The 144,179-nt window shown below is 39.7% G+C and overlaps 6 protein-coding genes, 1 pseudogene and 1 gene segment (V, D, J or C); 3 read left to right on the top strand and 5 right to left on the bottom strand.

Moving 5' to 3' along the window:
• Positions 1 to 40,302: 40,302 nt before the first annotated feature.
• LOC308682977 (Ig kappa chain V-V region T1-like) lies at positions 40,303 to 48,788 on the top strand. The segment is given in 5 exons: positions 40,303 to 40,378; positions 40,493 to 40,840; positions 47,997 to 48,122; positions 48,300 to 48,331; positions 48,478 to 48,788.
• Positions 48,789 to 67,165: 18,377 nt separating this feature from the next.
• Positions 67,166 to 69,390, top strand: nitr4a (novel immune-type receptor 4a). The gene is made up of 6 exons (XM_081352979.1): positions 67,166 to 67,255; positions 67,389 to 67,739; positions 67,828 to 68,181; positions 68,617 to 68,727; positions 68,864 to 68,916; positions 69,002 to 69,390. Exons 1-6 carry the CDS (start codon positions 67,207 to 67,209, stop codon positions 69,119 to 69,121), a joined length of 1,038 nt encoding a protein of 345 aa, XP_081209105.1. The 5' UTR covers positions 67,166 to 67,206; the 3' UTR covers positions 69,122 to 69,390.
• Positions 69,391 to 72,173: 2,783 nt separating this feature from the next.
• Positions 72,174 to 75,033, top strand: LOC308686879 (uncharacterized protein). Its single transcript, XM_081358952.1, has 6 exons — positions 72,174 to 72,295; positions 72,406 to 72,756; positions 72,838 to 73,173; positions 74,310 to 74,417; positions 74,541 to 74,593; positions 74,711 to 75,033. Exons 1-6 carry the CDS (start codon positions 72,250 to 72,252, stop codon positions 74,822 to 74,824), a joined length of 1,008 nt encoding a protein of 335 aa, XP_081215078.1. The 5' UTR covers positions 72,174 to 72,249; the 3' UTR covers positions 74,825 to 75,033.
• Positions 75,034 to 96,279: 21,246 nt separating this feature from the next.
• On the bottom strand, positions 96,280 to 98,042 carry LOC308705237 (uncharacterized protein; the record flags this gene model as incomplete). The annotated part of the gene is made up of 7 exons (XM_081390140.1): positions 98,018 to 98,042; positions 97,860 to 97,941; positions 97,412 to 97,771; positions 96,975 to 97,304; positions 96,716 to 96,823; positions 96,587 to 96,609; positions 96,280 to 96,402 (listed from the first exon to the last, which is right to left on the bottom strand). Exons 1-7 carry the CDS (start codon positions 98,018 to 98,020, stop codon positions 96,280 to 96,282), a joined length of 1,029 nt encoding a protein of 342 aa, XP_081246266.1. The 5' UTR covers positions 98,021 to 98,042.
• Positions 98,043 to 109,436: 11,394 nt separating this feature from the next.
• On the bottom strand, positions 109,437 to 111,468 carry LOC308680933 (uncharacterized protein). Its single transcript, XM_081349394.1, has 6 exons — positions 111,279 to 111,468; positions 110,845 to 111,186; positions 110,410 to 110,748; positions 110,114 to 110,212; positions 109,985 to 110,007; positions 109,437 to 109,807 (listed from the first exon to the last, which is right to left on the bottom strand). Exons 1-6 carry the CDS (start codon positions 111,388 to 111,390, stop codon positions 109,691 to 109,693), a joined length of 1,032 nt encoding a protein of 343 aa, XP_081205520.1. The 5' UTR covers positions 111,391 to 111,468; the 3' UTR covers positions 109,437 to 109,690.
• A 4,410-nt stretch (positions 111,469 to 115,878) lies between these two features.
• LOC308680941 (uncharacterized protein) lies at positions 115,879 to 118,385 on the bottom strand. The gene is made up of 6 exons (XM_081349407.1): positions 118,360 to 118,385; positions 118,202 to 118,283; positions 117,744 to 118,085; positions 117,307 to 117,645; positions 117,023 to 117,126; positions 115,879 to 116,682 (listed from the first exon to the last, which is right to left on the bottom strand). Exons 1-6 carry the CDS (start codon positions 118,360 to 118,362, stop codon positions 116,545 to 116,547), a joined length of 1,008 nt encoding a protein of 335 aa, XP_081205533.1. The 5' UTR covers positions 118,363 to 118,385; the 3' UTR covers positions 115,879 to 116,544.
• A 5,017-nt stretch (positions 118,386 to 123,402) lies between these two features.
• LOC308705231 lies at positions 123,403 to 127,470 on the bottom strand (annotated as a pseudogene). The gene is made up of 3 exons: positions 127,347 to 127,470; positions 123,831 to 124,192; positions 123,403 to 123,731 (listed from the first exon to the last, which is right to left on the bottom strand). The product of its transcript is annotated as an uncharacterized misc_RNA (transcript).
• A 10,528-nt stretch (positions 127,471 to 137,998) lies between these two features.
• LOC308686901 (uncharacterized protein) lies at positions 137,999 to 140,142 on the bottom strand. Its single transcript, XM_081358987.1, has 7 exons — positions 140,063 to 140,142; positions 139,469 to 139,563; positions 139,034 to 139,381; positions 138,597 to 138,941; positions 138,398 to 138,502; positions 138,255 to 138,289; positions 137,999 to 138,162 (listed from the first exon to the last, which is right to left on the bottom strand). The coding sequence occupies exons 2-7, from the start codon at positions 139,509 to 139,511 to the stop codon at positions 138,070 to 138,072; spliced, it is 969 nt and encodes a 322-aa protein (XP_081215113.1). The 5' UTR covers positions 139,512 to 139,563; positions 140,063 to 140,142; the 3' UTR covers positions 137,999 to 138,069.
• Between the last annotated feature and the right edge of the window lie 4,037 nt (positions 140,143 to 144,179).

Raw genomic sequence — 144,179 nt, 5'->3', positions numbered from 1 at the left:
TGAGGCTCGCTGCAACCTCTCGAAGGCTGAAGACATCAACGGCAAAGGATAAGTATTCTTTACCGTGATGTTATTCAACCCTCGGTAATCAATGCAAGGTCGCAGAGATCCGTCTTTCTTCCCCACAAAAAAGAACCCCGCCCCGCTGGAGAAGAGGAAGGACGGATGAACCCGGTTGCCAGAGAATCAGAAATATATTTCTCCATAGCCTCCCTCTCCGGAACTGAGAGTGAATAGATCTTGCCCTTAGGCGGAGACTTACCTGGCAGAATATCTATAGCACAGTCATAGGGACGATGCGGAGGGAGAGAAGCAGCCCTTGACTTACTGAACACTTCACTCAGGTCCCGGTACTCCTCGGGCACGTTTGATAAGTCCACTGCTTCCTCCTGAAACACAGGGACAGAAACAACAGAACAAGCAGACACTAGACACGAATTATGACACTCAGTGCTCCAAGCTTAGATGGTTCTCCCTTTCCAATCGATACGTGGGTTGTGCAAGCTAAGCCAGGGGTGTCCTAAAACTATGGGTGTGAGTTGTGAGTCCGTAATGTAAAATGAAATAGTTTCGGCGTGATTTCCTGATGTGATGAGGGTAAGTCTTTCGGTAGCTTGAGAGATGGTAGGTAGAGTTTGTCCGTTAAGCGCATTGACAGTGATTTTCTGGGGAAGTGTTCGGAGGGGAATCTGTAACTGTAGTGCAAACCGGTGATCCATGAAGTTACCTTCGGCTCCAGAGTCTATGAGTGCGCTGCAGTGGTGATCCTGAGTAGACCATCTCAGTCTTACCGGGAGGATGGTGGAAGTGGATGAGGTCTTTCCTGCGGAGATCCCACCCGATAGTAGCCTCAAACTTACTATCGGGCTGGGCCTTTAACCGGACAACTATGAGCAAAATGTCCGGCGCCACCACAGTACAGACAAAGGCCCTGGGATCTCCGCCTTTCTCTCTCCTCCCGGGAAAGCCGAGCTCGCCCCACCTGCATGGGCTCGGGATCGTGGGGACCGAACGCGTCCAGGCCGCTGGACCGCTGGTTCTCCATCCCGCCGCGAACCGGGGTTGAGTGACGTCCTCTGACCAATCCGAGATAGTCGGGCGTCCACCCTCAAGGCCAGATCAATGAGCTCGTTGAGAGAGGATGGGAGGTCCAGGGCGTAGATCTCTCTCTGGACACGTTCGGCCAGCCCATGCAGGAAATGATCCCACTGCGCCTCCTCGTTCCAGTGACACTCGGCCGCCAGGGTCTTAAACTCGATGGAATAATCCAACACGGAACGATCTCCTTGGCGTAGATCCGCCAAGACCCTGGCAGCTTCCTTCCCCGCGACGGCCCGATCGAAGACGCGTTTCATCTCCGCCGCGAGTGCCTGGAACGAAGAGCAGCACTGGTCTTGGTTCTCCCACACTGCAGTTCCCCAAAGCGCCGCTCTCCCTGTCAGCAGCGTGAGCACGAATGCCACCTTAGCCTCCTCCCTCTCAAAAGTTCTGGGCTGTAATGAGAAATGCATACTGCAACGTGTTAGAAACGGACGACAATGGTTAGGCTCACCGGAGTACAGCTCAGGAGTGGGCAATCGGGGCTCAGACTGGGAGAGAGGCACAGCTGGTGTGGGAGGAATTGCAAGTGCTTCCGGAGGTGCTGGCGCAGTGGGAGGTTGCAGCTGATGGAATCGCTGGGTGAGCTCGGACACCTGTGTGACAAGAGCCTGAATAGCACGTCCTGTCTCCCCCTGGTTGCGATCCTGTGCATCCATCCGGCCGATGCACACGCGAATGAATTCCTCCAATGAAGCAGATGAATCACCCGCTGCTCCCGTTTCTTGGTCCATCCGTTCTGTCATGACAAATCACTGGAAGCAATAGCAGGTGAACAAGTGTTTATTTGGACTCAACACTCAATACAATGAATATCACTCAAAGTCAATGAGGAAGATGCTTCTCCGGGTGAACTCGCGAAAACGCTTCTCTTGTCACAGGGCAGACAGGACTCTCAGGGGATGACGCTCAGGCTCGGTCACACAGGGACTTCGATGGTCAGGTGCTCGGTGCTCAGTGCTCGGTGATCGGTGCTCGGGTGCGGTGAAACAACAGGAAACATCCACTGAAGAAGACGACGACAACCCGGAAGACGACACGAACACACACGAAGGACTGCAAACAACGGATGGACACTGGAATGGAGAGATGAGTGAGTATATGTAGAGAATGGTAATGGGAAACAGCTGAGGTGGGGAATGAGAAGATTGCAGACAGCTGGAGCACTGAACAAACACGCGAGCGGGACAACGCCCACTCACGCAAACTCACAGACATGTAAACAAACAGTGACACGCGACACAGAGGAAACGATGAATTATCAACCGTGACATGTATGGGAGCTATTTATAACATAAGGTGGCGAGACGATTTTAAGATAATGTTTCTTTTTTTCTGCATTCTGTTCTGCAATATATAAAAGCATTTATCTAACTTGGCGACATTACTCATTGAATGAAGTATCAGTAAAACTTAACTTTGTTTGTAGTGACTATTTGGACTTTCCTTTATGTCGGAAGGGAGGGGAGGAGGGAGGAGACGGGATGAGGAGGAGAGAGGGTCTAGCTAGCCTCCGTTTTGTTTGACAACAATTCGAATGTCAACAAGAAGTAACGTCTCCCGGGATCGCTTACAGCACCTTTAAATATATATATATATATATATATATATATATATATATATATATATATATATATATATATATATATATATATATATATATATATAATTTATTTTTAGTACCACATGACCTCTGATGTGAATTATGCTGCTATAAAATTCACAAATTCACAAAGTTCAAGATGTACCGTATTTCTGTACTGTCTTTGTAATTGCTAATATTGTTTGCTAACCAGAGCCACTCTGACTGTCATATTTTATGTTCTGAAATAATTATGAAATTTAAATGTCTCTTTATTCTGTTGAAATAAACCCATGCATTGAACTCTTTCTTAGTGTGTATTAATGTACTGTGTGTGAATAAAGTGTCTTTTTTTTTGGATGATTCGTGTATTTTGATTAACGTTAGATAAGATGCACCGCAAACCACAAGGTCTGAAAGTTAGCCCAGTAACACCTCTGTGCTGTGGTAAGATCTAATCAACAGACCAAACAACATAGAAGAGCTTTAGTCAGCTCTCTTTCATTCGACATACATGAGACTGACAGCAGTGACTTTGGCCTATTTAACACCTACTCAACTCTAAGGGGGGTAGCCATCATTTCAGAAGTGAGGGGGACAGAAATGTCACGTGTAATGCCAGTTTTTTCTGACCTTTGTCTAATTAATAGGTTTTCCCTCATTTGTTTTCTGCAATATGTTACCCTATATTTTCCTTATGACAATTTTATGCGTGGTTTATGTACTACAAACACTTGTGCATTGAGTCATCATGGATTTTATACAATGTGATAAAAAAATATTTGTTAAAAATCACAGAATAAGGCAGAAAATTTACTATTTTATAGTTTCTATACTGTAATAAAGCCTGCCAATTAGCACTGCATAATTCATGTACTTTATTCTTATGAAAATACACTGAGATGGCTTGAAACAAACACATAAACCATCTATTGTCGCAATTGTGGTTTTATTGTTTTCATGTTTCATCAGTCAAACGTTTCTGCTTTTTATTCAGCTACAGCGATAGCTGAATGCCTTTGTCCATATAATGGGTTTCCTGGAAAATCATAAATTGAGTAAGTGTTAAACACATGAGTGTTTAGCGCTCCATAATATTCACATTGTCTCGTTTTGGATAAGAATAAACTGTCTTCATGTATAGACTATGTTGTCTCTTAGAATTTAAATCTATATTTATTCACATTGGCCAATGAAAACCTCTATGTGAAAATGCATATGAAGGGAGGGTGGGATCTCATGCTTTCAAAGCTATCTTTCTATTGCTATTCTCTCTGCAATAGCCTATGTTCTACACCCATTCTTAACCCTTTCCCTTCTCGCTGTGTGGCACAAGCTCTTTATCCCATTACTCATGATTAATGAAAAAACATGACTCACACCAGGAAAATCTCTTCATTTCATCCAAGTCCAGCAGAAAAGTAAGAGAGGAAGAGATATAATGGAAAGTGCTCAGGCTAAACATGTCAAACTTAAACGGGCGGAACGAGTGAATTACATCATATCCTGCTGAGTGAGCGACAGGAAGAAACTAGTGATGGGCATTCCGGCTCTTTTTCGTGAGCCGGCTCGTTTGACTCAGCTCACTGAAAAGAGCTGGCTCTTTTTGACTCACAAACGGCTCTTTAAAAAATATATGTTTTAACTCGCTGAAAGTCCACCGCAGAACTGTGCAACGTGAATATCCACATTTTTAATTGCCCATAACAACCCAAAAACTTGTCTGCTTGCCTTGCACATCTAATTAATGGGCAAAGTTATGACTGACTATTTTTCTTACCTTCTTTTAAAGCAGCACTCAGTAGCTTCGGGATTTCTTCGCTGTATTCTCGCTTTTTGCTCGCAGGTTTCTCTCTAGAGCTCCCCCCACAGCTTCGGAATAGATATTTGACAACACTGTTGTAAAAACTCGTTGGCGATTCTCAGACACCAGAGGCTAGTAGATCAACGACATCAAAGCAGATGGGACATTCTTTAAAACGTCTTCTTCCTTTGGGTTCGGACAGCGTGAGGGAGTGCAATAATGACAGTATTTGAGCAGATTTCTTTTGGCCGTAAAGCAATTGTTTACATCGCGAGACCTGATATCACGCGATACTTCCTGCCGCGGCTGCCGGCGGCCCGCCGTCTCAAAGTTGCAAGTGCGAATTTTCCGCTCACGGGCACCAGGGGGGTGCGAAACGACCACCATTCAACCCGAAATAAGTAATATAACCATTCCAATGACTCTGAAGCTGTTCAGTTAAGGTAAAAAAGTTCACTTAGTTCACCTTTAAATTTTTTTTTTTTTACCTTCATTTTTTTTTTTTTTTGGATGTTATTGAGCTTGTAGAAGTTTAGCTCTTGCGTTCTTCTGAACATCTTGCGCTGCAATTGCCCGATGTCATTTCTGAGTCATATCAGACCATAATCTGTCTCTCTTTTAAATGCCTATTCCACGACTGGCTGTTTTAAAATCTAACTAATATTGAAACGAAATAACCCAGGCATTAATAACCTCATCTAAGAGACGTTTAGGCCTCCTCCAATAGTACTGACAGCTGGGCATAGCTTGCAGGTTTGCTTAGTGGCAAACTTTTTTCATTTGATTGGTTCAACCGCCACCCGCCCGAATTTAATTAAATGATTAAAATTATTTTTCGTCACGTCATCCGCCTGATCCGCGGTTTATCCGCATCTCTACTGTGTGTGTGTGTGTGTGAGTTAGCTCGGCCCTCCCTCATGCAGTTTAATTGGTTGACATCGCGTGTATGATTGACAGGAACAGAATGTGAGGCTGATCAGACAGTCGAAACAAATGTGTGTGCGCCTTTAGGCCTATATAATTATGTTTTTGTTGGTTTTTGAATTAGTCAATTATTTTAAATACAATTAAAATCATTCATTATTTCATTATTAGCCTACATAATGATTTAATTTCTATAGGCTATATTTTTAAAAATAGAGTCGGCTCTTCAGATATGCGAGCCTGTAGAACAAAAACGGGTAGAACAAAAACGGCTGCAGTGAACATCAACAGATCAGCTTTGTATCTTGAATACTTCTAACTGTTATCAAAATACATAATTTGAATCATTTTGGCTTAAATAGAATTAATCGTGTGATAATTAATTCTTTTTTTAGAGTTTATGTAAATGGTTCCCTTTCAGTCGTTCAGGTTCGATGTAGTCGACGTCAACTGAATGGGATCACACTATGGAGCTTGTCTCCTTCGAGTAATATTGAATGAGCCAATGCAATTGGCGTGCGTGATTTGCATCACGCACTCTGCCCCCGCGGCACGGGTATAAATATGGAAATGGATGCACGCACTAGTTGCTTTTTGCTTCGGAGCCGATCGTTTTTGATGTCTCCGTATTGTTGTATACAACGAACGACTGTGTCTGTGTTCTTTTAGGAAGACTCTCTCAGTTGCTGGTGGTTCTGCAGCGGTGATCGCGAGCTTTGAGCTCTCAACTGCTGTTTTAACAGCATCAAATTTCTGTGTTTGTTGACGGCTGGTTAGAGGGCGGAAAAATTTGTGCTTCACTGTTTCATTTCACTGTTCAGTGTTGCCGCGGTCATTCCCCTGTGTGCTCCAGCACTGGTGATGGGTCCCATTTCCTGAAAGAGCAGCACTGGTGTGTTTGTGTCTTTTTCAAGATGCCATTCCACCCGTGCGTTTCTGGATGCGATCGTTCCCTGTCCCCTCAAAAGGATGGTCACAATAGTTGTATCATGTGTTTGTAGAATGTATATGTATATATATATATATATATATATATATCGATGTATATATATATATATATATAATATATATATGTATATAATGTATGTGTAGATATGCAACACGTTGAAGCAGCTCTTGTGGATAATTTGTGTTCTCATTGCGAGGATATGACCATCGTGGTGTTGAGATCGAGACTCGCCTTCATGCGTGAAGCTGGAGTCCCCATTACCATGCCCCACTACGGCGCCGTGTGGGATGGGTGATCAGAGGATTATAGTGAGGCTTCCCTGCCCGGTAACCAATCCCTGTGGGCCCCTCACTCCTCTATCACATCCCAGCCGGTAGAGCCCCCTCATTGAGCGCGCTGGTCCCTTTGTAATGGACAGACCAGCCGTTTCATTCGGGGCCTCTCCAGAGGACAGGGTGCCGATTACAGCATCGGAGGGTGAGCTGACCTCTGGAAATGATGACTCGGCTGCGTTATATCCCTCTAGGAGTGTAATGTTGCCCGAGCCAGATCCAAAAACATCAGCAATGCTGAATCTCAGCTCTCTGCCAGAAACTGCCCGAATAAGCTTTTACCCGCTCTCTACCCTTGACGGAGGAGCGGTGAAGGGTTGCAAGGCTGTCCCTCCAATAGAGCGGTCTGGCGCGACACAGGTGCACCTGTGTCTGGCGGCCACTGCTTTTTGGACGGGGCCCCTCGTCTCCCCCAAAGTCTGTGAGTTCTTGCCCGTTCTGATGGGCAGAGCTTACAAGGCCTGTGGGCAAGCCGCCTCCTTTTGTGTACCATGGCGCTTCTATAGGTCTATCAGGCCAGGGCACTCATGGACATGCACGAGGGTAGCCCAGACCGTGCGCTCATAGGTGAGCTCCGCACCACATCCGACCTCGCCCTCTGGGGCACGAGTGTCGTGGCGTGCGTGATCGGTGTCCACGTTAGTGGTCCAGGAGCGCCATTGTTGGCTCAGCCTGGTTGTTATGGCAGATGCGGCCAAGGTTCTGTTCCTGGTCTCCCCAATTTCCCAGGTTGGGCTGGTCGGCGATGTGGCAGAGAACTGCGCCCAACATTTCTCTGCCGCCCAAGCGCAGACGGAGGCCATCCGGCACATCCTGCCCCAGCGGCCCGCTGCTGCCACCCCGCCGCCGGTGGCAGTTCCTTCGCCTGCTCGTCGCCGAGGGTGTTCCCCTGCCGCCGCTCCCGCTGGGCCTCCACAGCAGCCTCAAGCCAGGCCTCAGCTTAGAGCCAGCCACAGTCGGGACACCCAGCCCACTCTAGGCGCTGCCAAGCCAGTTGGCAAGCGACAGCGTAAGCATTCCTGAGTGGGCCGCTCAGGGATGGAGGAGGGTGCTTTTGGAGTTGGTCACCGATCCACTCCCTCCCCCCAGATGAGGACCGGGTGGAGTCTTTGTTTGTGTGAGTGTCTGTTCCATCGCCGGCTCCCAAAAAAAATAAAAAAAATAAAGGCAGAGCAAGCGATACCCATACTTCAAAGAAAGAGCAAATTCCTCTGTTCCTGGGTCTCAAGAGGGCAAGTCTGCTGGTGTGCGACCCTGTAAAGCCTTGCACCCCTCAGCCCCCTCTTGTTTGCCAGCTGGGTGCGGTTCGAGGACCTGGTCATCCGCCTTCTCACGCATCCCTGGCCGTCTTATGGAGACAGGTAAATGTTGCACTGCACACTCAAACCCTGCCCTTTGGGCCTCTCGAGTCGGGTCCCTGTCCTCGACCTCGCTGCCCCACCTTGGGTACGTCGATGGTTCCCTGGCCCCTGGCCCGGTTTTATGGAAGCCTAAAATGCTTTCAATCGGTCCAGCCTGGCCCCAAACGGTACCTTCAGATTTGGCTTGCGATTCATTCCGTTTGGCTTCCGCCCAGGCTCAGTGATATTCATGATACATAGGTGTTGAGCAGAAGTGCTGAGATTCATTTGAGATTCATTTTGAAAATTGAGATTCATCACACCTATGTGTTGAGCAGTGCTCCTGTCCTGTGTGTGTACGGCGCAGTCCTACTGGCGAAGGACACGAGCTAGCTGTTCCCTCCAGCCGACATGAAGTCTGGCTTTCATGAGCCCGTACTTCATTGTACCCTAAATGTGTGGTGGGTCAACTTGGATCTGTGTCAACTGAAGCAGCGATTTTACATTTTCTGAAGAGGCACAATCACTTTATATCATGAACAGATTAAACTTAGACTTCATAAAGTGATCGAGGCTCTACAGAAAATTTGCACTAAACTGCTCAATGAACTTTTTAAAGTGTCAAAGTGGTGGTTGTGTAGCTGTCAATGGAGGGACAGAAAGCTCTCAGATTTCATCAAAAATATCTTTATTTGTGTTCAGAAGACGAACTAAAGTCTTACAGGTTTGGAACGACATGAGGGTGAGTAAATGATGAAAAGCATATTATTCATCAACACTAGTGTAGTCAAAGTTGGAGTAGATTTGCTTGGATTTATTGCTCAATAGATGACCCAAATAAAACCTCTGATTGTGTCTGCTGCAGATATGTGGATTCTCATCTATAAGTGTGCTCTTGTGTATAATGACATACTCAATGTGAAGTTGAGAAGAAAATTTTACCTAATTTCTATAGTCTCATTTAGTGATCTATTTTTTTTTTTTTTTTAAAAAAGGTTACAGTTTTGCTCCACAGTCACATGTGTAATATGTGGTTGCCTCAAACACCCACTCATGCACACTTGAATATGCAATGGTCTCCTGCATTCGTACTTTTCCGATGAATTAACACTGTGGTCGTGAAACACTTCAGGCAGTTCAGTGCAATTGCGCTTGCACTTTTACTCACATGTGCACACAGGATGTTTGTCCGTCCTGCTGTGACCTGTTTCTCTATGAGTACTATATATGGTGCTGATGTGGTTGGTGGTCGTTTCTGATAAACAAGAAAACCACAAACTGTTTCACACAATGCAGCACTTCTTCAAAACAAAACAAAACAAACAAACAAAAAGATTTGTGACAAGTTCACATATTGTATGTGCTTTTTGTATTCATTGTGTGGAGTCTTTGATTTATCTTAAAGGTAGAGGAGATCAAAAATATATAACATTGATGGATGGATGGATGGACAGACGGACAGATAAAGGATTTTCACTGCAGTTTTCATTTTTGCACTCACTTGATTCCAGGTCTGTTCATATACTTGGATAAGATTTTGATATTACCCACACATGAACACATGCCTAGTTAAATTGACTTTTCTTTATCCAGTCTTTCCTTTTCTTGGCCCTTTGATGTCATTTGTTGGGAATTAAAAAGGCTATTTTGAGCACTTTTGTCTCTCTGTGAGATTTACCACTGACTTGTAACATACCTTCACATTTGTTTGTGTATATTTCAATGTAAATTCGACCAGGAGCAGAGCAATTTAGCTCAACAAAACCAGATTATTTTTGCAGAGAATATAGCGACAAAGTCATTGATCCTCACCTCATATCTTTACTTACACATTTGCTCTAATTTGGGAGTGGGGTAAAAAATAAACCAGGTTGATTTCAACCAATCACACTCTTTCAAGTCTTGGTTTGAAAGTGACCAATCACATCACATGCAAGTCTTCTAAAGAGCATTTTCACACATCCATTGCTTCAACCATGATCGTTTGGGCCATTTTGATCTTTTGGGCTCGTAAGTAGCTTTTTCCCCCCTTCTTTCCACTCTCTAAATGTTTATGTATTTATTAGTCAGTTCCATGTATGCATATATTTAGTGTTTAAATAAAACCTCACTGTTCTGTTTTAGCTGGAGTTCGACCTGATCACAGTGGTGAAAATGTCTTGTTACAAACATTCCAGCTGGGAGATGATGTTACCATCAAATGCTTCTCGAAAAAAACTTTTGGCAACACACTGGTTTGGTATAAACAGAGCATTGGGCAGATCCCTCGGCCTATTGTACTAGTCAATTATTGGAAAGATATAGAATTTAAGGATGAATTTAAAAATGGGAGATTCAATATTTCAGCAAGCAAAGGATCTTTTCATCTGAACATCACAGCTATGACCAAGGAGGACATCGGAATATATTATTGTGGGACGGTGTTCTTGAATTCATTAGAATTTATCTCCGGAGCATATCTGATGCTAAAAGGTAAAACAGATTCAATTTGCTAGTGTTTTAAAGATTTTGTGTTGGAGTAAACTACTTTAACAATTTAACAGTCCTTGTTTAAAACCAAAAGAGTCTTGACATGTTTATTTGCTATTTCAAAGGAACTGAATCTAAAGACTTTAATGTGGCATGTGGGGAGACACCAGTTGTGAATGGAACCACTTTTAAGAATAAAGGTAATTATTCATTAAATTACTATGACTTATAGTTAACCTGCTTTGGTGACTGTCACAACAGTGGCCCTAAAAAGTATTTGCATCCTTAAGCCACGCTTAAAATAGCATGAATTTCATTGCATTACACAACAAAATATCCAACCAAGTGGATTCTGCAAACAAGAAAAGCAAAGTTTACCAACGATTCAAGAGATGTTTTTTGAATAAATGTATTAAGTCAGTTCTCTTCAAGTTATCATAATCTAAATGTTTTTGTGAAAATGTTTTGCTTGAAAAGTGTGCTTGCACCATCTTTCTTTAAAACGAGTCCCACTTGGTTTGACACTTTATCTAATGCAAAGCCATTCATTTATCTTTAAGTATATGGCTTAAGTGTTAAAATATTTTTTTTTGGGCCACTGCATACAGTTTCAAGTCATGGAAAAGTATATTCACAACACATAGCTAGCAGTTCTAGGAATGTATATTCACAGTATTTTAATAACGAATTTTACTATGAGCAGAATTATTAAATTATTTTTGGATCTTTTTCTCCATTTCAGACAGCAACAATCAGAAATTATGGGATCCTGTGTTACTTTGCTTGATATCCTCCAATGCTGTTTTTGTGACAGTAATCATCACACTCCTTGTTATTCACTGCAAACGCTGGGGAAACAGGCATAGAGGTAAAATTCCACCCACACTTTCCATCAGTTAAGCATTAAGAGTTTAATTGAATAGGCTGTTGATCGAGAAAAAGTTGTATACAGTCTAATATACAGATATGTTGTACAAACTCTTTAAATATTCAATCACAAATATGTATGTCAAAGTTTAACTATAATTTTCTGCAAATTTTGAAGGATCTACAAATCTAGCATCTCCGTCACGTGAGGTAAGTTTCAAAAATACAAAATACATTTTCTTCTGTACTATAATATGTACTTCTAATCCATTAAATATTAAACATTTTAACATAAGTAATGTAATTTGCTTCTCAAGCAGAAAAGAAAAAAATAAGCTATGCATTTTTTTAACAGATTGGAGATTCAGAAGTGAATTATGCAGCTGTGAGTTTTGCCTCCGTCCCTCCAGCCAGAAGATCAAACAACAGAGTGAATACAGTGAAAACATCTGAATACAGTGAAGTGAACTACAAGCCGACAGATCACATGATCTAACAGATGATTTGACATTTATCTTCACAAAATTATTTGCCTTTTTATAAACATGTATTATTAATATTGATATTTCAAAAGCATCCATTACTGTACATATGTAAACAGAGTTCCCCCAAATTTTACTTTGAATAACTATTGTGTGCTGTATAGAAATATACCCCCGGTTTCACAGACAAGGCTCAAGTCTAGTCACAGACTAAATTGCATGTTTGAGCTGTTTTGACTTTAAGCAACTTGCACTGACATATTTTAAAATATGTCAGTTTAAAAAAAAAAAACTCGATAATGTTTTTTTTTTTCTTAGGCACATTTATGAAAGCCACTTAAAGGGGTGGTATAATGCCATATTCACAAGATGGAAAATAAGTCTCTGATGTCGCCAGAGTGTGTATGTGAAGTTTTAGCTCAAAATACCCCACAGATATTTTGATATAGCATGTTAAAAATGAGGAATGCATTGTTTTTGTGTCTGTCCTTTTTAAATGCAAATGAGCTGCTGCTCCCAGCACAGGGGGCGGAGCTACAACGGCTTGTGTCCTGAAAATTTCAAAAACTTTTAGCCTTTTATTCTCAAACTGGAGTCAGACACAGATGGAGAGACTCAAGAAGAAGTGACAACATGTAGACAACATTTATGAAAGGTTAGTTGATGAATTTATGTAGCTTATGTGTAGTTATCTTCTAGTCATTGATCAGCATATTCTGTCATGAGGGTTTATGTAAATTTTAGGGTTAGTGATGTCACTAAGCCGGGAGGAATGTCCTGTAGTCTCTACCAGCCATTTAGTCCTTAAAAAGCAATTTCTTTAAAAGAAAATATCTCCCTTTGCTCTGTACTTGAGCGTTGTAACTTTGCAGATGTTGTTTATTTAAATGTATCCACCCCTTTAAATGTCCTAATTGAACTAAGGCCTAATCCTAATGTCTGTGAAACTGGGCCTTAAGCCGGGTGCACACTGCGATTTATTATCGTTCTTTACGATTGTTGCTTGTCAGACTGTTCAAACTTGATCATCGCTGTAAGCCATGTCACACTGTAAGATCTCAGTTGTCATTAATGTCAGAATGTATGACAGTCAAGACGCGTTAAAAACGGACGCACGCAAGAAAACTTGTCTGGAGTTTTACATCATCAATCAATGACACGTTCGGTGACAGTGAGCTGCATTACACACGGGATTGAAATAGTGGCAACAAAGAAATCTCTAACGTTCACTTTGGTCAGGGCTTGTCTTGAAAAACGAAAATAATTTGACGGCCATCGTAGGAGAAGTCTCACTGCAGGACTGCGAGTCAAATCTTCTGACACTGCCAGAATTTCGTCGGAGGTCAAATTTGATCGCAACGGTCATTAATCGGCTGTCGGTGAACATGTCAAACTGAAACTAACGTTCAAAGACTTCAGATTTTAGCCTAGGATCAGAGCATTCTTTTAGTATTTGCAAAATTTGTCCCAGACGGCCAAATCGCGGCCAAAATCGCACAGTGTGCACACAGCGAGTGTTTGTTAAAGCAGATTAATGTTTCAATGAAGTGAAAGATAATAAAAAGTATAGCCTACAATCTGTTTGTATGAAAATGACATGCATTCTATGATAATAACTGCATGACAAAAATTAGAAAATTTAAACATGCATTTTCAGATTGTCTTCATGATTAATCTCTATCCTGTTCAGTCTTGTCATGTTCTTCATAGCTGGAAACACTTCCATAGTCTGATAAAGGAAGCCTCTGACACCAGTCATGCACCTTAGCCAAAGACATCTGTATGTCCTCTTCATCAGCACATGAGGACATCTCTGCCATAAGGAAATAAAGCAAAGCTTTGGTTATCTGACAGTTTTGACAGTTTTTCAAAAGAAACTTAAGTATGTGACTTTGAATTTGCAATCTGTTTGTTGGCAGCACAGAACTTTATTAGCTACCAGCCACTCTCAACCAAACTTCCAAATTAGTGAGTGGTATAATTTTTACCGGACTTACCATTGGCATCCAGGTGTTTTAGTTTATACTGGATCCTATCCATGTCTGCTGCTTCCCGACGATTCCATTCCCTCTCAAGTGCATCTTTCAGCTGGAGTTTGTTGATAAATAATTCTGTATTTATTACTCCTCCACTAACTGCAAGCAAAAGCACAATGAGGCAATTAAAGTGAGTATAAGCCACTGAGATCAAAATACATTTATTGCAAAAAAATTACACATACATTCCAGAGGTAAATCTAAACTTCTTCCACTTCTGACAAATCTTTGTGGGCTCATTGTTTTTAACATCTCTTTCATCAGAGCATCACTCCTCTCCCATTCTTCATTAAGTAATTTTTTGACATAGTCAACTCGAAGCCACTCAGATAGGGTTTCTCTTTCTTGGGACTTCTTTTTCTCCCCCTGATGTTCATCATTGCTTTCCAGCAGAGCACTTTCCTTTATCATTTCCTCAATCTTCTCCAGTAACTGATTTACTTGGGTGCGATCTTCACTCATGCTCTCAAACACATGATATCTGTTCCCGCACGTCTCGACGAGTCTCACAAGGGCGTCCCCTTCACTTTCAATGTGGTACTCAATAGGTTTGTTTCCCATTCTTACTCCACATGTGAAGAGCACCATGGTTTGCCTCCAGACCTTTTCACCAAGTGGTCTCATGTTTTCTAATATGATTTTCATCTGCTCTTCTAAAAACGACGTGTCTGCCGGTATAACCAAGAGGATTGCATGAGGGGAAGAATTCATTGCCTTCAAGATCTCAGTATTAACCAAATCTGTGTTCAGTTGATATGGAAGAAATTTCCAAAAGCTTGGTGTGTCCACCACAGTGACCTGTCTTCCATTCACTTCTCCACATGTTCTGATACACTTCACAGTCTTGTCAAATGAAATGTCAGCACCAAAGATGGCACTGCAAGCTAATGTCTTGCCTGACAGGACCCAGCCCAGCAGCACAATATTCAGAGGTGTAACATCATGCTCTGCTTCTGCTGAAAATATGTATTTTATAATATATTTAAAATATATAGAATTGTGAAATATTTATAATATTTATAAATAAATCTTATTTATAATATTATAATACAATATTTTATATTTATAAATATATTATAATAAACTATTATAATACAATATTTTATATTTATAAATATATTATAATAAACTATTAAAATCTATAACAAATTTTTATAACAAATTTCACTTGTCTCATTTAGAGACTTTAGTATACTGTATTTGTCTATGTTGTAGGCTAAAGCTGATTGCAATGAAAACAACAATTGATCATTTTTATGCAATATAATGTATGGTTATACTGAGTAAAATAACAACAAACTAAAATTGGAGACTGACCGGCATCGCTTTTTATTTCTTCCAGTTTTCTTCTCTTCTCCAAAACTTGGTGTGCTCTGGCAGTTGCTCTCTCTTCCACATATTTTATTTTAATCTCCAAATCCATCAGCCTTCTTGAATCAGCTTTAAAAAAACGGCCATTGTTTTCAGCAACAAGTTCCTCTATCTGCCTAAATAGCTCTTTCGCCTGGGAACCATCTCTATCCAGGCCAGTGTCGAAACCAACATATCTGTTTCCACATTTTTGAGTAAGCTTGTTCAAGGTTTCCCCTTCACGTTCTACATATTGCTCTATAGTTTTGTCACCCAAATGTTTGAGTTTTGTGAAGACTATTATGGTTTGATCCCAGACATCTTCACTAATGAACTGCATGTGACCCTCGGCTGCTTTCCCGTGTTTCTCTGAGAAAGCAGAATCAACTTCTATCACCAGGAGGAAAACATGAGGTCCCGGTGGACAGATACTGGTGCTTTTAACAAGCTCCGCTTTCAGGCGCTCTGGGGTGTCACATAACTGAAAACCCTTCCACCAGCCTGGGGTGTCCACAAGAATGATTTTCCTGCCGTGTGTGTTTCCTTCCATCTTCACACACTGTGTGGTAATTTGATCAGATTCACATTTAACATTTAAAAAGGAGTGTGCCACACTACTCTTACCACTCAGATGTCCTCCTAATAACACTAATCGCAATTCTGTAAAACAAAAGCAGGAAGAGGATGACAAAGTATTGATATATTTTGACTAATTATCTACTAAACATTATATTTATATTTTTAATTCATTTTCATGAAAATTATTTTAAAGCGTTTGATTACAAAATAAGAGAAAGAAGAATCACCACATCCTTCATTTTTTCTTGAAAGTGCTTCATTTGATGTCTCTTACCGTCTGCCATTGTAAAATCCACATAAAATATATTGCTTGAAATAATAATTAATCCTTCTCAGTGATCAAATCTTCTATCAGTCCTTTTTATCAGTCCTAAAAAAAGAGATGTGTTCTTGAAAATGGTTGCATTTCATAAAATGGCTTCTTTCCATTGAAGGAGATACTAAAACTGATGCATGATTGGACTATCTCTGTTTTGATCATGTTGTTTAATGTTGATAAACTGGACAAACCAGTAATAGGTCAAAAACACTCCTTAACCCCACCCCCGTCAAATCTCTTAGTAAGTGTACTGATAGTTGTCTTCTCAGCATGGAAGTTAGTTGGAAAATTACATAGAGAGATAGCTGAAATACCAGAGGAATTGATTATGTTGTAGGTCATTGTAACTTAAACATTAATCTAGGGCTGTCACTGATGTATGGAAGTAAAATAATCTCAAATGTTTTTGAAACAAAAAGCCTGTTGAATTGCACTACTTGAAAAATAATAGGCATTGCATTAACCATGCTTGCATTTTAATGCATTGTATTTTTAGGGCTTGCATTTTTATGGGCTGAAATTCAACATGGTTGAATATTTAAGCTGTGAATATTTCAATTAAAAACATTTCAAACACATTATCATTATTAAAAGTTTAATAATCCATATTCACCTTTCATATTTCACTTCCAAAATATTCAAACTGTTTAAAAATACAACCTATAATATTCAACAGGCAATTTTCGGTCCATTTTATTTCGCTTCCACAAATTCGCTTCCACAAATTCAGTGGTTCAAATTCGACAGTAAATTCAACGGAACTGCAGGAAAAGTAATAGATTATCGAGCATACTCTCCATCTGCTGTTAGTCAATCCCACCAGCAGGTGGTGCAAAAGCGCGTGTTGTTGACGAAGACCAGCAACTGTTAGAGCAAGCCATTCATTCATTAAACTCATTTAACAGCAATGTAAGTGTATTTGTGATTATTATGACGGCGGTTGTATGTTAAATTCAGTGTCTTCACGGTTACTTTCCCTGTGTAGCCTACAATCATCTTTCTCTACCGTGAACAAGATTATAATGTTATTCCCCGACGCGAATACGCAGATCCAATGTTACATTTTTTAGGTTGACGTATATTTCTCTTGGTTGTTTAGTTGCCTTAACTTTATATTGTGGCGATGTGCTGCATGCAAGCTATTAGGGTTTCCCTCAAAACGTCAGGATTCCCCAGCTGGACATATACAACGCTTAACGTAGCTTAATGGACCAATTGTGATATAAAAGACCAAACTCGCAGGCAAGCAGATGGACTCAGAATAACGCACATTGGCTGCGTCCGAAACCGCATACTTCCCTACTATTTAGTATGGGAAAAAGAGTAGGCGAGCGAAAAAGTATGTACAAATCCAAAAGAGTAGGCGAGAATTACCTGGGTGACGTACTAATTATCGCGAGATTCGGACTTAAGTGCGTCCGAATATGCCTACTTTCCTTCTATATAGTAGGCGAAAACAGTACGTGAAGGAAGTAGTACGTCCGAAACATCAGTATTCATAAAAGAGTAGGCGAGAAGTTCCCGGATGGCTTACTGCTTTCGGCCAAATTTTCGAGTGCTCGACCGATGGCTACTCTTCTATCCCAGGAGGCCACGCGAGAGGATACGTCATTATAAAACATCGCAGAGATCGGCGACGCGGGTGCTTTCAAATGTGAGTAAACACGGTTTCTTGTGTTAAAATTGCAAGTGTTGAACTACTGTAGAGTAAACTGTTGAATTGTTGAAGGTGTAAAGACGTTACACAGTATAGTATAGTTGTGATTTTGCTGTAAAAACACGTTTTATTATGTATAACCAGTGGCGGATTTAGCAAATCGGGGGCCCAAGGCGAAGGTAGGCTATGGGCCCCTACCCATCCAATCTTTAAAAGAGAACGAAAAAAATATGTACCGACTGAATGGTGGAAAGGGAGGTAAAGCTAATCTACGGGTAGGTGAAGATTAGAGAGGAGAAAAACGTCCCCTTTAAACCCTGCATAGGCTACACTTCTTTACTCCTAAACAGAAACTTGTTACAATGTTTACATGGTACAATTTCTGGTAAGATATGTTTTTTTTTTTTTTTTTTTTGCTTGGCAAATTTCACCATTTCGATTCAATTCTTGTGATTTGATTCAATATTGACTCATTTGGATAAATATTAGGTAACGTTTCACAAGACAGGCGTTACTTTTTATCAAAAAAAAAAATCAGCTGGTATAATTTAAGGTTAAAATAAGTAATAGGCCTATAGTACACATATTTAGCCAAATACTCTCTATAGCTCTTTTTTCTAGCCAATTAAATGGCTTTCCTGAGGTAAATGTTATGTGACGATTGTTCTCCAGCTGTTTTACCTCTTTCCGCGGTTGAAAAACACTTGATCGATATTATGAATAAGGAATATACATTTCGGTAAGTTATACGGTATCTTTCAACATTGTTAATTCATGTTTATTTACTATTAGGTAGAGATGATCAGTTCACGTGCCGCTAGGAATCTGTCACGTCACATTAAAACGGCAAAACCGTATTATTTGAATTTCGTAATAGAATTGACAGAATCTGAGAGCTGAGATTTATTAAATATCATGATTCATAAACTGCTCAGTTTTGTCTGTCGATCTCCGTGTCCTCTTTGCTTCACGATTTTTCTGTGCGTTGGACGTTGTTGTTCCTGATCTGTATCCCCAACAGTAGCCATAAAAAAGTTTGTCATCTTTGGCAGCGTTCCCAAATACTTATCAGCGTCTTTTCACTTTTTTTCTTTTATTTGAGCCACTTGGGTAACTTCGAAACTTTAAATTTTCGCGTTTAGACTCGTCTTGCTCTGGGGATCAATTGCTCTATTTCCCAGTCCTCCTGTTACTGCGTGTTGTTTATCTTTCGCGCCGCGCACTTTTTCTGACTTTTTGCTTTCCTCCCGCTTCCTCCTTTTTTCAGCACCGCTTGGGTAGCTAGCTTCGCTTCATTTTTACTCTGTCTACTATGTACACTCTGTCTGTCAATCACTTCTTTTTCTCTGTCAGTTTTTTTGGCACAGCCTTGTCACTTTCACAGATGTGCAGTAAAAGTGAGATAATGGAATAGTCCAATGTAGTGAGTCGCAAATGGAGTTTTAGAAATATATAATTTGAAAAAACAAAAAAAAACAAAAAACTTAAGCATAAGTTAATAGGGCATTTTGGGGGCCCCTAGGTAGCTCGGGGCCCAAGGCAATTGCCGACCTTTGCCTAATGGTAAAGTCCGCCCCTGCACACTGCCTCTTTACGTTTTCATTTAAAGAAATATTAAACATTATAGCCACACAAATGTGGTTCAGGCAACGCGTAGCCTATTGATCCTATATTCACTGCATGTAACGTTAGCCTATTTATAACAATATATATATATATAACATATATAGTCATGGGATTGCAGAGAGATGAACCCAATCGCAGACGGTATGCAATACACACAGATTTATTAAGACAAAACAGGGAAAACAAAACCCACGAGGGGGCAAAACAAGACAGGAATGACTAACTAGACTAGACTAAGACTGACAGAAAACAGAACAATAAACTAACAGCTAAGACAGGATCAAATACTTCACAAGACTTCTCAACAGGTTACTCACAAATGAATCGACATAGATTGGCAATGAACCGGCACAGGACAGCAAACACAAGGGGATTAAATAGGGAGCAAACTAATCAGGAACAGGTGACACAGGTAAAGCAATAATCTAATGATAACGAGATGAGATAACAGGGGGGCGGGGTTACATGACGAGACAACGCAAGCACACAGCCAAACAAATGGCCATGTGCTTACACACAAAACATGGGCCTGTCATGATCCTGCCTCAAGACCAGGGAAAATCAGAGACAAGGCGGCAGAATCATGACAGAACCCCTCCCTTAAGGAGCGGCTTCCAGACGCTCCCTAAGGGAACACTAAACACGTGACATGACGGACTGAGACATGGACACAAACCAACAAAACATGACAAAAACCAACAACGGCAAACATGAATAAACAATAGCAGGGTTGGGGTGAAAAATCAAAAACAACAGACAAGGCAGAGGAGGTGGAGACAACACAGAGTTCATGGGGGAATGTCCAGGGTGGGTGGATGGGACTGTGGTCTTGGGTGGACAGGACGATGGCTGAGGGCGAGGGGTCCGGGCAGACTTGGATGGGGACACACGAGGAACAGTCTTGGGGGAAACAGTCCGGGGTGAAGTGGTGACAGAGGGAACAGCTACAGCCGGCAGCGGAGCGAAGACAATGGGTGAGGCAGGTGGTAAGGGAGTGGAGAAAGATGTAGACTGTGATGCTGGGACAGGGCTGGACACAAAATTGGGGACAGGGCTGAACACAGACATCCTCCTGTCAGCTGGGACAGGACACATCTGCTGGGACAGGGCTGGACACATTAGCTGGGACAGGGCTGGACACATCAGCTGGGACAGGGCTGGACACATCAGCTGGGACAGGGCTGGACACATCAGCTGGGACAGGGCTGGACACATCAGCTGGGACAGGGCTGGACACATCAGCTGGGACAGGGCTGGACACATCAGCTGGGACAGGGCTGGACACATCAGCTGGGACAGGGCTGGACACATCAGCTGGGACAGGGCTGGACACATCAGCTGGGACAGGGCTGGACACATCAGCTGGGACAGGGCTGGACACATCAGCTGGGACAGGGCTGGACACATCAGCTGGGACAGGGCTGGACACATCAGCTGGGACAGGGCTGGACACATCAGCTGGGACAGGGCTGGACACATCAGCTGGGACAGGGCTGGACACATCAGCTGGGACAGGGCTGGACACATCAGCTGGGACAGGGCTGGACACATCAGCTGGGACAGGGCTGGACACATCAGCTGGGACAGGGCTGGACACATCAGCTGGGACAGGGCTGGACACATCAGCTGGGACAGGGCTGGACACAATAGCTGGGACAGGACTGGACACAATAGCTGGGACAGGCATCTCCAGAATCTTGGCTAGACTGGACAGATACTCGGACAAGGCTCTTGCAGCGATGACAATCGGCATCTCGTGGCTCGCCGAAACCGACCGCAAAACAGCCTTAGCAGCTGAATCGGCCGCTGCTCGCTCTGCAGCCCTCATGACTGCTGGCTCTGGAACAGCGCTTGCCGAGGCGGGCTCTGGAACAGCGCTTGCCGAGGCGGGCTCTGGAACAGCGCTTGCCGAGGCGGGCTCTGGAACAGCGCTTGCCGAGGCGGGCTCTGGAACAGCGCTTGCCGAGGCGGGCTCTGGAACAGCGCTTGCCGAGGCGGGCTCTGGAACAGCGCTTGCCGAGGCGGGCTCTGGAACAGCGCTTGCCGAGGCGGGCTCTGGAACAGCGCTTGCCGAGGCGGGCTCTGGAACAGCGCTTGCCGAGGCGGGCTCTGGAACAGCGCTTGCCGAGGCGGGCTCTGGAACAGCGCTTGCCGAGGCGGGCTCTGGAACAGCGCTTGCCGAGGCGGGCTCTGGAACAGCGCTTGCCGAGGCGGGCTCTGGAACAGCGCTTGCCGAGGCGGGCTCTGGAACAGCGCTTGCCGAGGCGGGCTCTGGAACAGCGCTTGCCGAGGCGGGCTCTGGAACAGCGCTTGCCGAGGCGGGCTCTGGAACAGCGCTTGCCGAGGCGGGCTCTGGAACAGCGCTTGCCGAGGCGGGCTCTGGAACAGCGCTTGCCGAGGCGGGCTCGGGAACAGCGCTTGCCGAGGCGGGCTCGGGAACAGCGCTTGCCGAGGCGGGCTCGGGAACAGCGCTTGCCGAGGCGGGCTCGGGAACAGCGCTTGCCGAGGCGGGCTCGGGAACAGCGCTTGCCGAGGCGGGCTCGGGAACAGCGCTTGCCGAGGCGGGCTCGGGAACAGCGCTTGCCGAGGCGGGCTCGGGAACAGCGCTTGCCGAGGCGGGCTCGGGAACAGCGCTTGCCGAGGCGGGCTCGGGAACAGCGCTTGCCGAGGCGGGCTCGGGAACAGCGCTTGCCGAGGCGGGCTCGGGAACAGCGCTTGCCGAGGCGGGCTCTGGAACAGCGCTTGCCGAGGCGGGCTCTGGAACAGCGCTTGCCGAGGCGGGCTCTGGAACAGCGCTTGCCGAGGCGGGCTCTGGAACAGCGCTTGCCGAGGCCGGCTCTGGAACAGCGCTTGCCGAGGCGGGCTCTGGAACAGCGCTTGCCGAGGCGGGCTCTGGAACAGCGCTTGCCGAGGCGGGCTCTGGAACAGCGCTTGCCGAGGCGGGCTCTGGAACAGCGCTTGCCGAGGCGGGCTCTGGAACAGCGCTTGCCGAGGCGGGCTCTGGAACAGCGCTTGCCGAGGCGGGCTCTGGAACAGCGCTTGCCGAGGCGGGCTCTGGAACAGCGCTTGCCGAGGCGGGCTCTGGAACAGCGCTTGCCGAGGCGGGCTCTGGAACAGCGCTTGCCGAGGCGGGCTCTGGAACAGCGCTTGCCGAGGCGGGCTCTGGAACAGCGCTTGCCGAGGCGGGCTCTGGAACAGCGCTTGCCGAGGCGGGCTCTGGAACAGCGCTTGCCGAGGCGGGCTCTGGAACAGCGCTTGCCGAGGCGGGCTCTGGAACAGCGCTTGCCGAGGCGGGCTCTGGAACAGCGCTTGCCGAGGCGGGCTCTGGAACAGCGCTTGCCGAGGCGGGCTCTGGAACAGCGCTTGCCGAGGCGGGCTCTGGAACAGCGCTTGCCGAGGCGGGCTCTGGAACAGCGCTTGCCGAGGCGGGCTCTGGAACAGCGCTTGCCGAGGCGGGCTCTGGAACAGCGCTTGCCGAGGCGGGCTCTGGAACAGCGCTTGCCGAGGCGGGCTCTGGAACAGCGCTTGCCGAGGCGGGCTCTGGAACAGCGCTTGCCGAGGCGGGCTCTGGAACAGCGCTTGCCGAGGCGGGCTCTGGAACAGCGCTTGCCGAGGCGGGCTCTGGAACAGCGCTTGCCGAGGCGGGCTCTGGAACAGCGCTTGCCGAGGCGGGCTCTGGAACAGCGCTTGCCGAGGCGGGCTCTGGAACAGCGCTTGCCGAGGCGGGCTCTGGAACAGCGCTTGCCGAGGCGGGCTCTGGAACAGCGCTTGCCGAGGCGGGCTCTGGAACAGCGCTTGCCGAGGCGGGCTCTGGAACAGCGCTTGCCGAGGCGGGCTCTGGAACAGCGCTTGCCGAGGCGGGCTCTGGAACAGCGCTTGCCGAGGCGGGCTCTGGAACAGCGCTTGCCGAGGCGGGCTCTGGAACAGCGCTTGCCGAGGCGGGCTCTGGAACAGCGCTTGCCGTGGCGGGCTCAGGAACAGCGCTTGCCGTGGCGGGCTCAGGAACAGCGCTTGCCGTGGCGGGCTCAGGAACAGCGCTTGCCGTGGCGGGCTCAGGAACAGCGCTTGCCGTGGCGGGCTCAGGAACAGCGCTTGCCGTGGCGGGCTCAGGAACAGCGCTTGCCCTGGCGGGCTCTGAGACTGCGCCTGGGACAGCCTGAGATGAAGAGCGAGAGGCTCCCTTTCTCCTCTTCTTTCTCCTTGAACGCGAAGCCGAATCTGTAACTGGACTAGCGACCAGTTGGAGATGTTCAGCTGGAACCGCAACAGGAGCAGGGATGGCGTTCTCGGGCAGCGCAGACTCGGTCGAGGAAGACTCAGACGGGGAATCCCAGGAAACTCGTCTCCCTCGTTTACCATGGAGGACAATGGGAGCAGAAGGGACCTCAGGAGAGGTGGAACCAGCCGGACCACCAAGGGCAACAACGCCCAGGACACGGCCCTCTGGGATCACAGGTAGCGAGGCAGATGGTGGAGACCTCGAGGAAGAAGCCCTTGTAGAACCCTCTCGATCACCTCCTCTACTGCGGCCTCCACGGATCCCGCGAAACACGACCAACCGGGTCCCTTCAAAAGATTGTCGCTTGAGCTGGGAGGACATACTGTCTGCTGGGTTCTTTCTTGGCCGGTTCATTCTGTCATGGGATTGCAGAGAGATGAACCCAATCGCAGACGGTATGCAATACACACAGATTTATTAAGACAAAACAGGGAAAACAAAACCCACGAGGGGGCAAAACAAGACAGGAATGACTAACTAGACTAGACTAAGACTGACAGAAAACAGAACAATAAACTAACAGCTAAGACAGGATCAAATACTTCACAAGACTTCTCAACAGGTTACTCACAAATGAATCGACATAAAGATTGGCAATGAACCGGCACAGGACAGCAAACACAAGGGGATTAAATAGGGAGCAAACTAATCAGGAACAGGTGACACAGGTAAAGCAATAATCTAATGATAACGAGATGAGATAACAGGGGGGCGGGGTTACATGACGAGACAACGCAAGCACACAGCCAAACAAATGGCCATGTGCTTACACACAAAACATGGGCCTGTCATGATCCTGCCTCAAGACCAGGGAAAATCAGAGACAAGGCGGCAGAATCATGACATATATAACACAACCCTGATCTTTTCGTTTAAATTTTAAAAATATTAAACTTATTAATATGGTTCAGGCAATATGTGCATTTGTACTGTGATCATTTTCAATGTTATAAAATAAAAAAATTACAAAACTAAACCCTGTCACTTTTTGTTAAATTTCAGTTTTATCAATAGTAGCCATTATAAAAGTATAAGTAAAAAGTACAAGAAGCTATACAATAAGAAATAAAGCAAACAATTCAGTCAAACATACAAAGTCAGCGCTCTAGTCTAACGATACAACGGTAAAGTTAAATAGCCTAAATATAAAGTTATGAAATTTCACTTAGCCCTCAGTTCGGCCAGGGAACATTGCCAGTGATTGCATGGATCTCAAATTTTCATAAATCTTTATAAATAAACCACAGATTTGAGCTTTAAACAACTACATTCTCGCCTGAAAAACTCTTAAAATTACATTTCGTGACACAGTAACAGTAGTATTATATTAAACTGTATATTAAAAAATGGTGCTTCTTATGTTGTCATTCCCCTTGTATCATGCGCAAGTGACGATTCTCTGTCAACCAATCAACGTCCTGCAGTGAGTCTAGCTCCACCTTTTAGTACCGTACCACTGTGCTTGGTACCCCAATGGAAGGGTACCTAAAAAGTGGTACGGTACGGTTCAGCATTTTGGTACCATTCACAACTTTTGATAGTGGTAACGCAAATAAATGCATACCGTTCCGTACCGTACCGTACCGCTCAGTGGAAACGAGCCATTAGTGGGTACCGGATATACCCGGTACTACAGAAATGTTGGTATTGTCACATTTTCAGTACCGACTTGATACCGAAGTACCGGTACTTTGACAACACTAATGTGTATATAATGTATGTGTATATATGCAGCATGTTGAAGCAGCTTTTGTGGATAGTTTGTGTTCTCATGTGGATAGTTTGTGTTCTCATTGCGAGGATATGACCATCGCGGTGTTGAGATCGAGACTCGCCTTCATGCGTGAAGCTGGAGTCCCCATTACCATGCCCCACTACGGCGCCGTGTGGGATGGGTGACCAGAGGATCATAGTGAGGCTTCCCCGCCCGGTAACCAATCCCTGTGGGCCCCTCACTCCTCTATCACATCGCAGCCGGTGAAGCCCCCTCGTTGAGCGCGCTGGTCCCTCTGTAATGGACCGACCAGCCGTTTCATCCAGAGGACAGGATGCCGATTGCATCATCGGAGGGTGGTCTCCCCAATTTCCCAGGATGGGCTGGTCGGCGATGCGGCGGAGAACTGCGGAGAACTGCGCCCAACATTTCTCTGCCGCCCAAGCGCAGACGGGGGCCATCTGCCACATCTGATGCTGCTACCCCCGCTGGGCCTCCACAGCAACCTCCAGCCTGGCCTCAGCATAGAGCTGGCCGCAGTTGGGACACCCATCCCGCTCTAGGCACTACCAAGCCAGGTGGCAAGCGACAGCGAAAGCATTCCTGAGTGGGCCGCTCAGGGATGGAGGAGGGTGCTTTTGGAGTTGGTCACCGATCCACTCCCTCCCCCCAGATGAGGGGTGGGTGGAGTCTCTGTTTGTGTGAGTGTCTGTTCCAGCGCTGGCTCCCAAAAAATAAAAATAAAAAATGCGGAGCAAACGGTACCCATACTTCAAAGAAAGAGCAAATTCCTCCGTTCCTGGGTCTCAAGAGGTCAAGTCTGCCGGTGTGCGACCTGGTAAAGCCATGCACCCCTCATCCCCCTCTTGTTCGCCAGCTCACAGCAGTTGGAGGACTCGGTCATCCGCCTTCTCACGCATCCCTGACCGTCTTGTGGAGACATGTAAGTGTTGCACTGCACACTCAGACCCTGCCTTCGGGCCGCCTTTGGGCCTCTCGAGCCGGGTCCCTGTCCTCCACCTCGCTGCACAACCTTGGATATGTCTGTGGTTCCCTGGCCCCTGTCCCGGATTTATGGAAGCCTAAAATGCTTCCAACCAGTCCAGCCTGGGCCAAAATGGTACCTTCAGACTCGGCTTGCGATTCATTCTTCTCGGCTTCCGCCCAGGCTCAGTGATATTCATGATACATAGGTGTTGAGCAGAGCATGCTCCCAAAAATTAGTGAGGTTCATCACACCTAGGTGTTTAGCAGTGCTCCTGTCCTGTGTGTGTACGTCGCAGTCCTACTGGCGAAGGACGCGAGCTAGCCGTTCTCTCCAGCTGATATTAAGTCTGGCTTCCATGAGCCAGTACTTCATTGTACCCTAAATGTGTGGTGGGTTACGACCATTTTGGATCTTTGTCAACTGAAGCAGCGGTTTTACATTTTCTGAAGAGGCACAATCACTTTATATCATGAACAGATTAAATTTAGACTTCATAATATAAAGCTCTCCAGAAAATTTGCACTAAACTGCTCAATTCATATGGATTGGTTTTACGATCTCTTTATGAACTTTTTAAAGCGTCAAAGTGGTGGTTGTGTAGCTGTCAATGGAGGGACAGAAAGCTCTCAGATTTCATCAAAAATATCTTTATTTGTGTTCAGAAGATGAACGAAAGTCTTACGGGTTTGGAACGACATGAGGGTGAGTAAATGATGACAGAATTTTCATTTTTGGGTAAACTATCCTTTTAATGCTCTCTCTTGGTTATTGTATTTATCATTAGCTGGATCCATCCTCAAGAGGGCGCTAAAGCTTAAAGAATTAAAACAATTGTTTTACAGCATAAAGACAAATTTTATAATAATTATCAGGGTCTGTACAAATATTTTAATATTTTTTACCTTTGTTATTTTATTCAATTTTATTCATCTTTTTTTTATGTACTCTTTTGGGATTTTATTACAGTTTTTCTCGATTGGTTTGGCTCATTTCTTGAAACCGAGATGACATTCTCAAAATAACATGGACAAATCTCCAAACCACCTTGCAATTGTTCACAACAGAATGTCATTTTTCATTGTTTTTATCAAATTGCAAATGCTTTAGTACATGTCTCAAGTGACTCTGTGCTTTTTTTCAAATGATTATGTACAAGTAGCTACAGTTAGCACAATGAGCCCACATTTAGCACATTTTCCAAATAAATAGATCTTGCTGATCTAAACTGATTAGTTGATTTTTCAGTGAAATGGTTACTCTCTCCAAAACATATCAGCATGGTTTCATTGTGTAAGTCATCATATGCACAATTGTCTGTTCAACTGTCAAAATTAGTCAAAGATATAATACCATGAAAGAATTTCTTGGAACATTTGATAAATTTATGACAGTACTTGACAATCAATCAGGTGAAATTAGAACTAACGAAGGAGCAGTTTCCCACATCTCAGATGACCAATCAAACAGTTTGTTTAGTTACCTGACAGGTGTTGTCTATGACAAGGACTGCTGCCAAAAGTATATAGACAGAGCTTGGCCCGGGGCCAGTTTCATTTGCAGTGTGAACATGGAAGCACCTCGCCAAGTACAACAGCAACTTCCTGCTCGAGGAAGAGGAGGAAGAAGAAGAGGAAGAGGAGGAGTGAGAATGCGTGGAGGAATAGGGGGAAGAGGCCGAGGAGCACGGAGGCACCATGATGTCCCAGATGAAATCCGGGCCACCCTTATTGACCACGTTATAAACCATCGCCTCACAATGGCAGAGGCAGGTCGCCGAGTGCAGCCTAATGTGCCTCGGTCTACAGTCTCCTCCATCATCCAAACCTTTCGCAGGGAAAACAGGTACAGAACTATTCTATTGAACTATTCAGTGTTGGTGTGTGTGTAGGCCTAGAGTACTGTAATATCTTCATGTGATGTTATATGATACTATAAAAATGACAAAGAAAAAAAATGGAGAAAATACTGTGAATAGTATTCCAGTCACTGTGCAGTGCATCACACTTTTAGTACCATAAAACAGCAGTACAATTACATTGGTAACTCATTTTGTAACAAATTTACAGTGTTGACCTTTGACTTGTATGTCTAGGATTGGACGACAGCCTCAAGTGGGTGGCAGAAGAAAACTTCTAAATGAACAACAAGAACGAGAAATATGCAACATGGTCATTGCAAATAATGCCATCACACTGAGACAGATTCGTAATGCAATCCTAGACAATGTAATGTTCCAAAATATAAACTCTATCAGCATCTCCACAATAGACCGGGTATTGAAGAAACATCAGATGACCATGAAACAGATTTACAGGGTACCATTTGAGAGAAACTCTGACAGAGTGAAAGAGCTGCGGTACCAGTATGTGCATGTAAGTCAACTATGGGTTGTCTATCATTGTAACACTATTACAGTAAGACATGGTTACCACTTTTTTTTGTTTTGCTTTATCCTTTTTACCTTCAGAATCAACAATATATATAAAAATATAACAATGTGTGCCACTATATCAGAAAGAGGTGTGGCCACACACATTCCCAGTTTAGGGCCCTACAATACACAAAAGCTCCTCAATTTTTTGGACCACCTTTATACTGATCTGATCCCGGAAAATGAGAGAGGTGAAGAAGGACCTCAGCTACCACATTATGTCATTGTGTGGGATAATGTGAACTTCCACCGTGGCCCACGCATCAGAACCTGGTTCACCACCCATCCCCGGATGCTAATGGAGTTTCTTCCACCTTACTCTCCTTTCCTAAATCCAATTGAGGATTTTTTTTCAGCTTGGAGGTGGAGGGTGTATGAGCATCAGGCTCAAGACCAGAGGGCCCTGCTGCATGCAATGGATGCTGCATGTGAGGACATCACAGGGGATCAATGTAGGGGATGGTTGAGACATTCACGCCGTTTCTTCCCTCGCTGCATCGCAAGAGAAAATATCCGTTGCGATGTGGATGAGAATTTATGGCCTAACAGAGAGCAGCGCGTCGATGGCCAGGAGGATGAGGATGGTGGCCAGGAAAGAGAGGGTGACAATGGTGACCACTGAAAATATTACTGTACTATAGTTCTGAAACTTTATTTACAGTATGGTAGGCTGGAGTTTTTTTTGTTTTTTGTTTGTGTTTATAACTGTTCACATTTACAGAATCCTGTATATGTTTTCTTTTCACAGTATGTTCTCTAATGTTAACATTTCTTTGTACGAATAAAAATGTTTACAGTTTCCTTGAGTATGAGTGGTTTATTGGAGGCTGATTTTACTGAAAAATCTTTTAGTTTTATTCATAGTGGTATTCTGTTGCTAGACCTGTGCCTCAGTGACAAAACGTCTAAGCATTTTGACTTGCAGTGCTTAAACAATGCCAAAGGTATAATGCATTTTGGGGGCATTGACTATTTATATGAGAAGGATATCTATTTTGACACATGGATAAACTGTTTTGGGAGAGATATAAGCTTTTGCAGGGGATCCATGGTGTTGTGCTAAACCATCCAGGTTATTTTGACAAAAGCACTAAATGAATGCACATGTGCCAAGGCAATTGAGAAGGATCTGTGCTATTTTGACTGTACTGACCTTTTATATGGGAAAGGAATCTGCTTTTGAAGCATGGAAGAAGAGTTTGGGGAAAGATATTTGATTTTGCTAGTGAGCTATAATGTTGAGCAGAACTGTAAGACTGTTTGGCCAAATGACCTTATGGTTTTGAGAATGTCATCTCGGTTTCAAGAAATGAGCCAAACCAATCGAGAAAAACTGTAATTTTACAGAACATAACTACAGGACAATCAATTATTTAATTTTAAATAACACCCAGAAGTTGGCATAATTTGTGTGTGTGTGTGTATATTTATATATATATATATATATATATATATATATATATATTAGATAATTTTATAATATCATGTATAAACAATTCTCCAAATAGTTGAATAGCAGCAGGTGTCCTGTATAACAGCATATTATTCATCAACACTAGTGTAGTCAAAGTTGGAGTAGTAGTCAGGGGGCCAAAACTGATATTAAAACTTTGTCGGACACTTTTTGGTACAAGTATACAACCTATCCAGTATTAATATTTATCCCCTCAACATGTGTTCTAGCCAGGTTGTCAGCTTAGAAAATGTTTTTTTTGTCCATTTTAACACTATATTCTTAAAAGTGGTAAAAGCGGATTTTTTTCCCCAAAGTGCTTCCATTTTCTTCCATGTTACCTATTGTAATTTTGGGCAAATGTGCAATATAATCCAACTTATGTGCAAGCATGATCATTAAAAAATAATAATCAATAAATACCACAAGAGTATCACACCACAAGGGGCACTGTTGTGTCAGCGCAGCTGTGATTTGGCAGCAGATTGAGGCAGCAGATCCAGAGAAGATGATCACAGCAGGTGTCAACAACAAAACTTTATAAAGGAGTGAATCACACAATCACACAACAGATTAACTTGATCTATTTGTCAACACAAACATTTATCTCAAGTTTCTACCATTCTACCATCAAATGTTGCCAGAAACAGGTAAGCTAAACTGTTTTCCAACTAGCTATATACTTACCAGACATACACTCACCTAAAGGATTATTAGGAACACCATACTAATACTGTGTTTGACCCCCTTTCGCCTTCAGAACTGCCTTAATTCTACGTGGCATTGATTCAACAAGGTGCTGAAAGCATTCTTTAGTAAGGGTGTCACGATTCTCCAAATCCTCGATTCGATTACATTTTCGATTCTAAAGTCACGGTTCGATTCGATTCTTGATTAAAAAAAAAAAAATTGAAAGCACAAGCTATGCCATTTTAAGACTTTTATGCAATATAATAATATCTGACCTTTGTTCGCAATACCACACACTACATTGTCAAATTTAAAACGTTTATTAACAACATAATGTAACAATAACTTATATCTTCAGTCAATTGGAAACTTAAACAATATAACCTATTACCTGGCTATTATAGTCCCGGGGCTCCCTGGACTCCTCAGAGCAGTCACAGGCGAATAGCACGGCGTTTTAAATTGGGTTCCCACAGTGTTTGCAACGCAGTATGAGAGAACGTTCTCGTAAGGGAACGTAGGCTACCTGGTTACTTGCGTAACCTCGGTTCCCTTAGAGATAAGGGAACGAGTACTGCTTTGCCTTGCCGTGCTATTTCGCTCATATCAGGTACTTCGCTTCAGTCGATTTAAACATTAAATCCTTTGGCGAGTTTTTTGTGAATTATACTCTCCAGCCACGTCCAAATTGGCGCGCTCGAGGTTGGCCAGGACGCCATGCGCTCCCATTGGACCGTACGCCACTGCTAACTTGCCATAGGTTCGTGCAGTTGCCGCAGCGCAGACAATCAGCTCGCTCAGACGAGATATGATGCTCTCGCTGTGCAGCTGCAATGTGTTTTAAAATAAAGGCTTCAATATTCTCGAGAAAAGGAGTTTTACCTATTACAGGCAAGCCGAGCTGCCGTGACATGGGGGCGTGGCAGCATCGACGATTCCATTTTTTGATTCGATAATCGAGATTGAGCATTAATTTCGATCGATTTCGATTTAAAATCGAAATTGTGACACCCTTATTTTTTAGAAATGTTGGCCCATATTGATAGGATAGCATCTTGCAGTTGATGGAGATTTGTGGGATGCACATCCAGGGCACGAAGCTCCCGTTCCACCACATCCCAAAGATGCTCTATTGGGTTGAGATCTGGTGACTGTGGGGGCCATTTTAGTACAGTGAACTCATTGTTCAAGAAACCAATTTGAAATGATTCCAGCTTTGTGACATGGTGCATTATCCTGCTGGAAGTAGCCATCAGAGGATGGGTACATGGTGGTCATAAAGGGATGGACATGGTCAGAAACAATGCTCAGGTAGGCCATGGCATTTAAACGATGCCCAATTGGCACTAAGGGGCCTAAAGTGTGCCAAGAAAACATCCCCCACACCATTACACCACCACCACCACCCTGCACAGTGGCATGATGGATCCATGTTCTCATTCTGTTTACGCCAAATTCTGACTCTACCATCTGAATGTCTCAACAGAAATCGAGACTCATCAGACCAGGCAACATTTTTCCAGTCTTCAACTGTGCAATTTTGGTGAGCTCGTGCAAATTGTAGCCACTTTTTCCTATTTGTAGTGGAGATGAGTGGTACCCGGTGGGGTCTTCTGCTGTTGTAGCCCCAAGGTTGTGCGTGTTGTGGCTTCACAAATGCTTTGCTGCATACCTCGGTTGTAACGAGTGGTTATTTCAGTCAAAGTTGCTCTTCTATCAGCTTGAATCAGTCGGCCCATTCTCCTCTGACCTCGAGCATCAACAAGGCATTTTCGCCCACAGGACTGCCGCATACTGGATGTTTTTCCCTTTTCACACCATTCTTTGTAAACCCTAGAAATTGTTGTGCGTGAAAAGTAACTGAGCAGATTGTGAAATACTCAGACCGACCCGTCTGGCACCAACAACCATGCCACACTCAAAATTGCTAAAATCACCTTTCTTTACCATTCTGACATTCAGTTTGGAGTTCAGGAAATTGTCTTGACCAGGACCACACCCCTAAATGCATTGAAGCAACTGCCATGTGATTGGTTGATTAGATAATTGCATTAATAAGAAATTGAACAGGTGTTCCTAATAATCCTTTAGGTGAGTGTATAGCTAGGCTAATTTACTTTCATAATTACTAGCTTACTTACTAATAGGTAAATTAAGTTTTGTGCAGATGTGTAATGGAAATATTGTTTTTAATTTATTTGCTGCACAGCAGCCTATTTTACAGTCTGCTATAGCTAAAAGCGTTAATAAGTTTGTTAGATAGCAAAGCCCTCAGCTTATGTCAGAGGACATTGTAGTGATCCACTCAGAAACCAATCAGACTAGTGTACACTGTTAGAAAAATCTGTAGAAATTACAGTATTACTGGCAGCTACTTGCCAGTAACTTACTGTAGATTTAAATTGATGTTATTTACTGGCAACAATTTGTTCAAAATTAAATGAACATTAAATATTAACAAGTCTTTATCTTTACAGAATAACACTAAAATATCATCCTCATGCAAAGCATTCTGGGAACCAAAATCTGAAGGAAAAAAACAGAAAAAGGTTTATGAAGATTTCTGGTTCCCAGAATGCTTTGCATTAGATTGTTATTTTATAATTTTATTCTTTAAAGACAAAGACTTGTTAATGGTTAATGTTCATTTAACTTTGAACAAACTGTTGCCAGTAAATAACATAAATTTAAATCTACAGTAAGTTACTGGCAAACAGCTGCAAAACTACAGCAAATTTTTTACAGTGTAGTGAAAAATGTATTTGCCTTCAGATGAGATAACATGGATCCAGAGGAAGCTGTAAGCCTAGCGTCCAAAGAAAAACAAATAGGAAGAGATATTGATTGGGAACAATGTTTCATTTGTCAAGACAAATATGGAAAATACAGCCAAGATAAAGCCCTTTGATTGAAGTGATATTTCAGGAAGTGGTGTCTTTGTGCTCTTTCTGGAGATTATTGTAGTATAATATTGTGCAATATTTTTGCAATATAATCAACACACACCATTATTTGCATTGCGCTTAGCTTGACCTTGCTTATTCAGTCCATTCAGTCTCAAAGGGATGAGAATGACAACCTGAGAGCCAACCTCTGCCAACCTGAGAGCCACTGCTTTGATGGGGAAAAACATACCTTTGCCATACGACTATTACATAGTTATTACTACTAACTAGTTACTAACCCCTAACCCTAAAGAAGTGAGAGAGCAGTTTTGTTAGGATGGAATTAATAACTATAGTGATATGTGAATGTAATATAATTTGTGTTACAACCTGGTACACTAATTAAGTCAAATAGCACCACAGACCATCATCTACAGTTCTAAATTTCCGCCTTGACATTAAAGTATTATAACTTGTGCAGCATTGCACTATCTCCCTATAAGCTTTAAACTTGGCTTGACTCATTCCCATAGATATGGGGTGCGATTTGTGAAAAAAACAGAGGGGGGGATGTTTTGAAACATTTTTATTCATAAAAATAAACCATGAGAACATGAACTTCATTCACTGCATTTGCTGCTCTGGACCCTTATTTGTTCCCAGCTAGCTAGCTAGAGTTTTCGCGCTGAAAAATTAGGCTACATAAATATTTAGGCTACTTGGTGACATTCTGAAAAGCCGTACATGGATCAAAGCTAATGGACAGGATCAGATAAATATACTATAATATAGATAATAAACTTTAAAAATATTTATTTTGTTTAAAAAATATTCTATATTCTAAAACCTTGTTGAATTAGAGTTGTAGCCTACTAGGCCTACTCCTAGGCCATCCAAAGTTCATCCAAAGTTCATTCATGTTTATTTTCTGTGTTCATCATTGTCCACGTTTTTTTTTTTTTTTTTTTTTTTTTTTTTTTACATTTCTTCATTCGGATCCATTTGCGATCCATTTCATTCTGAATAAACAAACAAGACAGTTACCATGATTTGTCCTTGTTGCATTATTAATTAAGATAATAATTAATAAATGCACGCACAATTATCTGTGAACTTGATAAATGTTGCAGATATGTTTTACTATGCACAAACAAATGCCTTTCAACTTGTGTGTAAAATTCAGAAGCATGAATGTGCAGAAATTTGTACAGAGATTCTGTAGGCCTACTATGTGTTGTAGCCTAGCCATTAAATAATAAATTTAATAAATAAATAACTAAATAAATTTAGTTGCATATTTGTTAAAATATTATAATGTTTTTTTTGTTTTTTTTTTCATCTATGTTGATTATGAAAAGTGAACAGCACGAAGATAGGATGTGCAGTATATCGGGAGACTTGGAGTGGGTCAGACATGATTTTGACCACTTCATTAAGTTTTGTTTTGTAGAAAGCCTTTCTTTAAAGTGAATTTCGTTTTGTATAAATTGTATCTTAATTTTAATACATTTTTCATCAACGAATTGCATGTATTTAAGAAGCAAATATAGCAGACATAGGCTATAGGCTAATCATGGAGGCGCCCGCGCGCCCCGGTCACTTGCACTGCGCATCTCATCATAAATTAACCGAAACTCAGTGTATGCCTCACACAGAGAATATTAAGAAATATATCTAAAGAAAGCTTGAAATGTCTTTAAACGAAACAATTTAAAACGAAAAGAAATAGGCAACACTCTGATGTAATTCATGCATTTCTCCATATATGTGCATTCACTACGGAGATGGCGATCGTCAACTTCATCTTTGCTTCATCTCAACTTCCCTGGCGCCACCTGGTTATAACGGCCCACGTATTAAAAAAAATGTGTGTAAAACTTCTCTCTCTGGACGGGTTTAAATCGGGCTCGGGCTCATGATTACAGTTAACGTGTCGGGCAGGGCCGACAAAGTCAATTCGCCTCATTCGGGCTTCGCGTCTACCGCGCCGCAGGACCTCTAGACGCGCGTAAACGCGTCTTTACATTGAAATCACTCGCGCCAGAAACTCAAGAGTGAGTGAGTAATCAAAAAACCTTTGCGTTTAGTCTCAATTGAGTAAAACACCGTATGTGTAACTTCGGCCATTCTCAGTGGTGTGACTGGGACACTAACCCTGCTTGTCATCATAGAAACAGATAATCAGATTGTGATTTTTATTCCCGCTTCAGTAACATGCTGAATATGCGGCGTAAAAAAAGACCTGCAGCCGTCTCGCAAGTGTTGATAGGCTATTACTCGTGAGGTGTAACCAATCATATAGCGCCGTGGGCGGGAAATTGAGCAAGTCTTCAGAGTGGTGATAGAGGCTGCGCGGAGCCAGTCAAAGTAGCGCATTTTAAAATAAAATGGACTTTAATCAAACCACGGATCCGTGATAAGTTTTGTGATCCGCCTCGCCACTAGTGTAGTAGCACTGATCACTTTGAGGGGGGGATAAATTTATCCCCACTGGGGATAAAAATAATTAAGCAGAGGCAGGGATACATTGACCAGAAAGGGGGAAATCCCACGCATCCCCCCCGGCAAATCGCACCCTGGGTACTGATTGATAGAGGTTTTGGGATACTAGGTTATGTTTCCAAGCTGATATTCACTTTGAAAACTGGTTCTCTTTAGGCGGAGATAGTTTTTTTCATGTTATAGTTCTGTTGTCTCTTACACTGTACAATAAATGTTCATTCTGACACTTCAGCAGACATCCCATGAGTGTTGGCTTTCATTTGATACCATTTTTATGAATATGGTCCTTGTGGTTGTGGAGATATTCAACATTTACTGTTGGCATGTGTTGAGCAGGAAACCAAAAAATTGGCCTGAAATTGCTTGTACAAGTCACACAAAAAAAAATTCAGCTTGACAACCACCCTAATATCTTACCTATGGGTGTCTTCTAACTAAAAAAATAGGGTGACAGCTTGTACCAAAACATGTCCGCAAAAGTCTTAACGGAAGCCCTTTTCAGAATTGGCCCCCTGACTATAGGTTTGCTTGGATTTATTGCTCAATAGATGACCCAAATAAAACCTCTGATTGTGCCTGATATGTGGATTCTCATCTATAAGTGTGCTTTTGTGTATAATGACATACTTAATGTAAAGTCGAGAAGAAAATATTAGCTAATTTCTATAGTCTCATCTAGTGTTCTTTTTTTTTTTTTTTTTAAGGTTACAGTTTTGCTCCACAGTCACATGTGTAATATGCAACGCATTCTCATCCTTGGGCGTTATATACTGACGCTTTTGACATTTCGTCTACATCAAACGCACATGGCACCCTTTAGCGTCAATATGAGACGCACAGAGCTTTGTTCGGTTATGGGTAGGTTTAGGTCTGGGGTAGGGTTAGGGTTAGACCGCTAGGAGGCGCCTTCTGGCCCATTTCTATCTGCGTCTCATATTGACGCTTGTTACAACCACTTGGCTCAAGGAGCAGCAACATGAATGGGGAGGCCAAACACATAATCAAATTTGTACTAATAAGTAGTTTAATTAGAAAGAACAGACATAACTACATTTAAAGTAAAAGACAAAAACTAAAGACACAAACAACAACATCAAGCCCTGGACCGGAGAGTGTGAGAAAGTCAGCATGTCCACCAAGCAGCGAGACCAGCAGAGACCAAGCCCATTTGTTTTCCTCCCGAGGGTGAGTAAGCAGCATGGTTAATCAACCAATTCTCCACACCTGCGACATCAATTAACCTAAAGACACAAAAGTGTTACCCAGAGACACCTACTGGACAAAACAAAGCACCACAGACCCTTGGATCGTCACACCTCCCTCCCAAAGACAGAGGCCCTTATAAAAAGGTACTCTGTAAACATAATACATGAAACAACACATACAATTTACACATTGCATTCTGAAAGTTTCAAGTTTGCGTTCTTGTTCTCGCTCTTGGCTTTTCAATTTCTGTAACTCAAGTTCTCTGTCCAATTCACGTTCTTTATTTTGTATCTTAAGGATTTCTAACTGTTGCTCATAGGTTAACCTTTTAGGATCTAACAACGCATGAGGTGCCGAAGTATCTTCAGGTATCACCTCCTCATCAGACTGTGACTCTGAAGTCAAAACCAACATCTCCCTTAATTTCTCCTCTACAACCCCTCACAGAGGTTTTACCTTAGTACTTTTTGTTAAAGCCAATTCAAACTCGAAATGTTCAGCTACTTTAAATAGTTGCTCTTTTGAAAGACACTCTAATTTACCTATCGTAGGAGCAACAATAAAATCCTGTAACAAATCCATTTTAATTTTACTTTGTTACTAAAAAGAACGTTTGAACAATAAAGTATGTAATACTCACCAAAGCCAACAGGTCACACTTCAACTGACAGAAAAATTTGTTAAAGCCACCCCGTATCTAAATAATATACATACACAACTAATTATCCTCAACCCTGGTCTTCGGCACGCCCACATGCAGCTCAACTGCTAACCAGTCTACCCGTGTCCGACGCACCAAAAACAACAAACTAAAATAACAAAAAGCGTTAAGCGCTCTTCAGCCTAACACGGGGTTATTTTTTTGCTTATGCAGTCTAAACCGCAACATCTGAGCAATTTAGTGTAACTATTGGACAATTCTGACTCTCTCTCTCCAGTCCAAAAACCACTAATCAAAACAAAAATACTTTCATATGGCACTCCCCAAAACTTATTTTACCCAACCAATAATTTTACCTAAAGGATAAACCAAACTGTAATTCTAAAGAATTACCCAAATCACAATTCTAATTAAAGAATTGTCCAAATTATAATTCTAATTAAATAATTATCCAAATCATAATTCTAATTAAAGAATCATCCAAATCACAACTCTAATTAAAGAATTGTCCAAATCATAATTCTAATTAAAGAATTATCCAAACCCTAGCCAATTTAATTAATCTCGAACGAGCCCCCATTTGTTACAACCCCTTGGCTCAAGGAGCAGCAACATGAATGGGGAGGCCAAACACATAATCAAATTTGTACAAATAAGTAGTTTAATTAGAAAGAACAGACATAACTACATTTAAAGTAAAAGACAAAAACTAAAGATACAAACAACAACATCAAGCCCTGGGGTGCATTTCCCGAAAGCATCGTTGGCCAACTATGGTCGCAAGTTCCGTCGTTACCAATAGAGTTCAATGGACATTGCGATGAACTTGCGACCATAGTTGGCCAACGATGCTTTCGGGAAACGCACCCCTGGACTGGAGAGTGTGAGAAAGTCAGCATGTCCACCAAGCAGCGAGACCAGCAGAGACCAAGCCCAATTGTTTTCCTCCCGAGGGTGAGTAAGCAGCATGGTTAATCAACCAATTCTCCACACCTGCGACATCAATTAACCTAAAGACACAAAAGTGTTACCCAGAGACACCTACTGGACAAAACAAAGCACCACAGACCCTTGGATCGTCACAACGCTAAAGGGTGCCATGTGCGTTCGATGTAGACAAAATGTCAAAAGCGTCAATATATGACGCCCTAGGATGAGAACGGGCTGGTAATATGTGGTTGCCTCAAACACCCACTCATGCACACTTGAATATGCAATGGTCTCTTGCATTCGTGCTTTTCCGATAAATTAACACTGTGGTCGTGAAACACTTCAGGCGTACCTATGATTTAAGAATTGCGCTTGCACTTTTACTCACATGTGCACACAGGATGTGTGTCCGTCCTGCTGTGACCTGTTTCTCTATGAGTACTATATATGGTGCTGATGTGGTTGGTGGTCGTTTCTGATAGCCATCTTTAGAAAAACATGAAAACCACAAACTGTTTTCACAAAATGCAGCACTTCATCAAAAAAAAAAAAAAAAGATTTGTGTCAAATTCACATATTGTATGTGCTTTTTGTATTCATTGTGTGGAGTCTTTGATTTATCTTAAATGTAGAGGAGATCAACAATATATAACGTTGATTGATGGATAGACAGACAGACGTACAGATACAGTTTTCATTTTTGGACTCACTTGATTCCAGGTCTGTTCATATACTTGTCTTGGTGAAGATTTTGATATTACCCACACATGAACACAGGCCTAGTTAAATTCACTTTTTTTTAATCCAGTCTTTCCTTTTTTTGGTCCTTTGATGTCATTTGTTGGGAATTAAAAAGGCTATTTTGAGCACTTTTGTCTCTCTGTGAGATTTACCACTGACTTTTAACATACCTTCACATTTGTTTGTGTATATTTCAATGTAAATTCGACCAGGAGCAGAGCAATTTAGCTCAACAAAACCAGATTATTTTTGTAGAGAATATAGTGACAAAGTCATTGATCCTCACCTCATATCTTTACTTACACTTTTGCTCCAATTTGGGAGTGGGGTAAAAAATACACCAGGTTGATTTCAACCAATCACACTCTTTCAAGTCTTGGTTTGAAAGTGACCAATCACATCACATGCAAGTCTTCTAAAGAGCATTTTCACACATCCATTGCTTCAAACATGATCGTTTGGGCCATTTTGATCTTTTGGGCTCGTAAGTAGCTTTTTCTCCCCTTCTTTCCACTGTCTAAATGTTTATGTATTTATTAGTCAGTTCCATGTATGCATATATTTAGTGTTTAAATAAAACCTCACTGTTCTGTTTTAGCTGGAGTTCGACCTGATCACAGTGGTGAAAATGTCTTGTTACAAACATTCCAGCTGGGAGATGATGTTACCATCAAATGCTTCTCGAAAAAAACTTTTGGCAACACACTGGTTTGGTATAAACAGAGCATTGGGCAGATCCCTTGGCCTATTGTACTAGTCAATTATTGGAAAGATATAGAATTTAAGGATGAATTTAAAAATGGGAGATTCAATATTTCAGCAAGCAAAGGATCTTTTCATCTGAGCATCACAGCTATGACCAAGGAGGACATTGGAATATATTATTGTGGGACGGTGTTCTTGAATTCATTAGAATTTATCTCCGGAGCATATCTGATGCTAAAAGGTAAAACAGATTCAATTTGCTAGTGTTTTAAAGATTTTGTTTTGGAGTAAACTACTTTAACAATTTAACAGTCCTTGTTTAAAACCAAAAGAGTCTTGACATGTTTATTTGTTATTTCAAAGGAACTGAATCTAAAGTCTTTAATGTGGCATGTGGGGAGACACCAGTTGTGAATGGAACCACTTTTAAAGCTACACTGTGTAACTTTTTTAGTTGATTCTTAGCAAAAAACACTTAGTTCTTTCAAAAATATATGTGCTCATTAATGTATATTTACTTCTTTCAAGTAATAAAGTATTCTCTTAATTTTATAATCTGCCATTGAAAGTACATACGGATGAGGGGTTCGAATGCCGGTCGCCATGTTGCCCCTCCATCTTGAAACTACATTAGCCAAAGAGGGACATGCCTGTAAATTCAAGCTTCGCCTTTTGCGTTTTTCACTCAGTGACACCGTGACGAATGCGAGGGGGAGATTACTCGCGAGCTCGCGAGTGCCGGCAGATTTGAAAGATAGTGTGGTGTGTGTGTGTGTGTGTGTGTGTGCGTGCGTACTCACATTTGAAAGAGAGAATTAAAACGTCAACGCGACAGACAAATCAGCAAGACCATAGTCAATATCGGAGTAACTTTTCCCAGATGGAAAGAGCTCATGAGGAGAAAAGATTTTAAAACGGACGCCGAGGTTGCCTGCTTTCTTCTCGACAGGTAATTCAGCCTGTTGTAATTCATTTGTGTAAATTCGAAGTTTTATAGTTGCTTGTCTAACCATAGCATGGTTGTGCATAACGCCAGAACGACCTCTAGTATAACTTCATCCTCGCGTCACTGGTGAAAAAGTATTGTTTACCTTGTAACATAAATCTGTGCTGCGATGGATCACAGGTGATGAATAGTTTTAAAGGCGCAATTTTTTAAGCTATATATAAAAAAAGGACACTGTAAATTTTTGTTATTTTTAATTGCTTTTACTTTGTACACATTGTAACGTTAGCCTAATCTGATTATGCTGGGATAGCCGATTCCAAGGGTGACGTTTACCTCCTGACATCTGTCCTGTAGTTTTATTCATTTTAGACGTATTGTTTATTATTGTCATGGACAAAGTGATAACTGGAAGCCATGTTAATCTTGGAATAATACGGCCACCGTAGGAGTTAAAACGCCCTCGGAATTGAGAGGAACAGAAACGTCTCAGGTTACGTATGTAACCCTGGTTCCCTGATAGGGAACGAGACGCTGCGTTTGAGACGCGGTGGGAACGCCCTGCGTGATTGCTTCGTGAAGCACGTGTATAATCAGTCCAATGGAAAGACGAGATGTCATAGGCGGGTGACGTCATCGACCAGGAAACTATAAGGCAGCCCCGCTGACACAGATCGCGTTAGCTTCTGAAAAAGCCTGAAGCAAGTCGGTCAGGGCATGCAGGAAGTATGGCAGGCGAACGCAGCGTCTCGTTCCCTATCAGGGAACCAGGGTTACATACGTAACCTGAGACATTCCCTTTCAAGGGAACTCGAGCTGCGTTTGAGACGCGGTGGGAACCCCATACCCACTACGCCATAATGCCAAAAGCCCGTTCTGTGTGAAGTCCTTGCGCACACTAAGAATCAAGCAACCTGACCCCAGGAGTGGAGAGGTCTAGATCATAAAACCTGACAAATGTATGTGGTGAGGACCAGCCCGCCGCATTACAAACATCATGAATAGAAACTCCTGATATTAAAGCCTTAGAGGCAGCCATACTCCTCGTAGAATGAGCCCGGACAGCCAAAGGTGAGGGCTGTCCGGCCGCTTCATAAGCCAGTGAGATAGCCTCAACTACCCACTTGCTCATCACCTGTTTAGATGCAGGGCAACCTTTCCTGGTTGACCCAAAGCAGACAAACAATTGTTCCGATTTACGCCACAGGGCAGCTCTGTGGACGTAAGCATCCAAAGCCCGCACAGGGCATAACAGATTAAGATTTTCCTGATCTGGGGTATTAAATGGTGGAGGATGAAAGGCCTGCAGCACTATTGGCCCCGCAAAATTAGTAGGGACCTTAGGGATGTAGCCCGGTCTAGGGTGAAGAAATGCCTTCACCATACCGGGTGCAAACTCCAAACATGAAGGAGCAACCGACAAGGCTTGCAAGTCTCCAATTCTCTTAATAGAAGAAATAGCGAGAAGGAATAAAGTTTTTAGAGTGAGGAACGTTTCTGAAACCTCTTCGATGGGCTCGAAGGGAGCCAAGGCCAGACCCTCAAATACGATAGCCAAATCCCAAGCCGGTGCTCTAGAGTGCAATGCAGGTCTCAACCTCAAAGTACCACGGAGAAAACGAATAATCAGAGGATCTCTCCCAAGAGAAGTGCCCCCCAGAGGGGTGTGGTAGGCCGATATAGCCGCCACATATACTTTCAAGGTCGAAGGTGATAATCCAGCAGAGAAACGGTCTTGCAAAAAATCAAGAACTGAACCAACAGGGCAGTTAACAGGATCTAGGTGACGTACACCACACCAGGTAGAGAATAATTTCCATTTCAGTGCATAGTGCAAGTTTTCTCGTGGAAGGTGCTCTGGAATGGAGAATGGTCTCAACGACCTCAGTCGAGAGACCGGATTCTATAAGCCGGGCCCCCTCAGAGGCCAGGCCCACAGTTTCCACAACTCCGGATTGGGGTGAAGTATTGTGCCCCTTGCTTGGGACAGCAGGTCCCTCCTGACAGGAATCTCCAGGGGAGAGCCGTCCAGAAGAGACACTAAGTCCGAGAACCACACTCGGGACGGCCAGTGAGGGGCTACCAGTAACAGACGGACCCCTTCCCGGCGAACCCTCTCCAGAACACCCGGAAGCATCGATACCGGGGGAAATGCATACAGGCGTAACCTCGGCCACACCTGCACCATCGCATCCAGTCCGAGGGGAGCTCGGTGCGTTAGGGAGAACCACATGGGACAATGTGACGTCTCTGATGATGCAAACAGATCGACTTGAGCTTGAACAAACTTCTCACACAGGAGCTTCACCACCTCGGGGTGAAGTCTCCACTCCCCGGGCCTTAGCCCCTGCCTCGACAGGATATCCGCTCCCAGATTCTGATGCCCCGGAATATATACTGCCCTCAGTGACAGCAATTTCCCCTGGGCCCAAAGGAGGATCTGATGGGCCTGCCTCCATAAATGACGTGACCTCAGGCCCCCTTGATGGTTGATATAAGAGACCACCGATGTGTTGTCCATACGGACAAGCACATGGTGACCTCTCAAGTCTGGCAGAAAGTATTTGAGAGCTCGGAATACCGCCATCATTTCTAGCTGATTTATGTGCCAAGAACGTTGATGGTCCTGCCAAAGACCTTTCGCCGAGCGGCCACTCATGACCGCCCCCCATCCCGTGAGGGAAGCATCCGTCGAAAGCGTTACGCGTCGACAAGAAGCCCCCAGCACTGGGCCCTGGGCGAGGAACCAAGGTTTCTTCCACATGACCAAGGCACGAAGGCATCGCCGCGTGACCTTGATTGTGCGAAATGGATTTCCCCTCGGAGAAAACCCCTTGGTCCTGAGCCACCACTGCAAAGGTCTCATGTACAGAAGGCCAAAAGTGATTACGTTGGACGCAGCTGCCATGAGCCCCAACAGTCTCTGAAACTGTTCCACAGTGAGTGACTGGCCTAGTTTTACCCCTTTTACGGCTGTGAGAATCGCAGAAATACGTGCAGGAGACAGACGCGCTTGCATTGTTGTCGAATCCCAAATTACACCTAAAAAAGTGGTCCTCTGAGCTGGAAGGAGCACACTCTTCTTGGCGTTGAGCCGCAACCCCAATCTCTTTATGTGGGACAGAACGACATCTCGATGCCGAACTGCCATCTGCTCTGACTGAGCTAGAAACAACCAATCGTCTAGATAGTTTAATATGCGAATGCCCTGGAGTCTCAGAGGAGCCAGAGCTGCATCCACGCATTTTGTAAAGGTGCGGGGTGATAAACCTAGGCCGAAGGGAAGAACCCGATACTGGTATGCTTCGCCCCCGAAAGCAAACCTCAGGAACTTCCTGTGATGAGGATGGATAGACACATAGAAGTACGCGTCCTTCAAGTCTATTGTGACAAACCAGTCCTCGGACTGAATCTGTGACACAATCTTTTTGAGCGTAAGCATTCTGAACTTTAGTTTCTGAACTCTGCTGTTTAATAGACGCAGATCTAGAATAGGACGCAACCCCCCATCCTTTTTTGGAACAATGAAATAACGGCTGTAAAACCCTGACTCTCTGCTGGGAGGAGAAACCCTTTCTATAGCCCCTTTTTTTAGAAGCGTCAGTACTTCTTGTTCCATAACCAGAGCCTGCTCGGAGTTCACCACGGTGGGAAGTACCCCTTGAAATCTGGGCGGACGAGAACCGAACTGAATTCTGTAACCCTTTTCTATTACATTCAGGACCCACTGCGAAATATTTGGTAGAAGTTTCCACGCTACCAGAAATTCCGCTAAGGGAACCAGTCTCTCGAGACTGGCCTCTGGATTTGGTTGAACAGTCATTTCGGTGCCCTGAAACGGCGAACCGGCAGGGAACAACCGAACTGACCGTTCTACGACCCTCCTCGGAGGATCGTATGGGGACGCTGACACTTCGGTGCCCTGAAACGGCGAACCGGCAGGGAACAACCGAAGTGGCAGCGCTGCAACTCTCCTCGGAGAATTGCCCCCCAGAGGGCACCGAGGAGAAACGGTTCCTCGGAACCGTCCCTCCCCGGAGGGGACCACCCTCAGAAGCCTGACAGCCTTGGCGTCAGGACTTCTTCTTAGTCCAAGCTTTCTTAGAGATGACGGTCCTCAGATCCTGTCTACCCCTAACTGGCTTGGACTGTGACCGCCACCCGGACTCCCCAGGTTGTGGAGGAGCCCGAGCGGCGACACTCTGTTTTTGTTGCACTCTGTGCTGCTGTGAGGAGCTTGCAGACGGCCGAGACTGCTCAGATTTAACAACACGAGAAGCAGTCTCGGAGACAATGGACCGGCGAGGAAGAAACTTCTGGAGCGCCGCAGACTGTTTTTTCGTTTCCTGAAACCTATCGACGACACAATTTATAGCGTCGCCGAACAGACTTGTAGGCGAAAGCGGCGCATCCAGAAGAACAGACCTATCTTTATCCTTTATATCTGACAGATTTAACCATAAATGACGTTCTGTGGCCACCAGGGCTGCCATAGACCGACCCACAGATTTGGCCGTCTCCTTGGTGGCCCGCAGAGATAGATCTGTTGCGCAACGTAATTCTTGAATTGTGTCAGCGCTGACTTCCTCACAATTGTCCATGTCTTTTAGCAGGTCAGCCTGGTATGCTTGTAAAATAGACATGGTATGTAAGCATGCCGCGGCTTGACCTGCTGCCGAATATGCTTTACCCACCAGCGAAGATGTAGCTTTTAATGGCTTGGTGGGTAACGTCGGGGCTTTTAGAGATGACGCTGTCTCGGGGGAGAGATGGCACGCAAGCGTCTCTTCCGCCGGAGGCATTGTCAAATAACCATAGTGAGAAATATCCTTTATTTTACTATAGTTAGAAGTCTGTGGATTATGTACCCTGAATGACACTGGTTTATTCCACGATCTCGACACCTCGGTGTGAAGATCGGGAAAAAACGGAAGCTCCCGACGTGGAGGTCGCGATTTAGATGGCAAATATCGATCATCTAATAAACTCTTTCTGTTTGAATCACTCTCAACTTCATCTGCTGGCCAGTCAATATTTAATTTAGCAACAGCACGAGTCAAAACCTCCATAAGCTCCTCATCAACATGGGAATAAGCTGGCGAGGACTCATATTCCCTTTCCATATCAACACTGACGACATCCAATTCCTCAGAACTGGATAGTCGTAACATTGGTGCCTCAACCTGGGAAGGAGAAGCCGCAGCGCGGGCTCCTTCCTGGGCTGAAGCACCGGATTCAGCAGGTAAGGGCTGAGAAAGGGCGGGGCCCGTCTCAAACCCCGCTACTAAATCCATCTGCGAACCCCAAGATGAACGCCTCCGCTGTGCCTCGGCAACAGCGGGACCCGCTCCTCGGGGAACGCGAACCGAACCGTCCTCCTCAAAGAACGCCCGGCGAGAGCGGAGCGTCCGCATGGACAGCTTAACGCAATGCTCACAGTCGGCTCCCTCGAGAACTGACTGGGCATGCTCCACTCCCAAACAAGCCACACAAAGCTGATGTGTGTCACCACCCGTGATGTAACGAGGGCAGGGGACAACACATTGCTTGAAATCTTGTTTATTCGCCATCATATATATATATATATATATATATATATTGTGTGTGCTTGAACTGTGACAGACAACAGTAAATAGACAAGGACAGATATACAGAGAGCGCTTGCTGAAGGCACAGAAGCTAACGCGATCTGTGTCAGCGGGGCTGCCTTATAGTTTCCTGGTCGATGACGTCACCCGCCTATGACGTCTCGTCTTTCCATTGGACTGATTATACACGTGCTTCACGACGCAATCACGCAGGGCGTTCCCACCGCGTCTCAAACGCAGCTCGAGTTCCCTTGAAAGGGAACTAATATTCACTGGGTAGTCATATACAATTTTACCGCTAGATGGGGGTAAAAATCACACAGTGTAGCTTTAAGAATAACGGTAATTATTCATTAAATTACTATGACTTATAGTTAACCTGCTTTGGTGACTGTCACAACAGTGGCCCTAAAAAGTATTTGCATCCTTAAGCCACGCTTAAAATAGCATGAATTTCATTGCATTACACAACAAAATATCCAACCAAGTGGATTCTGCAAACAAGAAAAGCAAAGTTTACCAACGATTCACAAGATGTTTTTTTAATAAATGTATTAAGTCAGTTCTCTTCAAGTTATCATAATCTAAATGTTTTTGTGAAAATGTTTTGCTTGAAAAGTCTGCTTGCACTTGGTTTGACACTTTATCTAATGCAAAGCCATTCATTTATCTTTAAGGATATGGCTTAAGTGTTAAAATATTTGTTTGGGCCACTGCATACAGTTTCAAGTCATGGAAAAGTATATTCACAACACATAGCTAGCAGTTCTAGTAATGTATATTCACAGTATTTTTATAATGAATTTTACTATGAGCAGAATGTGCTTTATTAAATAATTTTTGGATCTTTTTCTCCATTTCAGACAGCAACAATCAAACAGTATGGGATCCTGTGTTACTTTGCTTGATATCCTCCAATGCTGTTTTTGTGATAGTAATCATCACACTCCTTGTTGTTCACTGCAAACGCTGGGGAAACAGGCATAGAGGTAAAATTCCACCCACTCTTTCCCTCAGTTAAGCATTAAGAGTTTAATTGAATAGGTTGTTGATCCAGAAAAAGTTGTATACAGTCTAATATACAGATATATTGTACAAACTCTTTCAATATTCAATCACAAATATGTATGTCAAAGTTTAACTATAATTTTCTGCAAATTTTGAAGGATCTACAAATCTAGCATCTCCGTCATGTGAGGTAATTTTCAAAAATACAAAATACATTTTCTTCTGTACTATAATATGTACTTCTAATCCATTAAATATCAAACATTTTAACCTAAGTAATGTAATTTGCTTCTCAAGCAGAAAAGAAAAAAATAAGCTATGCATTTTTTTTAACAGATTGGAGATTCAGAAGTGAATTATGCAGCCGTGAGTTTTGCCTCCGTCCCTCCAGCCAGAAGATCAAACAACAGACTGAATACAGTGAAAACATCTGAATACAGTGAAGTGAACTACAAGCCGACAGATCACATGATCTAACAGATGATTTGACATTTATCTTCACAAAATTATTTGCCTTTTTATAAACATGTATTATTAATATTGATATTTCAAAAGCATCAATTACTGTACATATGTAAACAGAGTTCCTCCAAATTTTACTTTGAATAACTATTGTGTGCTGTATAGAAATATACCCCCGGTTTCACAGACAAGGCTCAAGTCTAGTCACAGACTAAATTGTTTGAGCTGTTTTAACTTTAAGCAACTTGCACTGACTTATTTTAAAATATGTCAGTTTAACTTTTTTTTTTCTCAATAATGTTTTTTTTTTTTCTTAGGCACATTTATGAAAGCCACCTAAAGGGGTGGTATAATGCCATTTTCACAAGATGGAAAATAAGTCTCTGATGTCGCCAGAGTGTGTATGTGAAGTTTTAGCTCAAAATACCCCACAGATATTTTTATATAGCATGTTAAAAATGGGGAATGCACTGTTTTTGTGTCTGTCCTTTTCAATGCAAATGAACTGGAGTCAGACAAAGATGGAGAGACTCAAGAAGAAGTGACAACATGTAGACAACATTTATAAATGGTTAGTTGATGAATTTATGTAGCTTATGTGTAGTTATCTTCTAGTCATTGATTAGCATATTCTGTCATGAGGGTTTATGTAAATGTTAGGGTTAGTGATGTCACTAAGCCGGGAGGAATGTCCTGTAGTTCCAACGCATTCTCATCCTTGGGCGTCATATACTGACGCTTTTGACATTTCGTCTACATCGAACGCACATGGCACCCTTTAGCGTCAATATGAGACGCACAGAGCTTTGTTCGGTTATGGGTAGGTTTAGGTCTGGTGTAGGGTTAGGGTTAGACCGCTAGGAGGCGCCTTCTGGCCCATTTCTATCTGCGTCACATATTGACGCTAAAGGGTGCCATGTGCATTCGATGTCGACAAAATGTCAAAAGCGTCAATATATGACGCCCTAGGATGAGAACAGCCTGGTAGTTCCTACCAGCCATTTAGTCCTTAAAAAGCAATTTCTTTAAAAGAAAATATCTCCCTTTGCTTTGTACTTTGAGCGTTGTAAAAAAGTGAAATCATAATCAACAACCCCTTTAAATGTCCTAATTGAACTAAGGCCTAATCCTTAAATGTGAAACTGAGCCTTAAGCCGGGTGCACACTGTGCGATTTATTATCGTTCTTTACGATTGTTGCTTGTCAGACTGTTCAAACCTAATGTCAGACTGTACGACAGTCAAGACGCGTTAAAAATGGACGCACACAAGAAAACTTTTCTGGAATTTTACATCATCAATCAATGACACGTTCGGTGACAGTGAGCTGCATTACACACGGGATTGAAATGATGGCTACAAAGAAATCTCTAACGTTAATTTTGGTCACGGCTTGTCTTGAAAAACGAAGACAATTTGACGGCCATCGAAGTCTCACTGCAGGACTGCGAGTCAAATCTTCTGACACTGCCAGAATTTCGTCAGAGGTAAAATTTAATCGCAACGGTCATTAATCGGCTGTCGGTGAACATGTCAAACTGACGTTCAAAGACTTCAGATTTTAGCCTAGGATCAGAGGATCTTTAAGGATTTGCAAATTTTGTCTCAGACGGCCAAATCGCATAGTGTGCACTAGTGATGCGCGGGTCGGCTTTTTTTCCAACCCGCGGGTCCCGCTTTTATGAAATTATTTGGCCCGCCCCAGCCCGCCCCGCACCACTGTATCTATTTTTACAACCCGCCCCGCCCCGCACCCGCGACCATTAAATAGACATATTAGGCATTGTAATGTAAATGAAAACAGCCTTTATTTCAGCCTGAAAGTGCTTGGAAACATTGCCAACTGGCAATAACAGACGTTTCTGAATATGAACCATAAATCAGGTCATATTAATAAGATAATGATTTAAACATTTTCAATATTTACAAAGCAGCGTTTGTATTCATCTAATTCATCATTCACCTTTTTTTCTTTAATTATGTAAAATCCCGACCTCAATTTCTCCCGCACCTCATCTTCCATCTTCACTTTTATTTCTCCGTCTTTGTTGTTGTGGCTGGCGGCGGGAGCTGCTTTGCGCGAGCTGTGTCACGTGACGCCAAAGGTTTGGGGAAATCACGCAAGTTGCATTGCTACGGCCTTATCAAAGAACCTACTAAAATATGATTAGATTGATATTCCCAAATATTTAATATAGGCTGGACATTGCATGCAACATATATGGATTTTTATTTTATTTTGTTTTTAATGACCCGCCCCAACCCGCCCCGCAAATAAAGTGACAATTTCTTTACCCGCCCCAACCCGACCCGCGGGCTACCCGCGGGGCCCGCGGGTTATGAGACGACCCGCGCATCACTAGTGTGCACCCAGCTAGTGTTTGTTAAAGCAGATTAATGGATCAAAGAAGTGAAAGATAATAAAAAGTACAATCTGTTTGTATGAAAATGACATGCATTCTATAATAATAACTGCATGACAAAAATTAGAAAATTTAAACATGCATTTTCAGATTGTCTTCATGACTAATCTCTATCCTGTTCAGTCTTGTCATGTTCTTCATAGCTGGAAACACTTCCATAGTCTGATAAAGGAAGCCTCTGACACCAGTCATGCACCTTAGCCAAAGACATCTGTATGTCCTCTTCATCAGCACATGAGGACATCTCTGCCATAAGGAAATAAAGCAAAGCTTTGGTTATCTGACAGTTTTGACAGTTTTTCAAAAAAAACTTAAGTATGTGACTTTGAATTTGTAATCTGTTTGTTGGCAGCACAGAACTTTATTAGCTACCAGCCACTCTCAGCCAAACTTACAAATTAGTGAATCGTATAATTTTTTCTGTACTAACCATTGACATCCAGGCGTTTTAGTTTATACTGGATCCTATCCATGTCAACTGCTTCCCGACGATTCCATTCCCTCTCAAGTGCATCTTTCAGCTGGAGTTTGTTGATAAATAATTCTGTATTTATTACTTCTCCACTTACTGCAAGCAAAAGCATAATGAGGCAATTAAAGTGAGTATAAGCCACTGAGATCAAAATACATTTATTGCAAAAAAATTACACATACATTCCAGAGGTAAATTTAAACTTTCTCCACTTCTGACAAATCTTTGTGGACTTATTGCTTTCACCATCTCTTTCATCACAGCATCACTCCTCTCCCATTCTTCATTAAGTAATTTTTTGACATCCTCAACTCGAAGCCACTCAGATAGGGTTTCTCTTTCTTGGAACTTCTTTTTCTCCCCCTGATGTTCATCATTGCTTTCCAGCAGAGCACTTTCCTTTATCATTTCCTCAATCTTCTCCAGTAACTGATTTACTTGGGTGCGATCCTCACTCATGCTCTCAAACACATGATGTCTGTTCCCGCACATCTCGACGAGTCTCACAAGGGCGTCACCTTCACTTTCAATGTGGTACTCAATAGGTTTGTCTCCCAACGATCCTCCCCATGTGAAGAGCACCATGGTTTGCCTCCAGACCTTTTCCCCAAGGTGTCTCATGTTTTCTAATATGATTTTCATCTGCTCTTCTAAAAACGACGTGTCTGCCGGTATAACCAAGAGGATTGCATGAGGGGAAGAATTCATTGCCTTCAAGATCTCAGTATTCACCAAATCTGTGTTCAGTTGATATGGAAGAAATTTCCAAAAGCTTGGTGTGTCCACCACAGTGACCTGTCTTCCATTCACTTCTCCACATGTTCTGATACACTTCACAGTCTTGTCAAATGAAATGTCAGCACCAAAGATGGCACTGCAAGCTAATGTCTTGCCTGACAGGACCCAGCCCAGCAGCACAATATTCAGAGGTGTAACATCATGCTCTGCTTCTGCTGAAAATATGTATTTTAGAATATATTTAAAATATATAGAATTGTGAAATATTTATAATATTTATAAATAAAGAAATATTATTTATAATATTATAATACAATATTTTATATTTATAAATATATTATAATAAACTATTAAAATCTATAACAAATTTTTATAACAAATTTCACTTGTCTCATTTAGAGACTTTAGTATACTGTATTTGTTTATGTTGTAGGCTAAAGCTGATTGCAATGTAAACAACAATTGATCATTTTTATGCAATATAATGTATGGTTATACTGAGTAAAATAACAACAAACTAAAATTGGAGACTGACCGGCATCACTTTTTATTTCTTCCAGTTTTCTTCTCTTCTCCAAAACTTGGTGTGCTCTGGCAGTTGCTCTCTCTTCCACATATTTTATTTTAATCTCCAAATCCATCAGCCTTCTTGCATCAGCTTTAAAAAAACGGCCATTGTTTTCAGCAACAAGTTCCTCTATCTGCCTAAATAGCTCTTTCGCCTGGGAACCATCTCTATCCAGGCCAGTGTCGAAACCAACATATCTGTTTCCACATTTTTGAGTAAGCTTGTTCAAGGTTTCCCCTTCACATTCTACATATTGCTCTATAGTTTTGTCACCCAAATGTTTGAGTTTTGTGAAGACTATAATGGTTTGATCCCAGATGTCTTCACTAATGAACTGCATGTGACCCTCGGCTACTTTCCCATGCTTCTCTGAGAAAGCAGAATCAACTTCTATCACCAGGAGGAAAACATGAGGTCCCGGTGGACAGATACTGGTACTCCTAACAAGCTCCGCTTTCAGGCGCTCTGGGGTGTCACATAACTGATAACACTTCCACCAGCCTGGGGTGTCCACAAGAATGATTTTCCTGCCGTGTGTGTTTCCTTCCATCTTCACACACTGTGTGGTCGTTTGATCAGATTCATGTTTAACATTTAAAAAGGAGTGTGCCACACTACTCTTACCACTCAGATGTCCTCCTAATAACACTAACCGCAATCCTGTAAAACAAAAGCAGGAAGAGGATGACAAATATATATATATATATATATATATATATATATATATATATATATATATATATATATATATATATATATATATATATATATACACTTTGTACTGTATGAAGTTATAGAAGTTGAATATATCATTTTTTTAACTAATTTTCTACTAAACATTATATTTAATTTTTTTTAATTAATTTTCATGAAGATTATTTTAAAGTGTTTGATTACAAAAAAAGAGAAAATAGAATCACCACATCTTATACGATTTTTCTTGAAAGTGCTTCATTTGATGTCTCTTACCGTCTGCCATTGTAAAATCCAAATAAAATATATTGCTTGAAAAAATAATTAATTAGTGATCTATTCTTCTCTCAGTCTTTTTTTAGTGTCTTTATGCAGATTTAAAAAAATAAATAAATAAAATGTGTTCATGAAAATGGTTGCATTTCATAAAATGGCTTCTTTCCATTGAAGGAGAAACTAAAACTGATGCATGACTGGACTATCTCTGTTTTGATCATGTTGTTTAATGTTGATAAACTGGACAAACCAGTAGGTCAAAAACACTCCTCCCCCCACCCCCGTCAAATCTCTTAGTAAGTGTACTGATAGTTGTCTTCTCAGCATGGAGGTTAGTTGGAAAATTAAATAGAGAAATAGCAGAAATACCAGAGGAATTGCTTATGTTGTAGGTCATTGTAACTTAAACATTAGGGCTGTCAATAATGATTATTTTGGTAATTGAGTAATCTGTCGATTATTTTGATCGAGTAATTGGATATTTTTTGTGGTAATAGAAATAGACCTGCAAATCATAAGCACATGTTCTATAGTTTTGTAAAACCTTACAATAATTACAAAAAACATTTGGGTGCTTCCCTAAAAATGTATAGTGCATTCAAATTACTGAGACCTATTCTTAATCTGAGATGGTCCTCACTGCAGAACACAAAATCCAGGGGGAGGAGTTGGATCTAGATCCAACTCCTCCCACCTTACATATACCCTAAACCTACCCATCTCCACCCCCTGATCCCTAAACCTACCAATCTCCACCCCGTATCTGGATCCAACTGCGCCCCTGGATCTCGTGTACTGCAGTGAGGTGCTACTGCTTAATCTGGCCATAACTATTTCTTCTTTTCTATTCCCTCCTCTATTCTTCACAGAACCAACTTTATTTTGAATGGTATATAAATATCTCCCTGAGTCTCCCTGTCCCACTGCTGTTTTTTCTCTTCTTTCTTTCTTAAGCCAGCTTAAGGGTGCATTACTGCCATCTACAGGACTAGAGTCATTTCAGTAACACCCCTGGGCAACCATTATTTTTAGCTGTGCAGCTCCTGTTGAATAGGAAGTAGATAACGTACAAAACAATTTAGTCTAAATAAAAACATTATTTTACAGGTTAGTGCAGAAAGTTTTGAGTGGTCGGAGTGGCTCTTTTATGGCTGTGTTTGACTGCTTTTGTCCTATAAGTGCTGTACCTTCTGTTTTAAGCCTCAGGCCTGTAAGGGGTTGTTTTCTTAATTTGATTTTCAGAACAATAAATTAACACTCATACAATAAGTTACACAGAAAGGCTGTGTAAAGAAATAACAACAGTTGGATTGGAATTATAAGGACAAATAGTAAAGCTCAGATATTTTTAAATGTTACAAACCATTTGCTATGTAGTTTAAAAGCTATATCAGGGTTCTTATAGGTAATACTGTATGCGTTTAATAAAAAAAAAAAAAAAAAAAAAACATGGGCTACTTTTATATGTAGGCTATTTGAGAAAGTTTATTTAGGCTACAAAACACGTGTTGGGTTTCATGCTTATGAGGACTTTTCATAGACATAATGATTTTTATACTGTACAAACTGTATATTCTATCTTCTAACCCTAAACACAGCCCTCACAGAAAACGTTCTGCATTTGTAAATTTAAAAAAACAACAACTTTTTTTTCCCTCCATTGGGACCAAAAATTACTGTCTAAAGATGAGAATACCAGGACCACACACACACATACGCATGCACACACACACACACACACACACACACACACACACACACACACACACACACACACACACACATACACACACACACACACACACACACACACACACACACACACACACACACACACACACACACACATACTTGGTTTCGCTATATTCGTGGGACATTTGGTCCCCCCACAATGTAAACCTGTACACACACACACACACACACACACACTTATCTGTTTATCTGTTTATAAGTGTTTTGATGTGCGATAACCAACCCACATTACTTTCTCTCATTCAAAATAGCCAGATTATGCTTTTTGTGGTCACTTGCAAAGTGTTAAGCTTGCATTGGTCTAATGTTGTGGTCTTTGCACTAAAACAATAGCAGACCCTCACTAGTTTCCGTTTCAGGATGCGTTATGCTGACCTGATTTCTTTTATGTGTGTTTGTTCTTGTGCCACCAGTGACCTTTTAAGATAAACACACACACACTGGTGTAGGAGAAACCCGCTGAGACATGCACTTTGGTCAAAACAAGCTGCAAAAGCTTTTAATATAAGTACCACTCTGAGTAAATGCCAGACTTTTTGCTTACATTTCATTATGGTTCTAAACAGTGGCGGTTCTGGACAAATTTTACTAGGGGGGCCAAGGAGGGGCCAGTGTTTAACCAGAGGGGTACATTAAAAATGGCAAAAAATTATATTTAAAGATTATAAACTTTATTTTACTTTAAAATCATATAAACGTTTATTTTGTACAAGAGTGAGTGCAGGTGCAAAAGAGGTAGAACCAAAAAAATGACAAATACAGCAAAGTAAAACAAAGGGTACAACAATGTTCCATTTCTTATTTATGGAAGCCCCACTTCTGTGGACAGTTGAGTCCACACTTAAATATTTGAATTGGCACAACAATGCTGGAACAATTGAATTTTAATAAAATATAGATACACTACACTACAGCAACAGGATACGGCGGTTGTGCTGTCTGGAAAAACAGTCTGGAAATACATCAAGATCCAGAGCCTCGGCCCTTTTGGACTCTACATTATACAAACGGCAAAATGAAAAAAACATTGCTCTCCTTTAAAAAGGCATCACTCTGGGGGCTGAGAGATGCTTCTCATGAGCTCACAGCTCATGAGCTCACAGTTATTGGAGAAACGTCTGTTCAACTCATTGAGCATGCTGTCAATTACAGGATTGAAAAATGACGTACAAAACATATCTTTGTTGCCTTATACCTCCCTCTGACCAACAGTGCTTAGTGTGCAATAGCCACTGAGTCTAGAGCTCAGCATTTTCTGATGTTTCGCCTCTGACGTTGTTGCAGAATCACACTGCTCACAAATATTCAATGCTTCATCCCACAACTTATCAAAAAAAGACTCCTGCCTGTGGTCTTTCAATGTCTGGACTAAAGCATTTACTAAGCATTTACTACTCAACAATCTTGACCAGTGGTGGACAGTAACGAAGTAAATGTAATTCGTTACTGTACTTAAGTAGTTTTTTTGTGTATCTGTACTTTACTTAAGTATTTAAATTTTGGAAGACTTTTACTTTAACTCCACTACATTTCGAAGTCAAATATCTTACTTTTTACTCTACTACATTTTCAAAATCAGTCGTTCCTTTTTATTTATGAGTGGATAAAAACTTAACTGGTCAAAAGAGCCACCAATCACTAGCCTACAACGTGCGTGCTTTGTTTTGAACTTGCCTTGGCGCTTTCTGCGTGAACCAGAGCTGTAAAATATGAGAGTTGCGACCATAGACAGTATAAGGTTGCGACACACTAGGCTTGTTCGACTTGAACCGGAGCTGCACAGACCGATCAGTTTATGACATCGCGAGAGTGATTGAAAAGCATACAGAGCCGTCTACTACACTAGTACACTCTAATCGATCTCGCAGTATTTTAATATCATTCGAATGGTCTGTGCAGTGTGCAGCCGCTGTGATCTCGCCGCCGCGCGGTCACGTGATTCGTGTAGCTCTCAATAGTTCCAAACAAATCGCGTTGCCAATGATTTTAAGCGGGGCAGAGCAATTATTTTAATTATTTTATTATAATTACTATTATTGCAGCAATTATCGGTAAATATTGACGCATAATGAGCATTGCTTATTACGTTGACACTAAAATTACTTGCATATAATAGCATTTTTTTTTCTGGGGAGTAGCAGAAACACTGCATTAATACGTTTTGGTGTTTTGGAAGGAAATAGGCTGCTCCCATAACGTAGAAAAAAATAAAATAAAAAAATAAATATATATATATATATATATATATATATATATATATATATATATATATATATATATATATATATGTATGTGTATAAATGTGTGTGTGTGTGTGTGTGTGTGTGTGTGTGTGTGTGTGTATTTAATGGTATTGTGCAGGTTTATGTGAATGTATCATAACATTAGGATGTTTATAATAGGCCTATTATAACCATAGATGCTCGTGAAAATATATATACAGTAATACTGTAAATGTATTATACCTTATGGGAACAGTCCCCTTCCGTCCAAAATTAAACACACAAAAAATGTATTCAATTCAAAAATATATATAATATAAATATATATAGAGACTAATTAATGTCATTTTATTAATAGATTGATGTGCCAAGAGTGACATTGGAGTCTTCACATAGACTGAGTTAAGCAAGAGTCTTGTGACAAAAATTATAATAGGACATTATAGCCATAAAAAAATCATAGTACTTGGATACTTAAGTACATTTGAAGGCAAATACTTTTGTACTTTTACTCAAGTGAATGTTTAAAGGCAGCACTTCTACTTTTACTTGAGTAATATTTTACCTTGAGTATCTTTACTTTTACTCAAGTACATGGTATGTGTACTTCGTCCACCACTGATCTTGACAGATCAACAGTTTGTGACTGTAACATGTCAGACAGTTGCTTTGTCTCCTCAAAGAACTAACGCAGAGTAACAAGATGCACAACAAACTCTAGGTCAATTTGAGCAAGAAGACCTCGGGCCTCAACAGTTTTTTCACCATGACGTTCTTGAGCAATCTCTTGCAGTAGTCGTTTAAGGGCAGGTAGAGTGTCCATAATATTAAGTAGGGCTATAAATCAGCATGCCCAACGTGTGTCGCTTTAACGTTGCAGCTCTCTTGTTCTGCCATACATTTCTCTTTGGAGTGACAGCCATTTTGGGTGCACATATGAGGCAGAGGTAAAATATAAAGACTCTGTAACAAAGAAAAATACTCCTCTGTTTCTGGGACACTTTTGACTACATCAACTAACACTAAATTGAGACAATGTGTACTACAATGGATGTAGAAGGCAAATGTAGCCTGTTCTTTGATCCTTGCCTCAACCCCTGAATGCTTACCGCTCATAACGGCAGCACCATCGTACGCTTGGCCTACAAGGTTATTTTTGTAGTTCAGGCCATAACGTTCCAGTAAGTGCACTATTTTTCCAGTAAGCCCTGCAGCATCTAACTTCTCTCCAGATTCAAAATGGAGGAAACTCTCCTTAATGGCCCCATTGTAATAGTACCTATAGAGTGTGAAAGAAATCTGTTCCCTTTTTGAAATATCCTTTGTTTCATCTGCCATGATGCTAAAAAAACCTCACTGTACTTCACTTCTTATATGATTTCAAACCGAACTATTTCTGCCAAACAACCCAAAACCTCATTCCGGATCATCTTGCTTGTGTACTTTGCATTGTGAATGGAAGTTAATCTTCTCTTAACAAGTGGGTTGTGGTTAGCAACTGTTTTAAGAATTTCCCTAAAGTTTCCTTTGTTATTGGACTCTTCAGATTCATCGTGTCCTCTTTGTGCTATGTTTTATGTAGCTGTAAGTAACAGCACTTCCCCAGCTGTTTTAATGTATGCCTGATTTTCTTGTACTTGTTTAGTGTGTTCTTGTCAAGAAGATCTGCTAGTGTTGCATCAGTTTTAACAGCTTTTTGATAATCCCTCCATGCTATCATTGCACACTTGTGTCGTTCAGACTTTGCATGTACTGAAAACCCTGCATCTCTCAAAGTGGCTTTTTTCCAGTTTCTAAAACCAGGTGTTGAAACAAAAACAGTGTCTGGGGCATTTGGTGTGCTAAAATGTCTACATTCAAAGCAATTGTTAGAGTCCATCATGACAGAATACTCAAGCCATGGATGAAGATTATACTAGTTTGGCCTGAAGCTCCGTCTTCTGTCCCCCATCAAAGTGGTTGGGAATATATCCAAGTTGGGCTGTACTGGTACATCATTCTTGGACTTGCTGATATCTGTAGAAAGATGTACAGTAAACATAGGGCACAACTACAACACAGGGGTGGCCAGGGACATGTCTACAGAGGCACGGGCCTCCCTAGGCCTCCGTGTAGAACCGCCACTGGTTCTAAAATAGTTTTGTTTTTATGATGTCAAAAATGAATGCTTTATGCCTGTTGACAAGAAAGTCAAACTAGATTAATGCATTGATTGAAAATGATTCAGATTTGAACCCTTGTCTTTTCTAAATCGAGTCAGTTATAGACAGTGTTGGGTAAAGTCACTTTTAAATATAATGCATTACAATATTGCGCTACTTTCTAAAAGAGTAAAGGTCCTTGCACACTGAGTCCGAAATTTTCGCCTTAACTAACTGCGTTACTTAGTTACTTTTTATGTAAAGTAATACTTTACAATAGGAAACTCTTTGAAACAGTAACTCAGATATTTTGTTGCAAATTTCAAAGTAATGTTACTTTACTAATTACTTGAAAAAGTAATCTGATTATGTAACTGGCAATTATTGTATTGCATTACATATTGGTTATATGTAAGACATGTTCCTGGTTCAACATATTTTGTTGATCCTGGAACAACATTCCTGTCTGAAAATTTAGTCCTGACCCTAACCCTATCCCTTCTCCTAAACCTAACCCTACCCATAACTTATCCCTAAAATCAGAGGTAAATGATAGGTGAATAACACTGATGTAGAAGTGCCTAACCCTGGTTGTAAGCCTATACTTGACAAACTTTCCTTTAAGGATCTTAAACAATATGGCCTGGTTTCACAGACAGGGCTTAGATTAAGCCATAGATTAGACCTTTAATTAGGACATTTAAGTAGCTTTTATAAATATGCCTTAGAAAAAACAAAAACATTATTGGTGTGAATCTTGTACCAACCTGTCCAATTCAAACAATCACAAAAGGTTCCACAGACCCTCAACACAACTTCTTGTGTTCCAAGGGTATATGAATGAGGTGTTCCAGGAGTTCCTTCACCGATTCGTCGTGGTTTACATAGATGACATCCTCATCTACTCCTGGAACCTGGCCGAACATCGTCTCCACGTGACGCAGGCCCTTGAAAAGCTCTGCCATCATCACCTCTAACTCAAGCTTGAGAAATGCGAGTTCCAAACAACCTCTGTCCACTTCCTAGGGTACGTCATCGACCAACATGGCATCCAGATGGACCAGAGGAAAGTGGATACCATCCAGAACTGGCCACAACCCACTACCATAAAGGAACTCCATCATTTTCTCGGGTTTGCCAACTTCTACCGACGATTCATCCACAACTACAGCCTCCTCAGGTCTCCTCTGACCTCCGCTCTCAAAGGCCGGCCCAAGTCTCTGTCCTTAACCCCTGCAGCATCTGAATCTTTCCAACAGCTTAAACAAGCCTTCCAAACCGCTCCGACTCTGGTCCACCCTAATCCAGATCTTCCGTCCATCGTTGAAGTGGATGCCTCATCTACCGGGGTCAGAGCGGTCCTCTCCCAGCGGCAGGGTGATCCTCCTAGACTCCATTCATGTGCCTTCTACACTAAGAAGCTTTCCCAGCGGAGCAGAACTATGACATTGGTAATCGAGAGCTGCTTGTTATCAAGCTGACTCTTGAAGAGTAGAGACATTGGCTGGATGGAGCGGTCACCACGCTCACTATAAAGAGACACTTCCCCTTCACTTCTTTGTCTGGTCTCATCTTTACGTGAACACACAGACTCTACTCAACTACTTACTGTACCTGTGCTACTTACCTCGAAGATACCTCTCTGTACTTCATCGCCGATCACCCGCATCCTGTCTTCCGTTATCTGTCTTCTGTCTCCAGCCATCTGCCCGCTATATCCACAGTCCTCATCTACAAACAAGAAATCAAGATTAGCCGCCAGCTAAGTTCTACATCCAGTACCAATTCTTCTATATATTCTCACCAGTCATCTCTGCTATTCCACTCTGTGCCTCTGTTCAATAAAACCCTGTTTTTGTATTACTCACCTGTCTGCTTCTCTCATACCATGACAATAAATCATGTACACTTAGTTTATACTTATATTTTTACATATACATATACTTTACATATACTTTTTACAAAAAAACATTGTGGTGTCATAGAGCCTTACAAGCTGTTTAATATAAATTTGTACAGAAAAGTTAAATACACTGATACAAGTAAAGAAATGTTTCTATATGTTTCTATACATCTAGAACTATATTGACTGCAGGAAGTCCACTAGGTCAAAGACTTGTTTATTGGAAAAGTTAATGAGGACAAGGGGTGGTAACCGAAAGACAGAGAAGGTTTAAATGATTGTAATAACTTCACTCAGCCAATGAGAACCTTTTTCGAAGTTTGGACAATTTGCATACACGATATACTGAAATTTATCAGTTTATATGCCATATTCTCATTTTAGTCTCAGGATGGAGACAGTTCACATGCCAGCTATCAAGAGGTTTGCTCTGCACACAAACACTCTTATGTTCTACATATCATGTAAGTAATCTTCCATTTATTTATTTATTTAGGATTTTTTAAAATACATTATATTATCAGAATAACCTTTGAGCTAAGTTTAAAAGTTCAATTGACAATTACATATGAATTCCAGACTTTCTCAATATTTGGTCCGTCTTTTGCTTTAATGACAGCAGGACTCGAGCTGATTACTCTTTTCGGTCACACTTTAGACTAGGGTCCAATTCTTACTATTTACTACGAATTTTGCCTCAATAAACTTCTAATTACTGCTTATTAATAGTTGGTAAGGTAGTTGTTAAGTTTAGGTACTGGGTTAAGGGATGTAGAATATGGTCATGCAGAATAATGCATTAATATGTGCTTTATAAGTACTAACAAACAGCCAATATCCTAGTAATATGCATGCTAATAAGCAACTAGTTATTAGTGAGAATTGGACCCTAAACTAAAGTGTTACCCTTTTTTCTAGCATGATTTGAGAACGATCCTATAGAGTATTTTGTGCTTCCTTCAAGTCACTTTTATTTATACAGCACTTACTATACAGATTGTTTCATATCTATTCATCAACAAGTTAACCATACTCCTTTTTTTTGTGGAAATGATTGAGATATGATTTCCCCGGACTCACCAGGACTTCTCTTATATCAGGTGTGTCTATGACACCCAGTGTTTTCCAGCCAAATGTCTCAGTCACAGCACCAGTCGGTGGTTCGGTCATCCTGGAATGCTACACCACTGCTAATCCGGTTGTGACCTGGGTTTGGCTCAAACAAATACCAGGACAAAAGTTAAACACTATAGTTTACACATATTACAAGAAGGTAAATCTTCAAGAAGAATTTGTCAACGAATCACAGCTTGAAGTCAAAGTCGATGACAAGAAATCTGCATTAATTTTCACCAAGATTACATCCAGAGATGCCGCCTATTACCATTGTGGTGTGCAGTTGTATGAAATGTTGTACTTTGGAGGGGGATCTTATCTAACAGTTAATGGTGAGTGGAAACCTGGATTGTGAGAATGTAGCCAAATTTGGAAATTCTAAGTTTGTTTTAATATTATTACTGCAAATACTAAAGAATTTTTATTTTATTTTTGAGATGCGAAGCCAATTAAAGTCATCCAGCACCCCGTTTTGGACTCGCTTCATGTAGGAGACTCTGTGACTCTTCATTGCTCAGTCTTTGGTGAGACTTGTTCAGGAAAGCAAAGCGTCTACTGGCTTAAATACGAACCAAGGGAGTCTCATTCAGGATTGATTTACAGTGAAGGAGACAGGAAAGATCAGTGTGAGAAGATCTCTGTGTCTGGATCGACTGTACAGAACTGCGTGCACAAAGTCCCCAAAAGCCTCGCCAGTGAGGAAACTTACTTTTGCAGTGTGGTCACATGTGGAAAGCTATTCATTGGAAATGGAACTAAACTGACAGCTGAGGGTAAAACATTTTTTATTGCTCACATACAGTATGTCCGTAATATCTTTTTTCATATTTTGGCAATATATTTCTTATATCAGCACTTTTTTTCAGAGAATTCAATAACAGAAAAAGAGGCATTTTATTCCATTTGGATTGTTCAGATTTATATGATAAAATTACATCTTATTTCTTAAACATTTTTTTTCCAGTTATTTCTCATAAAACAACGTTCTATATCATCGCATTGCTCTCCGCTGTATTAGTGATATCAGTAATAGTGAATATAATAATGGTGCTGTCATGGAGAAGAGCTGCATACAGAAGTAAGACCCTTTTTACTCATTTCACATTTCAAAATTACATTCTCTCAAAAAAACGGCTAACAAATACACTACCATTCAAAAGATTACGATGTTTTTAATGTTATTATTGTTTTTGAAAGTAGTCTCTTGTGCGCACGCAGGCAGTAAAATAGTAATGTGAAATATTATTTAAATTTAAAGCAATTGTTTTCTATTTTAATATATTTTAAAATGTAATTTATTCCGATGATCAAAGCTGAATTTTCAGCATCATTACTCCAGTCTTCAGTGTCACATGATCCTTCAGAAATCATTCTAATATGCTGATTTGCCACTCAAGAAAAAGTTCTTAATATTATGAATGTTGAAAACAGCTTGTTGATTGTCAATGTTGAAATAGTGATAATTATTTTCAGGGTTCTTGATTAACATTATAAATGTCTTTTCAATCACTTTTGCATCGTTGCAAAATTAAAAATATTTAAAGTTATTTAAAACATATCTTACTGGCCCCAAATTTTTTAACTGTGGTGTATAAATTTTCCAAAATGATTTGATGTAACTGTTCTAATTTCTAATTATGATACATTTTAAGGTGTTGGCAAGGTTCAATCTACAGCCCAGGTGAGTTGCTTTATATTTTTTACATGAGTGGTTTATACTAATATTTAATAATGTACTTTACAATCCCAAAGTAAAATTTTGCTGCACATTGTTTGCATTTAAGATATTTATGAACCATCCAGAATATTTTTATAACACATACATAAACCATACAGAGGTGTACAGAGTACCTCAAAACCATACTTGAGTAAAAGTTCAGAATACCTTACACAGAAAATGACTCACCAATTTTAATACGTCTTAGAGTATCTGATTTTAAAAGTACTTAAGTATTAACTTGTACTGAATATAGGCTCAAAGATTCATCAGTCCTCAACACCTAAAAGACATGCCAGTGAAAAACAAGAAACAGTTGATTTGTAAGGAGAGCAACAATTTTTGTTTTCTAAAATCAAAATAAAACGGAACGCCTCAATATTGTAATAAATAAAGGTTGACTAAAACATCTACAAACACTCAAGTCTCAGTTAAGAGCTCAAAAAGGGAATAGGTAAAACCAATATCCTTCAAAATGATCTCTTCAATATAATGGACAAATGAAAGAATGTTAAGTAACATTAAATAGTCAAAGGCTACTTGCACTGGACATGCTGGTTCGGCTGAAGCCATGTCCTCATTTCATAGCTCATATGTGACCCTGAATCACAAAACCAGTCACATGTCGCACGGGTATATTTGTGGCAATAGCCAACAATACATTGTATGGGTCAAAATTATAGATTTTTCTTTTATGCCAAAAATCATTAGGATTTTAAGTAAAGATCATGTTCCATGAAGATATTTAGTAAACTTCCTACCATGAATATATAAAACGTTTATTTTCATGAGTGAATGCATTGCAAACATAAATGAACAACTTTAAAGGCGATTTTCTCAATGTTTCGATTTTTTTTTTGCACCCTCAGATTCCAGATTTTCACATAGTTGTATCTCGGCCAAATATCGTCCTATCCTAACAAACCACAAATCATAAAATGACGTTTAAATCTCAATTTCAAAAACTAGCAACTAGTTACTAGCAACTAGGTAGATTCAGCAACTACCTGCTAATGCACTAGCATTCACGTAAAGTAGCTTTATTGACAAGTTTGGGTGAGTAAGGGAAAAACGCATAAGATATAGTACCTTCAGTGCCCTGTAGATGGCAATATCACTTCTTATGTAGCAGAAATAAACTGCTGCAGAAAAAGTTAGGTGCCATACTCATCACAAATGTATTGGAATAAAGAGTACATATACTCATATAGTAAAAAATGTAGTGCAAATATATTTGTTACTCAGTAAAAGTTACTAGAAAGTAGCCAAAAAGATACTTAAGTACAGTTACTAATTACTTTTACTCAAATACTTTACACCACTGATACCGTAACATTACTGAGTATTGTCTAAATTATATTCTCTCATCAGACTGCTGAAATAAACTCAGAAAATTATGCATCGCTGAAGTTTTCTTCAGTCCAACCTTCACGTAAAATAAAAGGCCACAAAGAGGTAAATTCTGTGGTCTATGCATCTGTTCGCAAACAGGAAGTGTAAAACAAGGATTTCCTCATTCTTAATGCTTGTCATGTTGTAACTGTTTCAAACTTTTGTTTGTCTGTAAATTGTTTAAATGAATGTCACTTATCATGTGGTCACAAATAATACGAGCATCACAGCATTCAGCATCGGTATTTTGACAAAGTGATGAGGGAGAGACTTCTGTTACCGTCTTTTATAGATTTTCTTTTATGTTGTTGTCTTAAAATGTTGTCTTATAGGGCTTTCATTTTATAATAGCATTTATGTGACATTATGCCGCCATGTAATTCAGTGTGTCATTACTATGTATAAATTTACACATTAAAACATGAAAAAAATCGATAAATTGTGTGTTTACAATAATTTATCATTAAATTCAGCACCATGGAGAGGGGCGACATTTTGCAAATGAGGGGAAAAACTTTCAGAGCAAATTGCTTGACATCAATAGACAAAAAATATCAGTATTATTACAAATGAACCCCAAAATGACACAAACATGGAAAATAGAGATATAGTAGACAGTTTGTTTTTCTCTACTGTTGTAGCATTATGCAAAAATACAGAAATGTATTACTAGTCACATCCAGATGATGGCAGTCAGATATCACTAGTACACACAGATACATAGATATACTCTTATACAGAAAAAAACATGTGTTAGCGCAATAGCTTGCAATGGCTTCCATTGGTGAACTTATACTCCTTATACAACTAAAATCTTCTTCAAATGAAGTATTTTCTTTCTACCTTTTCCAGACTGCTTTGATGTTTTTGTATTACATACCATGTACTTCTCCCAAAATATTTAATTAATTTTGTTTTATAGTTGATGTATCATAAAGTATATATATATTTTTTAGCATGTCGCCATCCGAAGCATCTCTCTAAAATGCATTCATCTGGCCTGAGATTAGATGTCTGCTAGTTGCATTTGCTTACATACTGTACTTAGCAGCTTACTTCAGGAAATGGGCAGTAATATGTGATTGCAGAGAGCCAGTAGAGTCACATGATGAAACCCTCAGAAAGCATATAGATACATAGACCAAATACCACATTTAGACAGAAGTACAAAAGACCCAGGAAGAACATAAAATGGATTGCAGCATCTACATGATACTTTTTCTCTTTCTTCATGAAGTCTGTAAGTACAAAATAACAAAACCTTTTTATCATTCTTTCTTTTTTTGAATCACAGTATACAAAATATTTGATAATTCTTTAACTAAACATTTACATGCCGTCTTAGCAAACCATGTTATTTATTTTCCCAACAGGTGAATATAATTGCCGTGTTGCTCATGTGGATCAGGTTTTAACTGTTCAAGAGGGGGACAGTGTGTTGTTCTCTTGTCTTTTTTTAGATGATCAGTTACACCGAGCATTATGGTATAAACAGGTTCTTGGAGAGAAACCTGTCCTAGTAGTGTCTTCATATCACCACTCTCAACCGAATGAATTTTCTCCAGACTTTGAAGAAACTCAACGATTTCATGCAGTGCGAAGAGCTGATAGTTTTAACTTAACCATCCCGAGGACTTTGAAATCTGATTCAGGCACTTACTTCTGTGCCGCTGCCTTTGCCAATGTTGTTTCCTTTGGGACTGGAACTGTTCTTTTGGTTAAAGGTGAGGATTGTAATACTTTTTTTTTATATAAAGATGGGTGATTACATTTATTGTCAATGTCAATTGTTCCCCCCTCCCTCCCTTATAGGTGCAGACCTGAAAGCTGCTGTTATACAACAGCCTGTGCTTGGTGTTATCAAGCCAGGAAGCAATGTGACTCTGCAGTGCTCAGTGCAAGTAAAAATGTGTGATAAAGGAGTACAACTAGTCTACTGGTTCAGACAGGGTTCAGACACAATCCATCCAGGAATAGTTTACACTCATGGAGACACGAACAACGAGTGTGGAAAGAACTTTGCAGCCTCCACTTCTAATGCGCAGAGCTGTCTCTACAACCTCCCCAAGATGAATGTGGGTCTCTCTGATGCTGGGATGTACTATTGCGCTGTGGTAACTTGTGAAGAAGTTTTATTTGGAAACGGCACAACGTTGGTCATTGAAGGTAATTGCCTTATTTTTTATAAGTGCACTTTTATCCAAAGCGACTTGCGAAGTAGGAACATCGCAAGCCATTTATCATAAGAGCAATATTTGCAGTACATAATGCCAAGTTTCAAAGATAAATTAGATAAGATAGATAAGTACACATGCTTTTTTAAAATGAGTTATAGATAGATAGAGCGATAGAATGATAGATAGATGTCTTAAGTCATAAAAACAAAGACTTTCTTTTAATTGTAGGAGACCTTTTCATTGTATCCTTAAAGTAAAATCCTTTTTAAAGAAAACAATGAAGTCAAAGTATGAATATAATAATTGTTGTGCTTTTCATAATCATACTCCTACATGGGGATTTAACTTAATTTAACTAAATATTAGTTATAACATACAAACTATTGTAGATTTATAAAGTTGCACAATGTTTATTGTGTTTCAGATGAATTTAATAATGAGAGTCTGCAGTATTTTATTTTAATTGGCCTTGCAGTGGTGTGTTCAATCAGCCTTCCCATCAATCTGTTGCTCTGCTTACCAATGAGAAGAAAAGGTAAGTTATTTCTTAATTTAAGTGATATAATTTCAGTTCAAGTATTATCAATAATAATAATAATCCTAATATTAGAAAGTATGTGTTTATATAATAGAATAACTCTTTTCGTACTGCTTTATTTGACTTCTAACAGTTAGAACACCTCAACAAACCCAGACCGCTAATGACGTAACAACCAGAGTTGAGGTTAGGAGAATCATATGTGTGAATAACAGTTAACTCGTGTAATTGAAAAGAGTGCTGAAAAAAGTCTCTTAATTCTTTCTTCTAGTACCACAACACTGATGACATTAACTATGCTGCCCTGAACTTTTCCACAAAAAGAGGTCAGAGAAAGAGGACCTTTGAGGAGACGCTGTACTCTAGACCGATGTTGCGCGATAATATCTGAAACCTATTGCTGCTGATTGTCGAATCACATCATAATATTTAACACAAACTCCAGGAGTGCATTAAAAAAACTTCCTATGCACTTGGTGCGTCTCTGCTTATTACGCTACGTGTTAAACGTGTTTTTGTTAGTGTTAACATTAACATTTCTGTATAAGAGAAACAACGTGCAAAATTATATAAAAGCACAACCACATCCTGTAAGGGGGAAACTAGATGTGAAAGTAGTGTGTTCATCAACTTGAATAAACATCTCAACTTTTTTAGGTCAACCTTCTCTAATTCAGTTATTCATCCCCAACACTGTATGGTTACTTCCTCCACAACAGAGCATGTGTGTTAAATAGTGCATCTCAAAATGCAATGCACTCGATTTGACCTTCCGTTTCCAGTGAATGTAGTACAGGACATATCAACTATGATATTTAGCATATCATTCAAGTCAAGTCACCTTTATTCATATAGCGCTTTATACAATACAGATTGTTTCAAAACAACTTTACAGAGATAACAGAAAAAGAAACTAGTCTCATAGTTCAGTGTTGATTCCGTTCCATGTAAAGATAATCAGAAATTAAATTAGTTCATTTTCATGTTTTCTGCAGAAAACAGAGATGTCATCGTCCATCTCAGTTCAGTTCTCCAATAGTGTCAGTGCAGTCAAATCAATAATATTGTTGAATATTAAGTGTCCCCGACTAAGGAAGCCAGAGGCGACATCCTTTTTTACTCATCATGATGTGATAAGAATGCCGAGAATTAAATTCAACATGAGTCAGCACTTGTAACACATTTTACTTCCGTAACGTGACATACTGTATTTGGAGAAAAACAGATATTCAATGAATGGGAAATTAGGGGTGAATTTTTTGGGTTAATTTCCATGCAAATCATGGAACTGGTTTCCTTAGTTGCAGTGGAAGGCTTGAAAAATAAGTGGGGATTAGTGACTGTGAAATAAGGAATGTGGTCTCTGAGTTGTAGGATTTTTTTTATCCTTCTTTGGAATAGGAAAAGTACATTTTCTTTGGAATAGTAAAAGTAAATTTGGATTACATTTGAATTAATGCTGACCAGACATTTTTATTTCCAATACGAGAACAGGATGCACCTCACCTGAAAAAGTCACCTGAAACATTGCAACAAGAAAAAAAAATAGGGCAGGACTTGCTTTTGTACATTGGCAATTGATTGGATGGTTGTGGTTTGCTATTGGTCGATCTCATGTGAGTGACAGGTTGCCCCGCCCTCGCACCGTAGAACACATCATTAGAGAAGAGAAGAGAAAAATAATGATGTGCAATGATAACTCATTTATAATAATTTATGCAAATTAATTGTCAATATGTCATAGGCCCGGTTTCACAGATAAGGCTTAGATTAAGCCGGGCTTAGGCCTTAGTTCAATTAGGACATTTAAAGGAATAGTTCACCTAAAAATGAAAATTAGCCCATGATTACTCATCCTCAAGTCATCCTAGGTGTATATGACATTCTTCTTTCAGAAAAATACAATCAGAGTAATATTAAAAAATGTTCGGCTCTTCCAAGCTTTATAATGGCAGTGAATGGCTGTTTCGGTTTTGAAGTCCATAAAAGTGCTCCACGCGGCTATGGGAGGTTAATAAAGGCCTTCTGAAGCGAAGAGATGAGTTTGTGTAAGAAAAATATCAATATTTAAAACTTTATAAAGAAAAATAACTAGCTTCCGGTCAAACGAACATACAGATTCGACTTAAGCCTAAAGCGTAACTAATGCGAGTAATGCGACGTACTGTTATATTTACGCTATGCTATGACGCACTACACTACTTCTGATGTCATAAAGTTTTAAATATGGATATTTTCCTTACACAAACGCATCACTTCGCTTCAGAAGGCCTTTATTAATCCCCCGGAGCCGTGTGGAGCACTTTTATGATAGATAGATGTACTTTTATGAACTTCAAAACAGAAACAACCATTCACTGGCATAATAAAGCTTAGAAGAGCCAGGCCATTTTTTTTTAAATAACTCCGATTGTATTCGTCTGAAAGAGGAATGTCATATACACCTAGGATGACATGAGAGTGATTTTCATTTTTGGGTGAACTGTCCCTTTAAGTAGCATTTATAAATGTGCCTTTAAAAAAACATTTCTAGTATGAATCTTGAGAAAAAAAAACATTGGCACTGACATATTTTAAGATATGCAAGTTGATTTCAGTTAAGACAGTTCAAACATGCATTTTAGTCTGGGACTAGACTTAAGCCTCTTCTGTGAAACCGGCCAACAGTGATTTTAAACATGAAACATGATGAGGTCATGTGACAACAGTGTAGAAAACTACTATTATAAGCTACCAGGTGATGGCAGTGAGGGATCACAAAAATTGAAAAACATATTTTTCTACCTTGATATACAACATATTATGCCTATGTAAATGTGCTTATACAATATTCATTAATCATAATATAAAAATTTACAGTACATATCTCCCAGCACACGCCTTAATTTTTATTAAAATGTAAATACAGTACTCCTAACTCATTATCTGTTTATGATGGATAGTCTCTTTCAGGGTTTAAAATTGTGGGTTAATAGTCCAGTTCTTGAACCACTATGCTCCCAAAAGCTATGCAGAATAAACCAAGAAATTCCATACGGATGTGTTTCTGTTGTTTGTCGAACACCCCCACTGAAATTTTACCCTTTTCACTTGTATACTGTGGTATGGAATATAATATTTCAAGATTAAACTGATTTTATATTTCTTTGCTTGAGTACACATATGTCAGCTATTGGATCTACTCTGACATGTATTATAAAGAGAGTTTCCTTTGTCTGATGAATAGCTTATCGATGTATTGAGTGTACTGCACAATGTTAGTTATTCCAAATGTGTATAACTTAATTTCTAGTCAGTTTTAATCATGTTAAATAAATTGAAATGAACACCAGAACAGGTAATTTACATTAAAGATTATACCGTGATGCAGCACATCTGTGTTAAAAGTAAGTTGAACAAGGAAATGACTTGTTAGCTCAGAGAGCCAATGGAATCATGTCACAGGGCTTTGACTCGAAGCAGAGAGAAGGTTACCGAGAATTAACTTTTAAGTTTGTGCCCTGGAGATCATATGTGAAAATGTATGTCATTCTCTTCATTGTTTGTGTTCTCTTTTATAAACCATGTAAGTACAAATTTACAACAGTAATGTTTTTCTTGAGCTTTCTTTACTTTTCATTGTGTCGTCTATGTAGAAACGCATTTATGTAATAACTGCAATTAAATATTTTACAGCAATGCAATATTCTGGAAGTATTTTGCAGATGGGGGATGTAACGGTTCAAGTGGGTGATAATGTGACATTTCACTGCTTTCACCCCAAAGACCAAATGAATAGAGTCATGTGGTTCAAACAGACTCTGGGAGAAAAACCTGCTTTAGTAGCCTCTTCATATCACTGGTCTCAACACAGTGAACTTCATGATGAGTTTAAAAAGACAAAGCGCTTTAAAGTGAATCCAGGGGTTGGCAGCTTTAATCTAACTATTGAAAGAACTGTACAATCCGATTCAGCCACATATTATTGTGCCGGTTCCTTTTCTAACATTGTCTACTTTGGAGCTGGAGCTAATCTGGTGCTTAGAGGTGAGCGGTTAACATTTGGACGAACCCTTTCTGACATTAATTACATTTTACAGCCTTAAATTCATTATGTTCCTTCAATAGGTTTTAAATCCAACCGGATTCATATTCTGCAGGAACAGCAAACTGGAACATCATCATCAGATGGAAATGTGACTCTGCAATGTACAATCCAAAATGAGCAACAGAGCTGTGGAGGCGAGCACAGGGTCTACTGGTTCAGACCCGGTTCAGGAAAATCTAGTCCAGGAATCATTTATGCTCAAGAAAGTTGTAAAAACAGCTCTGAGACGGATTCTCCTTCCAGGAGCTGTGTCTACAATCTCTCTATGAGAAACATCAACCCTGGGACTTACTACTGTGCTGTGGTTACATGTGGGGAGATTTTATTTGGAAATGGAATTAATCTGGATATTGACGGTAAGTGAGGTAAATACAAGAAATCGCATCTTAATGCCCCGTTTTATGGATGATGATGCAGTATGACTTAATTCTATGTCATTTCAGGGTGCTTTAGTGTAATGCCTAAACAAAAGCTGTCCATTTATGACCAAAAACACTGTATTATACAACAGAGTACTTTCGTGTGCATATAGCATTTTAAACAGGGGTTATTGTTGATATAGAATACAGATTTTCTACTGATTAAAAATTATTTGCATGCTTCATATTGTTGTACATACAGTAGTGGCCAAAAGTGATTTAAAAAAAATAATAATAGCAAAATTAGGGAAAATCAAGTCCAAACTAAGGACAAAATTATTTGAAAAGTATTCAAACTTCAGCGACAGTTTTTATTGTACTATAGCCTAGAAATCTAGACGCACCCTAGCGGCAGCAAAATGTATTTCGCAGCCAGGTGGGTCTAGCAACTCTCAATAAACCTTCTCGCTGCAAAAACCCAGATTGGGTCAGGCCAATCACGTTGTGTATAGAGTAGGCGGGGGCGGGCTTAACATACACGACAGAGTTGCGATGGTTACCTGGCTGCTGCTACTTGAAAACAAAGAATGGCGGCTGCTGATGGAGAACAACGGTCTTTCGAATCGGCTTTGGCCGCGACTCTGGAGGACTTGGAGTTAAGTTTTTCTTTGAGAAAAGAGCAAAGAACGGCACTTAAGTCATTCTTAAAAAAAGGAAGATGTGTTCGTCGTTTTGCTGGCCAGATATGGCAAAAGTTGAATCTATCAACTAAGCTCCGCTGTTGGGAAAACGCTCTGGTTGGTTGAAGCGCTGTCCTATTGCGTGCAGAGGGAATCTGAAAGACAGCCGTTTATCCCGCCCCTCGGATTGAGCCGTGACTATGGTGAGCTTGCCAGGCTAATTGTACTATGCAAAGGGGGAAAAAGAACACAATTTGGCATGTTTAATTGCTTCATCACAAATGAAACAATTGACTATAAGCACAACTGTGCAATATGTTTCTTTTTTGCTATGCAAAAACCTCTAACAAATGTTTAATAATATTTGAATAAAGGGTGAAGATGTCTATTTTTGGACACCACTTTTGACCACTACTAGTTCCTGGCCATAATTCAGTTATTTTATTGTTTCAGATGGACATAAAGGCCAGCACTTGCAGTTCTACGTTCTCATTGGCCTTGCAGCGTTGCTGATCATAAGCTTCATCACTAATGTTCTACTTTGCGTGACAAAGACAAAAGGTAACCATTGACTTGACTAAAGTATCATATAAAAGTGCAAAATATGCGGTATTTTGTATTATTCCCTTTAACAATGCCGATTTTGAAGTACTAAAACTCGTCTGATATTTCATTTTATAACAGGCAACACATCTCAGCAAGTCCACGCTACAGATAATGTAGAGTCAAGGGCACAGGTTTGTTACATGGCAAAATGATATGCGTATCTAAAAGTCAAGTGTTTAGTTGTGTAGGTGATGTATACATCACTTCATGGAAATGTTTATTAAATATATATATTTTTTTATTTTTAGTACCACATGACCTCTGATGTGAATTATGCTGCCGTAAAATTCACAAATTCACAAAGTTCAAGACAGCAGAGAGTGGAGAGGCAATGGCAGACAGAATACTCTGGACTGAAATGAAACGATTCTGTACTGTAACTGTATTTGTACTGTATTTGTAATTGCTAATGTTATTTGCTAACCAGAGCCACTCTGTCATATTTTATGTTTTGAAATAATTATGAAATTTAAATGTCTCTTTATTCTGTTGAAATAACCCCATGCATTGAGCTCTTTCTTAATGTGTATTAATGTACTGCGTGTGAATAAAGTGTCTTATTTTTCCAGATAAACAAACTTTGGTTTTGATTAACGTTAGATAAGACACACCGCAAACCACAAGGTCTGAAAGTTAGCCCAGTAACACCCCTGTGCTGTGGTAAGATCTAATCAACAGACCAAACTACATAGAAGAGCTTTAGTCAGCCCTCTTTCATTTGACATACATGAGACTGCCAGCAGTGACTTTGGCCTATTTAACACCTACTCAACTCTAAGGGGGGATCATCATTTCAGAAGTGAGGGGGACAGAAATGTCACGTGTAATGCCAGTTTTTTTCTGACCTTTGACAGGTTGACAGGTTTTAAGAAATCAAACACACTGCTGAACAATAACCACTCATTTGTATTCTGCAATATGTTTCCTTATATTTTCCTTATGACAATTTTATGATTGGTTTATGTACTACAAACACGTGCGCATTGAGTCATCATGGATTTTATACAATTTGAAAAAAAAAATAGTTTTTTAAAAATCACAGAAAAGGCAGAAAATATACTATTTTATAGTTTCTATACTGTAATAAAGGCTGACAATTAGCACTGCATAATTCATGTACTTTATTGTTATGAAAATACCCTGAGATGGCTTGAAATAAATACATAAACCATCTATTGTCGCAATTGTGTTTATCGTCTTCACGTTTCATCAGTCAAAACGTTTCTGCTTTTTATTCAGCTACAGCGATAGCTGAATGCCTTTGTCCATATAATGGGTTTCCTGGAAAATCATAAGTTATTACTGTACATACGAGTCCGTTTTGGACTTTCTGCAAGACGGCGCCTTTCCAGTATGAATGAAATATAAAGTACATTACATGAGTGTTTAGCGCTCCATAATATTTACATCATCATGTTTTGGATAAGAATAAAACGTCAGGTCATGTATAGACTATCTTATCTCTTAGAACATTGGCCAATGAAAAGCTCTATGTGAAAATGCATCAGAAAATGCATATGAAGGGAGGGTGGGATCTCATGCTTTCAAAACTAACTTTCTATTGCTATCCTCTCTGCAATTTCCTTTGTTCTACGCCCATTCTTAACCCTTTCCCTTCTCGCTGTGTGGCACAAGCTCTTTGTCCCATTACTCATGATTTATGAACAAAACATGACTCCCACCAGGAAAATCTCTTCATTTCATCCAAGTCCAGCAGAAAAGTAAGAGAGGAAGAGATATAATGGAAAGTGCTCAGGCTAAACATGTCAAACTGAAACGGGCGGAACGAGTGAATTACATCATATCCTGCTGAGTGAGCGACAGGAAGAAACTGCTTAGTGTAGAACAAAAACGGCTACAGTGAACATCAGCGGATCAGCTTTGTATCTTGAATACTTCTAACTGTTATCAAAATACATCATTTGAATCATTTTAGCTTAAATAGAATAATCGTGTGATCATTAATTATGTTTTTAGAGTCTACGTAAATGGTTACTTGTAATTTGTCCTACTTTTATAGTATTACTGTTTGTTGAATTTTAGGTGTTTTATATTTCTTAGATCTAAACTAAAAGAAAGCATAACCAGGCACGAGTATAATATATATATATATATATATATATATATATATATATATATATATATATATATATATATATATATATATATATATATAGACTACATATAGGCTACATATCCGTGGAAATATTTAAAAAGTGCTAAAAAATAAAACCTTATTTTATTTATCACAGAACTTATAAGGCAGAAAATATGCCTTAAAAATAAAAGGCATATGTTTCATTAAAAAAAAAATAAAAAAAAAATAAATAAAAAAAAGTTAAAGTGGATCAGGACCTTTGCTCAGCACTGTAAATGAGCACGCATTATGGTTTAAGTAGTTTCCACCCACAAGACCCATTTATTTTTCTTTCACAACACTTCCTTCATCAAAACCACAACAAAAATACTTTACCTACGAAGGCAATTTTTGTCTTCACATCCCTTTCCATTACCAAAAACACAAATAGCTCACTCTGCTCAGAAGCATCGTTAATTACAAGAAGCCTCCGAGATCTTGCTGGACATTTTTGTTTTATATATAGTACTTATCACTAAAGATACCCTCATGTGCATCTCCGATTCATGTGTGTTTATATAAACCACAGAGTGTATGCACACTTTGAGTTGTCTAAATAAATACATAATAAAATATGCACTATATGCATCCATTTTCATAGTTTATCAGTCTAATGTTAATAATAAACTAGAGTACACCATGTAACTTTTTTGAAGTTCACAATTAACAAAATTTAAATGAGTCAATACATCATCAATCCTTCTTCCAAAACAAAATTAAATTAATAATTTAAATTAATCCCTTAACAACAAACTTCCAATATTGTAAACCACTGGGAGACCACAGACAGCTGTCACTCACAGCACTGCATTAATAGAAAGCCAGCAAATATTACAATTTTTAATAATATTTTCATGCCATGACCGTGGCGACGAGAACATGTGTGACTTAGCTATGCGCACTTAGACTGTTTCATTCTAGCATTTAATGCGGAGGAGGACTCAGCCTAGAATGCTCAGATGGACTGGACTATGAAGAACACAGCCGTTTGAGACGCACCCATATTGTACTTTTAAACATTTATTATTTTTCAGTACTGCTTTCATACCCTACTTTATTCGGCTCCCACTGCTTTATGTAGTAATTAAAAAAGAAAATACAGTTTTTTATTTTTCATTTTATCACACAATTAACACTAAAAGTTACTTCCTCTTTTTTGTTTATTATTCTTTAAAAAGTGAGGCTATATATATACAAATGCAATAAGGGTTTGCTGTATTTCATTTTTTTATTTTTTAATTGCATATAAACTTGCACTACAGATCAGCAACCTCAACTTTGAGTTCATAGTGCAGACCGCCAGTCTCAGTGTTGCGTTTGTGGTCAGTGCATGAAAGTAAAAAATAGAATGGAAAGATCAAGCAGGCAGCCTTCACTAGGGCTCAATCTTAGTGGTCAAAAGTTTCCATAGCTTCTGATGTTGCAAAAAACAAAGGTGTCAAAAACAGTCACAGGCATTTGCTTAGTTGCGTAGTCTGTTTATCACTACACATGTGAAAGACTGAACTACAAAGACTTCTGATTTCAGGTGTTACATTTCTTCTCATGGGGCGCTGCATGACAAAGCTTTTCAGTTTCCAGAGGTACAGTTTAGCCAACTAATATGAACACATGTTAAAACCTCAACTTTCTGATGCTTATCGGCTCATTGTTCATGAAAATAATGGTGTATTTGTTTAAGAGCAAACAAAATGTTCTGTCTATGGCAGACCAAAAACAGGTATGAATTGGAAAGTGTGGATGTATGAAAAAAGCATGTGCGTAAAGGGCTTTATTTAAAAACGAAGTAGTGTATGTAACTCCCCAATGGAATAATAAAATCTGTCAGACAGGTTCTATTGTTGAGATAAAGGTAATCCTGCCTCAAACTCACACCATCGGTTAAGCCAACGTTGCTGTGTCATAATGCTACAAAAAACAACACAGTAATGTTTTGACAGAGCCACAGTGTTTCAAATTAACTTAGTAATATCTCTGCATAAACTGTGATAGGAGATTTTAACATGTTTATCGTGTTATAGGTATTTTAAAAGTGCATTAACATAAAAAAACTTAATTTTACTTTTTTTTTTCAAATTACTTCACCTTTAGATTGTTTTTCGAGCATAGGCCTTGTTCATCGATAGTTGAGTAATAAATTGCTTTAAAACCATAGACTCATTAAATGTATAAATAAATATATATTTAAAAAGATATTTACGTGTTTATAAACAAATTATTTACATTTATTATGTATTTTATTGATTATACTGCAGAATGAAGAAAAAGTGATAAAGACAATATCAACATTCATTCCATTCATGGTAGTTAATCAAAGATGACCATATGTGATCTGCTGTATGATATGATTATATCATATTCAATTTATTTGCAGTAGGAAACTAATTAAGGTGCATCAAAATATTGAATTGGGTTTTGTGCTGACAAATCAGCACAGCTTCAGAAATTACAGTTGTATATTTTCAGGACCATGGACAGGGATATTCTATGTCAAAGGTTACAGTGCTAATACATGTGACCCACATCGATCTGTTAGCGCTGCTGTCACGAACGGTTGCAATAAAGGTGAGGGAACGGAAATTCGCAGCATTACAGAACTCAAAATACTCAGAACACTAGAAACAGAACAACCCCATTTAAACAGACAAAGAACACAGATAATCCCTTCCATACGACCGGGCGACACAGAAGGTCCTGGAGGGCAGGGCGAAGCCATAGCGACAAGCGACTGAGGAGGAGTCAGGCAAGCAAATGAGGACCAAGGCGAACTTGGAAGGAAGGAGGAGACCGCCGGAGCAAAGTGGGTGGAGGGATGAAGCACAGCTGAAGTCCCAGAAGGTGGAGCCTTAGGGACAAGAAAGCACCCGGTGGATGCGTAGGGAGGGCGGTCCCAGGTGGAGCCCAGGGGGCGACTGCTCGACAGGTAGAGGTGGAGTTTTGGGCCTGGAGGTTCTGGGCGGAGCTAGTAGGTCCACACTCCAGGGCTGGACTGGTGAACATGAGCCCAAGGGCAAATCCAAGTAGATGTGTGAACTCAGCGTAAGAGGAGCTGAAGGGCTGTGAGGAGGCTGAAAGACAGGGCAGTGCAGGCAGGGCTTCACAAAAAGTTTTCTTGGACAATACAGAACAGACATAAATTTTCCCTCTTTGGTCGACACAGACTAGTGAAAAACTACTGAAAACCCACCCAAACAGACAAAGAACACAGATAATCCCTTACAACAAGCTTTTTTAATATTCATAAAAAATAAACATTTGTTAGAGGAAGAAGATCAAATCTCGCCTATTTTAGCATTTATTCTCTTTATAGCATGTACCTGTAAATATTATTAGTAGTAAAATATAGATATGTTCTGTGTAGACTAAAAATTATTAATTGGTTACATTATTATTTATGTCTTTTTTATAATTTCAGGTTGAGAACAAATAAAATGTTCACGTTTTGAAAAATGGGAAGTATGTCAACTTTTTTGTCTACAGAATTAATTCAAACTGTAGTTGGAAGCACTCTGCACTTAAAACTGTGTCAAGTCCAGGAAATGAGCATGATTTGCTGACTTCATGAAAATCATGTGATCTTATCAGGTATAAGTGGATATAACAGTTAACTCTGTGTGAGCTACTGTACTTTTCTTAGCCTGAGCACAGAATGATCTGGATGAAGATAAAATGGCCAAACAACTTTGTGTGATGATCTTCCTCTTGTATGAAATCTGTAAGTGCCATTTCAGTAACATTCATATACATTTAAGAAATAATGTTAATGCTTTTCTAAAGATCTAAAGTTTGTAATATTTTAACAGTTGAGACAATATTTGGAAACATCATTCAACTGGATTCGGTTTTATTAGTTCATGAAGGAGATACAGTGGTGTTGTCCTGCTTCATTTCATCAAAACAAATAAGTCTGGCTTCATGGTACAAGCAAGTCACTGGAGAAGAACCACGTCTCATCGCTTCCTCAATTCTCCATTCATCAGAAAGCCAATTTCACAATGAATTTGACAATAGTCATTTTGAAGTGTCAAGAGTGACTGACACTTTTAATCTGAAGATTATGAACACCGTACAATCAGATTCAGCCACATACTACTGTACAACATCTTTCTCTAATATCATTAACTTTGGAAATGGCACTCGTCTGGTTATTAAAGGTGAGTCAGTGTCTCCTTCATGTTAAAGTGTTTATAATGATGATATTGGGAATAAAACAGTTATTTATACAAAACATCATCCATTCTAGGAGCTGAAACCAGCAAACCCACTCATCTACAGCTGCCCAAGCATGAACTAGTTGAGTCGGCGGTAAATGAGCCTCTACAGTGTTCAATCCAAAACCAGTTCATGAGTGGTGGAGGTGAACATCGTCTCTACTGGTTCAGACATGGATCAGGAGAATCTCCTTCAGGATCCATTTATATTCATGGAAACACAAGTGATCAGTGTGTGGAGAGCTCTGGAGCTGGCTGTCTTTCACCGACATGTGTGTACAACCTCCCAAAGAAAATGTTCAGTTCCTCAGATGCTGGAATTCACTGTGCACTGGCCACATGTGGAGAGGCTTTATTTGGACATGATCCTAAACTGAATCCTGGTAAGTTTGAACATTTGATTATCTCTTCGGTACTTCTATTTGAAAATGGCATGTTTTTAATTAAGAGTTTTGTAAGAGTTGAACAGAGAAAACAGACCTAAATAATGTTCTGCTTACAAAAATATAAAACCAAAAAATATATTTTTCTTCTCAAGCTTTAGACGCAAATGAGAGCCAGAAAATACAATTTCTTCAAATCGGTCTTGCAGCAATACTGGCAATAAGTCTTACAATCAATATACTGCTTTGTTGTTTGTGGAAAAATGGTAAGAATTTTGATTCACTTATCTGTAAAGAATATAATTTATATTAATATTGTTACAAAATAGTGTAAGAATTACCTGATCAATAGTGTATTTTTGTTTGATTATTTCCTTAATAAAAAAAAAATGCTGTAATATTTGAACATTTATTTTTTAAGGCCATGTGTAAGCAATGCCGGTCTCTCTTTTAAAGATGAATTCTCAAACTGTTATATATCTCTATTTAAAACAGGGACAAAATCTCAACAAATACAGACTACTGATGGGGATGATGATGATGTGTCAATAAATCAGGTAACTGAAAACAGATTAAAGCCACTGATAATGCATCTACAATGAGTGATATGATAAATAACACTGTGGAAATCTGCTTTTTCTTTTAGAACAGGGAATTGACTTACGCGACTGTACTAACCGGCAGCAAACACTCAAGAGTGAAGAGGATGAGCAGCCCCGAAGACACACTGTATTCTGGTTTAGCATGTCAACAGCAAAGCTGAAAAAACTTTATATTAACATTTGCAAGCATTTAGTTCTATTGCTCTGTGTGCACAGATATTTCCTTTCCTTTCCAAAACAACAAAAAAAGCATATCAGATTTACTTTAACTTTTCTGGCACTAGTAACCTATAGCAACAAAAACTGCAAAAGCACACTATGAGAAGTAGGCTACAGATATGATAATATCATCATAAGTATTTGTTTGTCATCTGATTACCTGCGATTAGCTGCTATTGTCCAGCAACCTTTTTTATTTTATTTGTATTGTTTTGTATATGTTTGTATGTGGGTGAGGCTATGTGCAAAGGACGTGCAATTTCTGCATGTTCTGGAATGCATGTTCTACAAATACATGTTCTGGAAAATAAAGGTATAATGGTACAAAGTGCTAAAGGCTCCTTTTTAGTTTAAAATTTCTCACAAAATACGATAGCAACAAAGGCCACAAAGACACTATCCTAAACGCCAGTTTTCAACATTTTTCTTCTCATTCAAGACAAGTCACCATTATTTTTATAGCACTTTATATAATAGAAATTGTTTCAAAGCAACTGCACAATAATAAACAGGATTTAACAGAATTACTGATGCAAACTTCATCAACTATGAGACAAATTCAAATTCTGCTGTAAAGCAGATGTAGCGAGATAATAGTCTTTCACATCACAAGGTTATTCTCATACATGCAATACAATAATTATGTAAAATGAATGTTAAAAGTGACTGAAATAATGATGCTATGATACACCATTTTGATAATATGGTAGGCTACTATATTTGCTATTATATTCTATTTTATTTGCAATTACATTCATGTTTTTTTTTTATTTAAATTTCAAGCTGATTTTATAATTTCTTCTCACACAAATTGTAGGTTATTGCACAGTAAATATTTAATAAAAATGAATATATACTGTATAATTGATCATAAAATATATTTTTTGGGAAAAAAAATAAAATAAAATAACACATTCCTTTAGAATGAACTTTATGCTTGGATATTTCCGACTTCCCACTTCTGTAATCGTGATTAGCCTACAACTTACGAGCTTTCGCATTCAAGTGCTTTGTAGTAGGAAAGAACAGGAATCATGGCCATGGACACCAGGTTTAATCTTGCCTATTTATTGGGGAAATTGTACTAAAGCCAAAATGATATTTAGCGTCATTCACTGACAACAATATAAACATTCACCTCGCTGTCTAGACAGTCAGCTTGCTGCTGATTTTGGAATTTCGGTCAAATTCAGGCTATTTTCGCTGTACAATACGCTTTAAATTATTATTCATATAAATGAACCAATTTCACGAGAAGACAAGGCGATGTAGCTGTTGTGGAAGAAACTAATAGGCCTAACTGTCTCAGCGCAATCGTTTCCCTCTCCGCCGTGTTTAAAGTTTATGAACCAGTCACCCACCTATCAAAATTATTCCTGAGCTTCCCAGTGGTAATTACGACTCGAGAGGGCGTTCATGTCCAATTTATAACAAGGAAACTACTTTTTACGATAATCCCTAGGCCTATAGCACGTCAAAGCAGCATTAGTCCCGTTCCCAAAAACTTTTCTTTACTTTCTCAATACACAAATGCTTGTTTTGACATTATTTGAAATTAAAGTGGTAATTTTACAAGTCATAAGTAACATTTCCTATTAAAACCTCGAAAAGACTGTATTAGTATATATCAATCCATTTTTGAGAAGAAACAATTCAAATCAATATTAAAAATTTGAAAAATAAATGGCTTTAAGAATCAATTAGCCTATCAAAACTGACAGATCTTGCACCAACATCCAAAAACCACAAAGTGGCAGCAGAGACCATATATTCAGTGCAAAGGGCCTACAGATGAGTTACATTCATATAGGTTTGCAGGTATTGTATATCAGTGACAGATTTATAGTATCTGTTCAAAATCAAAACAACATCAACTCTGATTCTAGAACATGCAAACTCTAAGAATTTGAACAGTTTTCTTCACAAATCTAAGCCTATGCGAGAAAACAGGGGTGAATACAGTGGCTGTGGTAAAGAAAATGAGGCCATCAAGACAGATAACATCTAACACAAGATAGACTAAAGGGCAGTTTATAATGTCACATGCCTGTCCTGTCTTGTGCTGCACATGGGTGTTTTGTTATTTTGGGCCATGTGCTCTTGTTATTGTCTGATCCCTCCCCCTTGTTATCTGATTATTGTTTGAGTTCATCCACCTGTTCCCTCCTGATTAGTTTCCCTTTATTAGTTCCCTCTTGTTTGCAGTCTGTGTCGGTACATTGTCTTTTGTTTCCTGTTCCCCGAGACCTGCCAGAGTGTTCTGAGTTTGTTTATTGTTTTTGTATTTACTTGGTTCTATTTTTCCCCCTCGTGGGTTTTGTTTTGCATTTTTGTTATTAAATACTTCTTTTTCTCCAGCGTTTGAGTCCTCACATTTTTGTTCTTAGTTTGCCGTGACAGAATGTACCGACCATTATGAGGACTCAGCGGAGAAGAGAGGCGCCACCAGTCTCCTGTCCGCAATGGGAGCGGATTCTCCGTTTTCAGGAGTTGGTCTCCCTCCGTCAGCAGGGGATGGAGGTGAGGGAGTTTGGTCAGAGGTTCCGTCGCGCTGCTGAAGGGCTGAACCTGGGCGAGGAGGCTTGCAGGGATCTGTTTAATTATGCGCTGGATGAACCCGATGGACTGGCTGATCTGTAGGGCTTTTGACCATGTCAGCTTTGAGGCGATGGTGGAGGGTTTCATTCGCCATCGGGAGAGGATCGCCAGGGGAGTGGTCTCTGTTCCGGTGATCCAAGTTCCAGTGGACCCAGTTCCGGTGGTTCCGAAACGGAGGAGGAGAAGGAAGAACCCCTCCATGGCTATTCCGGTGGACCCAGTTCCGGTGGACCCAGTTCCGGTCGACCCAAGTCCGGTAGACCCAGTTCCGGTGGACCCAGTTCCGGTCGACCCGAGTCCGGTGGTCCCAGTTCCGGTGGTCCCAGTTCCGGTGGTCCCAGTTCCGGTGGTCCGGGGACGGAGGAGAAAGAGAAAGGCCTCCTCAATGACCTTTCCGATGGCTCCTAACCCGGAGGCCATCCCGGAGGTGACTGCCATCCCTGACGCGTCGCCCTGGTACCTTGCCTTGCCAGCCCCGCCCGAGCTGCTCGCCCTGCCGGCCCCGCCCAAGCTGCTCGCCCTACCAGCCCCGCCCAAACTGCTCGCCCTGCCGGTCCCGCCCAAGCTGCTCGTCCTGCCGGCACCACCCCAGCGACCAGTCACGTCTGCAGAGCCTGGGTCTTCGGACAAGATGGCCGCCACAGAGACTATTCACGTCACATCTGCCGAGCCTGTGTCTTCGGACATAATGGCCATCGCCAAACCTGTGTCTTCGGACAAGATGGACACCGCCGAGCCAGTGTCTGTTCCTGAGCCGGAGCCAGTGTCTGTTCCTGAGCCGGAGCCAGTGTCTGTTCCTGAGCCGGAGCCAGTGTCTGTTCCTGAGCCGGAGCCAGTGTCTGTTCCTGAGCCGGAGCCAGTGTCTGTTCCTGAGCCGGAGCCAGTGTCTGTTCCTGAGCCGGTGGTGCCAGTTCCAGTGCCTGAGCCGGTGGTGCCAGTTCCAGTGCCTGAGCCGGTGGTGCCAGTTCCAGTGCCTGAGCCGGTGGTGCCAGTTCCAGTACCTGAGCCGGGGGTGCCAGTTCCAGTGCCTGAGCCGGTGGTGCCAGTTCCAGTGCCTAAGCCGGTGGTGCCAGTTCCAGTGCCTGAGCCGGTGGTGCCAGTTCCAGTGCCAGTTCCAGTGCTTGAGCCGTTGGTGCCAGTTCCAGTGCCTGAGCCGGTGGTGCCAGTTCCAGTTCCAGTGCCTGAGCCGGTGGTGCCAGTTCCAGTGCCTGAGCCGGTGGTGCCAGTTCCAGTGCCAGTTCCAGTGCCTGAGCCATTGGTGCCAGTTCCTGAGCCGGTGCTGTCGGTGCCAGTTCCTGAGCCGGTGCTGTCGGTGCCAGTTCCTGAGTCAGTTCCTGAGCCGGTGTCGGTTCCTGTTCATGAGTCGGTGTCGGTTCCTGTGCCATGGCCGCCCGAGGGGTCGTCTCCGCCATGGCCGCCCGAGGGGTCGTCTCCGCCATGGCCGCCCGAGGGGTCGTCTCCGCCATGGCCGCCCGAGGGGTCGTCTCCGCCATGGCCGCCCGAGGGGTCGTCTCCGCCATGGCCGCCTGACAGATCGTCTCAGCCCTGGCTGCCTACACGATCTTCTCCGCCCTGGTCGCCCGAGGGAGAATCTCTGCCGTGGCCACCTGAAGGGTCGTCTCCGCCCTGGCCACCTGAGGGAAAGTCTCCGCCCTGGCCGCCAGATGGACTGACATTGCCGTCCTGGTCTCTCGAACCCTGTGGGCCACTCTGGTGTCACAATCATTTTGTTTCTCCCGTCCCACCCTGGTCTGTCCCTCCCGTCCCGCCCTGGTCTGTCCCTCCCGTCCCGTCCCATCCCGTCCCGCCCTGGTCTGTCCGTCCCGCCCTGGTCTGTCCCTCCCGTCCCGTCTGGGTCTTATGGAGCGTCTGGTAGCCGCTCCGTAGGGAGGGGGTAATGTCACATGCCTGTCCTGTCTTGTGCTGCACATGGGTGTTTTGTTATTTTGGGCCATGTGCTCTTGTTATTGTCTGATCCCTCCCCCTTGTTATCTGATTATTGTTTGAGTTCATCCACCTGTTCCCTCCTGATTAGTTTCCCTTTATTAGTTCCCTCTTGTTTGCAGTCTGTGTCGGTACAGATGGTGGTCAACCAGAATGCCTATTACCGCCGCGCCAGCCGCCGCGGCGAAATTACCGCGGCGAAAATAAACCAGCCGCATTTCAAAGTCGTTCCCGAAATGACCGCCAGGTGGCGCAAAGGGACATTGTGCAAAACAGCAGCAATTGCCGTATTTTAAAATGTAAGTGGGTTAAATAATAGGCATATTTTTCATTTATATAAATAGGCCTATTAGGCTACAACAGAATAGAACCAAAGATAGAATCAATTTTACAGCTGAAAAAATAGAATCAAAAGTTAAAAATAGAGACGATGTTAGGAGCAATGACGCTGAATATTTTTATTATTCTATTGAGGAATTAGATAAACGAAGAGCTCTCGTGAGCGATACAATTTATAGTGATTTCAAAAGCAGTCCTTAAAAAAAAAAAAAATTACATGGAGTAGTGTGGCATAATTTTTGAGAGATTACGCGGAACGCGTTTTAGTTAAGATCCTGGTTTCAATGCCCTTAATGTATATAGGCTAGGCTTTAAAAAAAAATCACAACTCGTTTTGAGATTGTTTTGAATTAAACATTGAAGTTTAAAATGTAGTGTTTTGGCACACCAGGCCGAGTGGCGTTACGCATTGTTCAAAAATCAGGTTTTATTCTGGCATGTTGAATTGGCGTTAGATTTTTTTTTATTATTTATTAGATTTAGATTTTAGGTTTTGTTAGATTTATTTTTCTCATAACAGCTAAAATAACTTAATATGATTTTTATCAATGAACTAGTGTTTTCTGACAGTGTCGACTGCAAAGATGAAGTTGACGATCGCCATATTTGTAGTGAACGCACCTAGAGAGAAATGCACAAAGACATAATCAGAGAGTAGCCTTTTTCTTTTTCGTTTTGAATTATTTCGTTTGAAGACATTTCAAGCTTTGTGTATTTGATGTATTTATCATGTCTGTGTGAGGCATACGCTGAGTTTCGTTAAGTTAGGAGGATGAGATGTGCTCCAGCTGACGTGCAATGCAAGTGACCTCACGGGCGCCTCTATGATTAGTGTCTGTTTGCTTCTCTTACTTATTGAATCCAGACAATTGGGTGATGAAAAAATGATTAAAATTAAGATACAATTTATAGAAAACGAAATTCACTTTAAAAAAAGGTTTCTACTAAACAAAACTTAATGAAGTGGTCAAAATCATGTCTGACCCACTCCATATCCATCTCTCGATATAATGCATCTTATCTTACTCATGCTGTTCACTTTTCATATTCAACATAGATTGAAAAAACAACATTATAATATTTTAACAAATATGATACTAAATGAGATTATTTAATGTCTACAACAGTAGGCCTATAGACTCTATTTGTACAAATTGCTGCACGTTAATGTAATTAAATGAAACCTTGTAACGAATTCACATTGTAGGGTAGACTGTGTACAGTTGAGACACCTTAAATAACTTGCGTTCCAGCAAGCACAAGTTGTGATTTTTGCTGTGCACTTGGTGTCAGCTGGGAAGGAAATATAGAGACCAGACCTCTTGGAACTTTAATTGAATACATAGCGTTGGTAAAGCATACTGAAATTACATCCCTACAAATGTATTAGGCCCTACTGAAAATAAATGTATCGAATTTAAGCAAAGTAGCCTAAATGTTAAGACTGTAAGCCCTTTGCTTTTTACGTAGCCTAAAGGACTCTTATAGCCGACTTTGGGTTAATTTAATTTGTAGAGGATTTTTTAACTCAAACATTAACACTGAAATAAATTAAACTAAATTATTGTAATTTTTGGCACACCACGACGAGTGGCGCTATGCATTGTTCTAAAGCCAGGTTTTATTCTGGCATGTTGAATTAGTGTTCAACAAATGCGGCGGCGCGTTCATTTGAATGAAGAGCGCTTCTCGCTCGTGCGAGCGAACACACACTGGAACGTTAGGCCGTATCGCAACGAGTGAATAGTGGCCGAGTGGTTGAACGTACGTTACGATCATTTAGATGACACGGGTTCGAATCCCGAACTAACTTGGACTACTGGTGTTTTTATATTAGCCTATTAATGCATTTTATAGTCTATTGTTGATGCAGAGAGATTTGTCTTCTAAAACATTTTTTTTTTGCCTATTTACAAAATAAAATCGCCATGCATTTCCATTTTACACTAAGGAACAAATATTATACAATGACTTTACTTCTGTAGCCTATAATAATTCATATATATGACGTTTAAACGACAAACAATAAAATCAGAACCAGTATTCTGTTGCGTTCATGGTTCCAGTGGCAGTAATGCATCCACGGCTTTTCAAAATGTCTCAAAGCGTTTTGAGATTGTTTTGAATTAAATATTGAAGTTTATAATTTGTTTGGCACGACGAGTGGCAAACTCTTTGTTTTGTTTTGCAAACTCAGCTAGCCTGTGGGGGGTTTGGAGAAGGCAATACTTTGCTTTATCGTGGGGGTGCAGGACAGAGGTGTTAATGTTCCGTCTTTCATATGGAGAGTGTCGGAGCCAGCCTGATGAGGCAAAGGCAAAATTCTTTTAAGGATTAATCTCAAAATCTCCAAAAGTCCATAGCCTATGTACAGTAGGCCCTATATCTTATTAAATTATATATTGTAGTTTTATTGATTGTATAGGTTTTCCACAAACAATTTAAATGTAGCAGATACAGAGCTCTTTTATTGGCGACCCACCTCGTTTTATTGTAAGGTGAATTCAGCAAGGCATGTTGTATCTTTGAAGGAACAAAAGCTATTTGTTACAGTTTTTTCTTTCGTGATTTGTGTGGATGACACACAGCGACATATACAGTATTATCAGCTGTATGGTGTTTTTTTACGCTGAAATGCTTAATTTCGAGAAAGACCCGCCGCGCGCAGTGAGGGAGACCAAACTTACAAAAAAAATATCCATCGCGAGAGAGGCAAAGAAAAACGCCTGTTCTTAATTTATGTTGCTTTGAACTTTTTCCGTTTTGTACCGTTTTAATTTTTTAATTTAGCTGCAATTTCTTTGACAATAGAAATTTAAAATGTTGCAAGAATAGGCCTAAGATTCTGTGTTTCTTATTTTGCATCACAAAGGGAATAAACTCTATCGATGCAACCCTGTTTAAATAGCCTAAATAAACTGTCCCGACACTTTATTCATATCTTAAAATGTGCGATGGGTTTTCAAACTTAATTAATTTTATTTTTCTTTTACATTTTCATTGTTTATTTTTTAATTGAAAGCAATACTGTATTGAAAGTATTTTTCTGATTTGTTCGATCTGTTTTGAAAAATGTCTTCCGTTGCTATGGCCGGGTATCACTGTCAGTCATCTCAATCTCGTGAATGATTCACACACACACAAAAAAATTATTTAGCAGATTAAAGACGAATCATCTTCATTTTCTGGTGCAATCGGCTGACAGTCTTCCTTCATCAGATGTGTCGTCTTTGCAGCGGGAATGTAGCAAATTTATGTTGTAATGTACAATTGATAATTAAACAAGATGATTGACTTTAATAAACAGATGCATATTTAAGCATCAAGAACGGAAAAACATAAACACTGTCGGCTACACTGAGATTCGATCTCAGATCGTTTGAAGCTCCCAGAGGCTCTTGTTAATGCTTTGACCACAGAGCTACCGTCTGAATCGCCAACGTCAATTATTTTCTCTGTTTTAAAAGTTTGTAACATGTAAGGCTATTTAGTTCTGAATATAACAAAGAATGCTTAAACCGACTACATCGGTTAGGAGCTGCAAGTCCTGAAAATGTTTTAATTTCACGGTAAATTATTTTAAGTTATTTCACTGTTATGTTTCAGTTAATAAATCTACAAACACATTAAAATAACACGAAGAAAATGACAAGTAACCTATTGACATAGCCTTTCTAAATTATAGAAAAACTGGGCACACAATGTTAACGTGTGTCTACTTTGTTTAAATTTAATGAATTTGAATTCGTTTAACCACAATATTTATCTTGAATTTATCTGTGGCCTCAGCTCAAATTACTGCCGCGGCAGATTACGTCATAAAGAGAATAAACTGACACTTTTCAAAGTCTGTGATTACAGCGCCACTCAGCGGTAAAAGGCAGCAAATACACATCCCAATTTTGCCGCCGCGGGAACGGCGGCGGTAAAAGTCTCATTCTGGTTGACCACCATCTGTACATTGTCTTTTGTTTCCTGTTCCCCGAGACCTGCCAGAGTGTTCTGAGTTTGTTTATTGTTTTTGTATTTACTTGGTTCTATTTTTCCCCCTCGTGGGTTTTGTTTTGCATTTTTGTTATTAAATACTTCTTTTTCTCCAGCGTTTGAGTCCTCACATTTTTGTTCTTAGTTTGCCGTGACATATAAACTCTCAAAAAAACTGAGCTGAGATTAACAGATAACATAGTCACAACTCTAATTTTATCATATTGACAATGTATGTGTGCACAGGACTACTTGACAATGAATCATTAATTACATCTGTAATAATCACATCCTTTAAATAAAACCAGTCACTGTAAAAGAGAGAACACGACTGTTAAGATAACGAGGCCAGGTTTGTATTTTAGCATATACTGCATGAATCTAATATGCGGTTGCAACTGTGTCAGGTCCAGGAAACGGGTAATAGTGCTAACAGAACAGAATCATGTGACAGTGCAGTACTTCAAGACATATGTTATAGGCTACAACATTATATAACTTTGGTTGAGCTTCTGTTCCTAGACTGAAGAAGAAAATGGATAAAAAAATGTGTGTGATGGGTTTACTCTTAACGGAAATGTGTAAGTATATTTCTATAATTACATTTTTTCTAATTAGTCTGATATAAATGTTTTGTTTTAGTTGTTTGATGCACAATGTTAATTATTTTATAGTGGCGGGACTATATGGAAACATCATACAACTGGATTCAGTTTTATTAGTTCATGAAGGAGATACAGTGGTATTGTCCTGCTTCATTTCAACAAAACAAATAAGTGGGTCTTCATGGTACAAGCAAGTCACTGGAGAAGAACCACGTCTCATCGCTTCCTTTTCTCTCCATTCATCAGAAAGCCAATTTCACAATGAATTTGACAATAGTCATTTTGAAGTGTCAAGAGTGACTGACACTTTTAATCTGAAGATTATGAACACCGTACAATCAGATTCAGCCACATACTACTGTGCAACATCTTTCACTAATACCCTTAACTTTGGAAATGGCACTCGTCTGGTTATTAAAGGTGAGTCAGTGTCTCCTTCATGTTAAAGTGTTTATAATGATGATATTGGGAATAAAACAGTTATTTATACAAAACATCATCCATTCTAGGAGCAGAAACCAGCAAACCCACTCATCTACAGCTGCCCAAGCATGAACTAGTTGAGTCGGCGGTAAATGGGTCTCTACAGTGTTCAATCCAAAACCAGTTGATGAGTGGTGGAGGTGAACATCGTCTCTACTGGTTCAGACATGGATCAGGAGAATCTCCTTCAGGATCCATTTATATTCATGGAAACACAAGTGATCAGTGTGTGGAGAGCTCTGGAGCTGGCTGTCTTTCACCGACATGTGTGTACAACCTCCCAAAGAAAACGTTCAGTTCCTCAGATGCTGGAGTTCACTGTGCTCTGGCCACATGTGGAGAGGCTTTATTTGGACATGATCCTAAACTGAATCCTGGTAAGTTTGAGCTTTTCAACATCACATAGAAAATATCAGTCCTACAGTGCATATTATTTGTTATATAGTATATATAGTATATATGTAATATTGTTCCTCATGATTTAGACAACTTCAAGAGCCAGAACACACAGTTAATCTTTATAATTGGCCTTACGGTGCTGCTGACATCAAATGTTACAATCAATATTCTGCTGTGCTGCATGAGGAGGAAAGGTAAGTGCTTGAATTCTTGCTTCTACAATCAACAGTTTGTTACGGCATAGTAGTACTTCCATAATCTACTGAGAAGTTTAAATATTCCGCATACTTTTTTTAATATAATATTTTCTTTGTCAGATGTCCTATATTAGAATTAGATCATTTATGTGAGAGTTAACCATTGTGTGTTTTATTATAGAGTCTATCAATGCAATAGACAGCAAATATCAACAAATCCAGACTACTGATGATGATGTGTCAATAATTCAGGTTTGTCAAATGAAACTCTCCAGATGTAAAACCACTAGTAATACATTTATGATGATTTATCACTAATCATTTTGTGGAAGTTAAAATTAATTTGCCTGGAATGTTCTTTTTTTTTGTGTAGTATGAGGAAGTGAACTTTTGGCCTTCACCCATCACCACCAAACACTCGAAGAGTGAAGAGAAACAACAGACATATGATATTCGGGTTTGACATGTCAAAACCATGGCAAAAACAAAAACACAAACTGGCTGTATATTAGCTAGTATTATTCAGTAATAACCATCATTTCATTTGAGCAATTCTGAAAATTATTTTTGATCAGTAATTATAGTTATCAATGGGCTGATATATTGTAGTGACTAAAAAAAAAAACAGTCAAAGTAAATATTTTCCTCAATATCTTATTGCAATAATTACATGCTTTTTTGTTTGCTTTATTCATGTAATAAACATTAACATCTACAATAATTTAAACAGTCTACGCATTCTGTCAATGCCACCACTGTACAATTAGGCTACTTACGTTATTATAAATGTATTCATATATAATGGCATAAATAAAGTACTTTCCATATGAATTGCTGTGTTCTGTGTGTTTTTACTGTGTTGTGAACTAGAAGTGAATAGATCCAATGATCTGCATTCACCAGGTGGCAGTAGAGACCATGTGTTAAATTCAGCATTCAGCAAGTTCCTCTTTTAAAGGGATAGTTCACCCAAAAATAAAAAATTGTCGTCACTTTCTCACCCTCAAGTTGTTCCAAACCTGTATGAATTTTCTTCTTCTATTGACCACAAAAGAAGGTATTCTAAAGCAGTGGCGGCTGGCAAAAAAAAAAAAAAAAAAAAAAAAAAGATTTATTAATGCAGGACTGAATGTAGGCTAACTGTTAAATAACCATTTAACAGTGATAACGTATTATTACTGCTTAGCTAAAAATGGAAAATTCAGCATTTAAAGCATGGCATAAGGTATAGGCTATAGCCAAAAATCTGTATGTATGGTATAATCTCAGTATTTACTTTTTTCTATTTGAATGAAAAAAGATCTGAATATATAATAATAATAATAATAATAATAATAATAATAATCATATCCTGATCAATATTCTCCTAAAATGTTCATATGTAAACTTGCAGTATCTATTATGTGCAAAAAATGGGTCAAATCACATTATATTCTAACATTGTATCATTACAATCTAAAAACAAAATAATGCTTTTTAAAGAAGACGTTAAATTCACTAAACTAAAAATGAAAATAAATAGCCTAACTGCTATGCAAATAGGTTTGAAATTCTATAGGCCTAGCACATTTGTTCACCACCAACAACAAATATTCAACAACAAATATTTTAGCAAAATATATTTATATTTTAGTGTTAATGTATATTTTAGTCAGAATTACTGCACTATTGCGCTCCGTCTGTTTTGCGCACATGCACGCGGCAGCGCTCGTTCACAGAAGCTTGCAGAAGGCTCGTCCACTCCTGACAGCAAAATGGACATTTTTTGCTTGACTTTCTAACATTTACAGATGGAGAAAATGTCCGTGAAATGTAAGTTATGCACTGAGGAAATTACTGGATGTCACTTCAGCTTAAAGATTATAATTTTATAATCTTTATTTTGGTATTTTGGTATTTTGGTATTTTGTCCCCACCAATCGCTGCACAAGTTAAAGTTACGTCTGATGACGAAAGCACGTTAGTGCTAGCCCTCCCGGAACCCATAGAGAATGCATTGCAGTGCCTGCAGTTCGAAAAAAATAAAATAAAAATCTATGCATGGAAGTCTATGTGAAGATCTGGGTGATTCTTGTGTAACTCTGTGGTTGAATCATGGGTTGAAAAAATGTGGTGGTGCGTCGCCCTATCGCCCTAATGAAGAAACCGCCCTGGTCACTAGACAGTTGATGGCACCCACTGACTTAGTAGGCTATGGGTTTGACCCATAGTATTTTTTTCCTACTATGGAAGTCAGTGGCTACCGTCAACTGTTTGAAACATTCTTTAAAATATCTTGTTTTTTGTTCAACAGAAGAAAAAGTTTTGGAACAACTTGAGGGTGAGTGAATGCCCTTTCACAAGGGATGCGACATCCGCGAGTGTCTCGTTAATTTTCAATAGGAGATGTGCGGAAAGCGGCAAAATGCTCATGCACCCAAAATCCTGCCACTTTCACAAGCGGCTATATATAGAAATATTTTATCTTTTTGTGAGTGGCAGCGGCTGTGTCTGCTTTAACCAATCATCGAACAGGTTATTAACGACCAATCATAGAACATTTTATTAAACTTATATCAGAGTGTTGAAAATATAAATATTATTGATAATTAATTAATGACAATAATAATGACACCACCACCACCACCACCACCAAAAAAAAAAAAAAAATCTGTTAAGATATATTTATTTGTTTTGTTGATGATTGTAACTATGGCAACATCCACCAAGACCGCAAGGCGAGCACCACCTCAACTGCACTAAACACTTCCACTACGAGAGAAAGCAGCAGCCGCTCAGTGATTCCACTGCTTGCCGCGTCCCATGTGAAAGGGCCTAATGCAACATTTTAATTTTTGGGTGAACTATCCCTTTAAGAATTCTTGTTAAATACCAACTAAATGTGCACTAGTCCTTTTTTAAAGGGAACTGTATCTTATACAAGCACCAGGGTCCACCATTTGAGTAAACAGAGTAAAAACAACATAACACATAAACACATTTTATCAAATGCACATTACATGCACATACATTTTAATTTAGTAGATGCAAATGAAGCATAGGCTATGATGCAAGTAATACGTGATTCATAAGGAAACTGTAAAACGGAACATTTCATAAGTTCCAAAGTTGACCTGAAAAGAACAACGCAGAGTCTACATACATTCATTAATCCACATAAAAACACCATAACACAACACAAAGTACCTTTCTTTTCCCACAATTATCCTTACTATGCCAAAGAAATGCATATATCTAACAATAAACAGTACAAAGCCATAATAACACTTAAACATACAAATACATTAAATTATGGACACTTACAGCTATCATCTCGAAATCCTTATTTTGATGACATTGTTAGCTAGGCCTGCTTTTATTTTAGGTAATAAAACACTTTCAGAGCACTTTATTTTAACACTTACTGTATATGCTATATGCTATATATATATATATATATATATATATATATATATATATATATATATATATATGTACACACACACACACACACACACACACACACACACACACACACACACACAAACATATTATATATATACAGTATGCCGTAAAACTGATAAGACTATACTCTGGGTTTAATTTTCAGAGGATGAAGGTCAACTCATAAAATCTAGGAGAAATTACCAAAATTATTCTGACAAATTGAATTAAATTGATGTTATAAGATCATGATGAAAATATTTGTGTCGAAGTAAAATGCTCCTCTCTGGATGTTACTGCTGTGATCTGACCTGAGCGTACAGAGACTGCTCCTGAATGACCTTTGATTTGGTCCTTCTAGTGTTCAGAGGTTTCTGACCAAAACTAATGGCTGCGTAATTCATGCTGGCTTCATCCTACAATCAAGAGAGAAGATAATCTCCAATTATGAGTGGAAAATTACACATGATGTGGCATAATATACACCAAAAGTTTTTAAAAACCATGAAAAAAATATATATTATCTAATATTAAATTAATAAGACAGATACATTGGTAAAGATTTGGAAAAGATCTAATGGAAGATAACTGTGTACTTACTTGATTCTCTTGAGGTTTGGGCACTTTGGGAAATTAAGAAACAGTCTTGTCATTACTGTAAATGGTAGTTCAATTTCTACAACATTTTCCTTTACAAAAAAAAATACCAATTTTATTCAGAAGTCCTACCTTTATTCTGACCCCTGACTAGTTTGATTCCCAGAAAAAAAACAAGAACAAAAAATATAATGTTTGAAACTCCAAGAGCAAGAAGAGTTGGATTCACATCACCACTCACTGAAACAAAATTAATTTGATCTTCTTAGAAAACATTTTTTAGATAAGTTTGGTATCATGTACTCTAGTATATGAATCAAATGCTTTTCTAGATAGCAGATAAAGCTAACCATTTCAACAGTTCAAGCCAGACATTTGCATTTCACCTTACCTCTAAAATTGAGTTGAGTTCCTTCTCCAAACAGTATCTCTCCACATGCGGCCACAGCGCAGTAGTAAATCCCAGCATCAGAGTCACTGATGTTGCTCTTGAGGAGATTGTAGACGCAGCTCTGCGTTTGAGACTCACTGCTGTTCTTACACTGACCATTTCTCTCTCCTTTGGTGTAAAGGACTCCTTGAGAGTCTCCCAAGCTTTGTCTGAACCAGTAGACGCTGTGTTCTCCAGCACAACTCTCACTGAAGATGCTGCACTGCAAATTCACTGAATCCCCTGGATGAAGCGTGTCGATCAAAGACTGCTGAAGAGTTGTGTGTCCAGCTTTAAAAAATGACATAAAAAAAACAGAAATAGTAAGGAAAAAAATAAAAAATAATTCAGATGCCTATAAATCAAACAAAGCTAAAATAACAAGCAGTGAAACTTACCTTTAAAAAATAATCTAGTGCCTGCACCCATTCCAATGTTGTAATATGATGCGACGACACAGTAATATATTGATGAGTCTGAAGGCTTTGTCTGTAAAATGGTCAGATTAAAATGATCATCTCCTTTGGTAACATTAAAACGACTCATTTTGTCAAAGTCCTTATTCCAGCTGGGTTGTTGATTTAAAAATAAAGACACAATTTGTATGAATCTTCCATCAGCCGTCTGTTTAAACCATGCTTTTGTTGATTGCAGAAGCTTTGAAAAACTGCAAGTAAGATTCACATCCTCTCCAGCTCGAACTACTTTTACATCTTCCTGAACAACATCCATATTAGAGGACACATCAGAGGAGCAGACTGCAAAATCAAGAACACAATAGTAACCTTTAGAGTTAATAAATAGGCGACTTGTTTAATGTTTAAAAAGACATTTAGGTATATTTACCAATTGTTGAGGAAAGCAAAAGAATGAAGTAATATCTCATGATCAGTCGTTTTCCAAAATTATCCTCAGGCTTGGAATTCCCCTGAAAAAGCAAATGAATGAGCCACACCATCACACACGCTAAAGAATAAGGGTAGATCACTAGACTGTGTCCTTACCATGTGTCCGTCTCTCTCTGCTTCAGTCAACTGAGGCACATGTGCACTTTCAGCTTAACTTTTCTGCTTTCACACCCCTCGCCACATCAAAATGTCTAAAAAAAAGTCTAACCTAACCATCTTTCCATCGCTCCAAAAAAATCTCTTATTTAGATAGATAGGTGTTATTAATACTAATGCTTAGTAAGTTGGCTTCTCTCTAAACTGTGTGGTTAATATGTTGTTTTATTGCTAATGCTTGATGTGGTTTGACAAAGGGGAAAAAAAGCAGGAAATAAGATGTTAAAAGAAGCATGTAACCAGAAGACAAAAAGGCCTCACATGAAAGTTATTTTTTTACCGATGATGCCACGACAAAACATTGAGGAGAACTAAGGGCTTAAATACACAAGGAGAGGTAATGAGAAAACTAAATGAACAACATGTGAATGTAACGAGTAACCAAGGGAACAAACTGACACACACTAGAAAACTAGTGGTGCATTCCATGAACTGTAAAGTGGACATCACAGGGTATTCCGCCATCTTAAGTGAGATTCCAATTCGAAGGGAGTGAACATGTTCCGTTCAAAGGGCACTGTGAACTGCATAGGGAATAAGGGAACATCGATTCATCACTTCACAGGAAGTGGATAGTGAAAATCACCCAACTGTTATTGTGCATCGCGTCACCAGTCTGAACTAACAATGGAGCAGAGCCTTTGGAAGAGTTTTTAAATGGCTCTGCGATGGACGAGTTTACGTATAGAGTATTCATAAATATTTAGTTGTTATTATACAAACTATAATATTTATGAACCTCAGGAATGTTTACTATGCAGCTGTGCGTGGCAAAGAAAGCACACAAAATGAGACAGCTACAATTATTAAAACCATTGATTAAGAACCCATTTACATATACTTAACCAAATCATATTTATTTTCATTATGAATGACAGTTATTGTACAGCTTCAATTAATAGCTGCAATAGTCAATTAAATATACAAGTAGTCTAAAAACGTTTTATTATATTTATTAGATACATAATGTTTGTTTTGTATATGTGTATTATATGATTTTGATATGATAAATTTGAAAGTAAAGTGAAAATGTTTTTTATATTATATCAATATTTATGTTATATCATAATTGGTGGGACCCCGTCATTGTCTTTCTTTGATGATGTTGTAGGGAGTTCCAAATTTTCAGCAAAGTCCACTTCAACAGATATCCCGTGCTCAGGGAGTAGGGAGCAGTTCAACACTGCGTAGGGACCCTGTCATTTGGAACGCACCTTAGGTCAACTTACAATGACAGAAAACACAGGTTAACAGGAACAGGGAAAACAGAAACAAAACACTATGAAATTACCTAGTTCTGGCATGAAACACTAGATGGCGCTGGCTGATAAGTCTTTGACTCATTTGGTAGCGATCACATGATTATCTACACAGCTGATTGGTTGCTGTTGGATCAGCGTCCAATGACCTCCGGCTCAACATTCAAACAATTACTGGTGTGTTGCTGTTAGCACTAAAAGTATGCAGTGCACTTTTAGAATGGCAGTGTGCTTTGCATCTGGAATCAAGATCTAAGATAAGTGATTAATGTTTTATTCCAAGTCTCTGCGCACATTGTGTGGTCCGGTTATTAATTCATAAATGGAGTAATCTTTACAAGTTTAAATAACTTAATGTTAGAAATGGTTTAAATGGCGTCATGCCAAGAGTGCACGAGTGAATCACTGAAGCATTTAAGCTTCAATCAATATGTTAAACTAAGCATCATGTTTATAGTCTTGTTTGTATAGTCATGTACAATCATAGTCATGTTTATAGTCTACTAAGCATAAGTTGGAGCGCTATGCAGTTGTGTCTATGCAGCAGAAAATGGTCTATTGTTTGTATTTCTGTGAGTAAATGCTGTCTATGGATGAAAAGGTTAAAGTAAAATAAGCATTCACATTCAATGCGATTACATGTTAGCAGAAACAAACAATATTTCAAGGGTAAAGTTTCATTACCTATGCTAACATGTTTATCGCGCGTCAGAGCACGCTGTCATTCGTTATCGCTCCTAATGGCTTTTCATTTATCAAATAAGAGTATAAGGGTTATGTAATCATTATCAAATGACTTAATTGATGATACTTGCTCTGGGTGGTTGCTGGGTTCCTATCTCTATCAGCTTGCAACGTCATATCTATTGTTCATGTTGTGGTTTAATTCTTTTCAGGGGAATGACTTCAGAGATATTTGACATCAGAAAAAATTAGACTTTATTAACAAACAAAGCCGAGTGTCCCTCTGCAGACAAGACCCTCCAGAAAGGCCTTCCAGCATATGTATATACCTACATCCTTCTCCCAAATATGGTAATACATTCTATAGGTATTTTGAGAAATAGTTTTGTACCATGTGACATTACTGAAATAGAATTTTCTGCTGTAACAACACCTTGTGCTCTCAGGTTCCAAAGTCAGCCAAAGTCACCCACAGACAAGGAAATAATAGTGTACAAAAAAACCAGTTAAATTACTTATTTTCTAAATAATAAAATCTTCAACATTCCCTCCTCTGGGGCTTATTTAAGCCCCACATTCGCTATCCTTTTCCAGAGTGTAGTTTCAAAATCCAGTCCCCTCAGTTATACTACCTTAGTGACTAAATTAAGTCATTCTTATTTTCAATGACTGAAATTATGCCACCATACTCCGGAGGAGCAATCGAGCCAAACATCTTTCTCCATACATTTTTCTTTCTTTCAGTTGTTTTTTCTTTTTCAATGGAGAAAGTAAAAGACTCGAATCCTCCCTAATCAAAAATCAAACATTGTTACAAGTGTGTGGATGAAATTGGTTCAGCATTGTCTAATTGTCACAGTTATGTAGAATATGTCAAACACAAAAATCCCTTATACAATTAAAAGTTCTTCTTGCGGTGTAGATATCCTCTTCGACCCAGACACCCAGGATCTGGCTTATTCATTTTCTTCTTCATCCTTATTCGAGGTACTTCAATCAATGTCCAATGATTGTAAATCTTAATTTGGTTTATAAGCTCAATCTTAATAATATATGATTTATTTGCCCTCTCAAATTAGTTTTCATTATCTTCTTAATATGGGAAGTACACAACAGAATAATAACCCTCTTTCAATATTGCAACTCCAAAAAACATTTCTAATCTTTTAAATCAAGCTTTCCTTAACTTTTTATTCAATTGTAAAGTCATTCTACTTTTTTCATGTAATTGTTTTCATTATTATAAAGTCAAATCATTATAATAAATCTCTGCTGATTATAATAGAATAAATGATTTAGTTTGCATGTTTATTTCGCATAATCCATATGAATTTTGATTTAAAATAGGGCTGGGTAAAAAATAACTTTTTCTCTTTTTTATTTGCTTCTTATTTTTATGAAGGAACGTCAATTCACTTATTTTTAAAGAATCAATTTTTTAGTCAGTCATGTTTTAGTTGATGTACAACCATAACACTGTAGTGCAGCTACATTAAATCACAATTTTCTTTGTTATAATGTTTTACATTTCAAATTCTGTCTACTTTATTACCAAATTTAAACAATAAATATCTCACGTGTTGCAGCTTTTTCTCATTATAGCTCCTCAGTTCAAGCATTCCTTAACTGAATACCTTTTCCTTCCTTTCTAATAATTTCTAAATGAACTATCATGAATTAACTTAATTATGTCACATGTAATCACTCAAACTAAGAAAGCTTCAAGAGCAATGTTACATTTACTTCATAAAAGTCATTCAATAAACTCATTAGACAATTAGAAAAAATAACTCTCGAAAATAACTTTTTATACTATCTTACATATTCATTGTATGGTCATTTCTTTTTCTGTATAACTAAGTTTTTTCCTTAACCATTTCAAACATAAAGCATTATAACTTAGTTATTGGTAAAACTTCCTTTCTGTAATTTACGTTTCTGCATACAATTAATGTTAATTTCAATTTTTCTAGAATGACTGCTAAACCATTATCTAAATCATTTTTTTCTGATAGAATTTCAAATCTAAGGAATACTTTGGTCTTAAATTTAATTACTTCTCTTGAGCCTCCTCTGCTGATTTCATTGCCTTTACCCATCTCTATCTTGTTCATATAATCCATTACCAAGAGTTTTATAGTCCTTCTGGTACTGATATATGGCCTATTTTTGTCACTGTTCCTTTCCTACCTTTATTTTTGGCACAAATTTCTCTTGTGTACAGTCAAAAATTGCAAAAAATGCCTTTTATTTAATTTTCCTTGTTCTTTTTCCTTATTCTTAATTTAGCCTTTTAATTATTGTCCTTCCTTATTCTTTTAATCCCTCCCCCCTTGCGCAGGTGAATACCTGTGCATCTGGTTTGAGAATATTCAAAAGTATGTTTTTGTGCAATAACCTGTCATTCTTACCCCCCTCTGGTACCACCATATAGATTGTTCATAAGGCAATAATCTACATGGTATTGAACAGTCTATATGCTATAACAATTTGTTTGTTATTGAATTTGAACAATTTTCATCTGAGGTGGTCGTTCTATTAGCACCATTTAAAATACATTTAATTAGTCAAATAGCATATTGAATCAAATCATAATTCAAATCATAAATGAAATCAAATATTTGTTAATAGTCAGTGTTAATCTTTCTTTAATTTTCAACTGTAGCCTTAAATTAATTACTTATACCCGTTTTATTGACAAATAACATTCGAGTACCCATTATGATCTATTTTAAAATGTCATTTGTCGATTTGTATTTTCCTTCATGACTTGTCTTAATTCGCACTGTGATATGACAATTACTTGAATTAGTCGCTTATCATTCATTATTGTCATTTGTTTTCTGATTTTTCATTATCGTTTTTACATTGTTTTTGATATATTCTTTAATTCAATATTTTTCTTTCTGGTGGGGTTATTATTAAGTTGCTACTAGTATATTCAATGGCTTTAACATTACATTTAAAGACAGTTTGGTTGATGTTGACTATTGTTTGAACTTGTACTCATCTCTGTTGATTCTCTTTGCACAACTCCTTGAAAGTTTCTTATTCTGCAACTTTTCATTTAAAGTTCTTCTTTTTCCATTCATGAGATCATTGTGAGTTGTAATTGGCTTTTTCCTTTTCTCTCATTGGCAAGGGAAGGTCATTGCCAGCATGTCCTTGAAACCTCACTCGCTGTTGTGGGGGTTTCCTGGAGTCGTTTGGCGTATTTTAAGTTGAGAGCCATGGACTCAAATGTCAGTTTGCTGATCAATGTTCAAGCTTCTTCTGAGATGACAAGGCACTGTCACTGGTTCTTTTTGTTTGAATCGTCCCAGAAACCTTCCTGGAACTGAACTGTTCTCATCTGTGAATGAAACCTTCATTATTTCTGTTAGTTCAGTTAGTGACAACAACAATTTAAATCATCTGCTCATCTGGCCCATTGTCCTTCTTGGTGTCATCTGTAAAATGATCATGTGGGCTGAGTGGTGTTCTGGCTTCTTTTGTGTGTTTTCTGCTCATTAGCAGTAGGGCTTTACCCCTATATTACTTTTTACAATTAGTCAATTCAGTTCAGTTATCTCATTGTTTTGAGTCCCACTATCAGCATACTAGTTATCAGACTTGGACAACACTCAACCCACTTTGCTAAAAGACAAAAGTTACAAGACAATATTTCAGTCTTTTGACAAAACGTCAGCTCCATCATGATATTCTGAAAAGAAAGTCAGATGTGTTATGCTCCATCATGATATTCTGAAAGGAAAGTCAGATGTGTTAGGCGCTGCGCAAAATGTAGCATCATTTTGTTTTCTTTTACAATTTTTTTTTCCCATTTTCTTTTTCTATTGTCACTATAGTTTCGACCAGGATATTAACCAAATCCATCCATGGTCATTATTTTATTGGGCAGAATATGCCCTGTGGGCCCACATATGAAATTTAGATACAGCTGTAGGCAAAATAATTGATTTGCCTTAGTGTACACTCATTCATTCATAATCAGTCACTCATCGGCCATCACACATTCTTCTTCCGCAGGTTGTGCTCTAAATGCGGAACTTACAAATTTAGCTGTGGAATTCCAAAGGTCTGACAGACAACATCACAACAGCTATTCAAACACTATTCAGAATTGTCAGTTATCTTAATGCTTAGTTTACCACTGTTGTTATAATCCCTTTTTTCTTGTTTTTTCCCAAACTCTAATAGATTAAATATTTCAGAATAATAGGCCTTAGTATGGTGCAGTTGAGAGTAAGACAGCCAATTGTAATTTCTCAAATGCATTTTGTCATTTGTTTGGTCTACTTTTTCATATTCTTTTTGTTTTTTGCTCATGAGCTTCTTTAAGAATAAAATTGGAGATCTCTGCCTAATCTTGGATCCATGGCCAATAACATTTCCATCTCATTTTCCCAGTTTTGACAGCATTTTTAATTTCATATTTTTGGACTTTTGGAGTTATTTATCCTTCTCCAATTTATCTCTCTAAAAAATTAAAACAAGATGGAGTGACCAGTACCATTGTTTTGCAAACAAAAATAATCATTCTTTGACATTTTGTGTCTATCTTTTTCTTTGCCAGAGAATAATTCTATCATGCCTTTAGCCCTATAGTTGTCTAATATAATAGCCCTCACTATACCAAATCCAGCCTCAGTTTTAACTATGTAGTGAGTTGAGCACCCACTTCTCTGTATTTTCTTTTCTTATAGAGCTGGACTTGTACCTATTGAAAAAGCAGAGAGGGTTAGTTTAGCAGAGAATATAAAGAATTGCCATGAGACCAGTGAATAATCAGAATGAATAATGTTAATATATTATTTAACCAAATTTGACACAGTCTCTAGAGTGTTCATTAGGTCTGTCACACCTGTGGTGCCGTAAGGGTCAGTTCTTCTGTTTTTAGATCAGTGTCTGTTGACATGTTTTTCAGCCTTGCTGTCACTCAAAGGCCATTGCAGAGTGGAGAATAGGCTCTGCTGTTTCTCTGTCTCTTCTCAGTTTGGGCTTTTGATCAATCCTGTAACAGTTTTGCATCTCAGGATTTGTCATTGTCTTTAGGAAAAGTCTCAAGTGAAAGATTCACCTTTTCCAGTCTTTGCATTAACTCAATCTTTCTGAGTCTTTTTGAACTTCAGGAGGGGAGCTGAGAACCCCTCACCCACTCTCTTCTTCTTCTCTGCATTCGTGTCTCTGCATTCATGTCTTTGCCCTTTGCCCTCTTGTTGCTTCCACAGGACACAGAAGCAATCTGTAATTTGAATACTCAGAGATCTGCATGAATCAAATTGAACTTTTACATATAAGCTATTAGCTCTTTATCTACATGCCACTTTTTTAACCTGCATCTTTTCACTATTTATTTTATATAAAAATCTCACTGGTTGACCATAGCATTTCCCTCATTCTATTAGTAAGCAGTTCTTCATTGCAGGAAAAAGCAATATCAGCAATAATATAACTCTGATGATCTGAGAATAATTCAATTAAATAATTTTCCCTATCATAAAATCAGGCTTCAATCTTTCTTCTATATTTGCATGCTGTATTCACAATAATCTAGTATGTTTCTCAACTATCATCAAGGAATTCCTCTTATTTTTTACTCTCATCAACTTCTGTAAAGTATTTTTGACTTTTGAAACTTGGTCACTCAATCTCGCTAACCTTCAGCACACTGCACCAGTTATTTTTCTCTTAACACAAACTTATTAATCTGCAATGGAATACTTTTTCCACACTGTCGTCAGGGATAATGAGATACAAATTTTAGACGTCTTCAGATATAATATATAATATATTAAGCACGTGCAATCTTATTTATATTCATCTATTAATATTTATCATTACATTTATTGATTAAATATATATCTTATTATTTTAACTTATTTTATACTACAATATTCTTCTAAGTTAATATCTTGAAACAATTGTTTTCCCTTACTTTTCTTTCTTTCTTTTTCTAATACACACCATTTCAGTCCCTTCATTCACAGGTCAGTCACACATTCTCTGTCCCTCCAAGCAACCAGGGTCAGAGGTCACTTATTTTCAACCACAGGCACAGTCACACAAGACACAGGATCCCATAAACACTCACACACACACACACTATTCTGTACTCCCTGTCAGATCTGAATAATACATTAAAATATTCACTTCTCAACACAATGACACTTTTAACTATCCTATTCCATAAACCTCTGTGATTCACTTCCTCAACACAACAGAGTGAAATAAGACCTTAATTCCCCTGAGCAGACTCTTATTAGATTAATAAGGTACCCGGAAATTGACTTTATCTGCAATCATGCTCATTTGTATCCTTCAAGGCCCTCTTACAAATGTCTGCAGATCAACCATCTATAGGCTATAAGCTAAACTACACCTGTATCAATCAATGCCCACTTACAGGTATAAAACATCAATAACTGATATCCTTATATCAGTACGCTTGTCATCCATCGAGGCCCTCTTGACAAGTAACACAAAACTTAACTGATATCCTTATCAGTGAATTCAAACCCTCTGTGTGCATGCTTTTTGCTCATCATCCTTCGAGGCCCACTTGATGAACAAACACAGAACCTTACGTACGTACGTCAAAACTCTTTGCGCTAAATCAGCATTACCAGTAGTTATAGAATCCACTCAGGATTAAACAAGCACTAGCAAACACTATCGGGAGCCCCCCCGCGCTTTTACCAACTACTTGACATCTACAAAGACAATGCATGCAATTTTTCTGATATCAAACACTCCTTTTCACTTTTTAAGTTCTTTAAATTTGGAGAAGCTTTTCTTACCACATCCGGGCCACTGGTGACTTACACACACCTTATTCAAAAGCAAAAACTGCTCACCTCAAAGTACAGCGCCAACTGTTGTCTGTGTCAGTCACCAGCGATCCCTTCGTGGCTCCTTCAGCTCCTAAGCCACGTCCTGCCGGGGTCGCCATTTGTTGTGGTTTAATTCTTTTCAGGGTCTTGTCTGCAGAGGGACACTCGGCTTTGTTTGTTAATAAAGTCTAATTTTTTCTGATGTCAAATATCTCTGAAGTCATTCCCCTGAAAAGAATTAAACCACAACATTCACAAGAACACATAGCATGGAGCATTAGCACATAGCATTTCTAGTGTTAAGCCGGTCGGCAAGGTAGTCAATAGAGATGCGCGGATGGCCTATTATTTCATCCGCAACCACATCACAAAACTCATCATCCGTCCGCCATCCATCCGCACCAACGTTTTTTGACCAAGCCGCACCCGCCCGCCATTCGCTGATTGTTTTAAGGTCTGTGGGCGATGCAAGGCACTGCTGACGCGAGCCGCGAGGCTAGAAAATCTCTTGCCTGTTCTAGAAAGGATACTGATCCAATGCAGCAAAGATATTTAAAGGCTAATGTCCCTACTAGTATTGCCTATTGGCTATGTTGTATCCCCAGAATATCAGCAGTGAACGCCGTCTCCGATCAGCGCACAGGGACAAAAATAAATAAATAGCCTAAATAAAACGCACATCGGCAAACCTGACCTTACCTGACTAGGCTACTGTACAATTTTATCATTGTAATAAAAAACGCATTTTGGCACATAGTTTCAACATGCTGCTATTACTACTAATTAATGCCTATTGCACTTTATTTTTTAGCAAAAAGAAAGAAAGCTCTAATAAAATAACAAGTCATTCACATTATAGGCTAATACACACTGCCATGTCAGGGTGACGACTAGGACGAGCCTGTTCTGAAGACTCACGTTAATTTTGACTTCATGGGAAGAGAGCGCGTCTTTTTCAGGCAGACAATGCAATTCATTTTATACTAGCAGGCCTTACAATCATTTGATTGGTTCAACCACCACCCGAACAAATTTAATTGAAATATTATTTTTCATCAAGTCATCTGCCCGATCCGCGGTTTATCTGCGGAGTCCGTGGCTGTAACCGCCAACCGCGCATCTCTAGTAGTCAAGGCACACATATATAGCAAAACATGTGGTCCATGAGGAAAAAAAGTACATATGTTTTGGCAATAGATCTGCTGTTTTGGGGGTGTTTGTTCTATCCCTTCCTGTCTCCTGGCTATGTCGTCATTGTGCAGATAAATGCATATCTGCCGATGCAGCAGCTTGTTTTCTCACTCAACAGCACATGTATATTACTTGTATTGTCTATTCCTCCCATTACCCGGTGCAACGGTGTATTGTGAAAAGTTTACAAATGTGTATCAATAGTCTCTTCAGCTGTGCACAATAGCTTTATTGGCATTGGCTATGCACATGTGTCTGTTACATGTCTGTTACATGTGCAGCAGCAGCAACATGTCTTACATGCTCTCAGCAAAAAGGGGGAAGATACCAAGACCAAATACAATAACATTGCCAGTCCATTACCATGCCAATCTCTATTTCCATATCCGTCTCCCGAGAGATGTTATGACAGAACTTAACAGAGCCAAACATGTTACAACATCACTGGTCCACATTCGTGCATCGTGAGTAATGACATACTTCTCAATGAACAAGACATAGGGAAAATTGGATTTAAAGGTGACATATTTATATTATGCCCCTTTTCACAAGATGTAATATAAATCTATGATGTCCCCAGAATGTGTCTGTGAAATTTCAGCTCAAAATACCCCCCAGATCATTTATTATAGCTTGTCAAATTTCCCCCTTTTTGGGTTTGAGCAAAAACTCACCTTTTGTGTGTGTCCCTTTAAATACAAATGAGCTGCTGCTCCCCCGCCCCGTTCAGAAGAGAGCCAATCCTTTACATGAGCTTCGGATACTCTGGCAATAAACAACACGCAAATCTCACTCGTCCAAAGACCCAGAAATGTCCAGTAGCGAGTGCAGCCTTACGGAGAGACTCAAGAAGAGCAACTTTAGACGCACCAGGACGTTTCTGAATGGTATGTGGATACATTTATGTAGTTATTGTGGAGTTACATTGATTCATCTCATCGACTTTCATGTATTGTCATGTTTAACTTTTACACAAGTTGACACAGTTCCCTGAGGTCTTTATAAGACAGCTGTGACATATTTTGGTCAAATAGTTCTCAATGCTCATCTGTGCAGCCAAAAACATAACATTTTGCTTGCTTTGTTCAAACTTTTGCCATTGCGTTAGAACTGGTTACACTGTTGTTGCTTGCGAAAACCAAATGGCGCGCCGTGGGTGGAAACGTACAGATTAAGGGGCAGTGATATTATAAGATCCCCTTCCTACATCAGAATCAGATCTCATACCAATGATCTACAATCACTAGGTGGCAGTAGAGACCATGTTGAATTCAGCATTCAGCAAGTTCTTTTTTACATTGTTAGCTACTGATATTTAAAGTTACATTTTCAGAGCATTTAACAATTAACTGACACTTAAATGCTTGAAATAAAGAACAGACATTATAGATTCAAGTTCAATTTATTTTATTTTATTTTTAAATCACATTTAAAAACAGCAAGGCTGACCAATGTGCTGTACAGTTAAAAAAAGAATTCATAAAACAGACTTCATAAAAACATGAAGAAAATCAATAAACTAATTAAATAGAGTATTAATGACCAAATTATTCAACCATATTAAATGTATTGCCTTCAAATATGTTGTTGTAAGTTCATGATGAAAATATTTGTCGAAGTGAAATGCACCACTAAACCTCTGGATGTTACTGCTGTACGTGAGCGTACAGAGACTGCTCCTGAATGATTTTTGATTTGGTCCTTCTAGTGTTCAGAGGTTTCTGACCAAAACTAATGGATGCGTAATTCATGCTGGCTTCATTCTAATATCAAGAGAGAAAACAATCTCCAATTACGAGAGGAAAAATTACACATAATGTGGCATTATGCGTTTTTAAAAACCCTGACAGAAAAATATATTATCTAATATTAAATTGATAAAACAGATAAATTGATAAAATTTAGAAAAAGATGGAAATGGAAGATAATTGTGTACTTACTTGATTCTCCTGTGGTGTGGGCACTTTGGGAAATTAAGAAACAGTCTTGTCATTATAAATGGCAGTTGTGTTATTCAAAATTTGATATTGCATTGCCATAATAAATTAATCCTATTCAGAAAGTCTTACCTTTTTTCTGACCCCTGCATAGTTTTATTCCCAGAAAAACAACAAGAGCCAAAAATATGATGTTTGAAATTCCAAGAGCAAGAAGAGTTGGATTCACATCTAAGGAAATAAAATGAAACAAATTTTATATCTTTTGCTTGGATTATTATATATTTTTAATAATTTTATATATATTACATTCATTAGATCAGTTCGGTATCATGTACTCATGTAAATGAATGAAATGCTTTTCCAGAGAGGAACGATCAAACCAAATATCTCAACATCTTAAACCAGATATTTGCATTTCACCTTACCTCTAATATTGAGTTGAGTTCCTTTTCCAAACAGTATCTCTCCACATGCGGCCGCAGCGCAGTAGTAAATCCCAGCATCAGAGTCACTGATGTTGCTCTTGAGGAGATTGTAGACGCAGCTCTGCGTTTGAGACTCACTGCTGTTCTTACACTGACCATTTCTCTCTCCTTTGGTGTAAAGGACTCCTTGAGAGTCTCCCAAGCTTTGTCTGAACCAGTAGACGCTGTGTTCTCCAGCACAACTCTCACTGAAGATGCTGCACTGCAAATTCACTGAATCCCCTGGATGAAGCGTGTCGATCAAAGACTGCTGAAGAGTTGTGTGTGCTACGGCTGCATCTTGACAAAGGGACATAAAAGGAACTTGAAAAAGCAAGGCCAAAAGTCATCCAACACAATCCCCACAAAACATAAATAATAAGCAAGTAAATATACCTCTGACAACTAATGTAGTGCCTGCACCCATTCCAATCTTCCAGTTTGATGCGGCTACACAGTAATATGTTGCTGAGTCTGAAGGCTTTGTCTGTAAAATGGTCAGATTAAAATGATCATCTCCTTTGGTAACATTAAAACGATTAATTTTCTCAAAGTCCTTATTCCAGCTGGGTTGTTTATAGTGTAAAGACACAATCTTTAAAGATTTTCCTTCAGCCGTCTGTTTAAACCATGCTGTTGAATCCAGAAACTCTGAAAAGTTGCAGGTTAAGTTCACATCCTCTCCAGACTGAACTATTTTTAAATCTTGCTGAACAACATTCACTTCAGAAGCGCAGACTGCAAAAGGAAGCACACATTAGATACTTTAGAGTTGAATGTGTTATAAAGTGTAAATAGGTTGTTTATATGTTTACAAAGCATAAGCATACATATTGTTGAGGAAAGCAAAAGAATGAAGTAATATCTCATGATCAGTCCTCTTCCAAAATTGTCCCCTGGCTTGGAATTCCCCTGAAAAAGCAAACGAATGAGCCACACCATCACACATGCTAAAGAATAAGGGTAGATCACTAGACGGTGTCCTTATCATGTGTCCATCTGTCTCTGCTTCAGTCAACTGAGGCACATGTGCACATTCACCTTAACCTTTCTGCCGTCACACACTGTCGCCACATCAAAATGTCTAAAAAAAAATCGAACCCAACCATCTTTCCGTTGCTCCAAAAAACCTCTTTCATTTATTAGGAAATGCTTTATAAATACTATTGCTTAGTTATCCAGTTTTTAGCAACTAAAGTTGGCCTCTCTGAAAACTCTGGTTAATGTTTTTTATTGCTACTAAAAATGCATTTAGTGGTTTGACACAGAAAAAAAGCAGGAAATAAGATGTTTCAAAGAAGCATGTAACCAGAAAACAATCCTTTTAAGGGCCTCATATAAAAGTCACTGTTTTAGTAGGCCTACCAATGGTGAGTGTCCAAGATATTTTAAATTAAATTAATTTTATTTAAAAATAATAATAATTTAATTTAATTCATGTTTTGAATCAATGGTTTGGCAGATGGCAGGGCATGATCAAGTTTAAAGGGGTCCTATTATGCCCTTTTACGAAGTCTTGATTTTGTTTTGGAGGTGTACTAGAATATGCTTTCATGCTTGATTGTTCAAAAAACACATTTTTTACTTATTTACTTATTTAACATTATTACAGCACTTCTCTCCCCAGTCTTTGGTTACTGTTTCGATGAAGCCCCTCCTTCCGGATTACAAAATGTGCTGTGATTGGTTAGCTGGCCCAGTGTGTTGTGATTGGCACCGCTTAGTGCGTGTTCTGGAAAGTCACGCCCCTTACCATAACAGCGAGTGCTACTCAAATGTAAATATTAAAGGGGTCATCGGATGCCCATTTTCCACAAGTTGGTATGATTCTTTAGGGTCTTCATGTAAAGTTTTTAACATACTTTGGTTAAAATTACTCAATGGTTGTGTAAAACAACACCCTTTTTACCTCCTCAAAAACAGCTCTGTTCACAGCGACCCATTTCTGTGCATGTCTCTTTAAATGATAATAAGCAACTGCTCACCCCACCACTCTCTTCTGTGGGTGGTGTCGACACAAGACACGTAAAGTGCTGCCTTGGCAACCTGCCTTGGTGGACAGTATACAAATGGCTGAGGGCGGAAATATATTAATATGGGACAGTCCATCAGTGGTCGTGGGCGGAGCATGAGCAATATGACATTATGTCTATAGTCTCAGTCTATAGGTATGTGCGTTTGAATATATGTGCACAGCCTAACATTGAATTATAGAAGTTGATAATGTGTTATGTGTATGCTAGGTCAAAGAGATGTGTTTTTAGTCTGGATTTAAACTGACAGAGTGTGTCTGCTTCCAAAGACTGTTCCAAAGTTTAGGTGCTAAATAGAAAAAGGATCTACCGCCAGCAATTGATTTTGATTATCAACTTGCCGGAATTTTGAGATCGCAATAGACGTGAAGGACTATAATGTGTTAAGAGCTCGCTCAAGTACTGGGTAGCTAAACCATTTAGTGCTTTTTAAGTAATCAACAATATTTAAAAAATTATACAATGTTTAATAGGGTGTTGTAGTGCATTGTTGACAGAACGGGACTAATGTAGTCATACTTCCTGGTTCTGGTAAAAACTCTGCTGCGTTTTGGACCAGCTGTAGTTTGTTTATTATGCACGCAGGGAAACCACCCATAAGAGCATTACAATAATCTAGCCTTGAGGTCATGAACGCATGAACTAACTCTTCCGCATTTGTCAATGAGAGCATATGGCGTAATTTAGATATATTTTTAGATGGAAGAATGCGGTTTTACAGATACTAGACACGTGACTTTCAAATGAAAGATTGATATCAAAGAGCACACCCAGGTTCCTAACCGACGACGAAGACTTGACAGAGCAGCCATCAAGTGTTAGACCTACAGTATACAGTATTCTAGGTTATTACGTGAGGAAGTTTTTTGTCCAATAATTAGAATCTGTTTTTTTCAGAATTGTGTAGTAGGAAATTAATAGTCATCCAGTTTTTTATATCAGCTATGCATTCTGTTAATTTTGTGAACTGGTAAGTTTCATCAGGGCGTGAAGAAATATAGAGCTGAGTATCATCAGCTTAACAGTGAAAACTAATGCAAACTTCCTAATGATATCTCCCAAGGGTAGCATGTACAGAGTGAACAACAACGGTCCTTGTACTGATCCTTGTGGTACTCCATATTGAACTTGTGATCGATAAGACATCTCTTCATTTACTGCTACAAACTGATAACGGTCAGATTAGTATGATTTAAACTATGCTAATGCAATTCCATTAATGCCAACATAGTTTTCTAGTCTATTTAAAATAATGTTGTGGTCAATGGTAACAAATGCAGCACTAAGATCGAGTAAAACTAATAGAGAGATACAACCACGATCAGATGATAAGAGCAAATAATTTGTGACTCTAATGAGAGCTGTCTCAGTACTATGGTACGGTCTAAATCCTGACTGGAAATCCTCGCAGATACCATTTCTTTCTAAAAGGGACTTTCTATAAAAAACTTTTCTAGTTGTGAGGACACTGCCTTTTCTAGTATCTTTGACAGAAAAGGTAGATTCAAGATCAGCCTGTAATTGCCTAATTCTGTAGGATCAAGTTGTGGATCAAGGAGCAGTATATTGCCCATCCGGTGTGCTGATGGCAAGGCTTTCATAAATCATGAGTCCAGCATGACACCTATGGACCCCACAGACTGACTTGGAGTTAACCGGCTCTTGCTAAAATTCACTGTAAGGCCCAATCGGGGAATGTGGGAGAGCAGCTGTGTGATTTCCACCACTGCCTGCTCCTGAGAGTGGGAGCAAAGGAGCCAGTCGTTCAAGTACAGAAGCACCTGTATTCCTGTGACTTGGATTGGAGCCAGTGCTACGGCCATACACATGGTGAAGACTCGTTGGGAAAGAAAAAGGCAGAGCGGGAGGACACATAACTGATAAACCTGGTCCTGGAATGCAAAGCGAAGGAACGGCCTGTGTTGTGGAGCAATTGGAATATGGAAGTAATCATCGTTTAAGTATATCGTGGAGAATCAGTGCTGCTGTCTGACTGCCTGGAGAACATCGGTTTTGCGCAACATGTGAAATAGTCAGATCTTCAGGAACTTGTTGAGGTCACGAAGGTCGAGTATGGGCCTTACATCACCGTCTTTTTTTGGAATTATAAGGTATATTGAGAAGAACCCACTGAGCCGTTCTGACCATTCTGCTGGTTAATTGGCACCCTTTTGTTGAGTGAGCTGTTGGAGTCTGATAATATTGTCATCTTGAATCAATTGAAAGCGGGAGGCCACCGTCGGAACTGCAGCTTGTACACCTGAGTTAGTGTTACTATAACCCATGGGTCGGAGGGGTTATATATAACCTCCACTTCTTCATCATCAAAGAACTATCTGTGAGAAAATAGGCAACTTCATATTGGGGGCTTCAACTGAAGATGCTAGTTTCTTGCTCAGTTGCAAATTCATAAGCATAGACTTAATCTGATCAAACTCAGCAGTCGACACATCCGCCTTCTTGTATAAGGGGTCTTCCTTCCTGCCAGCAGAGGCACCGGTTGCTTCAGCATTTTTACTCTTATCTATTGGTGGTGGTAGTGACTCACCTAAAAGTCCTTCCACCATAGTCATCCACGAAGTCCTCCTCTGTGATGAACGGATTCCAATGTTTTTTATTTATTTTTTATTATAATATTCGATGACATGCAATAAGTGCACATGAGAAAATTATAGGGACAGTCTGCAGGAAGTCATGGGGTTAAATAGGGGATGACCCTGAGTCATCATGGTCTCGAGGGACTTTGTGACCAGTGCATTTGCAACGAGAGATAAGATCCAGGGTGAAAAGATCTGTTCTGTTTTCATGTTTAATGAGGTCATTCCATCGACATAATTTTTATACTGTACAAACTGTACAGTATATTCTATATACCCTCACATTAACCCTACCCCCTAATCCTACCCATCACACTTTCAGTATTTTTACATTTTCAAAAAACATCACTTAGTATGATTTATAAGCTGATTTCCTCACCAAAAAATGTCCCCACAAGGACAAGAATTTTGGATATTGCCTTCGTTATGCCCTCTTTTTGTAGGGTTTACCAGGCCACCCCCCCAACCCCACCCCCCCCCCCCACACACACACAGGTATTCCTATCATTATGATGACATTCAATAAGCGTAGTGGTTTTTATACTGATCTAATGACATTTTCTTGCCCCTAACCCTAAACCTACCCATCACTGAAAACTTTCAGCATTTTTACATTTTCAAGACATTTAGACATCATGCTTTATATCAGAGAACTTCACCTTAGTTTTCTACAGTAATGATTTAAAAAAAGAAGAAAAATGGACTGGTTATTTTTTCGTATTTCAGAAAACATGTTAGTACCATAAAGTCAATAAAAATGTACCAAAATGTTATGGAATCAATAGAGAACACATAAGGAGTTTTAATGTCAGTTTGTGTTTAATTTGAATGTTTTAGTGGAATGTTTCAATTAAATTGCATTTTTGCTGAAGGAAGAGTCTGTTTGCCTGAATATGCATTAAGTATAAAAAGAGACATACAGCAAGATACAAAAACAATAATGGATAAAGCTTTTTTAGTTATTTACTTGCACAACAGAAATGTGAAGCCACGCATTTATATTACATTGTTACATTTTGTGAGGGGACATTATAGGCATGTATGTAGATATCACAGAACATGCATCTTACACAACACCATTTATGTAAAATTACTTTGTAAGCTAAAAATCATGTCTTACATTTATACTACAAACAAGGAATTTGTGGCATGTGCTTTGAGAAATTATCATCTTATTTTAGATACTTTCAAGTATCAAAAACACAATATTATTTAAGTACAGTGTAAGTTAATATACAGACAAGACCATCTGGTTTCTGTTCTATATACATGACCATATGTAACCAATTATGTAAAACTCAAATAACATGATAAAAAGGTAAGGAAATTACAGAACAATATGAAAAAGACTTGTGATGTGACATTAATAGTTGCAAATCTGGTATGTATACACACTGTTAAAGCAGTACTGAAAATATACAGTAAAACATGTTTTACCTCATAAACTAGGCTTGAATGGGAAACTGTTACTTCTGTTTTGCGATTATTGGCATTCTTTCACTATACATGCTGTATGTCACCAGAGAGTGTTCTTGAGTGATCTTTACTCTGAGTCCATTTGCAATGAAAGAATTGTGAGCTGCATAACTCAGAATGTCTTCACCCTACAATAATGCAGAAGAAGAAACAAACATTCAAAGACATTGTCACATACATTGAGAAAAAAAGTCAAGTCTTTTAAGGAGACCCACTAGCATAATCATTTGCACGTGATAAGACTTAATGTATGATTCAAATTAATAAATATATGATTTGAATCTCAAACATAAAACCAGAAACTTACTTGACTCTCTTGGGTTTTGTGGATTGTGGGTGAATAAAAAAATTGTTTTATTAAAAAGGTAATAAAATATAATATTTCTGTAGTGGCAATTGTTGTATTTTCATAAATATTGTTAAAATAAATAATCTACATGTCTTATCAATGTGTGGTAAAAAAGAAACCTTACCTTTATTTGGATTCTGGCATAGTTTTATGGCCAGAAAAACAGTTGAAGTAAAAAATATGATGTTTGAAATTCCAAGAGCAAGAAGAGTTGGATTCACATCTAAGGCAATAAAATGAAACAAATTTTATATCTTTTGCTTGGATTATTATATATTTTTTACATTCATTAGATCAGTTCGGTATCATGTACTCATGTAAATGAATGAAATACTTTTCCAGAGAGCAAATATCAAACCAAATATCTCAACATCTTAAACCAGACATTTGCATTTCACCTTACCTCTAATATTGAGTTGAGTTCCTTTTCCAAACAGTATCTCTCCACATGCGGCCACAGCGCAGTAGTAAATCCCAGCATCAGAGTCACTGATGTTGCTCTTGAGGAGATTGTAGACGCAGCTCTGCGTTTGAGACTCACTGCTGTTCTTACACTGACCATTTCTCTCTCCTTTGGTGTAAAGGACTCCTTGAGAGTCTCCCAAGCTTTGTCTGATCCAGTAGACACTGTGTTCTCCAGCACAACTCTCACTGAAGATGCTGCACTGCAAATTCACTGAATCCCCTGGATGAAGCGTGTCGATCAAAGACTGCTGAAGAGTTGTGTGCGCTACGGCTGCATCTTGACAAAGGGTCATAAAAGGGACACTTGAAAAAGCAAGGCCAATAGTCATCCAACACAATCCCCACAAAACATAAATAATAAGCAAGAAAATATACCTCTGACAACTAATCTAGTGCCTGCACCCATTCCAATCTTCCAGTTTGATGCGACTACACAGTAATATGTTGCTGAGTCTGAAGGCGTTGTCTTTAAAATGAGCAGAGTAAAATGTTTATCTCCTTTGGTAACATTAAAATGATTCATTTTCTCAAAGTCCTTATTCCAAGTGAGTTGTTTAAAGTGTAAAGACACAATCTTTAAAGATTTTCCTTCAGCCGTCTGTTTAAACCATGCTGTTGATTCCAGAAACTCTGAAAAGTTGCAGGTTAAGTTCACATCCTCTCCAGACTGAACTATTTTTAAATCTTGCTGAACAACATTCACTTCAGAAGCGCAGACTGCAAAAGGAAGCACACATTAGATACTTTAGAGTTGAATGTGTTATAAAGTGTTAAATGTTTGAGTTGTTTATTATGTTTACAAAGCATAAGCATTTAGTTATATTTATATTTACATATTGTTGAGGAAAGCAAAAGAATGAAGTAATATCTCATGATCAGTCCTCTTCCAAAATTATCCTCAGGCTTGGAATTCCCCTGAAAAAGCAAACGAATGAGCCACACAATCACACACGCTAAAGAATAAGGGTAGATCACTAGACTGTGTCCTTACCATGTGTCCGTCTGTCTCTGCTTCAGTCAACTGAGGCACATGTGCACTTTCAGCTTAACTTTTCTGCTTTCACACACTGTCGCCACATCAAAATATCTAAAAAAAATCGAACCCAACCATCTTTCCATTGCTTAAAGAAAAAACGTCTTTTTTTTATTAGGAAATGTAATAGAACTATTTAGTTACCCAGTTTTTAGCAACTAAAGTTGGCCTCTCTGAAAACTCTGATAAATATGTTTTTTTTTATTGCTATTAGAAATGCATTTTGTGGTTTGACACATAACAAAAGCAGGAAATAAGATGTTTCAAAGAAGCATGTAACCAGAATACAATCCTTTTAAGGGCCCCTTATAAAAGTCAGTGTTTTAGTAGGCCTACCAATGGTGAATGTCCAGTATATATTAAATTAAATTAATTACATTTTAATAATGAATAAATAAATAAAATAATTAATTTCATGTTTTGAATCAAGGGGTTGGCACATGGCAGGGCATGATCAAGTTTAAAGGGGTCCTATTATGCCCTTTTACGAAGTCTTGATTTTGTTTTGGAGGTGTACTAGAATATGCTTTCATGCTTGATTGTTCAAAAAACACATTATTTTTTTACTTATTTAACATCATTACAGCACTTCCCTCCCCAATCTTTAGTTCCTGTTTCGATGAAGCCCCTCCTTCCAAATTACAAAATGTGCTGTGATTGGTTAGCTGGCCCAGTGTGTTGTGATTGGCACCGCTTAGCGTGTGTTCTGGAAACGTGGAAAGTCACACCCCTTACCATAACAGCAAGTGTTACTCACATGTAAATATTAAGGATGGCGTCAATTTCAAACCAATTCAAGCCTGATTCAGACTTAAGTATGTTAACAAGCAAGACGTTCATAGATACGATGTTATACACCGTTTAATCATGATATTTTTTGGAAAATTATGGTAATACAAACAGTAATCGATCACAAAATCGTGGTTATTCTTCCTAAGGGACTGTGAACAGCCGTACAAAAAGTGAGAGATTACAAAAGCTACATTAAAGGTAGGGTAGATAGGATTTTTATAAAAAACTTTTTTCCAAATTTGTTTAAACTGTCTTTATATACCAATACATAATTAAAATGTAAGTGCTCTGAAAAAGAGAGTATAAAAATCGAGTGACTGTTGACATTTTAATCTGCAATAAACACAGCTCATTGTTTCCATTCGGGACGAAACAATTGATTGGTTTGGGTGACTGTCACTCACTCTTGCAACCATGGCTACCACCCCTGTTGCTAGATCTGCCCATATGCGCGTGCACCCGTTTGATTTGAGAAGTGCAAGAGAGGCGCGGAACCTACGAAGAGTAAAATTATGGCAGAGAAAGAGCATTCAAAATTCAAAGCACCTGCATATGCAGTCAGCGAAGGCAAACAAGGCAAAAACTACTTCCTCGGACCCTGGTTGCCCGCACTCTTGAACGACCTCCTCTGCTTCGCCCTCGACCCCGGACCTGTCCTCGAACCGACGATGCGGTACTTGTCACCGGAGTGTAACATTAGTCCTCATCAGAGTCAACAATGTTTTCATCATGGAAACTCTTACATGCAAAACACCGTATATGTTATGAATCTTACACGAAATTCACCTTCATCACAGTGTAACTGATGGTAATGGAAAAACGTGTATCAATGCAACCTGTTTTTAGCTTTGCCTTATAAATATAACTCGTTACCTATAGCCTAAATATAGCTTGTTACCGAATCAAACAAAGTATATTTTAAACTTTACCAGTATCGATATGCTAGCTTGATAGTGAGTACTAAAATAAATCTTATTTGTTTATATTTATAGTGATAAAGTTAGGTATTTTATTACATGTGATTCTGACATGATGTCACTGCATGCACTGCGCTCCTTCCTCTCCGCTCGTCTCAGGTAAACAAGAAGGATGAAAAGTCCTAAAGCAGTGTATTTGTACTCCTTATTGGAAGATTTTGGTTTTATAAATTGAATAATGTCCTACTCCCCTTCTTTATATATTTATTTGTTCGTCTATTTTTATTTTTATTATTTTATTTTATTTATTTATTTTACCTTGCCTTCAATTTACTTAGCCTACTGATGGGAATGATATGTATATTGAGATGTAATATTTGTATGTACGCTCAGGTTTGTTTGTAAAATCTGAAACAACGAATGCCTTAATGTTCTACAAATATGTCAATAAAAAAAAAAAAGCTTTGCTCTCTTGCCAGCAGAGGCACCGGTTGCTTCGGCATTTTTATGCTTACCTGTTAGTGGTGGTAGTGACTCACCTAAAAGTCCTTCTACCATAGCTATACACAAAGTCCTCCACTGTGAAGAACGGATTCCAAATGTGTGTGTGTGTGTGTGTGTGTGTGTGTGTGTGTGTGTTTAAATAATATTCTATGACATGCAATATGTGCACATGAAAAAATTATAGGGACAGTCTGCAGGAAGTCATGGGTTAAATTAGAGCTGGGCGATTTTTTCCCCTAAAAAAATCTGCGATTTTTTTATAAAAAACTCGATTTACGATTCGATTCGATTCCCCCCCCCCCCCCCCATTTAAAACAAAATAACTGCGAACTGTAAATATATTTTAAAAATATATATTTATTGTATTTAATTAAAGTGCATCACCATAAACAAATTTTTGTTTGTCTGTTAGGATAGTCACTGTCAAATTACACGATTTTGACTCCTAAAAATCTTGTCATGTCGTGGACAAGAAACATGTCAGACTACACGTTGTTTTACGACCAGTCATCGCGAGCCGTCTCACACACTCATTCACTCGCACATATAGGCTACACAAGCTCACTCACATAGCCTACACACACACACACACACACTCACTCATTCACTCGCTCACATACAGCTCTCTCTCTCTCTCTCTCTCTCTCTCTCTCTCTCTCTCTCTCTCTCTCACACACACACACACACACACTCACACTCACTCTCGCGCGCACACACAGTCACACTCACTCGCTCACTCACTCACTCGCGAACACACACTCTCCCTCACTCTCCCTCACTCACTCACTCACTCGCGCGCCGTCGTCGTGGAGGACCGTTAAAAAATTAAACATGCTAGCCTATATTTTTGTCGTGATGTCGTGAAGCATCGAGGGCTGCGCCGCAGGGAGCGTTCTACGGAAACCCTGAAGGAAGATTTGGCGAATGCAAAGTATTGCACGCTATATAGAAGAGGGGGAGAAAAAAAATCTAAAAAATCGATTTTTTTGAAAATATGAATCGATTTGACCTACCAACTCGATTTTTAAATCAAATCGATTTTTTCCCCAGCCCTAGGTTAAATAGTTGATGACCCGGAGTCATCCTGTTCGTGAGGGACTTTGTTTCTATTAGACTCGACCTGTGCATTTGCAATGAGAGATAACATCCAGCAACGTTTTTTATACTGAGAGCTAATGACAGTTTCTTGGTCCTAACCGTAAACCTACCCATCACAGAAAACGTTCAGCATTTTTACATTTTCAAAAGACATAATTAGACATAACTAATGATTTATACAGAGAATATGACTTCACGTTAGTTGTCTACAGTAATATTTTTTTAAAAAAAGTGACTACATTTTTCGCATTTCAAAAATATGTAAGTACTCTAGCATAAAGTCAATAAAAAAATAAGCCAAAATATGTTATGCAATCAATAGAGAACACATAAGTAGTTTTAATGTCAGTTTGTGTTTTAGTTAAATGTGTTAGTGGAATGTTTAAATGAAGAATTTTTGCTAAAGGAAGAATCTGTTTGGATAATGTAACACATTGTCACTGACACTAGTAAAAAGAGGCATACAGCAAGATACAGAAACAATAATGGATGAAGCAGACTTTGTTTTAGTTATTTACTTGCACAATAGAAACGTGAATCCACACCTATATTACACTGTTACATTTTTTGGGGAACATTAAAGCCATGTATGTGGATATCACAGAACATGCATTGTTTTACACATAACACCATTTATGAAAATTACTTTGTAAGCTAAAAATCTGGTTTTACATTTGCACTATACAAACAAGGAGTTTGTGGCATGTGCTTTGAGAAATTATCATCTTAATTTAGATACTTTCAAGTATGAAAACACCATATAATTTAAGTACAGTTTAAGTTAATATACAGACAAGACTATCTGGTTTCTGTTTTATATAAATGACCATATGTACATGCAACCAACTATATGTAAAACTCAAATAACATGATAAAAAGGTCATGAAAATACAGAACAATATGAAAAAGACTTGCGATGTGACATTAACTTTTGCAAATCTGGTATGTATACACACTGTTACAAAGCAGTACTGAAAATATACAGCAAAACATGTTTTACCTCATAAACTAGGCTTGAATGGGAAACTGTTACTTCTGTTTTGCGATTATTGGCATTCTTTCACTATACATGCTGTATGTCACCAGAGAGTGTTCTTGAGTAATCCTTACTCTGAGTCCATTTGCAATGAAAGAATTGTGAGCTGCATAACTCAGGATGTCTTCACCCTACAATAATGCAGAAGAAGAAAAAAAAAATCAGAGACATTGCCACATAAAATGAGACCCACTAGCATAATCATTTGCATGTGCTAAGACTTACTTTATGATTCTAATGAATAAATATATGATTTTAATCTCAAACATAAAACTAGAAACTTACTTGACTCTCTTGAGTTTTGTAGATTGTGAGTGAAAAAGAAAAACATTCAATCAAGTATAATATTGCTGTAGTGGCTATTGTTGTATTTTCATAAACATGTTATAAATACTGTACATGTCTTATCAATGTGTGGTAAAAAAGAAACCTTACCTTTATTCGGATTCTGACATAATTTTATGGTCAGAAAAACAGTTAAAATAAAAAATATGATGTTTGAAATCCCAAGAACAAGCAGGGTTGTATTCACACCACTCTCTGAAAAGACATAATTCATATTAACAGATCAGTCCATTGGTATTATTTCCCACAATAAATGATTTAAATGCTCCTCCTGAGTGGCAAAATTAAACATGTCTCCAAAACCTTACCTCAAATATTGAGTTGAGTTCCTTTTCCAAACAGTATCTCTCCACATGCGGCCACAGCGCAGTAGTAAATCCCAGCATCAGAGTCACTGATGTTGCTCTTGAGGAGATTGTAGACGCAGCTCTGCGTTTGAGACTCACTGCTGTTCTTACACTGACCATTTCTCTCTCCTTTGGTGTAAAGGACTCCTTGAGAGTCTCCCAAGCTTTGTCTGAACCAGTAGACGCTGTGTTCTCCAGCACAACTCTCACTGAAGATGCTGCACTGCAAATTCACTGAATCCCCTGGATGAAGCGTGTCTATCAAAGACTGCTGAAGAGTTGTGTGTCCAGCTTGAAAAGTGACATAAAAGGAACAGAAATAGTACGAAAAAAATAAATTCAGATGCCTATAAATCAAACAAAGCTAAAATAACAAGCAGTCAAACTTACCTTTAAAAAATAATCTATAGTGCCTGCACCCATTCCAATGCTGTAATATGATGCAATGACACAGTAATATGTTGATGAGTCTGAAGGCTTTGTCTGTAAAATGGTCAGATTAAAATGATCATCTCCTTTGGTAACATTAAAACGATTCATTTTCTCAAAGTCCTTATTCCAACTGGGTTGTTGATTTAAATATAAAGACACAATTTGTATGACTCTTCCATCAGCCGTCTGTTTAAACCATGCTTTTGTTGATTGCAGAAGCTTTGAAAAGCTGCACGTAAGATTCACATCCTCTCCAGCTCGAACTACTTTTACATCTTCCTGAACAACATCCACATTAGAGGACACATCAGAGGAGCAGACTGCAAAATCAAGCAGGTACATTTAATTGACAGAGTTCTGATAAATAGACATTAAATAGAGTTCTGTTGAATAGGAAAGTATTCAAGTATATTTACCTATTGTTGAGAAGAACAAAATGATTAAATAATATCTCATGATCACTTGTCTTCTAAAATTATCCTCATGTTTTAAATTCCCAAAAACAACAAAAACAAAACACGAATAAGCCCAAAACAACCCTTTCACGCCAGGTATAATAGAGGCAGATCAGTAGACTGTCCATACACCATGTGTCCTTCAATCTCTGCTTCAAACAAATGAGGTGCATGTACACTTCTGTCTTATTTATTCACACGGCTTTAAAGCTGATTGGTCATTTGAAAAGGGTTTTGAAGTTGGTGAAAACCACTTCTGTGACAGCAGCCAATCAACTGATGCGGTGGTGGAGTTATACTATATATGCCCAAAAAAGTGAAAATCTGAAAATCACAGACAAATTTCCTACACTGTAACTGAATCTCATAAATGCTAAGAATTTCTTTTTTCAAGAATTGCTTTTTGAAGTTAAAGGAAATATGATTGCATATGCCACTGTGTAGTGCAGTGAGACTGACCCATGTCCTTCATTTCTGTTTGTTTTCACAGGTCTTTTTTCACACCTGTTGCTGCAACAAAACCACAACATGTTAAAACTCAACTATACTTCCATTTCAAAAAAAAAAAAGAGCCTTATTTATATACCGTAGACAGACAACGATTAACAGAACAGAATTCTGTATGACATTTGATAAACTGCCTACTGCATATTAAAACTATAAAGTACACATAACAATGGTTAGCATCTGTATGTATATAAATGTGGTTAATAATTATTTTGATAGTATCATAAGAACAAAAACAGGAAATGAGTCTCTTCACTGAAAGAAATAGCCTAATGCAGTGGTTATTTTTGTGGGTGAGGTAGCAGTAGACACAACACATTTTTATTCATTTTAAAATTATTATTGAAATAATAATATTTATAGTTTCTCTTTTCCCCATAATATTTCAGAGACTTAAATCTCAACCATGACAACTAATGCTGTGTTTTTGTTAAGGCCTTAAATCATTAAAGTCAGAAGTGAATGGGACACGGATTTGTAATTTCAGCACCAAGGACAGAGACACTATAACTAATTTTGCACTGAAATAATACATGACCTAACATAAATCTTTTCATATTCATATTAATGCACAAACATAATTTTCAGAAGTTCAACACTTGAATAAAACACATGCAAACTGATCATAATCTGACAAATCTTCCTCAAAGCAGTAAACCAGGATAGCTATGAAATGCATTATTGTTTCACAATGCAATATTCAATTTAAAAAAAGATGCTTCTTTTGCACAACTGGTTCATTTTTAAAGAGCCTTAAATAAATCTCATGGTCAGATATTGCTTAAATTTAAGTTCTGTTTCAAAGTTAATGTTTTCATAAGTCTTTGATGATCGGATGTAAAGTGGACATTTGAGTTGATTCTTAACCACAAAAGTACCTAAGCCATCATAAAAGACTAAACACACAACCCACACACCAGATCAAAGAGATAAAAGCACTTCAGCTATATTGTGTTCACAGAAATAATGTATTTTTTGCCCACTAACAGGCTCACTATTTGGATTTCATTCACAAAACACATGATCATTTTGGGCCTTGTTTACACCACCATCAAACCTACTGCAGACTCAGACTCTGTCCATATAAGGAGAGGATGTGACTCTAGCTGTCAGAGATAGGCTGCATCATTTCCTGTCGCATGAGAGGCAGGAAGAAACTGATCATTATAGAGTGAGAGTCACTGGGGTGAATGTCAGCGGATGCATTTTCAGCATTTGAAGTGTCTCATTTTAATTAATATAAGTAAGGCTTTTAACTTTTTGAAGCGCAATATATTGTATATATATATATACACATATATAACAACACACACACACACACACACACACACACACACACACACACACACACACACACACACACACACACACACAAGCTTTGAACTATGAGATCTGTTTGCATGCACATGCGTGACACATGCACTTCATGGCTAAAGCAGTTTCCTACCCACAAGACTGACCTCTGTCTGTTTCAAACAGCACACTCTGAATCAAAACCACAGAAACAACATTCAAACAGTCAACCACTGCAAGTTGCTTTGCATTGTTAGAGAAAAAAAAAAACATCTTAGAAAAGTTGAGGCCTAAGAAAAAGTTACAGTAGTTTTAGCTATGATGAGGTAAAATATATAATATTATTATCTTAAAAATATATATCCATTAAACATATAATAGTACCTTGTCAGTCCTTTTAGCCTGTGATCTTAATTATTTGTTGAAGTGTTATTTTTTGTGATTTCAAGTTCAGTAGAAGATGGGTTCAAGAAGGGATTTAACCCATGTTAATATGGGTTAATATTTAAGGAAGACAATGTCCCTATGTTACATTAGCCTAGTTAGGATTCTTTAGTTATGTAAGGGTAACTTCAAATACTGATATCCAAAAGATGATGTATCAATGCTTTAATGTCTTCAAATCCCCATCTTTCCCATTCAGTCAGTCACATTCAACGTCACGTCAGACTGACGTCATGGGGTCTCGGCTGGGAGCCCAATCACCTCCAAGTGGTAACATAATGAGCCAATGGACATTAACCAGTGAGATTTGCGTGCCGAGTCACACCTACCCGGACATATGTGTATAAATAAGACAGGCATACTCACTTTATACATTTTTTGCTTCGGAGCTGAGCGGTTGTACAACGGTCGCTCAATCCTGTCACCCTCAGAAGAGGAAAGTGCACATTTCTCTAAAAGAGAGCAAAAAGCTATTTTCATTGCTATTAGGAGAAAGATCTCAAAAAACACCAATTATTATTGCTATTTGTTGGGTTCTCTCTGCCGGTGTGAAGGCGCCTTCCAGCAGTGTGTGGATCCAGCTCATTCAGTGGATGGACTGTTCATTCAGAGCTTCATTAATCCCTGGGCATTTCGGCTGAAAGAGCAGTTCTACCAGAAAGACTTGGAAGGCGAGATGATATCACAATGACGTTTATTAATTCATAGACCAGAAAATGAAAACAAAAATATTGGATGGTAAAGTTCTTTGGCGCAGGCCCCGTCTGTAGTTCACATTCAGAGGGTATCTTCTGCATATCCTGCCTGAAGATGAAGGTAGGGGCGTAGCCGACCCAGGTACGGACAGGGACTATCCTGGTGGTGGTGGGGAGGATGGAGGTGAATGTTTGCGTCGTCATCTGCAAACTCAAACAAATGTAAGTACCGATCTTTTATACTCCAAGTATTATATAGTGATTGGATAGACCAGAAAGTAATAGGTGACGTAACATTTGAGTCTTCCTGGCAGAATTTTACGCTAGAGCTTTTATTTCCCTAAAAGTGCACGCACGGGCGATCAGCGTCTTTGTCTTTTAGTTAGTTATGTGTTTCTGGATGCGACCGTTTCCTGTCCTCATCTGAAGGCCATGATTGCTGTCTCACATGCCTGGGCAAACCACATGCTGATAAAGCGTTTGCGGATGGTGCATGCCTTCACTGCGAGAGCATTTCCATGTTGACATTGTGGTCGCAACTCTCCTTCTTCACGAAGGTATAAGCCCCTCTGCAGCTACCCTTCCACTGCCGCTTCTCATAGTAGAGGTGCGGGTCTGGTTAGCACTCTGGGAGACCTGAGGGTTACAGTGGGGAGCCTCTCTATCAGGTCTTCCCCCACGGACCTCCCACTCCTCTTGCATACCATGTGCCATCGAGTTGCTGAATTCTGGTGTGGGTCACTCACGTGAGGCACCTTGTATATCATTCGATGCTCCGGATGAGGATCGGATGTTGAACGCTGTATCGGGGAGGGGCCTTTTGTCCTCTTGAGAGGATGAGGAAGCATATCTGACCCCTCCAGGGTTGTAGCTTATGCTGAATCAGATTCAGAGCTGACGGCCATGCTTTTCCAGGCAACGACTAGCATTGGGCTTGAGTGGAACCCTCCACTGTGTCCCAAGCGCTCGCAGTTGGATGATTGGTTCCTGGGTACCGCTCCAGTGCCTTTCTTCGCGGAGGTGCATGAGGAGGTTCAGAAAATGTGAAAAGCACCTTTTACTGCCCGAATCCATTCTTCTGCCTCTTCCACTCTCACTACCCTCGATGGTGGGGCTGCCAAGGGTTACGTGGACATTCCACAGGTGAAGGATGCAATTGCAGTGCACTTGTGGAAATGTTTGCACCTCCCATCCAAGGCAGGTAAGATGACAGCAGCCCTTGCTTCTAACGCTTACTCTGCTTCTGGACAGGCTGCCTCCATCCTGCATGCCATCGCCATCTTTCAGGTTTATCAGGCAAAAGTTCTCAATGAGCTGCACGAGGGTACTTCTGAGCCGGGGTTGTTGCAGGAGCTGTGCATGAGACTGACCTCACCCTCTGGGTGATGACCCGCGGGTCCTTGGCCAAACGATGTCCACCTTGGTGGTTCAGGAATGGCATCTTTGGTTGGACCTGGCTGAGATGAAGGACGCCGACAAAGTTCGCTATCTCAGCACCCCATCTCCCAGGCTGTTCTCTCCGGCCACACTGTCGAGGACTTTGCCCAGCAGTTCTCGGCACCCCATCTCCCAGGCCGGCCTCTCCAGTCACACTGTCGAGGAAATTTGCCCAGCAGTTCTCGGCACCCCATCTCCCAGGCCGGCCTCTCCAGTCACACTGTCGAGGAAATTTGCCCAGCAGTTCTCGGCACTACAAAAGGAAATTGAGGCCATCCTGCCCCTAAACTCTCCAATCGTGCAGCAAAAATCGTGCAGCAAAGCGGCCCTGAGACGGGAGGCCCAGAGATGGAGGGAGCAACTCTGTCCCAGGAGACAGTGAACGCATTTATTTCTGTTCCGCCGCTGGCCCCAGGAAGCTCTGCTTACTCACTCTTAGCCACATCCTCATTCGCCACGGGCATGGAGTTCGCATTTTGGGGACGTAACGTCGAACGTGACTGACTGAATGGGAACAAATAGGTTTCTAATGTAACCCCCATCCACTGAAGGAGGTAATTGAGACGTTACGTCCCTCCTGCCACAGCCCTGAACCACTGCTGAATGGCCAGGATCCTGTCTCGGCTCCTCAGCAAACATGAAGTGAGTAATGACTGTCCTATTTATACCCATATGTCTGGGTAGGTGTGACTCGACATGCAAATCTCACTGGCCAATGTCCATTGGCTCGTTTTGTTACAACTTGAAGGTGATTGGGCTAGACCTAGACGTTCTTGGTATCAAAAGAAACCTCTTTACATTTCATAATTTATAGTGTGTAGGATGTAATGATAAAATGCATCATAATATTTTTACCAAACCTTTGTGTAAAAACTGCACAAATTCTCCATGCCACCATAAACATGCAAATAGGGATAAGATGTTCTCCTGAACATCTTTGATTGATTGGTCACCTCACCAAATGTGTGTGAACTGATAGGGCCTTTAAGAGTTCTCTGATCAGTTCAGATCTTCGCTCTATGTCTTTTGAGACACTACATTTCCTGTCTCCTTCCGGCGTCTTTATCTTCAAGTTACCTTCATTGGATTCAACATGGACCACCCAGAAGAACCCAAACGAACGCTTCAGCGCACTCCTGACAAAATCATCAAGAATTTCCAGAATTCACTGTATCTGGACTTGTTCAGCAACAGAAGTCAATGCAAGTACCCGTATTTAAAGCCTTTACAAGTTATTGTGCCCCTTTTAAGGTGACCCTGATTCTTTGATGTTTCTCGTACATTGTGGTTAACTGATTGTAATCTTGCCATCCTCTTCTCTTCTCTCTCTCTTTCTTTACTTTTCTTTACTTTCTTTATTCTGTATATAATCTTTGCTTAGTTTAGTTGTGTGTGTAGCCTACCCATAGTTTTGTTTATTAAACCATTATATCTACGCTTTATAGTTCTACCAGAAAGACTCGGGAGGCAAAATTATGTAACAAAGCATAAATCTATTAACAGCCCAGCAAGCAAGTATTATGATATGAAGTTATTTGGATCTTAATGGATTCTGCAATTCCTGCCTGAAGACGAAGGCGGGGGTGCAGCCGACCCTCGGGAGGTATGGGAAGAGACCATCCTGGTGGTGGTGGGGAGGATTGAGGTGAATGTTGGTGTCAGCATCTCCGAACTCAGACATGTGTAAATACCGATCTTTTATACTACTAGTATTAGAGCACGATTGGTTAGATGAGAAAGTAATAAGTGACTTCCTGGCAGAACTTACACTAAAGCTTCCATTCTCTGTGTTTGCCACTCACAAAATCAAAGTCACTTAAACATATTGATCTTGGCCAGGAAGATAATTTATTTCGAATTGATAATTGATTATGCTGTCTGTTTGTTGAATGAACTGATTCAATAATTGTACTATTAATTCTGCTCCAGTCAATTCTAAAACTAATTGAAATATTTATAATTAATTATAGTTTGTTATAATAAATGATACATATTACCCTTTTGAGCTAATTTGTTACATAAGAAATAGTACAATTATTTAAGCAATAAAGTATGAGAGGATCCATACAATGACAACAGCAATAGGTCCACAATAATATCAAGGTCTTATTTCCTGTCAGTGTGTGTATATTAAATAAAATTGCAGTTTACCTAAGGGATATTCTTTAAAAAAGTTTCAGCGCAATGCACTGAGCTTTCATTTGAGTAAAGAACGTTGAGGTTTAATATGCCATGATTAAGACATTTATTTATTTATTATATTATTAATGTTTTCTCATGGTATCTGACATCCTGACATCTGACTTCTGACAAATTAAACACTCTAGTATTGAATTATATTTTTTATTATTTAAAAAAAAAATCACATATTCAGTATGAAACAAAAAAGCAGGCAAATTGTATTTCTAAGCATAAAACCAACATTTTAACCATAAGCAATTAAATCTAATGTACTGTATAATCCTAACCCTAACCCTTTCAAACAACTGCTAAATGCATGATAGATGAGGTGAAAGCCAAACTTGTGTTCTGCCAGTTTTATTCCTTAAGCCTTCTAAAGGTTAAATACGTTTGTGATACGTTGTATAATTGACTGTAGTGCTGGTGTCATCAGCCTGAAACAGAAGCACAGTTATAATGATGCATAGATTCAAATATTTTGATTATGAACATACATTAAAACTTCATGCAGACATTATGCAGTTTCACATTTTATCTGTAAAGGTATGTTGGCATAAAGCACACAAAGCCGAGTCTGAAAGCAATCAAATAAAGAGGAGATAAAGCAAAAGGAAAAGTCTTACCATTGATTTATGAAGCACAATATATGGGATCCCGTCTTGAGTAAACAATAAGAACATATATGTTAGATCTGCACTGAAACTTATAGACATTGCTTTGAATACTAGAGTTAAATAAAGCATGTAAATCTTACCTTTCTGCTGGTGTTTGCACAACTGTGAGCCCAGAATTATGATCACAATCACTGATAAACTGTTTGAAGCTGCTAAAACTAGGGCAATTGTACTCCATGGTGTATCTGCAGATGTGAAAATAGCTTATTTTTAAAAGATATAGTGTTGTAACAACACCATGAGCCCACACCATTTTTTATTTTTATTTTTGTAGTAAATTCAGTGGATACCTGGCCCTGGCAAATCAACTTTTCTTCCTTCTCCAAACAGTATATCTCCACATGTGGCCACAGCGCAGTAATAAATCCCAGTATCATAGTGACTGATGTTCTTGGGCAGGTTGTAGACACATTTGTGTGTGGTAGAGTTCCTCTCACACTGAGCGTTCCTGCGTTCCTGAGTGTAAATGATTCCTGGAGGAGATTCTCCAGATTCATGTCTGAACCAGTAGACGTTGTGTTCTCCTGCACAGCTCTGAGTGACGACGGCACACTGCAGGGCCGCTGCAGACTCTTCTGGATGATCTGGATCTGTCTCAGGTCTCTGATGCTCTGAGTCAATGCTCAGCTGTCCATCTGGAAAGAAACAACAATAACATAATTCTTGTTTGAACAGACACAATGTACTGCATGTATTTCAGTCATATTAAAGTGAATATTCTGCTTACCTTTAACAATGAGATCAGTGCCTTCACCAAAATAAAAACTAATATATATATATTTAATACAATAGTATGTTCCAGTGTCTGATTCTTCTGTATTTGTGATGCTCAGATTAAAACTGCTCTTGTCTTTTGCTACAAAAAAGCGTTTATTTTTGTCAAAGCCATTTTCAAAGACGGCAGGTAAAGCTTGATATGATGAAACAATCAGAAGGGGTTTCTCTCCGACTCTTTGTTTGACCCAAGCAACACTATTTCTGGACTCTCCTGAAAAAATACAGGTGAAATTAACACTGTCTCCAGCTTGAACAATCTTCAGACGATTCTGAGCCACGACGTCTGCATTATCTGAGCTGCCTAAAGAATGAGTAAGAGGACAGTTAGTTTTGCCTGCTGTAGATTTGCTTTCCTCATGACGTACAATGAAGAAAATGAAAAACCATGAAGTCTAGCTATTAATTTAGTCTAGTGGTCTAAGTTAACAGAATACAAAATAGTAACTTACACTTTGAAAGGTAAAACAGTAGAATAAAAGAATGCTGAATCATTTTGTCACAGTAACTCCAAACAGATTAATTCATCTATAGGGACAAAATATTAAAATAAATAATAATAATTATATGCATCAAAATTAAATAAAATGATACAAGTTTTTGTTTTTTATTATAATGCAGGTCTATAGCATGTTTATGTACAGTAGATATCAAATGTGATCCACTTCCAAGACATACTCAAAACATTTTGACCTCAAAAGCTGTTTAACAAAATCAAACAAAAAAGATAAAAAATCCTACATTTAAGTGCATTAAGGTGAAGGAAAAAAATAAAATATTTACTTACAGACTTTCCTGAATAAAAAATAACGTTGTTGTGTCCTGTACAAACAAAGATAGTCGCTCCAATAAATCTTATTCTCTTCCTTCTACTGGTTGACAGAATACATTTCTTTTCACCTATTTATATTAACAGAGCTCTTTATTGATTTACTTGATTACAGTAAATGAAAAGAGTGTATTCAGATGTAAAAATGGACCGTCTCATTATGTTACACACGCCCTATACTGAATGTAAAGTTGCAGATTGGCTGGAGCATGAAGTACAAGAAAGACAATCTCTGGATTACGAAACTGACCTGCTTAAAACAGTGACGTCCCTCTACAAGTGCCTCTGAAGTGTGAAAAACAGAATGACAAAAAAAAAAAACACACACACCACATGTAACACAAGCAGCCCTTTCACCTAAAGCACACACAAAGTGTTTTGTACACTCTAATGTCCTGCAGTCTATGATTATCAACACCTCATTATATAACCCTGTTGCCACATGTGTGACCTAGGGGTATAACGGTTCTCTTTAAAAAAAATCTAACCGTACAGTTCTCCACCCACGGTTCGGCATGCTGCGCATATGGTTTGTTGAAAATATCAACACGTAAAACAGACAGAGTTCAGCTAATGTATGTTTCTTTCAATCGATACACATTCTGGCTTCTAACAGCGATTGATCAAAAATGTGTACAAAACAGTCACTCTTTGTAAACTTTGTTAAATGCGAGTGAAATACTGTATGCTCTATATAACCAGTAATTTACACCGTTATCACCCGGGTGTTGTTAGAGCACGAGCACTGGTGAGACTGAAACAGCACACGATGCAATCTATTTTTAAACTAAACTCATTTGTGTGTGTTTTTAAGCCTTGCCAATTTAAACATTCAACAGCAAGAAGACAGGAATGAGAACTCGCACGCGCTGTGAGAAGATTTGCGAGCACACTCATCCGAAGTGCGCAAATACTCTTGGGCTTTAACAGACAAATTCACACAAAAAGTAGGCTATGTCAACATGCCTGTCTTGGTGAGTATCCTAACAAATACATTTCTGCTGAGCTATCATCCTCCACGCTAAGGTTCATGTGGTGGCCATAGCTGCCAAGCACCCTGGCTGATTGACATCTAGGGAGACACACTCTGGTATCTTGTTTCCTTTGTGGTGCACTGAGGTTAAGTAAGACCTACTATACATGCAAGAGTTCTGGGGCTTTCTAGAGAAGTAGTTTTACAGGCCTTTTATCCTCCTCCGTTTGTGTCGGCACTGCAGACCAAGGAAAGCTCCAGGGGCTCAGGTGATTATGTCCTAAGCTGTGCTAGACAAGATTGATAATGATGACACACTTGTTATATGGCATAGTTGTGGGTATTATCTTTGCCATAGCGTCGCTACTTCCAACACAGTGCGCTTTCCCTCGAAAGGGAACGTCTCAGGTTATGACTGAAACCATTTGAGAAGGGAACGAGATGCTGCGTCGCCCTGCCATACTTCTGGCCTGCCTGTGAGCGACTTACTTCAGCCAATCAGAAGCTGACTATGTTTGGTCCGTGTTTCCTGTATAGCTTCGGTGGTATGCCGTCATGATCACTATATATGGTTTTAGAAAATATTGAGTTTCTTATACAACATACTGTACATCTTTCTCTCTTCTGTCTGCTGCAATTCATTTTTTCTAAACCTTTTCTCTTTTGGAAATGCAGTACTTAGTGATGGGGACGAGACCGCCTATGTCGAGTCCGAGTCAAGACCGAGTCTTTGAAGGGTCGAGTCCGAGTCGAGACCGAGTCCGTTGGTTTTCAAATTCAGTCGAGTCCGAGTCAAGACCGAGTCTTTGAAGGGTCGAGTCCGAGTCGAGACCGAGTCCGCTGGTTTTCAAATTCAGTCGAGTCCGAGTCAAGACCGAGTCTTTGAGGAAGCAAGTCCGAGTCGAGGCCGAGTCTTTAGGAGTCGAGACCAAGACCATAAAAACATGTCAGTTTTCATATTCATGATTTAATATCACCCCAGTTAATAATCAACAGTTAGGCCTACAGACTAAGCTAGATTGGGAATTGTTTAGAGGAGCAGTCTTAACGTCTTAATATGGACTATGCTTTTACTATCATTAAAAAAATCCCTACCACATGCATCATCTTCTGCCTATTTTTTCTAAACTGCTTCAACAGTGCTGCTCTGTCATCAACATGTTAAGCCCACCCTGACTTTTTAAAATCATAGTTAAGACATGCAGAGCAATTTGACTCTTCGCAGGGAGCTTGATTGACAGGTGATCTGACCAATCATACTTCGCCATCCGCCATTTTGTCCGACAAAGCAGTCAGGAGAGTTAGTAGATTAACATGGGAGGATTTGAACTTGAAACACGGAGTGTACTGACGCCTTTCCGTGATTAAAACAACATTGCTTCTTATGTTTGTTCATGTTTATTTGAGGCTACAAATTAACTAGAAGGAAGAGATGATCGGTTCACGAGCAGCTTTAACTGATGCTCTACAGCGATCTGTCACGGCACATTAAAGAGCAACAAAACGGTATTTATTGTTTAAATTTCTTTTAAAAAATGACCAAATTTGAAAGGTGAGACTATGTTTAATATGTTTAATATCAAAAGTAACCAAAAAGTAACCTGGTCTGTCCTGTCTGTCAGCGTGTTGTCAGTCTCCTCTCTGCTCCGCCATGTATTTTTCACTGCGTGAGAACATGGTGTGGCGTGAGAACGGCGTAGCTTGTCGGACATGGCGACAGTAACTAAGGGGGGCGGGTCTTTGCGAACAGTCAATTAAAATTTTCTAGTGATGGGACGAGACCGCCTATGCCGAGTCCGAGTCAAGACCAAGTCTTTGAAGGGTCGAGTCCGAGTCAAGACCGAGTCTTTGAAGGGTCGAGTACGAGTCAAGACCGAGTCTTTATAAGAACGAGTCCGAGTCGAGTCCGAGAAAGCAGAAATCGGTCTCGAGACCGGACTCGAGTACTACATCACTAGCAGTACTTGATTTTTATTTTTCTGTTGGAGCAAACAGAGATGCAAAATAAAATTTGCTATAGGTATCCCATGTAGAAGTGTAATCAGCTGTAATTTACATCAGCGTTTCAAACACAGAAATGAGTAAAACTAAAGATTTTCTGTGAGTAATCATGTAAATTTGGACCTCTTTAAACAAAGCAATATCTTGACTTCATTTTTAATGGTATTTTTTTAATGTTTTTGGCATTTGAAAGCTGTGATTAATATCACAATTTCTAATTTCATACAATGTAATTACAAATTTTCATAGTTTGTGAAAATATGCTTTGAGAGCACCAACTTGGTCAAGATAGCACAAAATTACAATGTTAAAAACATTATTTTCATGTTTTTAAGTTGGTGTTTGGGATAAAAAAGGACCCTTCAGTATTTATTGTATTGGGGCACGTGCTTATAACCCTGAAATGTTCTGATACAGTAAGTTTTTGGGCTTAAAGCCATAAATATCACAAAGCACAGACTCCTCCTCAAAGTCCGCATTTGTCCATGCGAGAACATGTGACGTGAATCAGAGTTCCAGTCAGAAGTACATCATTTCTCTGTAGAGTGACTGACAGGAAGAAGCTGCTCAGTGCAGACCGAGAGCTACTGTGGTGAACATCAGCGGAGAAACATTACAATTTTAGACATGACTGTCAGCATCAAAATGTATACGTAAAGTAATTTTCCAAATATGTATATGTGCATACTTCAACTCATTAACTTGCACGGATTTGCCTACAGTATGTATTAATTAACCTAATGTATAAGGAGGTTTAGTTTGTGTGCACCTCTGTGCTTTTGTATGCAAACTTTTGCATGATTATGCACAGTGTGGTTTGAGCATTTTTCCAACCACAGGACTGACCTGCTGTGTGTTTTCACACCTTTATCTGAAACAAAACCACACGTGCAACATTCACAGAGTTAATTGCTTCACCTTACACTGGTAGAGGAAAAAAAAAAGGCTATCGATGCTTACAGGGTGACAAAAACATATATAAATAGTAACAGCTTATCCTGACACTATAAACAATATACACATATTCTATTACAGTACATATACACATATACATAAACTATATATACTTTTATAAATTGATTTAGCTTTATATATATACTATTACAAATGTAGTTAATAAACATTTTTAATTAGGAAAATGGAAGCAATAAAATAATTACATTAAGCTGTGGTCAGATAGGACACACTTTTGTCCAGAAAGGGACAGAAACAATCCCTAAACCTAGAATATTACGCCTAGAATTTCAACATTAAGTTAAATGTGTGATTTCTGAATACAGTCTAGTGCACTGAAGGCCTTACAGCCTATTTTCCTGGTCTCATGGTGAAGGTTTTTTTCCACATGTGTCCGCTAGAGGGACATCTTGAGCCATTTATAAATAATATTGGGCAGCTTCACATTTTTTCAGGTATGTAGACTAATGCTATCCAATTCCTAGATATGATTGATTGAAATCTCAACTGACCTTCTACTTACTAATGTAGTCAAACTAATTTTTAAAGTGACAGTCAGCTTGAGTAAAATGGACACAATTGTCACATATAATTTAAGTACCACAGACAGGGAATTCCCCTTCTTTACTGCTTATCAACTTCACACTTTTTCAACAAATCAGTCTATCTAAAATTGATGAACCCCCCAATTAATATGTTAGCATGTGTAGATGAAAAATCTAGTCCAGCAAGTTGATGCATACATCCAAAAAAAGCTTTCCATGAAGTTTTCTTTAAATTACATTATTGTCAAACTGTTCATTTGACAGATCATTTTAGATAAAACTTAGAAATAATAGAATAATGTTTAAATCATGAGTAGGCTAATCAAGAGCTTAAAATATATATTGGTTAAAGCACATCAAGAGTCACATTAAGAGTAGTTTATTATTTTTTTTTTTAGTAAATTGTATTGATTCCATGCATGTGCACATATTGAATTATCTGATGTGTTTTCCCCTGGGTCTTCTTGAAGTGGAGGGCTTTTGTTGAAAGCTCAATGCAGCATAATTCAAAGCATCTCTGTCTTCATCCTAGAACAGCAATTTTGATGCATTCATTCACACAAATTGCCTATGAAGACATTATATTGAATTACAGCAAATGGTATAAAACATGTGCTTACCATTAAGTGACTATTCTGAATGTTCTGAGTCCCATCTTGAAATGCAATAAGAATTGGACACATATAACTACACGGTCATTGAAGGATGTTGATTTGACTGTTCAGACTTACATATTAGAGAAGAGTTATGCAGTAATTCCTACCTTTTCGTCGATGCTTGTACAACTGTGAGAACAGAATTATGATCACAATCACTGATAAACAGTTTGAAGCTGCTAAAACTAGGACAACTGTACTCCATGGTGTATCTGCAGAAATAAAAAAAAACTTATTTTTAAAAGATATTAAGTGATACAACAACACCATGAGATTTAGATTTTCTGTAGTAAATTCAGTGGATACCTCTCCCTGGCAAATCAACTTTTCTTCCTTCTCCAATCAGTATCTCTCCACATGTGGCCACAGCGCAGTAATAAATCCCAGCATTAGAGTGACTGATGTTCTTGGGCAGGTTGTAGACACATTTGTGTGTGGTAGAGTTCCTCTCACACTGAGCGTTCCTGCGTTCCTGAGTGTAAATGATTCCTGGAGGAGATTCTCCAGATTCATGTCTGAACCAGTAGACGTTGTGTTCTCCTGCACAGCTCTGAGTGACGACGGCACACTGCAGGGCCGCTGCAGACTCTTCTGGATGATCTCGATCTGTCTCAGGTCTCTGATGCTCTGAGTCAATGCTCAGATGTCCATCTGAAAAGAAATAACAATAACATAATGCTTGTTTGACCAGACACAATGTACTGTATGTCGCACAGTAACATTTAAGTGAATATTCTGCTTACCTTTAACAATGAGATCAGTGCTCTCACCCAATCGGAAATTATAAACATATATAACACAATAGTATGTTCCAGTGTCTGACTCTTCTGTATTTGTGATGCTCAGATTAAAACTGCTCTCGTCTTTTGTTACAAAAAAGCGTTTATGTTTGTCAAAGTCATTTTCAAAGACGGCAGGTAAAGCTTGATATGATGAAACAATTGGAAGGGGTTTCTCTCCGACTCTTCGTTTGATCCAAGCAACACTGTTTCTGGACTCTCTTGGGAAAATACAGGTGAAGTTAACACTGTCTCCAGCTTGAACAATCTTCAGACGATTCTGAGCCACGACGTCTGCATTATCTGAGCTGCCTAGAAAAATGTAATATGAAATGTCTTGGCTAATAAAATGGTTAAAATTGTTTGTGGTAGATTTGCTTCATTATGCATTATACTTACATTTTGAAAGGTAAAGCAATAAGATGAAAAAATGATGAATCATGTTTAGGAGATAGTTCCAAACAGTCTGATTTAAAACCTCTGAAGTGAATCTTCTAGGAAAATAACAATAATAAAAAAAAATATATAAAGAAAACCATGGTTGAGTTATGCATTTCAAATTGCCAAATTAAACCTCAAATGGATAAACCGAGGAGAACATGATTTATTGTCTTAAATTAAACCACCTAATTTAGATATTATTAAATTGTTAGGATACCGGACAAGACTGTTTAACATTATGTGGATCACAAATATTTTTTAAACATACAGTACATTTTAATGCAAGACGACATGTTGTTTATGCATATAGATATGTAGTAAAAATCGTGTTTTGGAAAGCTGATTAAAAAAAACTGAAAATAGATTAATCCAAAATAAATCAGTCAGTCCAATTTTATGACTAGCATATATTTTCCAAATCAATGTAGTTTAAAATGCTTGACAGACAGGAACAAGCAATTGACATTAAAAATAAACCAATTAAAAAAGTTATTAACAAAAATAAAGTAAGAAGAATAAAAAAAAGAGGTTTTGTTTTTAGTCTCAACTTACAGACTTCATTAAAGATCAATGTTGGTTTTCATGTAGAGCCGATGACAGGTTTATCTTCCTCCTCAACACAGTCCGAAAGAGAAGACAGACAGAGATTCACCTTTATATACTGTACCTCCCTGTACTAAAGAAAAAACACATTTACAGTACATGATTCTATTGGCTGATTCATCTTAATGTTAGTGGTGTGTTCATGTTCATGGTGACCACATCTATAGTTTTCCACTAGATTGACACATTTAAAATGTAATTCTACTATGAATGTTTACTGACAGAAATTAACATAATAACACATCAAAGTAGTTACAGTATGTTTATTTAAATGTGTGGCATAGCATCAATTGTCCCTCTATGATATTGGAAAGAGATGTTTGTTTGTTGCTTTTCATCATGAAGAGGCTGAATCTGTCACATGTCTGTCCAGTCTTGTGCTGCACATGGGTGTTTGTTGTTTTGTGCCATGTGCTCTCCTGTCTATTGTCTAGCCCCTCCCATCTTGTTATGTGATTATTGGTTAATTTGTCCCACCTGTCTGTCTCGTTACCCTCCTTTGTTTGTTCCCCTATTTAGCCTCCTTGTGTTTGTAGTCTTGTGCTGGTTCGTTGTCCGAGTTCCCTGTCTTTGATGTTCCTGTCTGTTGATTATCTGAGTTCTGAGTTTTCTGTATTTTTGTCTGTGTTTGTTAATTAAATCTCCTCTGCACTTGAATCCTCGTCTCTCGCTCACTCGCCCCGTGACAGAACGAACCAGCCAAAATGTGGATTCAGCGGAGTGAGATTTTTTCTTCTTCAGAGGAGAAGGGAAATTCCATTTCCCTATTTGAATATTTCTCCAGATGTGTTCAGAGGACTTTGGAGGAGGAGAGCACCATGTCAGACGGTGATCAGATCGGAGGAGGTGGTCCGGTGGTCCGGAGACGGAGGAGGAGAAGGAAGACCTCCTCTGTGACTATTCCGGTGGTCTCAGTTCCGGTGGTCCCAGTTCCGGTGGTCCCGAGTCTGGTGGTCCCAATTCCGGTGGTCTCAAGACACAGGAGGAGGAGAAGGGTTCCCTCCATAATTGTTCCGGTGGTCCCAGTTCCGGTGGTGCCTGCCGAGCCTGTGTCTTCGGACAAGATGGCCGCCGCCGAGTCTGTTCACGTCACGTCTGCCGGGCCTGTGTCTTCGGACAAGATGGCCGCTACAGAGACTGTTCACGTCACGCCTGCCGAGCCTGTGTCTTCGGACAAGATGGCCGCCGCCGAGCCTGTTCACGTCACGCCTGCCGAGCCTGTGTCTTCGGACAAGATGGCCGCCGCCGCGAGTGTTCACGTCACGTCTGCCGAGCCTGTGTCTGTTCCTGAGCCTGAGACGGTGGTGTCTGTTCCTGAGCCTGAGCCGGTGGTGTCTGTTCCTGAGCCTGAGCCGGTGGTGTCTGTTCCTGTTCCTGGGCCGGTGGTTCCTGTTCCTGAGCCGGTGGTGTCTGTTCCTGTTCCTGAGCCGGTGGTGTCTGTTCCTGTTCCTGAGCCGGTGGTGTCTGTTCCTGTTCCTGAGCCGGTGGTGTCTGTTCCTGTTCCTGAGCCGGAGCCTGTGTCTGTGTCTTTGTCTGTGTCTTTGTCTGTGTCTTTGTCTGTGTCTTTGTCTGTGTCTTTGTCTGTGTCTTTGTCTGTGTCTTTGTCTGTGTCTTTGTCTGTGTCTTTGTCTGTTCCTGAACCGGAGCTTGTGGTGCCAGTTCCAGTGCCTGAGCCTGTGGTGCCAGTTCCAGTGCCCGAGCCTGTGGTGCCAGTTCCAGTGCCCGAGCCTGTGGTGCCAGTTCCAGTGCCCGAGCCGGTGGTGTCTGTTCCTGAACCGGAGCTTGTGGTGCCAGTTCCAGTGCCTGAGCCTGTGGTGCCAGTTCCAGTGCCCGAGCCTGTGGTGCCAGTTCCAGTGCCCGAGCCTGTGGTGCCGGTTCCAGTGCCCGAGCCGGTGGTGCCGGTTCCAGTGCCCGAGCCGGTGGTGCCGGTTCCAGTGCCCGAGCCGGTGGTGCCAGTTCCAGTGCCCGAGCCGGTGGTGCCAGTTCCAGTGCCCGAGCCGGTGGTGCCGGTTCCAGTGCCCGAGCCGGTGGTGCCGGCTCCAGTGCCCGAGCCGGTGGTGCCGGCTCCAGTGCCCGAGCCGGTGGTGCCGGCTCCAGTGCCCGAGCCGGTGGTGCCAGCTCCAGTGCCCGAGACGGTGGTGCCAGTTCCAGTGCCCGAGACGGTGGTGCCAGTTCCAGTGCCCGAGACGGTGGTGCCAGTTCCAGTGCCCGAGCCGTGGCCGCCCGAGGGGTCGTCTCCGCCGTGGCCGCCCGAGGGGTCGTCTCCGCCCTGGCCGCCCGAGGGGTCGTCTCCGCCCTGGCCGCCCGAGGGGTCGTCTCCGCCCTGGCCGCCCGAGGGGTCGTCTCCGCCCTGGCCGCCCGAGGGGTCGTCTCCGCCCTGGCCGCCCGAGGGGTCGTCTCCGCCCTGGCCGCCCGAGGGGTCGTCTCCGCCCTGGCCGCCCGAGGGGTCGTCTCCGCCCTGGCCGCCCGAGGGGTCGTCTCCGCCCTGGACTCCCGAACTTTGTGTCCCGCCCTGGATTTCTGAACTGTCCATTCCCCTTGTCCCGCCCTGGTCTGTCCCTCCCGTCCCGCCCTGGTCTGTCCCTCCCGTCCCGCCCTGGTCTGTACCCCCCGTCCCGCCCTGGTCTGTCCCTCCCGTCCCGTCCGAGTCTTGTGGAGCGTCTGGTAGCCGCTCCTTAAGGAGGGGGTAATGTCACATGTCTGTCCAGTCTTGTGCTGCACATGGGTGTTTGTTGTTTTGTGCCATGTGCTCTCCTGTCTATTGTCTAGCCCCTCCCATCTTGTTATGTGATTATTGGTTAATTTGTCCCACCTGTCTGTCTCGTTACCCTCCTTTGTTTGTTCCCCTATTTAGCCTCCTTGTGTTTGTAGTCTTGTGCTGGTTCGTTGTCCGAGTTCCCTGTCTTTGATGTTCCTGTCTGTTGATTATCTGAGTTCTGAGTTTTCTGTATTTTTGTCTGTGTTTGTTAATTAAATCTCCTCTGCACTTGAATCCTCGTCTCTCGCTCACTCGCCCCGTGACAGAATCTGTAGCATTGACAAATACTGAATTTCTGCAAGGTTTCATGTGGAAACTTTTTTTCCAACAGTGTGACAACATTTGAAGTTTGTGTTTTCTTACTTCCTGCTTTCACACTTTGACCACAGCTGAAGGATCCTGCACCACTATTGTGCAACAACAGAAATGCATGACCAGAACTAGGCTAAGACCAGAACCAGTGCAATACTTTGACCTTTCAACCCCTGAAATGTTTTGTCTGTGCCTGCCTATGTTTTATGCATCAAAATATAATGTTCATAATTATATTTAATCAAACTTAAAAAAAAGTATTTGGGCCATGTGGCCACTATGTAATTTTTTTTTTATTTGTTCAAAATCAACAGCATTTAAATAATAAATCAATACATCACCAATACGTGTTTTGCCTTACCCCGATTCAATATGGTAAGTCTATTATAAGTGCAGAATTGCATACATATGTCACTCACCCACGTGTGTCTCGTCATATCCGTAAATAGAGAAAAGTTGATTCTGCTAGTCAGCTTGAGATCCTTTCCATCTAAACAGAATATCCATATATTCATCCACACAGTCACACAGAGCTGAAGCACAACCAAAACAATGTTCTTCTGCAAAATGCATTCAGTGTCACAGTGTCTGGTTTTGTGTATCTGTTGATATGTTGTGGGTGTGGCATCTGTGGGTGTGTTGCTTGTTTGTTGCTTAGAAACCAGCTGATCACTTAATCAGCCCGCAGCTGCAGCTAGTGAATTCTGTTTGTTAGCTGCCTATATCTAGCGAGAGTGATTGTTGCATGTGGTCGGTTCGTTACTCTTGTCACTCTTGTGTATGCTCTCTTACCCAACTCCGGTGTCTGAGTTTCCTGATGGAATTATTTCCGCGGCTAGGAATAATGGAATAGGATCGATCTCGTCTGTGTTTCCAGACTTCGGGAGATCGTGTGGAGTTCTCTTCTTCAAGTTACCATTTGACATCCGCTCAAGGACTATTCATATCACTCATCCTCTCCTGTATAACTGCTTCCAGGTCGCCCGCCTGCTAATC

This window comes from Scardinius erythrophthalmus, assembly GCF_964197995.2.
Source record: "Scardinius erythrophthalmus genome assembly, chromosome: 2".
Lineage (NCBI taxonomy): Eukaryota > Metazoa > Chordata > Actinopteri > Cypriniformes > Leuciscidae > Scardinius > Scardinius erythrophthalmus.
This window is presented reverse-complemented; position numbering and strand designations above follow the sequence as displayed.

What these genes read in the sequence shown, in the direction of transcription:
- LOC308686901 (XM_081358987.1), bottom strand. Translation starts at nt 139,511, where the DNA reads ATGATTCATCATTTTTTCATCTTATTGCTTTACCTTTCAAAAT. An exon ending in AGTTGATTTGCCAGGGAGAG is followed by an intron (nt 138,503 to 138,596) that starts GTATCCACTGAA and finishes TTATTTCTGCAG; the next exon opens with ATACACCATGGAGTACAGTT. An exon ending in GTACAAGCATCGACGAAAAG is followed by an intron (nt 138,290 to 138,397) that starts GTAGGAATTACT and finishes TTGCATTTCAAG; the next exon opens with ATGGGACTCAGAACATTCAG.
- nitr4a (XM_081352979.1), top strand. Translation starts at nt 67,207, where the DNA reads ATGGATTGCAGCATCTACATGATACTTTTTCTCTTTCTTCATGAAGTC. An exon ending in CACAACGTTGGTCATTGAAG is followed by an intron (nt 68,182 to 68,616) that starts GTAATTGCCTTA and finishes ATTGTGTTTCAG; the next exon opens with ATGAATTTAATAATGAGAGT. An exon ending in CTTACCAATGAGAAGAAAAG is followed by an intron (nt 68,728 to 68,863) that starts GTAAGTTATTTC and finishes GACTTCTAACAG; the next exon opens with TTAGAACACCTCAACAAACC.
- LOC308680941 (XM_081349407.1), bottom strand. An exon ending in TTTGCTTTCCTCAACAATAT is followed by an intron (nt 118,086 to 118,201) that starts GTAAATATAAAT and finishes TTCCTTTTGCAG; the next exon opens with TCTGCGCTTCTGAAGTGAAT. An exon ending in CACTAGATTAGTTGTCAGAG is followed by an intron (nt 117,646 to 117,743) that starts GTATATTTTCTT and finishes CCCTTTGTCAAG; the next exon opens with ATGCAGCCGTAGCGCACACA.
- LOC308686879 (XM_081358952.1), top strand. Translation starts at nt 72,250, where the DNA reads ATGTATGTCATTCTCTTCATTGTTTGTGTTCTCTTTTATAAACCAT. An exon ending in TGTTCTCTTTTATAAACCAT is followed by an intron (nt 72,296 to 72,405) that starts GTAAGTACAAAT and finishes AATATTTTACAG; the next exon opens with CAATGCAATATTCTGGAAGT. An exon ending in AATTAATCTGGATATTGACG is followed by an intron (nt 73,174 to 74,309) that starts GTAAGTGAGGTA and finishes TTATTGTTTCAG; the next exon opens with ATGGACATAAAGGCCAGCAC.
- LOC308680933 (XM_081349394.1), bottom strand. Translation starts at nt 111,390, where the DNA reads ATGGTGTGGCTCATTCGTTTGCTTTTTCAGGGGAATTCCAAGCCAGGG. An exon ending in CACTACATTAGTTGTCAGAG is followed by an intron (nt 110,749 to 110,844) that starts GTATATTTACTT and finishes CCCTTTGTCAAG; the next exon opens with ATGCAGCCGTAGCACACACA. An exon ending in ATGCAGGGGTCAGAAAAAAG is followed by an intron (nt 110,008 to 110,113) that starts GTAAGACTTTCT and finishes AATTTCCCAAAG; the next exon opens with TGCCCACACCACAGGAGAAT.